The sequence below is a fragment of the Dermacentor andersoni genome, chromosome 7 (genome assembly GCF_023375885.2).
Source record: "Dermacentor andersoni chromosome 7, qqDerAnde1_hic_scaffold, whole genome shotgun sequence".
In the NCBI taxonomy this organism is placed as follows: Eukaryota; Metazoa; Arthropoda; class Arachnida; order Ixodida; family Ixodidae; genus Dermacentor; species Dermacentor andersoni.
The window spans coordinates 29,307,870-29,452,048 of record NC_092820.1 but is presented as its reverse complement, the minus strand read 5'-3'; the positions used below and the strand labels follow the sequence as shown (position 1 = coordinate 29,452,048).

The window sequence follows — 144,179 nt, the reverse complement described above, 5'->3', positions numbered from 1 at the left end:
GCTTGACGAGGTTCCGGTCCCCTGTCTTTGACAAACAGTTGCAGAATATTCACAAAGAAAATCAGTTACATATGTGCAAAAACAATTTCATATTATACAGATATCGATATTCACAGCAGAACATTTATGACATCTGTATACATATATTCGCATGCGCATCTACACCAACCCAGCATCTATACATATTTGCATCTGTACATGTAGGCATACATCTGTATACAGAAAAAAGTGGAGGAAAAAAAAAGATCATGCACAAATGACAAGGAACACCTGAACAAATGCGCTTTAAAATACCAAAAATTCAACTCAATGTAACGGCAATGTTCAGCGGAACAAAAAAAAAAATGCGGAACGATGGAAAAGCGAGGTTTGGAACATGCTAAAAATAAAATGAATAAAAAAATAAAAAATAAAAATAAAAATGGTAAATGTTATTTATAAAATTTGACCATTATTAATTAAATTAAATTTCAGTGCCTTTCTCGTAATAGCATGTAGTTCGGTATGGGAAGCCTGTATCACATTCAGTATTCTCGGCACCTGGTTCTGCAATCGCCTGAAACCATAATTTGTTCTTGTGAAAGGTAACGCCCACTGGCTCTGTTTTCGGAAATCATATAACGCTTCCCTTGATTTGACTAAGTTGCACAAGTTTGTGAAAACGTTGTTGTTACAGCGAAAATATTTTTTAATTTTTAAGACTAGGTTATAATCATAGAAATATTCAATAGGGAGCACATTAAGAGCACGAAATATCTCGAATGTATGTGCATCAAACGGTGCGTTAACAACATGTCGGACAGTTTTCTTTTGTAATGTTTTTAAGCTTCGTATGTTTGCTTGCGATGTCGTACCCCACACTAAATTGCAATAGCTAACATGTGAAAGGAAGAGACTGTTATATAACATTAGCTTTACCTTAGAGGGCAGTATGTGTCGTAATCGACGGATTATTCCACATGCTCTCGCCAAAGTGGACATAATACGCTCAACGTGTGCATCCCAAACTAAATGTTTGTGACAAATTACAGCTAACGTTTTGACAGTATCAACTATTTCTATCCTTTCTGTGCCGAGGTAAAGAACAGTTTTGCAGTTTACTTGTTTTTGTGGTGGCGTAAACAACACAGCCTTAGTTTGATTTGCATTAATTGCTAATGAGCTTAGAATGCTCCACTTTTGCAATAAGTTTAAAGTTTTATTTGCCATATTTGTAAGTTGCACAATATCGAGTGACCTGAAAAAAAGGATAGTATCATCCGCATAGACAAAGAACTGTGCATCTTGACTAATATTCGTTATGTCGTTAATATAAATGTTAAATAAAATCGGTCCAAGTACACTTCCTTGTGTAACGCCTTGTGTTAATTTTCTTGCTGATGAAAGATTTGATCCTATTGCGACGCACTGCCTTCTGTGCTCAAGATATGATTTCAGAAGTTTAAGGGGAGTCCCGCAAAAGCCTTAATGGTTTAATTTTGAAGATAAAAAATTAAATTATGGGGTTTTACGTGCCAAAACCACTTTCTGATTATGAGGCACGCCGTAGTGAAGGGCTCCGGAAATTTCGACCACCTGGGGTTCTTTAACGTGCACCTAAATCTAAATTTTTGAAGATAGAGTATTATAGTTAACCGAATCGAAATCCTTGGAAAAGTCAACGAAATGCACCTAGAGTTAACATTTTGTTCTCAAAGTTGTTTAAAATTATTGCTTTTTTTGCGTCAGTAAGGCAAGCTCTGCAGACATTCCCTGCCGGAAACCGAACTGCATATCTGTTAGAATGCTGTTTATCACAAAATGATCTAATTCTTGCGGAAATGATCTTTTCGAGACCCTTCGAAATTACAAGAAGTATAGATATTGGTCTATAATTTGTTAGCTCGTTTTTGTTTCCGGACTTGCATATAACAATCACTTTGGCATGTTGCATTTTCTCAGGGAAGACGCCGTTTAATAAGGAAATGTTAAAAATGTGAGTAAGCACATGTAACAAAAGATAGAGCGCAAATTTAATGGGTTTAATCTGCAATCCATCTATATCGCGCGATGTGCTGTTTTTTAAGGACATAAAGGTCGCGTATACTTCTTCTGGTGTAGTAGGTTAAAAAAAAAGCTGTGTAAGCATTGGGACTACCCAGAAAGGAAGTTGCATTTATGTTATGCGTGCTTGGGGTTAAAGACGTAAAGTGTTCGTTAAATTTGTTAGCTAATTCTTCAGCACTAATTGCTTTGTTATCAATTGTCAGCTCAAATTCCTGCTTATTATGCGATTCCGGCAGCAGAAGTTTATTTACTTCACGCCAAATGACATCACTTCTAGTTCCCGCTCTATTAAAAACGTTTTCAAAATGCCTGTTCTTGGCATTTCTCAAGAATTTATTTAAACTGTTTCTGTATTTTTTAAATGTTCTTGTTCTTACTCAGTGTATTGAAATATCAAAAGTAGAAAGCAGACCGTTATATGTGGCCTTTTTAGACATTACAGGAGCCTATGACAACGTAGACCGCAACATTTTGTGGGATATTCTGAAAGAGGAAGGTTTAGGTGACGATTATCTACAGCTTTTGAGAGAGATTTATCTAGAAAATACCATTTGCGCTGAATGGGAAGGCATGAGAAGCGAGGAGAAAGTTCATATTGTCACGCGCTAAGGCAAGAGTAAGCAGTAGTATCAGCAGCCAGGCACAAAAATGTCACACACAAGAAGGATGGCGATGATGATGGTGATGAATCCTCAATAAATGGCACAAACCCACTATGGGGGATAGGCCACGAATCGGGTGGTAATATGACTGAATGAATAAAAGAACTTGGTTAATAAATAACTAACACAAAAAGTAAAATAAATATATAGTCCCAGATGAAAAATAAACTGTGAACACATGAGTAAAACTATTGATCAATACTATAGTAAACCTTGCGTTGATAGGAATACTAAAAAAAAGAATAATTAAAAAAACATATGCCTAAACTTGGGTAAGCTAAATTTTTGAATAACAATACCAGAAGGATTTAGACTGTGTATTTGTGCTTTTATTTTTTTGAATTTTGTAGACTGAAGTAGAAGTAAATCAATTGTGGAAAATGAAAACTATTAATAAGGCATTCTTTTTGTGCCACATAGAAAATTATAAATGGCTAGGCATACGTTCCTGTGGCTGTATCCCAATACTGTTGCTCCAAGGGAGAGAATAGTAGTGCTGTTTAAAGGCAATCCTAAATTTTGAAGTGTGATTTCTAGACATAGTTTTCGATGAACAGAAAATCGCCGCCAAGATAATAAAAAATGATCTATAGATTCCGGTTCATTGCAGAGGTAGCATAGAGGGGATACCGCCAGACCACACCTGTGCAAGCAAAAATTAAGTGTTGGAATACGGCAACGCAGCCTAGTAAATGAAACTTCAAATTTCCGGTTAGGACACCATTTCCGGTTCCAATAATAATTTAGGTGCGAAAAATCTCTACATTTTGCCAATGACAGGGCTTTTTTGTCTTCGCTCAAAGAAAATTCTCTATATCTCGCTGCAGTGACGTGCGCCGTTGCCGGCAGCACAGATAGCACAGGACCTGTTAAAGAAGCTCGGGCCAAGGAATCGGCTATTTCATTAATATGAATGTCTCGGTGGCCTGGGACCCATACCATATGAACTAAACTTAAATGAGGCAAAGCTAATGAATAAAACGTGTTCAATGTTGTCGATTTTGTAGACGCAGTAAGTGCGCTGCATACAGATAGGGAATCTGTGACGATAATAACTCTTGTAGTATCAACGGGTAACTTCCTCAAGGCAAGAACTATTGCCAGAAGTTCGGCATGAAAAATTGATGTGTAATCTGGTAGGCGAAGTGAAAAAGACCAATCGAGGGATGGTGAGTAGATACCCCCGCCTGCCTTCTCTTCACACGAAGAAGCATCAGTCGCTATTACATTTATTTTGAAACGGGCCAAATATTCTTGTAAACGGTCATTCAAATATGTTGTGGGCAGAAATTTTGCATTGTTAGGAAAAATGTCTGCAAATTCAATTTTGAGCGATACTGTAGAGCTATGAAGCGGAATTATTTCTCTAAGGCTAACATTTAAAGTAGTTAATTGTGCTTGCACAAATACAACTTGTGGGGTATGCAACCGTGACCACGTGGTCTCAAAAAATGGATTTGGTTCACTAATAAATGCATATTGTCCCCGTCGTAGCGAAGATTCATAAGCTCTTAAGTAGGTTTGAATCGTAAGCATGCCGAATCGCGTGTGAAGAGTAGGTAGGCTCGCTTCCTGGTGTAATACGTTATTAGCAACGAATTTAGGGAGACCTAAGCATAGTCGAAGAGCTTCTCTTTCTAACACAACAAGGGGCCTTCATCTATATTTTGCACTTCCAGAGAATAAGACACAGCCAAATTCTAGAATAGGTCGTATACACATACGATAAACCATAATTAATGTGTCACTTTACATACCAGAACGTCGGTTACTAATTCTACGTAGTAGACCTACGGCTCGTGCCCCCTTCGTTCCAATATTCTCTATGTGAGAACGCCGGTTAAGTTTTCCGTCATATATGATACCCAAGTATTTAATTGACTCTACCTGAGGAATGGTTCTTTGTTCATATACTAATGATAACTGTAACGGCCCTGAAAACGGAAAAACAAGGACTGCACTTTTGTTTACGTTAAGTGATAGATGCATGCCGTGAAGCCACGTCTGTAGAGTACAGAGGTACGTTTGCAAAGACAGGCGAAGAGAATCGATGTCTCTAGCAGTCGCGAAAAATGCAATGTCATCAGCATAGACATACAGATTCACATCCTGGTGCAGCGGAACTGAACTCATCAATAGGGTAAATAGCACAGGAGACAGAACAGCCCCCTGGGGCACCCCTCTTGTCCGATCGAACTGCCTTGAAGAAAAACCGTTTTGAAAACAATGAAATTTTCTGTTTCTTAGAAATTCCAAAATCCATGCCGTTATATATCTTGCAAAATTGTAGTACTGTAATCTGTCCAGCAGTAGAGAGTACTCAACGCTGTCATAAGCTTTTGCGATGTCAATAGTCACTAAAGCACTAACGTCTTTTCTATGTTGAGCAAGTTGGATGCGGCTTTCTAAATCTACATGCGCACACCAAATGGACAGACCGGGCCGCAAACCTATTTGGCATGTGCTCAGTAACGAATTTTGGTATATATGATCCATCATACGATCATATAAAACTCTTTCAATTAGTTTTACCATATTTGACGTAAGAGAGATAGGCCTAATGTTGTCAAGGTTGTAACCGGCTCCTTGTTTTTTAAGCAACGGAATAATTTTGGCTGTCCTCCATTCTTGTGGAATCCATGAATTTTGTAGAGAATAATTTACCGTATTCAGAATGTCGTCAGGAGACATTTCAAACAATAATTTTAGCATGACATTGGAATTGCCGTCAGAACCTGGAGCTGAGGCAGAGACCCAAGGACATTAGACAGTTCTGACATTGTGATTTCCACAAAGTCATCGGCGATGGGGGGCCTTAGTGGCCCATTCGGCAAACGTGATGTTAAGAGTTGAGCTAAGCCCTTTCCTATGAATTCTAATGAAACAGATATCTCGCGTGGTGAAAGAATTATCGATTCAGTATTCGGTCGTGTCGGTATGAATTTTCTGTATCGCAGAAATCTGAACAGAGCTTTTTTGTTGCTGGGCTTATAGAGGAAGTCATGATGTTTTTCGTCATATTCGCATTTGGCATTCGCTACTGTTCTCGCGAACGCAGCAGCTGCAAATTTATAATCACTCCAATTACTCGGACACTGATTGTAAAGTAATTTCTTCCATGCGGCTTTTCGTCTTCTATAATCCCGCGTGCAATCCGAATTCCACCAAGGAGAGGTAGTACCTTTGCTTATGTTAACATTAAATTGGGACTTTTTAAAGAAGCATTTTAATAAAGCGCAAAGCCGCATGGCTTTGACGTCGTTGGGTATCGTTTTCTGGGAGTTGAGGACCGTTTTCAAGACACTCTGAAATTTCTGGTAGTTGACAAAAGTCCGCGTCGGATACTCCAGGGGAATAACAGGACAGACAATATCAAACCTAATAGGTAGATGGTCACTAGCTGAGGCTGAGTCGATAGTAGACCAGGTAGTTACGGAAATTCTTGAACTGGCAAATGTAAGATCCAATACTGATTTAGAAAGGCCCTGAATAAAGGCAGCTGAATTCGTGTTTAGGCAACAAAAATTTTGAATAATTGCCCAGTCCGGCAATCGCTTTCCACATGAGTCCGTTTTGAAACCCCAAGACACATGATGAGAATTAAAGTCTCCGGCTAACACAATTTCTTTCCTACAAGATTTGACAACGGTATCGAGGAAACGAGTATCATGCACGCCTGTGGGAAAATATGTATTAACTAATGAAAATGGGGAACAACCAGGAATAGTTACATCTATTGCTGGTATCTCACGCTCTTTAGACATATACTGATAGGAAATTTTTAATTTGTGGCATATTTTAGTTGTTATCAAGAAAGCAAGTCCTCCGCCTCTCGATGGACGGTCCAATCGAAATAAACGATAATTTTTTATATGAAAATCTTGGCCGTTGGAAAGCCAAGTTTCCTGCAAAAGAATAATGTCGGGAGGAAGTTGTGAACAAAAATATATTAAATCGGTAGCTGCTGAAATAATGGAACGGCAGTTCCACTGTAATACCTTTAAATAACCTATGATGAATTAATGCCTACTTTAGAGACCGCTTGCTCTAAAATACTGTCTTTTAGAAAATATTTCTTCGAGATACTGTCTTTACCGTACTTTGTGGGTTTTGATTCAGGGACAGAGCTGGAAGAGTTAGAATTCGAATCTGACTTTGAAAGACTATCTTTCACAACATTTTTGCTTTTTGAGTGCGGCACGGAGACCGACGAGTTATTGTTAGGTGATCTTGTGCGTTTGAGCGTCGCGAGGTCCATTTCTACATCCTGGTTGTTTTCCGACACTGATCCAGACAAGCAGCCATTGTCGGTCTGCTGAGTAGAAGTTGATGGCCTCGCATTGTTTGCGTCTTCTACAGTAACTGATAAGGGATCCCTTAGCTGTTGAGCATTCGATGTTAGGGTCTGTGAAAGAATCTGCGAGCTAGCATTAGAACTCGTTAAAGGACAGAACAGCTGAATCATTTGTGAAGTCAGCACTTGAGCTAGCGTCTCTGACAAGTTTAATGTTAATTGTTCCATTGCTTTTGACAACGCTCTTTCGACCGCTGTCGCAATAGAATCGGAAAGGGCTGAGTCTGCAACTATTTGCTGACGGGCTGTAACTCCTGCATATCCCCTAGGTCTCCCCTGAACCTCAACAACAGCATCACGGCGTGAGCAGGGTCTCCTTTCAATGACATCTATACTTTGCATTTCCTGTGATCTTGCAGGGCAATTCGAGTAGTTAGCGGGGTGACCACCACCACAGAGACAACATTTCTCTTCTGTTGACGAACAATCACTAAAATTGTGGTTGTCTCCACAAGTACGGCAGCGGGGTGCAGATCTGCAGCCCCTAACGCTGTGACCAAATCGCCAACACTTGTTGCATTGTAGAATGCGTGGAGCCAGAGCTTCTACCTTGTAAATTAGGGGCCAGACCTTAATTTCTGTTGGCCGCATCGTCCCAGCACATGTAATTATAACCGACTCTGTTGGTACCTTTTTATTGTCAATTACTCGACTACACTGGTAAACGGATATGACTCCAGCCACCGAGAACATGTCTAAAATCTCGTCAGGGGTTAAAGTGACGTCTACCCCTCGCACAATGCCTCTAGAGCATGCGAGATGTGGCGGTACGAAACAGCTCACCGGATGTGAAGAGAAGGTGGTACAACTGAGTAGTTCTTTCACACAGGTCTGGTCTGGTGAGCAGCATAGTATACCCTCTTTGCCGAATTGGCGGACCTCTGTGATCTGGCGGAAGTGCGGTGAGGCCTTTTGCAATTCGCCCTGAATCGTCTTTGGATTTTTCATATTGATCGTTCCGCCGTCGGCGGGCACCATGGCCACAGGAAAATTGCCGGCTCCACTGCGAAGAAAAAACTCCAGTGGCAGCTCATGAGGAGCTACCGAGGCTGACCACGGGGAAGCCCCGTAGCCCGGTGATGATACAGACATCAGGCAAGGCTAACACAAAAACACATAAAGAAAAAGAGTAACGGAAAATTACAAGCTGGGCAAAAAAAATACCACCCGATACTTGACCTACGCACCCAAAGCAGGAGAAGCCAGAATCGAGGAACTCGTTTCCTAAACGCCGAGCTAGATCGAACGCCGAACAGGGCTCGGACGTTAGAGCCAGCGCGCGTACAGCCGCGCTGGCTGTACGCGCGGCTGGCGCGTGATCCTTGACTTCGTCGTCTTCAATCACCGTTTTTGCTGAGCACGCAACGCTGGCTCAAAACACCAGGTGGCATTATTCCCCCTCCCAATGGAGCATCGACTCGATGCTCAAACACAAAACGAACACGGAAAGTGCACAAATTAGGTAAGACAAAAAAACATGGAAACGCGCTAGCACACATACGGAAATGCATACGGAAAAAGGCGTTCTGTGGTCGGGAACAACAACAAAACAAACAAAAAACGCTTCGCAGTTCTTTGGAAGACGACGCGACGACAGCAAAAAAAAAAAGGTTGTTTCACTAGTACACTTCACATCACCGTGTAAAATACGGCTTGAGGCGGACGACATGTACAGTCTCTGTGCGTGGTAAACGGCGCTTAGGTGATGGCAGGTCTCCGTCTGGAATCACTTCATAGTTCACGTCGCTTACACGCCTTAGCACTGTGTATGGTCCGAAGTACTTGCTCAGGAGTTTGTCGCTGAGGTCTCGCCGTCTAATGGGTGTCCAAACCCAAACTTCGTCACCAGGCTCATAGGTAACTTGTCGATGGTGGAGATTGTACCTCACTGCATCTGCACACCGCTGCTGTCTTATGTGCACACGGGCCAGTTGACGTGCTTCCTCGACGCGCTGAATGTAGTCCTCGACGTCAGGAGCTAACTGGTCGAGCTGGTCGGTATCTTCATACGGAATCATGGAGTCTAGCATAGTTTGGACATCTCGACCATAAACGAGGCGGAATAGCGTAAATCGTGTAGTTTCCTGCGTGGGCAGTGTTGTACGCGAACGTTACGTACGGCAGGATTTCGTCACACGTTTTGTGCTGCACATCCACGTACATAGAAATCATGTCTGCCAGTGTTTTGTTTAGTCTTTCTGTCAAGCCGTTAGTCTGAGGGTGGTATGCAGTGGCCTTTCGATGACTCGTGTAACTCAGCTTGAAGATGTCGTCCAAAAGCTTCGCCGTAAATGTCGTCCCTCGGTCAGTGATGATAAATGACGGTGCGCCATGCCAAAGCACAATGTGATGCATAAAAAACTGGGCAACTTCAGATGCTGTCCCGCGTGGTAGTGCCTTCGTCTCAGTGTAACGCGTCAAGTAATCAGTTGCGTCAATGATCCACTTATTGCCGGAGGAAGACAGGGGAAATGGTCCAAGAAGGCCCATTCCAACTTGATCAAACGGCGTACGCGGAGGGTCGATGGGTTGTAGAAGGCCTGCAGGCTTGAAGGGTGGTGACTTGCGGCGCTGGCATTCATGGCATCCTTTCACGTAGCGTTTGACGTAAGCAGTCAGTCTAGGCCAGTAGTACAGTTGCTGTACCCTGTCCAGAGTCCTTGAGTAGCCCAAGTGACCAGATGTTGGCTCGTCGTGGCAGGCTAATAGGATGTCGTCGCGAAGGGCTTGAGGTACTACTAGCAGATGTGGTTTGTCGCCGGCACCTGTGTTTCTTTTGTATAAGATGCCCCCTCGTAGGCAAAATGACGACAACCGTCACGAAATGGGGTGAGGAATGGACGCGATGCCGCCTTCTAAGTGATCGATGATGGGTCTCAACTCAGCGTCCAATCGCTGTTTAGCGAGCAGATCGGGCCCACTGAGGGCTCCCAGAAAGGCGCTGTCGTCTTCCTCGTCAGGATTCTGAGATTCAACAGGTGCTCGTGATAGCGTGTCAGCATCTTCATGTTTTCTGCCTGACTTGTATAGGATGGTGATGTTAAATTCCTGGAGTCGCAGACTCCAACGTGCCAATCACCAGAAGGGTCTCGGAGGTTGGTCAACCAGCACAAAGCGTGATGGTCGGTCACAACTTTAAATGGCCGCCCGTAGAGATACGGACTAAACATTGCGGTAGCCCAAATAACGGCGAGGCACTCCTTCTCTGTGGTGGAATAATTGGATTCGGCGCGTGAAAGAGTGCGACTCGCGTAGGCGATAACTCGTTCAGTCCCGTTGCACTAGGATAGCTCCGAGACCGATATTGCTGGCGTCAGTGCGTACTTCTGTGTCAGCATCCTCATCAAAATGACCGAGCACGGGAGGAGAAGACAATCGACGTTGTAGCTCCGCAAAGGCGGTCTCTTCTTCATTAGTCCAGAGGAATGGCGTGTCGTCACGCGCAAGGCGAAATAGCGGTTCTGCAATCTTCGAAAACTTTTCAATAAAGCGTCGATAATACGCACACAAACCCAAAAATCGTCGGACACTTTTCTTATCGGTTGGAGCGGGAAAAGCTGCTACGGCAGCATTCTTCTCGGGATCGGGAAGAACACCTGCCGCGCTTACGACGTGACCAAGGAACTTCAGTTCCTCGTAACCGAAATGGCATTTCTCTGGCTTAAGTGCAAGGTCAGCGGATCGAATGGCTTCGAGTACATTCCGAAGGCGTCGAAGGTGCTCGTCAAAAGTTTCCGAAAAGACAACGACATCATCGAGATAGACGAGGCAGCTTTTCCATTTGAGGTCAGCGAGAACGGTATCCATCATTCGCTGGAATGTGGCTGGAGCGGAACAGAGGCCGAAAGGGGGTACTCTAAATTCGTAAAGGCCGTCCGGAGTCACGAAAGCAGTTTTCTCGCGGTCACGCTCATCTACTTCCATTTTTCCAGTAGCCACTTTTCAGATCGATAGAGGAGAAATACTTCGCGTGCCTTAGCCTGTCCAGAGAATCGTCAACACGAGGCAACGGGTACACGTCTTTCTTCGTGACGTTGTTTAGCTTCCGGTAGTCAACACAACATCGAAGCGTGCCATCTTTCTTTTTAACAAGAACGACTGGCGATGACCAGGGACTGCATGAATGCTGGATTACGCCGTCTTGAAGCATTTCCTTCACCTACGTTTGAATCGCATGTCGTTCGGTCGGGGAAACACGATAAAGCTGTTGCCGTATGGGGAGCACGTCGTCATAGGTGATGATACGGTGTTTCGTAATCGTAGTTTGACGTATCTTCGACGACCGTGCAAAGCAAGAGTGGAACTCAAGCAACAGCTCGCGCAGGGGTTGTTTGTTCTCTTCAGGAAGCGTTGGACTAATGTCGACGTTGCGTAGAGGTGCTTCAGCAGTGCCGATTGCCTCGGAAACAAAACACTCAGTGACATCGGCAATCGGGTCGGCGTAGGCGATGACAGTACCGGGGTAAAGGTGCTGGTGTTCGTAGCTGAAGTTCGTGACAAGAACCTCACAGCGGCCATCATGGAGGTCGACAAGGGTTCTTGCTACGCAAACACCATGAGAAAGCAGGAGAACGCGATTGCTTTCTGCGACCGCTTCACCGTTTACGAGCCTGTCACATGCCACTTGAACCACGACACTTGCACGCGGTGGTAACGTCACAGCGTCGTCGATGACGCGAAGAGATGCTCGAGGGTGGATGGTGTTGGTCGTCGCTGTGGCGCTCTTTGTCGAGAAAGTGACGAGGCGTTGTCGAGTGTTGATGATAGCTCCGTGCTCCCTGAGAAAGTCCATGACGATGATTAGGTCTCGAGAACACTGAGGGAGAATGCTCAAACTGGCAACAAACGTAGAGCCGCGAATCTGTATTCGTGCCGTGCACATGCCGAGTGGTGTGATGATGTGCCCTCCAGCTGTACGAACTGGCGTTTGGTTCCAAGGCGTGGTCCCTTTCTTCAGAAGGATGGTCAGTTTGCCGCTGATTATAGAATAATCTGCTCCAGTGTCCACTAAAGCAGTCAATTCACGACCGTCGAGCAATACAGGAATATCCAAAGAAATTCTTCTTCCGTAATTAGCAGGTGCTGTCGTCATCGATGTATCGTCGGTCCGCGTACGCGTCAGCAGGGGTCCTTGAGAACGTCCAGACTGAGCGACCTCGCCCGCAAAGGTCGCTGTGGTTAGTTTTCCCGGCGTGGGCTGGGCGGCCGACCCTGCACCATGCTCGAATACGTACGGCCAGTCGGAGAAAACCACCGCGACGAAGGGGAGCGTGACTGGTGTCGAGCTGATGGAGATCCGCGCTGCTGGGCAACGTATTCTTCAATTTCAGGAGGACGCTGGCCGAACCTAGGTCGCGGCGAGCTCGCTGATAATCCGCGTAGCCCGAGCTCTCGATAGGAGCACTGTCGGTAGACATGCCCAGCTTCGCCACAGTGAAAGCAGAGGGGACGACGATCGGGTGCCCGCCACACGTCTGATTTCTTTGGGGCCTGTCGGTGGTCCTGGTAATACGAGGCCGCTTGGACGGGCTCTAGCATGGCCGGGCACGCGGTGCGAAGCGGGGAGGCAGGTGGGGCAGGTTGCCTCAAAGCTTGCGAATATGACATACGGGGGCTGTCATTTCTTAGCGGTCGAGCTTCTGTGTTGAAGGGTGGTTCTCTTAGCGCATGCTGGACTTCGTCACGGAGAACGCTGGACAAGGAGCTGAGCGTCGGCTGTGAGGGTACCGACAGTTTCTGGAGTTCTTCGCGGGTTACGGAACGAATGAGCTCTCGAAAGAAATCGACGTGTCCCCCGAGAGCTCCGAAGAAGTCCGTAGGTGAGGCAGTGTTCACTTGGCGTTCGCATGATGGTGTCCGCTGCCGAAGAGTCTGTTCCATGGTGATGGCCTCCGAAAGAAATTCTGACACAGTCTTGGGAGGACTGCGCACGAGACCGCTGAACAGCTGCTCTTTCACTCCGCGCATCAGGTACCGCACCTTCTTTTCTTCCGACATGCTGGGGTCGGCTCATCGAAAGAGACGCGCCATGTCCTCGACGTACATTGCGACACCCTCGTTCGGCATTTGTATACGGGACTGGAGATCACGCTCAGCTCGCTCTCTGCGATCAGGGCTTGCGTACGTCTCAAGAATCCGGCGTTTGAATTCCGCCCATGAAGTTAGGGCATCTGCACGGTTCTTATACCAAACACGTGCGCCATAGTTAAGGCTGAAATATACGTTTTTCAGTTTGTCTGCGTCATCCCACTTGTTGAACGCGGCAACACGCTCATAGTGCACCAGCCAATCTTCAACATCCTCACGTATGGCGCCATGGAAGGGATTCGGCGTTCGCGGATTGGGTAGCGTACAATGAATCGGCGTTGTGCCTTCCATACCGGTTGGGGTGGTTGGAGCTGCCATTTTCTCTGGGAGGAGTCCAAACTCAGGGTCTTGTCCACGGATCCTTCTGCTGGCGCGGTGTACAGGCGTAACCACCGTTACGGGGCTGGAGCTCCTGCTGCTCGGAGGGGTTTGGTGCATAGATTAGATTACCCCGTACCTCCACCAGTTTGTCACGTGCTAAGGCAAGAGTAAGCAGTAGTATCAGCAGCCAGACACGAAAATGTCAGACACAAGAAGGACGGTTCTCCAGCTGGCGCGTGATACTTGACATCGTCGCCTTCTTCGCCGTTTTTGCTGGGCACGCAACGCTGGCTCAAAACACCAGGTGGCAATATTGTCACGTGGTCATGACGGCAAAGAATACAGTAGCAATACTGTGAAAGGCAAAACTAGCTTTTATTGGGCGAACCTGTGCCCACAAAACAGGCTACACTTAAAGCACAACGAGAGCGGCGAACACAGTCGGCGATCGTCGAAAATCTGATCAGCGGGTCCAGCGCGTCAGCTTTTATACAGCAGTCATCGAATATTCCAGACTAATCGTTGGGACCCGCGTGCCTTCCACAAAGTTCTACACCATTCGCGTCACGCGATGAAATCAGATAACACAAGGTTCGGCGACAACATACAGCGGATAGAAGCATCGATAACTTTCCAGAAACTTCGGATACATGCAGGCGCGTCCCGCGCTGTGCGATAAGATTTGTTAGGCGGCGAAACGTGGTCGCCCGATAAATATAAGTACACGTGTCAATATCAACAAGGGACTGAGACAGGGGTGCCCTTTATACCCGCTGCTGTTTATGATGTACATGGTGAGGATGGAGATGGCGCTAGAAGGAAGTAATATCGGGTTTAATCTCTCATACAAACAGGCGGGTACAGTAGTAGAGCAGCAGCTCCCAGGTTTATTTTATGCGGATGACATTGTGTTGCTAGCTAACAAGCAAAGTGATTTGCAACGTCTGGCTAATATCTGTGGACAGGAAGGCAACAATTTAGGTTTTAAATTTAGTGTAAGAAAATCAGGTGTTATGGTATTCAATGAAAACAGTGAACAGACAGTGGAGATACAGGGCCAGGAAATACCTTGGGTAATAGGATATAAATACCTTGGTATATGAATAAACGAGGGCAATAGATATATGGAAACACAGGAAAAAACAATAACAGTGAAGGGGAAGAGAAATGCAGCCATAATGAAGCACAGAGTGCTATGGGGATACAATAGGTACGAGGTCTTCCGAGGTATGTGGAAAGGTGTAATGGTTCCAGGACTTACTTTTGGAAATGCGGTTCCTTGCTTTAAATCAGGGGCACAATCAGCACTCGATGGGAACCAAAGGTCAGTGGGTCGCCTCGCATTGGGCGCTCACGGGAAGACTGCAAATGAAGCTCTGCAGGGTGATATGGGCTAGACTAGTTTTGAAGTGAGGGAAGCTCGCAGTAAAATTGAGTACGAAGAACGCCGGAGGAATATGGAAGAAAGTGAATGCGCTCGGAGAGTGTTCAGGTATCTGTACTGGAAAAACATTGATTCACAGTGGAGGAAAAGAACTACGAAGCTTACCAGAAAGTATGTGGCCTGTATGGTGGGCAGCACAGCAACAAATAACGTCAAGCGGAAAGTCACAGGGGCTGAAATAATCTCGTGGGTGGCGGCAACGGAAAATAAACCTGGCATGAGTAACTATTTAAGAGGAAAAAACGAAATCAGGAAAGAAACAATTGATGATAACTCAAAGGAAAGCTCATTACATTTGGAAGCGAGATCAGGATGCCTTAGAACACGCACCTATAGAGCGAGATATAAGAAGGAAGAAGCATGTGCTTGCTGCGGCAAAGCTAGGGAAACGATGGAGCATGTTTTATTACAATATAAAGACGTCTGCCCAGCGGTCGATTTAGGCACCACTGGCTTCCTTGAAGCCCTTGGGTTCAGCGAGAGCAGCAGGAAAGTAAACATGTCCGCATAGGGATTAGTAAGAGGTGGTTGGAGGATTGGTGGAAAAAACGGAGAGGTACATAAACAACATTCACAATGGGGGGTCAGCAGATTTGGTTATAGGAATTCATCCTGCGTTTTTTTTTACCTAGGTAGGACATTAAGCAGCATAATAGCTAGAGCTTGGTGGCGCAACCCACCGCTCCGTCCCAAAGGGGACGCTCCAGCAATTGTTTTTGTGCGGTTACATGATGCATTCCAATAACGACCACCAACTAGCCCGCTTATCCCTGTTAAACAGCAACAAAGATGGTCAAGTGGAGAGTCAGAGAGGCTGAAATAATCTCATGGGTGGCGGCAATGGAAAGGAAACCTGCCATGAGTAACTACTTAAGAGGAAAAGACAAAATCAGGAAAGAAACAATTTGATAACTGAAAGAGAAGCTCATTACTTTTCGAAGCGAGATCGGGATGCCTTAGAACACGCACCTATAAAGCGAGATATAAGAAGGAACAAGAAGCATGTGCTTGCTGCGGTAAAGATAGGAAAACTTTGGAGCATGTTTTATTGGAATGTGAAGACGTCTACACAGCGGTTGATTTAGGCACCACTGGCCTCCTTGAAGCCCTTCGGTTCAGCGGGAGCAGTGGACAAGTAAACATGTCCTCAACAGGCATTAGTAAGAGGCGATTGGAGGATTGGTGGACGAAAAGTAGGGAAACGACAAAAAACGGAGACGTACAAAAGCACAATTAGCAATAGGGTATCAGAAAATTTGGGTGTGGGACTTCATAGTGCTTAATTTTTTTAATTTTTTATTTCTTCATTTTTTTATTGTTTAGCTTAGGTAGGACATTAGGCAGTATAATAGCAAGAGCTTGGTGGTGCAACCCACCACCCCGTTCCAAAGGGCACGCTCATAACATCCATCCATCCATCCATGTATGTGCTCCTCTTCATGCTTTCTCAGCATTCCAAACACCTGCAGAGGCGCACATGTGGTAAACTCCTACGCCGGATGTTTCAAAACTGCAATGTTCGCCCGGTGTGTGTTTGGAGGCGTTCGCTATGGTAGTGCGCTGTGATTTGTAGCACTCCTGCTTTAAAAAAATATTTGTCCTTTTTTGTAACCGGTAGCAGTCTGATTGTTTAGCAAACGGAGCATTAGGCACGCGAACCTCTGCACTATCGGTGAAAAAAAGGAAAATCTTCTTGCACTGCGTGCTAGGGCAGAACAGCTAGAAGCTTACAAATGCTTCAACTTGATTTAACATTGGACACGTTTCTCAGAGTAACGAAGGGCTGCAGAGACAATGCCAGTCGATTCACTCGCCGATAGGCACAAGCGAACGACGGAACGCTGAAATCTAACGGGTGATGTTGAATTTCAATGGCAGATCGCGAGCGCTCTGCCGGATCACGAACGGAGCGCGTCGCTACGACTGAGATCACTCTCATCCGCTTGCACCAAATCTGCGAATGGAACGCGTGCGCTCCCGCGGGATCCCAGCGTGCGGTCCCAGCATTCCATGCGTTTTTTTTCGATATTTCGGACGAGCATCGCACGTGTTGGCGCGCTTGGACGCATCGAAATAATGGATCACGCAGGCCGGTTTGCGTGTGTGAATGCCAGCCCACCAGTGAGTGTTTTGGTCAATTCGATGATTTCAGGAGTGCCGCAAACGCAAGGTACGTGTTCATGTTACGGTCTCTTTGCGCTGAACAGATGTGAACACGAAATCGATTGCGAACGCGGCATTATCGCTGCAGTTGTTTATCGGCAAAGGGTCTTTAGTTTTCTCTGTAGACGTCGTGTGTATCGACTACAAGGCAGTTCTCTTTAAATTCTAAATTCATCATTCAGAGAGTTCGAATGAGTGTGGAAAGCATGACATCAAGGAGACTGTTTTAATGTGTGTGCCGTCAGGCGTTGAACCCATAGTTGGAGGCCGTCGCTCAGCACTGGCATCTTCCACTGTACTGCCTGTATTTTGCGGGACAGAGCATACTTTACATAACAAGGTGGGGTTAATGGAGGCTGCATTTAGTAAGCAGAAATACAGTGACTGCCTAGAGATGTATCACAGTATGTACCGCAAGCTGTCAGCTTTGACGCAGCTATAAGCCGTGTATAGGAAGAGTTTCATTGGTTCGTGTTAATGATGTTGCGAAATTGAAATGATAATTGGACCTCACAGATTCCGAAAATTATGCATTTCAGACCCCTCTGGTGCTTGCTCGACGAATTCATCCTCCCAGGTGATACAAACAGCCAGTCAAGGTAAGAGTATGCTCTTGCAGTAAGTAATAGGGACAATAACCACAAGCAATCAAATATATGTACAGTACGTCAGTGAATGAAGTGAAGTGCAGTATATTTCTGAAGACCTCAAGTGGCAATAAACTATGCAACTTACATTTCTCAGCATGCTTATATCGACCTGCTGTGCTTGCTTAGTGGCTATGGTGTTGGGCTCCTAAACACGGAATTTCATTTGTAATCTTGCTTCAGACCTGCTATTTTTTTTCAGGACAATCTGAAGGTGCAAGAAGTTGTAACCGCGGTAAGTTAGTGCTTTCATGAATCTTGTGCTGCTGTCTTGGAACGAATATGTACTGGAAACTCTAATATACTACGAAACTAGGAGCTATACTAAGCTAGGAAACGTCGTTATACTGATTTGTGTTTGTCATCGTTTGCAGGCCGTGGTTGTGCATGACCCGTAGGTGAAACCAAATAACATTTAGATTATTACGAACAGTACTTTGGACGAGTGGGACCCACAACAAAATTTCGAAACACAAAGAAAATGTGATCACAGATAGCCTTCAAACTGAAGGAAACTCTTGGAGTGCTGAGGAATGCAGACCAATGCTGCACACGTTATAAGACTGTAATGAAGTGGAAAAAGACAAGAGTGGCACACAACAGCGTCTGGAAACTCTCCGACGCCAGTGCCTTTTGAGGACGAGGTTGAAAAAATTCACTGGCTTGATAACCGGCTGGAACCAGCAGAGCTACGGGACAGCCATGGGATCATTTCACAAAAGGCGAGACACAGCCCCCCTCCTCATGACTGTCACTTCTCAAGGCAGCTCCGACTGATGAACCTGTCAGTATTTTGGAAGACTCGCAGCCAAGTGCCTCACAAGGATCTGCAGATTCTCTCAAGAAATTTTTTAATCAAACAGTGCACGGGTATCATCTGCAAGAGGAGAAGAAATAAAACTTTTTTTAAAAGAAATGGAGCGCCTTTAAAAGTTAAAAGAAGACAAAAAGCTGCTCGTGAGGAAGAGAGAAGGTTGCGACATGAAGAAAAGAAACAGTACACAGAAGAAATGAGAAAAGAAAAAGCTGAACGACACAAACAAAAAATGGAACGGCTCAAACGTGTCTTAGGATTACCCAAAGCTAATAGCACTCATGCGTCGGATTGGTTGGGACGTATGTGCAATGTGATAATAAATTCATTATTTTTCTACTGCCAAAGCTCTATACGTAGCACACAGTGCTGCTCATTCATTTCTATTTATTATAGTGTAGCGAATTTTTCTTTTGAATGATATTTCCACACGTTAAGTGGCTCAGCCCTTAACTCAACCTTTCCACATGTTAAGTGGCTCATGTGCAAGGCACATGGGATGTGCAAGGCACATGAGCCTTGCGGATAAAAGTAGCCAGCAAGATGTGACGCAGGGTGAAAAGCTTTGATGCAGCTTGAAGACCCCCCGGCACCCATTTATCACATGACAGTATCATCACAATAACGAAGAAGTCGACCTTGCTTCGTATAAGCTCAAGGGCTAATGGATAGAACTGAACTGGGCCGGGTTCGGGGCACATGGCACTTCCGGGCTCAAGCTGGGCCCAAGAAAATGGCCCATGAAATGCTCTAATATACATAACAAAGAGCCATTACAACGAATGTAGCAATTTATTACATTTACACACTTGCCATTTTCATGAGTTCATTAGTTGTTGCACACCACTTCTGCTTTTGCAGCACTGGTTCCAGCCCCTTGCTCCTTTCTATTTCTCCCAGTGTGCGTGGCAAAATTTCTTCGGCAGTCTCATCCAGGTCATCGGTGCATGATTGTAGATGCCACTGGACATCTTGAAGCGATACACCATAATCTGGTTCATCTGGCTCCAAGTCTCCGTAATCAATGCAAAAGTTATGCATTATGCAACAGGCAGCAATAAATTTGTTCAGCCACTCTACAGTGCGGAGCTCAAGCTAGATTAGTTGACGGAACCTTTTCTTTAGGCTGCTAAAACTATTTTATATTAGCACTCTCGTTGCTGAAAACTTTTTGTGGAAATCCATGTGCGCCTTTGACAACGCTCCATAGTCTCTGGAAGGAGTCACAAGGTACTGCCTAAGGGGATAGGCGGCATCTCCAAGCAGCTGGTACAGTGTCCTCGCATAGTTTGGGAAGTTTCTTTGAAAGTGATGATAGCTTGAAGATTCGAGAATCACGAATTTTGCTGGAGCTTCCAATGCAGGTGTTAAGGAATCGTCTTTTGTGGTCACAGACCGCTTGAAGGGTTAATGAAAGGTAATGGGGCTGGTTGGAGTAGGTGAAAGAGACCTTGTTGTCTGGGCATTGTATATTGATATAGGAGCCGTCTAGGCAGCCAAGAACATCAGGGATCCCAGACACCTGGTTGAAAGAGAAACAATGCTGCAGTCACTGATACATGGAGAGATGCACTATAGTACAAACAACCTATAGCACAAGTATGTTTAAAAATAGGTGAATGAATGCCTTCTAGAACTCACTCGACAGTTTTTTCATGTTAGAAGGGAACGTCACAACAGATAAACCCATGGTGAGGAGAACGTCAGCCACCCTTAGAAGGATTCTGTGAACTGAGCTCTCTGATGAATCAGAGCGGCTTGCCACCTCCCTCATGCTTGTTTTATTGGCTGCATACCTGGAAATATTTAGCAAAGTAAATAAATTTGCAGGGAATAATAGAACGCCGGCCTGAATTACGATGCTTTTGCTATGAATTTATTAAAGCAGAATGAATTTTCGCTCTTTTCACTCTTCTTTGCGAGGCTAAACAGTTTAACGTTTGATATTCCAGTTATGCAGTTTCTGTGAACAGTAGCGGGGACATTACAGGAATGATACACTTGTTAATGATATTTAAACTCTGCTTCAGTGTACAAGCGATTACGCAATAACCGTGAAAAATACACGAAGAAAAAGTAGCTGCAAAACAAACGCCAAGTGGCATTTGTCTGTAGCGCAAGCGGCTGGGACGCTTCGTTACAGCGCGACCAATCTTTAGCGGCTACAACGTGGGTGGGCTGCAGCCTAATCTACGTCCGATCATGGTGACAGACTGGGACCGTAAACCACTGAACTCCGGCCGCCGCACAACACTAGTAAGCACATTCTCTACGAAAAACAGCGCATTTATATCTCGCTTCGCGGATGTGCCGGATAGCAACCTCCGCGATCAGGCAATAAACTTTTTTTTTTCAACCAATAAATGGCGCGAGAAATGGGCACAAGTAGAGTACGTGAACATAAGTAAACTCACCATACGGAAGTCAGCACATGAGTTCCTACAGATTTTGCGAGCACTCCGCCATGGCTGCTTGACGGGCACGCCGGCGAAGCGGCAAATGTCGCAGTCAGTTGCTCCGCTACAGGTCGCGACAGATGTAAGTGCCTAAAAAGGCTTTTTTGTTTACACTAGAACCACCTTGAGCTGTACGGTATCACGTCGTCCAAGTATCGCCGAACGACGTCCTCGACGAAGCCAATCACTTTAGGCCTCTTTGGAGGCAGGCGGAACATCACATCAAATGCCCGTAGGCACACAGCAGTGTCACACTCACTGTCCGTGTTGGAAGAATCATCACTGAGCTTGGAAATTGTAGTGCCCGAGTCGGAGCTGTCACTATCTAGGAGCACGAACAAAAGCGCACGGCGCGACGCAGCGTCCATGTTTTCCATGTTGTCCATAGGTGCCCGCGACCGGAAACAGGCGACCGTGACAGGAAGCAGAGGCGGGTGAAGGAAATACGTCACGCGGTGTTCCGGTCAAATCTGCCGATTTCGGCGGAGCAAATATTTGTGCTCCACGGAGCGATCCGGCATTGGCGGCTGGTCCCAATCTGCCATTAGAACGTACAACGCACGCTCCCGTTCTGCCATTGGAATTGCATTGCTCCATACAGAGCAGAAAAATTGATCATAATCTACCATTGAAATTCGACATAACATCGCCCCTGTGCCCTATGTGGGGCATAGGCGAAGACATGACCCACTTATTCTTACACTTTCAGGCTATTTACACTAGAAAGAACATCCTTAAGGGGTATTGGCACGTCGGCTCAAAAGCTGCCGCCTAGCACTACGCAACACAGCGCCGTCCAATCACAGCGCCCACTTGGATGAAGCGGATTAAGTGCTGCTGGCGCAATCGACCACGGCTCAGCCGCGTCATGCTCGTCTGCGGAGTTTGGTTCGTTGTGTGAATACCCCTTCAGTGTGCGTACGGAACATTAATCAAAGTGTGTCATTCCTTGAGCTAAGACCCGTCTATGGCCCACGGGCTAACACTGGCTTTGCATCTCGCGCAGCAAACGCACATTTAGACTTCCTCGGAGAGACTGATCTCCATACGACACTTTAGTTTGTTGCGGTGTGTGTTTTGTTCATGTTATGTATTTATCGCAGCTCCGTGTACACCATTTCACTTTTCTATGATAGCCATCTGCAGTAGCATGCTAGGCATGCCGCCCGGCAGACCTCTCCAGTACTTTATAAAGATCCCCTCCCTCTCTAAGCGCCGAGAACGAAAGAAGCACGCGACCCTCGCTCTGTGCGCATAGCTGTACCATCTGCTACTGCAAAGCCGCTGACTCATTAGAACACCACAAAACAAACTGACTTGCGTCAGGCGCAGAGCTGCACAGCTGTGGGACATTTCCTTCCCTCAGCTGGCCGTGCAGCGTGTACTTTATTTGTGTCTTAATGAGGTCATGCAGCAATATCAAGAAAAAAGTAATTATACGACAAAGCAGAAAGAAAAACTGAGAAAAGAACAAAGAGGATATGCGCAGTATTGATAACATTTTTGGCGGGTAAAAGCTTACGTGTAATGCCAGAAGAAAGCAAATTAAAAAGTGAGCTAGGAGAGTCCTACACACACCGAAGGATACTTGCTCTGTACTCAAAACGACAACGTTCATTTAAAACAACTTTTCATGTGCATGACGAAAAAAAACTAAATGTCGATTGGAAAGCAATAGAAGTCATGTCAAGTAGAGATACGCAATATAGCAGTGTCCGGCCCACATACTGCACTCACTTGCTCTTTGTGCACGGCGACTTCTTAGCTTTGAGGGCACTAGAAATCCAGCAAATTTATTCTGTCAGGTAACAGCGTCCTGAAGGATTTAGAGACTTCCAATGCTTCAAGTGTTCAAGGAACGACAACAACAAGGGAATCCAAGGGACCTCACATTTATTTGTTAATCAAGCATTGGAAGTAAGAGACCATCAAAGCTGCGGGAAGGCATTTGTAATGTTTAATTGAAATGTGGAAAAACTAAGCCAAATCTTAGCGCCGCTGACTCGCTAGGTTTGTGATGTCTAGTCACCTGCGTTCGCGTGCGTTACGAACGATCTTGCACGCTCTCATTCATCAAAGTGACGTTTCCACGCCTCGTACCGCTTACCCACTTCCGATTTCGTGCACACTACGACGCGTTCAAGTGTGATACACACCTCGTGTTTTCAGTAGGATGCTTCCAAAGTGGGCGAAGTCAGGCTCTACCGCTACAAGTTTGCGAGATCGATGGTGGGACCGAGCCTCTTCCTTCCAGCGGAACAGCTCCAACCATTAGGCCACGATCGCAGTGCGCGATTCGGTCGTGCCCAGGTTGGTCTCCGAAACGTGGCGCGTGCGTCACTTGCCAGTTTCCTGCATTCTTCGCTCGTGGCCGCCAGCGTTTGGGACGCTGGGTTAGACTTCGGGATCGACCTTCGCTTTTGAGACGGCGCTGCTTTTGGGATTGATTGGCTCGCCTTCTTTAGGTCTGACCATGACGCCTCCACAGTGAAGTGCGTGTATAATGTTGTTTTTCCATCTATATATTTTTAATTCATTCAACCCTTAGAGTCTACCAAATGGCATCGCATTATTAGTAAGATACCACGAAAGTGGCGAAAAGGTAATTTGTGGCAGGTTACTTGCCGCGCGTTCTACATTGCGCGTGCTGTGCTTTACTAGAGTGCTTTAGTTGAGCGTGTTTACGCTCCGCTAAGCAGCTAAGCGGAGCGGAAGCGCGAATGCGCATGCGCCGTCCGCTAAGCCGTAAGCGGGCTAGCGGAGCGAGGAATATGGTCCGCTGAGAAGCTGCCAGAGCGGAGCGTGCTACACAGCGCTTTGGCTAGCTTTGTAGTCAGAAAGGATTGGATTGGATGGAGAAAGCAAGCGCACTGGCTATCACGTGACGTTCCCAAAGACTGCGCTTTATATTCCATTAGGTAAAATGGACCGGTAGCGCATTACAAGCGCACGTCTAGATACCTCATGGAGAAATAAGTTATATATACACATATATACGTTTTACTGTATAAAACTGGTCAATTGGTGTTTTTATTTTCTTTCATTACCCTGAATTTGGCCAGAGGGCGCTGCAACTACGAAAGAACCGCTCCGCTACGCTAAACGTATAACTAAAACGTGAAAATCGCCCGCCGCTCCGCTTTGGCTTAGCGGGGCCACTCGGAGCGGAGCGTACCGTAAGGACGCTCAACTAAAACACTCTACTAGTTAAGCTACCTACGCTGTCTTCATCTCGCTCCCTTTCTCAGAGGGCGTTTGTGTACAAGGTTCCCTCGGTATTGTTAACCAGCGTTGTTCATAGCCAAGGCGGCGGACATGAAACGTCCCGTTAACTGCAGAACTTACAAAGTAAGTGAGCTTAAGGGCAGGCAACTGATGGATAAACTCTCGTATGTTACCTCATGATATAAAGGCTGCCAAATTCGAGAATAGGGGTATCCCAGGGCTGATATTGTGGCTAACAGCACCTTCATAAAAATTTTAGCTAAGCGTAACGTGCATTTGTTAAGGGTCTCTCACCCGTTTTCTTCTTTCTCGTTTCGTATTGCAGTTACGTAACTTGCACAACGGCCAACCATCAAAGACCATTGGTTTGGAGGGGTAGGTGAAGGTGAGGACGAATTTTATTTTTGAAACTTAGCAATGAATGAGTTGCATAAAGCATTGAGCGCACTGAATTGTATAGAATTGTATAAAAGAAATTCTATCGTATGTTCTGGTAGCCATATTTGCTACGAAGCCTTCTGGAAAACAAGAATGTCATATTGAACTTATTTTAAGATCCCTTTCTCTTGAATATAGCAGTGGTCGCATTTCGTTGTCTTTGACATTTATGCCACTGATCCCACAAAGGATGACATCGATCAGATTCATGTTCTCAGGCCATATCAACGCGACTGGAACTTGCGGCTCTCATAGCCGCTGTTGACTACATACATCAACAAGCCCCTAACCAGTGGTCCATATTCAGTTATCCGATGGCGGTTCCCCAAAACACTGCAATCAAGCCTACTTCGGGGTTCTCATCAACAGCTCGTATCTGAGACCCGAGAATTTCATCACCGGGCTGTTGATAAAGGGCAGATATTCAAATTTCACTGGCTGCTGGGCGAAATTGTGACATCGTCGGCAACGAAAGAGGAGACGAAGCAGCACGTCCGGCCTACGAACAAGTCCAGGCTGTGCAATTTAGCCTTTCCCGCAAGCGAAACAACCTGCAGCTTGTGCCTGGAAGTGGCGTTCACGAACGCTTGCTCCTATCGTATGAGAATGGGCGAGAGCCCTATGTGCGAGTCCTGTAGGTGCGAGGAAACGATCGAGCACCTTTTGTATGCCTGTCCTCGCTACGACGTACAACGCCAATCTCTCCCGACAACTACAAACCGACTGGACTCGAGACCGTTGTCTCAGTCAAAGATACTCGGACCGTGGCCACAGCCGTCCCTGCCCCCAAAACGGTTCGTGCTCTAGTACGGTACAATGCGTTGGTGGGCTAGTTGGTGCGAATTCATGAATACTTTGTTTAGACCGCTCAAACCGCTTGAGCGGTTTGAGCGGTCTATAAAGGAGTGACGCAATAAAATGATGTCAGTTGAGAGTAGCGCCTTGTCCTGTCGTCTTTCTTGTGTTTGTCGTTTTGCGCTAAACAAAGTATTCTTGTACGGTACTTGGAGCGCACCGGTTTGAGATACCGTTATAGTGCCCCTGTGCACCATTCCACGCCACTCTCTGCTCGCATTTTGTTATCTTGAAGAATCCTTGATAGGGACATTACATAAGAGGCACGTATTTACAGAAATACATTATTGAACACGTAAACTGCAACAACAGTAAGAAAAGTAAAAATAATCTACATGAGCTAAAGTGTTAAATACGTCAGTACAAGTACAAAAACCCCCATTACAAACCAAAATTGCACGAGCAGATAAGCGCATGAACAGAAATTAAGCCAGCGTAATAGTGAAAAGTGCGTATTGGCACGTATTAACGTACAAGGGCAAATGATGGCGGCGACTCCGTGGGGCAGGTTCAAATCTGTAGAGGCTTGGCAAAAAAATAAGGTGCGAAAGGTAACAGTGCGCATGCGAGGTTGGCCCGTTCTTGGAAAGTGTACCGCGTACGATGAGATGTTCGGGAGGACATATAGTGGTTGATTACGCGAGGTGTGATAAACTTGCAGCATACGTCGTTAGTTATTGTCACACCTAGGTACTTGTAAGAATGCTCAGCACACACGGAAATGTTATTCATTGTGTATTTGTGAGGAACTGGATCGCGCCGACGAGAAAATACCGTCAAGTTGCATTTATTAGGGTTAAGTTCCATTAACCGACGGTCTCACCATTGCTGTAAACAGTTAATGTCACATTGACGTAAGCCTTGATTAGATATGCTAGTAATTATTCGATAAATGACCCAGTAATATGCGAACAAACGAACGTTGCGAGACACGTGAAGGGTTAAGTCATTAACGTATATTAGGAAGAGCAGGGGCCCAAGAACAGAGCCTTGCGATGCACCGGAAGTCACTGGTAGGATGTTAGATACGCAGCTGGTAATGCAAAAAACTGAGATCGGTTTGTCAGGAATGCTTCAATACATCGTAAAATGTCGTGGTTAAAGTGTGCAACAGACAGTTTTAGTAATAGACGTTGGTTTGGTACCTTGTCGAACACTTTTGCAAAATCTATAAATACCGCGTCTGTCTGGAGGTTACAATCTTAGCTGGTGTGAATATCATACAGGAAAGTGGCCACTTGTGTTTAGCAGGAAAAAGCCCTTGCGGCACTGATGCTATGAAGATTTAAATTATTTATTCGAGTAAAGAAAATTCATGATTCCTGTGTATATGTCTCGTTCCATGAGCTTATAGGGCACACTCATTAATGAAATGGGATGATAATTAGGTGGTCTATTCCTGTCACCTGCTTTGTCAATGAGAACCACCTTCGCCACTTTGCAGTTATATGACACTTGAAAGTGACTGCGAGAACAGCAAACACAGGAACGGCGCGGTGACATATTTAGCATTCTTTAACAGTTTCTGTTGCGTCGTCAAGTACGCAGTAGCCTAGGTGCCAGAACACATGTTCATTGCCACTTGCAATACAACGGAAATGAACCACAAGGCACTTACGTGGCCATCTTATATAGCTATACAGAGCTCTAATCAGTTACATCACAGACACAAGCACAGGCACGTGCGTTCTATCTCAGATACAACAATTCAAGACCTCAGTGACGTCAGAGTGCCACTACACGTTCTATCTGAGGGGTGATGACACAACACTCCCTTCCCCCCCGAAGTGTTCCTAGTATCGGTGAGGCGGTCGTCTTTGCCGGGTGCTGCGTCGGAGCTCCTCTTGGGAAGATGGCGATGCGCCACCGCTGAACTCCCTGCCTGCAGACGATGGGTCCGGAGGGGTGGCATGTTCTTTGTCGGTAGCTACTGCCTGCTCACCTACTTTACCGGTGTCAGGCGTCTTTCGCGCACCGCCGTCGTTTACAGGGTGTGCACCTAGAGACCTGCGAGACGCAATGTCTTCGCTACATGCTGGCGGTTCGGTGTTTGGAGACGGGAACCATCTGTTGTGCACAACCGTCGTTTACAGAGTGTGCAGCTTGAGACGTGCGAGACAATGTCTTGGCTACATGCTGGCGGTTCGGAGTTTGGAGATAGCGCATGAACCGATTGCGGGAAGCAGTCCTCGAATGTTCGCGGTCGCAGGTTATCAACACGAACGTACCGCTCTTAGTTCCCTACTGCGACCCCATAAGGGCTTGACCTCACGTTTATTTACCTTGCCGCTCAACCACTCCGCTTCCCCGGGGCGTAGACCCTGTACAAGGATGCCTTCCCTTTGCTCGAAGTCCTTCCACGCACCTCGTCGCTGATTTGCCGACTGCTTTGTTCGCTTAAATTTCTTTCATCCTTTGCTCGATATCCGGATGGAGAAGGCTCAACCTTGTCCTAGGTTTCCACAATAAAAATAGCTGGGCCGGTGTGTCTTCAGTGACCTCCGTTGGCGTGTTCCGATAATGGAATATTAATTGAATATGAACTGGTCGATCCGGTGCTGGAGAGACTTCATCTGCCCATATCTTTGTTCGTCCATGACCTGCTTAAAATATTTTTTTAAAGTCTGTACACAACGCTCCGCGCTGCCATTCGATGCCGGGTGATAAGGACGCGATTTAGTGTGCCGAATGCCATTCCGTCTCATGAATGTCTCGAAAAGTGCTCATGTAAACTGCGGACCATTGTCCTTTACCACTTTTTCCGGTAAACCGTACGCGGCAAATACTGTGCGCAGTTTCTCTATTCTCTTGTCGCTAGTAGTTGACTTCATGACAAACACTTCAACCCACTTTGAATAGGAGTCAACTAGCACTGGAAACCAATGCTGGTCACGATGAGCAAAATCTAAGTGCACACGCTCCCACCGGCGCCTAGACACTCTCCATGACATTACAGGTACTTTGGGTGCCGCATTTTGGGTCAATTGGCATGTGACACATTCTTTCCCTGTTTGTTCAACGTCTTGCGTAAAGCGGGGCAGCCACACGTTTGTTTGTTTATTTGTTTATTGACAAAACAATGCTCAAGAGCGGTTTGTCTTAGTGCCAAGGCAAAAAGCGGAACTAAAAGCCACCTGACTAGGCCTTTGACACCAGACAGCACGTGCAGCACACATGAGCACAACATGCTTCAAAACACACTGCGAAATATCGAACATACCAATTAAAATGCACGTACAGAGTATCAAACACGATAAAGCAATATAAGCAAGAATGACAGAATTAGTCGTCAACAAATTCATCATCAACAAGACATAACTATTAAAGCCAGTGGACTACAATTGGATTGAAGAGAAGAAATTGAACGTGCACCAAAATTACAGCTGTTGGAGGAAATCCATTTTAGTTGTTTTTCTGAAAGCAAGAAAAGAGGGAGAACTCTCCATTGTATCTAAAAACGATGGATAACAATTCCGAAGCTTCGGAATTTGCCATTTTAATAATTGCATACCGTATCTAGTTCTAGATTTAATCCTTATGAAGTTTTTGTTTCTGAAATAATATGGTGTCTCCGTATTTGTATATGTATGAAAGAACAGCTCACGATTTGCTTTTAATTCGAGAAAAATCAATTCCAACAAGCGCTGTTTGTATAACATTTCTATATGAAGTATCCGGTTCTCGGCAAAATATGGGGATGTATGATCACGACTAGATATATATTGAATGAATCGTATACTTTTCTTCTGCAATATGTATAGTCGTTCCAAATTATACTTTGATGTAACCCCCCAAACTAGTAGACAATATTGTATACGCGAATGTACTGTACTAAAATAAAGTTGCCGTTTTAATCTTATTGGCAACAACGTCCGCAATCTATTTAGCATTCCAGTTGATTTAGTAATGATACGTTTTATAAAATTCACGTGACTTGACCATCGAAGATGTTCATGAAATAGTACCCATAAGAACTTGTATTCAGAAGTCTGCTCTAATGGACATGATTTAAACGTTATAGAGCTATCAAGGTGAACTGGTTTATTAACGGATGAGAAGACAACGTGTTTGGTTTTCCTAAAATTCAATAAGAGTTTATTTGCATCTAACCAGCAGGACAAATTTTGAAGCCATCAATTAACAGTAACAGTGAGAGAGGAAAGGTTATTACATGCGAAAAAAAAACATTTGTATCGTCTGCGTAGAGGACAATGTCTGTGGTCAGGGAGATGTTGACAATATCGTTTATATACAGCGAGAATATTGTTGGTCCTACTATATATCCTTGCGGAACTTTATAACTTGTGAATTGAGTATCCGACTGTACATTATTAACTACAACGAACTGAGTACAGCTAGTCAGGTAACTGAATCGGGCATGCGCTGTCTGCGCTACCTTATCAGGACAGCACTGATATCACGCGTGCGTTTGACTATTTAAGAGCGTGCCAATAAGCCCTTCGCTGCTTCTTGCTCCTGCCATCGTGTAGTTGCCTCGATCTTTACCAGACACACGTCGCACACGTTACATGGTGTCAGAAGTGGGCACTACGGGTCGAAGCGTGGATGCGGCAGAGCCCCAACGATGGAACTACTGAAGGCACCGCCACCCTTACAACTTACCGGCAATCTCTCTGAGCAATGGAAGCGCTTCAAACAGAAGTTTGACTTGTTCATAGTGGCAACCACGACGAAGGAGCAGCCCCGCACGGAAGCTGCAAAAGCGGCACTCTTTCTGAGTGCGGCCGGTGACGAAGCACTTGACGTGTTCAACACCTTCAAGTTTGGAGCACAAGAATCCAAGGAAGACTACGCAACAATTGTTGAAAAGTTCGAGTCTTACTGCTCTGAGGTAAGTAACGAAGTGCATGAGCGATATCTGTTTCGCTCGAGGAAGCAGGCAGATGGGGAACCGTTCGAAAAATTTCTTCGTGACCTAAAAAAGCTAGCTGGGCAGTGCAATTTCGGAGAACAGCGTGATTCAATGATCCAGGATCAAATAGTGTTCGGCACGAATAACTCAAAGTTGCGCGATAAAATGCTTCGCGAACAACAGTTGACTCTAGTGAAGGCGGAAGAATTTTGCAATGTCGCCGAATCCATGGCGCAACGAAACGAGGTCCGGAGGGCCACGGACAGCCACATTGACGCTATTGCGGGGCCCGCAACTGCACCGAAAAGCAGAAACGCCGAAGATGGCAACAAGCAGTACCGCTGCACAAAGTGCGACCGGCGGCACAGACCAAGGCAGTGTCCTGCATACGGAAAGAAATGCAACGTATGCCACTTGCCCATTTTGCGGTGTGCTGTCGAGAAACGTCCAAAATTGCCGAAGTCAGCAAAGACGACTTTGACGATAACTTCGACATCCTAGAAGTTGGTGTTGGGAACAGAAATGCCAAAGACTGGGTAGTGGAAGCCGAGGTCAAGGGCAAGAAGGTCGCCTTCAAGGTAGACACCGGGTCACAGGCCAGCTTACTGCCCTTTTCAGCATATCGGAAAATGCGTGCGGCGGGACCGTTGACTGCTGCTGCCTCGGTAATACGGGCCTACAACGGAGGCGTCATAACACACTTCGGAGCAACGTCGCAGGAGGTGACGGTAGGAAATACTTCCGCCACAGTCCAGTTCTTTGTCGTAAAATACGGCAGTCAAGCCATACTAGGACTGGAAGCGAGTGAAGCCTTGGGCCTTTTTCAACGCACAGTGGCCACTGTAAGCACCTCAACAGACTATGAAGCAGTGACGAATTTCCAGCACCTCTTCTAGAGATTAGGCTGCTTGAAGCAACCATACAGCATGGTCCTGCAACCAACAGCGGTTCCTGTCGTTCAACCAGCGCGGCGTATTCCCCTGTCCCTGAGGGGCCTTCTTCAGGAAGAGCTGCGAAGACTGATGTGGGAGGTCATCATCGTAAAAGAGAACGACCCCACGTACTGGGTAAGCCCTTTGGTTACCGTCAAGAAAAAGGACGGCAGAATTCGAATTTGCATGGACCCCCGGAGAATTAATGAGAACATAAAAAGAGAACACTTCCAGCTCCCAAGGCGCGAGGATATGGAAGGGGAATTGGCCGGCGCAACTGTATTTAGTTGCTTGGACGCAAACTCCGGCTTCCACCAGATCGCACTTGACGAGCAGACGTCGAAAATAAGCACTTTTGCTACTCCTTTTGGCAGGTACCGTTACCTCCGATTGCCCTTCGGCATCGCCTCAGCATCTGAAATCTTTCAAAGGACGATGGCTCAAGTATTTGAGGGCCTTCCCGGTGTACATGTGTACATTGACGATATTTTGGTATGGGGAGCAAACAAACAGCAGTATGACAAGAGACTGGTTGCGGTCTTGAAAGCGGCCGAAAAAGCAGGCTTAACGTTCAACGCAAGAAAATGCCGGTTTGGTGTTACGGAAATACAATTCCTTGGCGATATCATTGGACGTGACGGCATCTCGCCAGATCCAAAACTTATCAAAAGCTTGCTTGAAACGCGGGAACCCAAAACCAAATGTGATGTTCAGTGCAAGCTCGGTGTAATCAACTACTTTGCAAAGTACGTGCCACGGCTTTCTGAGCGGACTGCGCTTCTCCGAGTGCTTATCAAAACACACGCAGTATTTGAGTGGACTGAAAACCACAGAAAAGAGTGGAAAGGTATCGCTCAAATTCTAACTATGAAACCCGTACTCGCCATCTTTGATCCCCAAAGGCAGTCTAAAATAACATGTGATGCATCAAAAGATGGCATGGGTGCAGCGCTCTTGCAGTGTCACGATGGTGATAAGTGGCACCCAGTGGCATATGCATCCCGTGCGCTAACACAAGCTGAGCAGCGTTACGCGCAGATTGAAGAGACTCAGCATTTCGTTCGGCTGTGAGAAGTTTCACCACTTCGTGTACGGACACAAAGTTTTTATTGAAACTGACCATAAACCATTGCTATCTATTGCTGCGAAAGGGATCTGCGACATGCCTCCCCGCCTTCAGAGGTTTCTTTAAGACTTCTGAAATATGATTTCGTTTTGCAGTACGTACCAGGAAAACACCTCGTCTTGGCCGACATGCTGTCAAGATCGGCTCCGGCTAGTCACGAGGACATCGCTGGCGCCGCTGACGACGTGGAAGTGCACGCAGTGCAAGTCCTGGGCTATTTGGTCACGGGCGCTACGCGACAGAAGCTGGTGCAAGAAACTGCGCGTGACGGTTACTTGAGCACTGTCATCTCCAATTTGTCAAGCGGCGAGAGCCTGCAGGGTGAACTCAAGCCGTTTTCGTCAGAGCTTTCCGTCGTGGACGGTATATTGCTGAAAGGAACAAAAGTGGTCATACCTAAAAGCATGCGGCGTGAAATCCTAGGACGAATTCACACTGGGCACCTAGGATCGCAGAAATGCAAAGAAAGAGCACGACGTTTGGTTTTTTTGGCCTGGGCTCAGCAGCAACTTATCCCTGCTGATTCAGAGTTGCTCTACTTGTCAGAAGTTTTCATACAAGCAACCGAAAGAACCGTTACTCATGCGCCCAATCCCATTATGCGCATGGGTTCGAGGGGGTGTAGACATTTTTTCTTTTGGGGGAAGTTCGTACGTCGTAGCGTTTGACGCGCATTCAAACTTCCCGGAAGTCCAGAAGCTCCAGGACACCACTGCAAGAGCAACAATTTCCGCACTTAGCGCAATGTTTGCCAGGTATGGTGTACCTCTGGAGGTGTGCACCGAAAACGGGCCGCAGTTTTCAAGTTATGAATTTGCAGAATTCGCAAAAAAATATGACTTCGCTCATGTCACATCCAGTCCGCGCTTCCCACAGTCCAACGGTCTGGCAGAGAAAGGGGTATAGATCGTGAAACGCCTCTTGAAGAAAAGTGAAGACTCACGCGAAGACTTTTGGCTAGGCTTGTTGGCCTACCGCTCTACACCGCTTGTGGACGGCCGATCACCTGGGGAACTTTTTCAAGGCAGGCGTCTCAGGTCGAATGTACCCGATTTTGGCGACGTGGAGCCTACGCCAGTCAAAAAACATCGTCAGAACAACGGCGGAAAGCATTTGTCACCCTTGGACAAAGGGTCGATCGTAAGGCTCAGGGACACAACATGGTCCCCGAAAGGTATTGTGATGGGTAGAACGTCTCCGACGTCCTACAACGTGGAAACAGAAGGTGGTCGGTTGTTTAGACGTAACAGACGGCATCTGCTTCAGACTCGCGAACAGTGGACAGCAGACGAGAGTGATGATGATGATGATGATTACTGCGGCTCGTCTTACAGCTTGTGCACTGGCTCTAGTGCAAGTAACTCCCTTGATGTTACACCGTGCCAGCCTACACACCCGCATCCTCAAGCGTCGTCCGCCGATGGCCCGGCACCAACTACAGCGCACCACGTGCTATCTCCTCCTAGGCCGACGCCAGTCCCAAGAAGGTCGGGTCGCACCAGTAGGCCACCGCAGCGGCTTCGGTACGACGCGGCCTTTAATCAAGTAACCTGAACTGTTGTGCTTCTTCGTTACCCATCAGAGGATGTATCGGGCATGCGCTGTCTGCGCTACCTTATCAGGACAGCACTGATATCACGCGTGCGCCTGACTATTTAAGTGCGTGCCAATAAACCCTTGGCTGCTTCTTGTTCCTGCCATCGTGTAGTTGCCTCGATATTTACCTGACACACGTCGCACACGTTACAGTAACTGCGCAGTAACTTAAGTGGAAGTCCTCTTATTCCATAATACGGTAATTTTGCAAACACTATAGGAAGTTTAATAGAATCGAAGACTTTGTTAAAATCGAAGAAAATACCTATTGGGTACAGTTGATTTCCTATATTAGTTACAATTTTTTCTCTGATGTTTAATAATGCTGACTCAGTCAATTTGCCTTGCTGAAATCCGTACTGATATACAGATATTAGGTTGTGCTTAGATATATGCTGAGAAATTCTAGAATTTATAACTTCCTGTGCTATTTTGGAAAATAGCGGAAGTAGTGATATTGGTCTGTAGTTAGAAATAGTCAAGAGGAGCACCTTTATGCAGAACTGAAGCCCTAGCAACTCATTTTATCCGGAAATATTCCTGTCAACGAAATAGTATTCATTAAGTGGCAAACTACGTCGGATAGCAAATCTGAGACCGCTTTAATTGGGGCTGCTTTAATGCCATTGAAACCAAACGAAGCATTACTTTTAAGACTGTTAATAATACCAGCAATTTCAACTTGGGTAACCGGGTAAAGAAATAAGGTTTGTGGCAAATTGCGTTCTACATGTGTTTCAAAATCCTCAATGGTGGTCCCTTCCGACGCTCCAAAAGTGAGAAAGTTGTGGTTAAACTCATTAGCGAGAGCCTTACCAGTTATCTCTGCCCATATATTTTCATTTCTTGAGGCACGTCAGTTCGCGTTTTCCGTAGTAAGTCTTTGACAGTGCGCCAGGCTTTCTGAGGGTCATAATATATTTCGGCAAACTTATTAGTATAATAAGAAATTCGGGACTTCTTAATGTCCGAGCTCGGCTTATTTCTGATCTTTTTAATTTCTATAAGCATTGCCAAGTCTCTGTTCTAATAAATTATGGAAGAGTTTATTTTTTTTCTTTTATTCGACGCAATAGCTCTCGGGTTATCCAAGGTTTTCTTACTTACTTAATTGTTGTGATCGGAAACGCACAATAATATGCTCCCATAAATTTATTAAGAAATGCATCATAGAGGTCATTAGGATTAGTCTCTTGCATTAATCTACCCCAGTCTATCAACGATACATGTTGTCGAACATCATCAATACAACTCGATGTTATATAGGCCTAAAAGTAAAGTTTGTAGCTATGGGTGTCACCCTATAGACCAAACGTTTCGGAACAAAACAATAAAGAGACATATGGTCACTGATAGCAGCAGTAAGCACACCAGCATTAATATCGTTTTTATCAAGATTTGTGAGGCACAGGTCAAACAGAGTCTCAGAAGTGGCCGTTATGCGTGTGGGAATATCAATAACTTTCGAAAGACCATTTAACGATGAAATATCGACAAATTCTGTAACTAAATCAGTTTGGTTTACAATGTTTATATTGAAATCACCTAGAATAATTACTGCCGCTTTAAAAGATGAAAGAAATATTCCAACATTTTTTCAAAAAAGTGGTAAAATTCTTCTAAGGATCCAGAGGGCAAGCGGTAGATAACACCAGGTGTGAATACGTTAGCTGTGATGAAAAGGGACTCAAAATCTGGATTAACAACGGAGTATTCGGGTATAACCTTATATGAAAATTCATTTTTGATATAAAGGGCCATGCCACCACCCCTCCTGTTTTTTTCTACATAGTGCCTCGCAATTGTAGCCATCGAGCTGTACGACATCCCAGTCACAAGTAAACCACGTTTCACTAAACGCCAGTACATATAAAATGTAGTGTACAGAACACAAAAAGGAATGCAGTTCTTCCTCTTTATTCCTTAAGTTCTGCGCATTTAAATGATAGAGAAAAAAAGCTTGATTGCTTCTGTTGCACAGATACAACGTTGCGGAAAGATGCGATATCATGATAGCGGCAGGAATCCTTTGCGACGGGCATTGGAAATCACTATCGCATTTAAGAACGGAGGCTTAGCCGCCTATACCATTTTTTCGAGGTCCCGTTCGTTACGGATACGAATGACGCCATCGCCCACGTCTTTACGGATAAGCACATGCCCATTCTTTTGCCACACAACACGGTAGCATTTTTTCTTCCGCCTTCTTTTGCGCAAGCCACAGGAGATGTTTGTTAAAAACATCCATGTTTTCAGAGATACGCATGTTAGGGTTTTTTAATCTTAAGGACAGAGCGGCTCTGTAACAACGCTTCCTTAAGGGTCGTTGAACAAAACTGAGCAATTAAAACAGATTCTTTACCGGGCCGTGCTGGCAGTCGGTGAGGGGCGTCAACGTCGGAGCTCGTTATCTTAGGCAATTCCAGTGTTCGCGACAGGTCGTTCATCTTTTCGAGGAAGTTTTCATTCTCAGTTTTTGCAATACCGTGAATTTCTATGTTCTGGCGCCGGCTATAATGCTCCAGGTCATTGAGTTGATGCTTCATTTACTCAACTACTGGCGAGGTACCCGATTCAATGCGTTCTACCCTCTTCTTCAAGGAAGTAACATCCTTCTCTTGTTTGTTAAGTTTGTCCATTATTTTGTCGTACTTTTCGGAGATAAGAGCGAGTGACGATTCAATGCCGGTCACTTTCGTGACCAGTTCAGGAAGGGCGTTTACTTTTGCGACAAGCGGAAGTAGCATGGAAAACTTATCGTTAAGCTCAGTTAGTCTGCGCTTAGTGTTGGAGGCGTTTGTTTCACTAGGCACACATGTGCTTCTGCTACTAGCCACTATACAGGTTGCACAGTTCCAAGTAGCTTTGAAAGAATCCTTTTGTTTGCGGAATTTAGAGGTGCTAAGGCAAGAGCAATCTCCAAGGTGGTAAGGATAATCACAGGAAGCACACGGTATAAACAAATCACCCTCAGACACTTGGCCATGACACTTTAGGCACTCTATCATGCTTTCCTTAGACATCGCAGAGAAAACAGCAGCGGCAGCAGCAGCAACGGTAGCACAAGAAATAACTTATAGTACAGAAAGGCCGAAAAGCAACCAACGTGCAAAGTAATTAGGCAAAAATTAGGCGACGTTGAAGCAGTGGCGTAGCTAGGTCGTCTGGCACCCGGGGCCCATAGGTCTTCTGATACCTCCCCCCTCCCCCCCCCCCCCCCCCCCCGAGTTTAGTCGAGGAAGTCGAGGATATCAACAATTTCCGGTGTCGTCAGACGTGTTTATGACGCGTCATATCAGCGATCATCGCTTCTTGTGCTGGCACTGTAGACATGAACAAATTCTTTATTTAAGGACAGCGATGCGAAAGCTGAAATATGGAGTGATTCATCCTTGTTAGATTTCTTGATTCCTGAGGCTAGACGCGCCGATAGCGTGAGGACGGACTCGGCGGATACGCTAGGCCTAAGCTTCGGTGGGGACCGATCTCGGCGCGAGTAGCTGGCGAAAGCTAAAAAGTGTGTATTTGAGCCTTAGAACATTTTTTTAGTACGATAGGGAAAGTGGAAGCGCACGAATAACCTCAGCTTTGTTATCGGTGCGATAATATCAGTCAGCGATAAGCTTCGAACTCGGCGTCCGTTCGTGCGCGTCTGAACGACCTCTACATTTCATGTCCACTCCACAACACTGCGACAACGGCAACTCCCAGTCATACGTTACGTGCGAACAACTAAAGAACGCGGCGTCCTCTGCGTTTACGTGGTTTCGTTCAAGAATTTAGCTATCCGCCCAGTCGAAATGGAAAATAAAAAAAAAACGAGTGATTTTCAGTTTCAAATGTGCATGAATAAACAGGGCAGCTCACGCACCTTTATTCCAAGCTATGACACGAAACACGGTTTTATAACCCCAAGATATAGCGTTATTTAGGACAAGAGACTAGTATCAAGCGATGAAACTGTATAAAGCATTTAAAGAATTGGAGGACGCTTAAGCTTCGCCTTCAAGAGTGGAACGCGACAGCGTTCCCGTCGACCCGCTAAGGGGTGTAAGACAATGGGCTACGGCGCAGCGATCACTTACGAGGCGCCCCGCATCGGACGTGGTGAGCGTCGAGCAACGCAGCATTCAGCGCGGCAACGAAACATGCGCCTGAGCAAGCGGTGCACGCCTGAGCCTTAGAAACAGCTAGTTTCTAAGGCAACACCGCATTCACTAGAGGCGCTTTTGTACCGCTTTGAAGCATCGTACTCGAGGCTCAGTGGTAGCGTCTCCGTCTCACACTCCGGAGACCCTGGTTCGATTCCCACCCAGCCCATCTTGCCAGTTGTTTTTTATTCATGAAGTGCCTGCCGGGATTTATCGCTCACGGCCAACGCCGACGACACCGGCTTTTCTGCGACGCGAGCTCTTTAACGCTGTCGTGTTAATATTCAGCAGCGCTCGTCCTTGCGTACTGGAACCAGCGCGGCACAAACAACCAGCGCAGTTTCCAGTGCTAACCAGCGAACTGCAGCGAGAACCAGCGCCTGTACAGCAAAAACCAGTGCGCCCCAGCGTCACGGCACTGGAACCAGCGTCTCTTCTAGTGTGACCCAGCTCTTATCCAGCGTTCTCACTGGTGTCCCAGTGAGTTCCAGCGAGAGCCAGTGTACCCAGTGCGACCCAGCGCCAAAAAGCGAGCTGGTTTCACACTGGAAGACGCTGGTTTTTGCAATAGGGATACCATCTGCTAAAACGGCCATGGCCGGCATAGCACTTGTTGCATTAGTATGCGAGGGTAGAGGGTACGTGGTAGGTTTTTCTGTAAATACAGACAAAGGTTGCATTAGAAAGGTTCATGCACTCAAGATCCTCTTCCCTTTTTCTCCTTTTACCCCAGTGTAGGGTAGAAAACAGAACGCTCGTCTGGTTGACCTTCCTGCCTTTCTTCTTGCTTTCGCTCGCTCTCTCTCTCTCTCCAGCGTTTGCCTGCGCCAGTGTGAAGGCCTGATGCAGCGGGGGTACTTCACCTACTTGCTAGTCGTAGTACCCTAGAACATTAGAATTCACCGGAAAATGAAAACTCACGACTGCACTCGCTGACCCTTCATTGAAACTTGGACTACCGTCTGCTCGATCTTGATGCGATGCAACTTTACTGTGTCGATTGTGGCAGGGAGTCGCCTTCACGAACGCATACTGCTTCCTTATCGACATGTTGAATACGTGCCTCATGCAGGGTTTCTGATTGCAACGCGACCATATGACATATCTTACGGTACTGTCCCTCTTTTGACAGCTTAAGACAGACATTGCGTGCTGCTTTAAATCGACTGGACGACACAGCGTTCACTTAGCAACTTAGCAAAGAAATTCGGCAGAGCCCATGACTTTCAACGACAATGAGATTAGCATAGTTAAGCAATGTACCGACACGCCATATGACCGAAGACATGTTTATTTACATTATGCAGTGGTTATTCTGAGACTTTCTTGCTTCAGCTGCAAGTCACATACTATAGGATTATATTTTTTTTCCCTACACTTCGTGCAAGCTTATAAAGACTAGTGTAGTGTCGGGCCGAGCGAATGTCGTCGTGTGCTGCCCTTGGATGACTGGTCTTTGGCCAATTAGAGCAGGCTGCACGTTGTCTTCTGCATTAGCAAACGAAAAGGGTCTGGCATCGCACTTCGCCTGACGTCGGACCCACTGGCTGCGTGTATGCAGTTGGCTGAGCATTAAAAGCCGATTTACTAGTTTTCGTTAAGCAACGAAACCAGATAAACTGCATCTAAAATTGCGAATAGGCAGCCCTTGAAAACAGCTTTTCTGTGCTGTGAAGAGGTTTACTGGCTGCGGACTTGGAGCGGCCAACGCGGTGGTCAAGCAGCAGCAAGAGTCCCAGTGAGTGAGTGTCAACTTTATTATTAGAAGGGGTAAGGGATAAGGGAGGCTAAGCTACGCGGACTTCCAGGTTGTGCTTCACGATGGCGTCTTCAGCTCGTGCCAGGACCCGTATTTGGATGTCTCGGTCGGTGCTGGAGAGAAGGGCCTCCCATTGTTCGTCGGTGGGGGGTGGCGAGACGAGGTCGGCGGGCGGGGGGTCTTCCGGGCAGCCCCAAAGGATGTGGTTCAAGGAGGCAACGTCGCCGCACAGGCAGCAGCATGGATCAATGACACCAGGGTGGATGTGCGAATACACTAGGGGGCACGGAAAGTTGCGGGTCTGGAGGCGACGCCAGGCGATCTTGGACCGCTTGGGAAGACTGACATGTGGGGGTGGGTAGGCGTACCGTTCGAGGCGATAGTGCTGGGTAATGTCGTGGTGGGTGACCAGGGGCTCCGGCACCGGGGCGTCTGACGCCGAGGGGCCCAGCGCTCGGTCGACGGATCCTCGAGCGTGTTGGTGAGCCGACTCGTTGCCGGGGTGACCCGAGTGGGCGGGAACCCAGACCAGTTCGATGTGACATGGTTCGTCCTCCAGTAGGAGTGGGCGAAGAAGCCGTAACGTGGTAGGCGAGACGAGACTTCGGGCGAAATTGGAGATGGCGTGCTTGGAGTCGGAGAGTATGACGCTGGCATCGGTTGAGGTGGCGGCTAAAGCGATGGCCGCCTCCTCAGCCTCGACGACGTAGGGCGTTCGAACGATGGCGGCCGTGAATGTCGGCCCCGAGGGTGCCGAGGAGGGCGAGACGGAGACGACTGCGAAGGCGTCCCCGGGCGAGGCGTATCGGGCCGCATCCACGTAGGCGATGGCTGGGTGGTCGGCGTACTTGGCGTGAAGCATGGCCGCACGGGCTTGGCGACGGGCGTCGTGGTGTCCCGCGAGCATATTCTTGGGTAGCGGCTTGATGGAAAAGGCTGCCCGTAGAGCATGCGGTGGTGAGACCAGGTCTGCCGGGTGAGAAGAGGTGTCATGACCGATGGAAGAGAGGATGTAGCGACCGGTCGGCGAACGATGAAGGCGTTGCACCTGAGCGGTGTGGTGAGCTTGGATCAGTTCGTCGAGCGTGTTGTGGACTCCCAGGCGGAGGAGATGCGCCGTGGACGCGTTGGGGGGAAGGCCGAGAGCAGTCTTGTATGCCCGGCGGATGAGGACGTCGACCTTATTGCGTTCCGATTTGAGAAGACGAGTATAAGGAAGGCCGTACGTGAGACGGGAAACGACGAAAGCGTCGACTAGGCGGAGGAGTTCGTGTTCGCGCCTGCCCATGCACCGCGCTCGGACACGAGCGAGCATGCGCGCGGTTTGCTGAACCGAAAGCGAGAGCTGGTCGATGGTGTGAGCATTATGGCGGTTTGACTGTACTATCAGCCCGAGCACCCGGAGATGCGAGAGGACGGGAATGGGAGTGGAATTGGCGTGAATCGTGATGGTGCGGGCAGGCGTCTTGTGGCGACGCCGGTCGGGAGGCCGCATGAGGAGGAGGGAGGGCCGATTTGGCCGCCGAGCAAGCGAGACCGGCCGCGTGCACGTGACTTGTGACGACGTCAGTTGCGCGTTGCAACGTCTGCTCAATGTGCCCGTCGGAGCCAGACGTGACCCAAAGAGTTACGTCGTCCGCGTACAGGGTGTGTTTGAGATCGGGGATACGGTCGAGCTTGTCGGGAAGTGAGCGAAGGACGAGATTGAAAAGAAAAGGCGACAAAACGGCACCCTGAGGGGTACCACGAGATCCAAGCGCATACGTGGGAGTCGAGAGATCTCCCACGATGATTTCGGCCGTGCGGGCTGTGAGGAAGGAGCGAATGTAGTGGTAGGTGCGTGAGCCGGGGTTGATGGTTCGGTAAGAATAGCCAAATGGGAGACGTTGTGGAACAGCTTATGAAGGTCGAGGCTAAGGAGAGCCTTAGTGTCCGAGAAGGTGGGCGGATCGAGAAGGTCGTGGTGAAGTTGCAAGAGGACGTCTTGTGTGGAGAGGTGGGGGCGGAAACCAATCATGGTGTGGGGAAGGAGGTGGTGAGCGTCCGTGTACGTTTGCAAGCGAGCTAGGACGACGTGCTCCATGAGCTTGCCGACGCACGAAGTGAGTGAGATGGGCCGGAGGTTCTCGATTGTGAGTTTCTTGCCCGGCTTCGGAATGAAAGCCACGCGAGCGTGTTTCCACGACTGGGGGAGGTTGCCGGAGCGCCAGCACTCATTCAGGAACGAAGTGAGGGCAACGATCGAAGGGGCGTCAAGATTTCAGAGAAGTTTGTTGGGAATGCGATCTGAACCGGGGGCGGAGGTGGTGCGCAGCTTGTGTAGCGCCACGTAGGCTTCAGCTTCCGTGATATCGGCGTCTAGTTCGGGGTTGGGGGCCCCGGAGTAGGACGCGAGAGGGGGAGAAGAGGTGCCAGGGGGTGGCAGCTGGAGGTATTTGGCGGCCAGGTCTGCTATCAGCGACGGTGTGTCGCCGGGGTAGGCCCGGACAACGCGTTGTAATTGTTGCCGAGCGACTGACTTGGCGGAAGCAGGGTCGAGGAGGTGGCGGAGGAGATGCCAGGATTGCTTGCAGCCCAACTGACCGGAGATCCCTTAGCAAAGCTGCTCCCACTGTTGGCGGGCGAGCACAATGGTGCGATGCTCGATCTCGCGATCGAGGTATGCGATGCGGTGGCGCAGGCAACGGTTGTGACTTTGCTTATGCCAACGGTTGGTGAGGCCCGTGCGATCGGCTAACAGGTGGGCGAGGCGGGAGTCAATTGCCGGATGGTCCTCCGTGGTGGGGATCGAGGCGGTGACCCCGTCGAGGTCCGCCAGTAGCTGGTCGGTCCGCATCGAAAGGTCTTCGATGTCGGGGGCGGCAGAGTGCAGCCGGCGGGCTCGGAACGCATCCCAATCCGTATAGCGGGTCGTGTGTGGGCGCGGCTTGCACGGAGAGTACGGGCTTGGATGGCGAGGACGTAGTGGTCGCTGCCCAGGGACTGATGTGTATTGGACCAGCGCGCGTCGTGCACGTAACGGAAAAAGCTGAGGTCCGGAGTAGTGTCGCGGCACACGCTGTTGCCGATGCGCGTGGGTTGCGTGCGGTCGGTGAGCAGGGAGAGGTGGAGGTCGTGTGCGAGCTGCCACAGCCTCGTGCCGGGGCCATCGGCCTTGGAGTAACCCCAGTCCGGATGTCAGACGTTGAAGTCGCCGAGAACGAGGAGGGGGATTTGGCTGCTCTCGCTGCAGCGGCACGGATCAGAGCAACGAGCGGCAAGTCTTTGGTGACGCGTGGGGGCGTGTAAACATTGAGAATAAAAAGAGAGGGGTCTTCACGTCGCTGAGGTAGGACCTCGATAAAGACATGGTGGACCGTAGGGAAGGGCAGATCGGCTCCATTGACCGTGAGCGTCCGCAGAGTGAGGATGGCCGTGACGGGTTGGGACAGAGGGTGATAAGCTACTTGGTCGTGGACGACGTAACCCGAGAGGGAAATGGTGGCGTGAGTCTCCTGTAGTACGATGACGTCAGGAGAGACCGAGGGGTCCTGTTGTTGAAGGTGTAGAAGGAGGTAGTTACGCTTGGGGCGAAAACCACGGCATTTCCACTGCCAAACGGTGACGACAGAGCGGTCAGCCATCATTAGTAGCGGAAGAAAAAGGCATTGCCTCGGCTGGTGCTTGCGAGGGTCGGGCGGCAGAGGATGAGGTGGTGCGGACGTGGAGGGGTGGCTTGGCTCGGATGGTTGCGAGCATGGAAGCTTGAAGGCTATCGACCGTATCTTGGAGAGATCGGAAGGACGTGGCGGGGGGATAGGCAGTGAGGTCCGTGCGCATGGCATTGAGGGCTTCTTGTTGTGCCGTGAGAAGCCGGTAGATCGGGTTGAAATGGCTATCCAGCCGTTTTTCGAGGTCCACCAGGGCCGCCTTGGTGGCTGCCTGGACCTCTTCGGAAAAGTGGAGAGATGCAAGGGTGGTGCTGGGTCGGCGGCGTTTGCTAGTGCCTCCTTCGGAAGTCTGAACATCCATGTCAGAGGAGGAGGCGATTGAGGAGGGCAGACAGGATGGGAGCGTGATGGCTGCCTCGAGCTCCTCCTCAAGAGCTCGCAGTTGGGCTTGGAAGGATTCAATTTGGGTTTTCTGTGCCACAAGTTGAGCGGTTCAAGAGTTCCAGCACGCGCGGCGAACCCAGTGCCGAACGCTGGTGGTGATGATCGGCCAGCGTTCGTCGTCTTCATTACAATGCATAGAATACAGCACTGAATCTGAATATGAGGGGGGGGGGGGCATTATCTTGGAGGATTGGCTCATCTCCCTCTGTGACACATGGTCACTCAAGCTCATCGCTGCGGTCCCTGCGGCGAGCATTCGCTGTCGTCTCCGCAAATGTACACAGACAGCGCCGACTATCGCATGCAACATGACGCCACACGTTTGCAACGCTAGCCTGCTTGTGTGCCACCTGCTGCCGGCACTCATCAAAACTACGTTGTAGAGAGTGCATTTTTATGCTACACTTCTGCTATACAAAGCTTCATGTAGGGGGATGGAGCTACACTTTTTCTACTACAAATAAATAAGATGGTGACTGTCTACGTAAGCTAAACTCGTGTAGCCTGTGTAGTTAAAGAAAGTGCCCGATTGTCTCCCGCGTCTGGCCGCTTTTATATGACACCCGCTTTCCAAGAGCGTCCATGAACATGATAGCATGACGACGAGTGCATGACGACAATGGAATGACGAACAGACGATGTCTATGACAGCGTGACAACAATCAGACGACGATTCTCAAATCATCACGACGGTATAAAGACGACAGCCTTACGCCAACGGCATGAAGACAGTCGGATGACGACGAGTGCATTAAGATGAGATGACACCGGCAGTATCAAGAAGGCTGTATGATGACGAAGGCGTGAGGACGACGATGTGACGACAATTGGTTGACGAAACTGGAATGACGATGATGGAACGATCACGACGGCATGACGACGACGGTGTAGTAATAAATGCATGACGATGACTGTCCGACGACGACGCAATGACCAGAATGGCATGCCAGCGGCGGCATAATCACGATTGAACGACGACGACATGATTGCTATATAAATACGAAGAACTAATGACTCGGATGGAACGAAGAAGGCGGTATGACGACGCTGGCATGACGATAGTGGGATGACGTTTGTCAAGTGATGAAGTTGCCGAGACTGCACTCTTAAAACGATTGCACCCTTTGAGGTGTATCAACGATAACGATAAGTCTGACAACGATAATCGTCATCTGCGTTGCTTGAGCTTCCTTTCTTGAAAACTCGGCGCTCGCTACTTTCCTGTCGAGAATGCTGCGTCACACTGATAATGCGTAAGCCGTTCGTGACTGGGAAGTACCGAGCTCGCAACGTTAACGAAAGGAAACGCGGGCAAGACAGATGACGATTATTGTTATGGGACAAGATAAGCCATAAAGGGTGTAGGACAAGGTGAAAATGCTCTGACGACGGCTGTTCCAAAATTACGGGTTGACAACGGCGTGACGACGCGATGACGACATTTGCGTGGCGAAGTTTTAATGATAATGTGGGACGACAACGACGACATCGCGGCAACGGTATGACCACAAATGCATGACGGCCAATGTATGACACCGACGCAATGTCGGCGATGGCATGAAAACTGTATGGGGACAATGCGCTGGCGACAAGAGTATCACGACGAGGGTGTGATAATGACGGCAATTTTATGACAATTACGCCGTAATGTCGACGGCATGACAGGAATCGGATGACGAAGCTGGAGTGACGACGATGGAATAACCACGACGGCGCGACTACGACAGCATGACGACAAGGACTCCATGACGGCGATGGCGTGACAAAATTTGGGGGACGATGATGGAACAACTACGACAATGCAACGACCACGACGGCACCACGATCACACGCACATATGTTGCTGCCCAAGGTATTAGACAACTTGGATCACGGGCTCAGTGTAAAGGGCGCGACAATACAGAGTTTCAGAATTAAGGATCCAATACTCTGGGTCCCCATATGGCGTTGGGTAGGCAGCTCTTGGGTTTAGAGGAGAAGCAGAGTTCGAGAATTGGGTCAAACGCAGGCAGCGTTGCGTGGAGCGCTCTGGACGCCACAGTGAGAAAAAATAAAAGGTTGCTTGAAAGCAAAAAAGAGCTTTCCTTACAAGTGAAAATGAACAGAATGAATTTTTGAGCTTACAAGTTTTTCAGTGAAACACTCGACATTGATTATCCTCAAATCGAAGGATGTCACAGAATTTGTAGACGATATAGAAACAGTACCTGCCCTATTATTTTGAACCTTAGACGTTTCCGCGAGAAAGGTTACATTCTAAAAGACGCATATAAGCTGAAGTGCTCTCGTTTACGAATATCTGAAGACTTTCCAGGCAACGTGTGATGTGCCAGAGGAAAGTGTAAGAGGTAACCAGAATATACCGTAACAGCGGCTCCTCCGTGCCCATATTGTATGACCACGTGTCTATCGATAATGCGTGCTTTATTTGAGATGCGCGTACTAACATGATTCCTTCTAATGATCGACCATTTGCAACAGAAGAGATTAACATACACAGTTCTCTAACAAAACTGGTCTCGCCCGCTATCTTTCCTACGCCGTAGTTGCGAGGCATACCCGCCGTGTTTGCTTAGTGGCTATGGTGTTTTATTTATTTATTTGTGAGACTCTCAAGGTACATAGTTGTACATTGCAGAGAAGAGGGGCGAGAATACATTGGAAGAGCAAAAAATAGTAAAAAAAAGTAATTAGTAAGGTAAGAAAAGAGTAATTGGGCGGCTAAGCACGGGGTCGCCGGATCGAATCCTGGCCACGGTGGCCGCATTTCGATGGTGGCGAAATGCGGAAACGGCTGTGCACTTAGATTTAGGTGAACGTTAAAGAACCCCAGGTGACCCGAATTTCCGCAGCAACTACGGCGTGCCGCATAATCAGATCGTGGTTATTGCATGTAAAACTGCATAATTTAATTTTTACTGTTGCGAGGCATCTGTCGAGAGGCTGAGCCAGTGTTTTCATATGGTCACGTGTATTTTCCCCACATTTCTAAACAATGTTCCTCTTTATTTTTCTTGTTCAATGGTGAAACTCTACTTTCTTTCACGCGTGAAAAAGTTATCTGCTTTTAGAAAGCTTAAAACAGGTGGTTTGTTCGATTTGCGCCTGCTTCTAAAGAAAAGTCGCTTCCCCTTTGCAACTTTATTTATGGTGTTTTGAAAGCAGTTGCCCAGTATTTGCTGTTTTCTATTTTGCTGAAAATGTAGAGTCATAAGCGATTATTGCTATCACATATACGTCAATGAAGGTTACGTTCGAATAAGTTATTTTGAGAAAGTGCGAGGTGAGCAGGTAACATAATAGAAAAAAACGAGATTTCCCTTCGAGAGACAAACATAGCATGCACCGTCAGTCCTTATCGCCGTAGTCTTGGCAACGCACCACTCGAACGCGTAGGCTCGCCCTGGGCAACCTCTCGATATTCTTTTGTTACAACGGTGACGAGTATACGTGATAAGTAGAGTATGCCCGTTGGCGGCACCGGCACAAATTCTTTGCACAGGTGCACCGATCTCACTGGCTGCACGCAATCTAGGTCGTGTCATTTGTATAGTCTAGTGACACTTCTAATTTTCAGGGCATCGTCGAAAGGTGGCCGACGCTACATGTGACGTCATCATCCGCGAGTAACGGCATCGTGCGTCGCGGAAAACTGGAAACCATAGTCTTCAAACTGCAACATATCGGCGGAACGTTTTCCTGGCCATGTGGTAGCGAATCAAAGACTCGCCAGAGGCTCCTGTTTGCCCTTGTCCGACTGATGAGTGGGTACACTAGGTGGCTGCTAATACAGCAAGCAGCAGGCTGCTGGCTTGCATAACGTCACAGGGCGAACATATAAGCAATCAAGATCAAATACATCAGGCATATTGTGGATGTTATTGGCGGGCCGACGACGATCACGTTTATTCCAGGGTACCCCTGTGGTCAAAGGCTGCTGGACGCTCAAGTCAGTTCAGCTACTCAGAGTCGGCATCATTCCGAGCTCGCGTTGCTGTCATCGTCCTCAGCCTGTGCCAGGAGCATTGGTGTAGACGGCGGGCGCAGCTACAACCACAAGACTCTCGACATACCAAGTTCGCTTTTGTGGTGGGCTGTGTATGAAGAGTGCGTGTAGCTGAATCGCTGGTCCTCCATATGGCGCCCACCAGTGCACTGCGACGGTTGGTGAGCACCATCCTGCTCCTGTCCATCGGAGTGTTTCGGTGTGCGCTGATGACGATCAGCGTCGCTCTTCAAGTTCTCTTGAAAGGAAAGCGCGTCTTGAAGCCCAAGGAACGCCGCGAGGAACCCGAGTGCCTGCGGGACCCGGAGTTGGGCTCCCACGAGTTTGTCACGCTTGAGGTGAGTGATAACTTGATAACTTGATATAGCTTGATGTGAGTGATAGCTATCGAAGCTCTGGCAACCACCCGTGGGATAATCCCTGAATCTCGCTTACTAAATAATTCGTGCATTACCCTGGTAACACCACTGCCTAAACTAGCGATAAATCTGTTCTGTAGACTTCTTTTAATTACAAAGGTTGTACCAAATGTGCATTGCTTTACCTTCTCAGAACTGCTGTCAGAGTCAGGGAGCCGGGGAACCCTCTCGGGTACTCATTGCTTTTTAGAGCGCAGCTCTTAGGCTCCCGTTCTTACGCCGAGCGTCGGCGTCAGCGGCGTAACCGTGCGAACGAGCACAGCGACGGAGACCAATGAGAGGGCTCCATTCAGTGGCGTGCGCGCGGCAAACTGGAGTCATGCGAACCTGCCATACCGCTCAATGCATACTCGTAACTGGCCTCAACCGGACCGCTCGTTTCGTACTATCGCCTGCTCGCGTCAGCTCTCGCTTGTTTGGTTTGCTTGGTTTGGTCTTGTTCACATTTGCTTCGATTGATATGGTTCGTGGTTGTTTTGTAATCTGATTGCATGCGCGACGCGAAGTGTGTAGCACTTTCTAAAAGCCACGCAGCACCAGCGATTACAGTAGAGCCTTTGGCGAGTCATATGGTCGCTCCACTCAAGTGAACTCCCAGCGCTCCTTACCCAAGGACAGCGCACCGTCACAACCGCGACATAATGAATGTAAATAAAGTGATCATTAAATAAACTTAGTACTATCGCATAGTGACCGTTACGAGCAGAGGCTGGTTGAGCGTTTACACGGCAGTTCTATTCCCATGGAATGAGCATAACTAGGAGAGCTACTCCTTGAACAGCCCTTGAACTAGCTAGCTTTGCTCGTCGGGAGCGGTAAGTCCAAGCTTTAAATACGAAAGCTTCAAGAGCGAGGGTCTGAAATGTCGTTGGTGACCTGCCGCTTAAAATGGGACAGGGCAACGACGCAGGCGTTAGCTGCATGGTTTACGCCAGTGATGCACTCGCCTCGCGGTGATTCATGATTGCGACAAGCAGAAGAGGCAACCTGTGAGAGTGAATGCACGTTTAGCGTACACGCGGCACGTTTGAGAGCTCTGAAATCGCGGCGCACAAATGGGCACGTCCTCGGACTTCTTTTTTTTCGTATTTAGCGGTCCTTATTTAGGACACGAAAAAATGATTACGTAGCAAGTACGAAGTCAAAAGCAGCTAAATTAACTATTTGATTGAGCGCTTTCAAACTTCCTCATTGGAGGCTTTGCTTTAAAGTGAATATTTGTGAAGTTAACAATGCTTCCAAAACTATTCAGTCAAGTTGAATATATAAAACTGCGCGACTTGCTGCTTATACAATAGCCAACAAAATGCAATTGGTCCTGCGCGCCTACATTGCTTTGGCACATTTCTAAACCTCGATTAAAGTTATCTTGGGCTCCCTGTATAGAGACACCAGGAACGAAGGTCTTGATTTAGATATGAAGCATATTTTATTCAGATTGGTTCAGGGGTTGCCAACTTAAAAATGACTTCATCGCTTCGCATATATCTATACTGAGCAGGGATGCAAATCATTGTTTTGAGTGAAGCATTTTCTGCATTCTTCATGGGCTAGAGCTTTCGTAGAGGAAAGGTTACATGTGCCCAGGACAGTGGACTTAAATACTTTTTATGTATCTGCAGGTCGCAGAACAATGGTGCTTTTTTTTTATTTGAAACATTACATCACTCATGAGACGGGAAATCCGGCCTAGTCGGGGTGACCGTCGATGGTCCGAAAAGGCTACGAAACCTCGACCTTTGCTGGGAGTTGAACCCACGACCTCTGGAGTTAGCAGAGAAACTAGTTTGGCTTGTTAGTTGAATATAGTAGAAGGCTACAGCACAGGGACCGACGGAGACTAAGGGAGGCACACAAAGTACACAGACACAGCGCTGAATTTCAACAAACTTTTTTATTCTGCCCGTGCGCAGCTAGTTTTACAGTGAACACTCGGAAAAACAACAACGACAACAAGCTTACACATGCGCACAGAAGTTCGTCATAGCGCTATGGCAGCCTGGCAGTTGAATCTAGGAAGGTCAGCTCTTTTTCACACAAGGCTATCGATGGACAACTGACACAGTTATTTTCTTGCACGTGAAATTGCGGCAGCCTCGATAATTTCCCTAGGAAGGCTAGATTTGCTCCTAGATACAATCCTGCATTTTTCTAACACAGGTTTCCATCCACAGTCGCGACAGTGCACGCCTATATGACATTGAATTGTGTTGTTAACATTGTCGGGTTAGAGTGTCTTAATGGGAGCTTCGAGTCCTTAATGGGAGTGCCTTTATGCGATGTGAAAGTCTACATCGGGGAAACCGATCGATGCATTAACTAGCGGCTTAGAGAACGCAAAAATGACGTTAACAACACAATTCAAGGTCATCTAGGCGTGAAATTTTGTGACTGTGGGTGTAAACCTGTCTTGGCTAAATGAAAGATGGTATCTAGGATCAAACCTAGCCTTACTATAGGGAAATTATCGAGGCTGCCGCAATTTAACACACAGGAAAATGTGTCAGTTGTCTTTTGGCAGCTGACCTTCTTAAATTCAAATGCCAGGCTGCGATAGGGTTATGAGCAACTTCTGTGCGCATGTGTGATCTTGTTGTTGCTCGTTTTGCCAAGTGTTCACTATAAAACTAGCTGCGCACCGGCAAAATAAACATTGAAAAAAATTAAAATTTGAAACATGAGCCAACTAGCCCAACATCGCATTCTGCTAGAGGTAACAGGTTTAGCGCAGCAATACAAACAAAATAAAAAAAGACGTTCATGTAAAAAAATGGAAATATGAAAGACCCTACAAATATAACGCCAGCAGGAACTAAACGCGCATGACAAGAAGGACGTACTTGAAATGAACACTTCAAATGCTCAACAATCTATCTGGGATTTAAATGAGAAATTGTCAAAGAAAAAAGACCCGCCGTGGTTGCTTAGTGGCTATGGTGTTGGGCTGCTAAGCACGAGGTCGCGGGATCGGATCCCGGCCATGGCGGCCGCATTTCGATGGGAGCGAAATCCGAAAACACCCGTGTGCTTAGATTTAGGTGCACGTTAAAGAACACCAGGTGGTCGAAATTACCTAAGTGCCCCACTACGGCGTGCCTCATAATCAGAAAGTAGTTGTGGCACATAAAACCCCATAATTTCTTGTGAAAGAAAATAAATCAACACCTGAACCTGAAAATTCTGGACATTTACGTGCCAAAACTACGATCCCATTAAGAGGCATACTGTGGTGGAGGACTCCGGAATAATTTCGAACGCATGAGGTTGTTCAACGTGGATGTACACGAGCATGTCTGTATTTGGCCTCTATATGAATGCGGTAGCCGTGGCCGGAATCAAACCTCGAGCATAGCAGCGCAGTGCCATAGTCACTAAGCTACCGTGACGGGTTCACCCGATCTTGGGTGAAAAGGTGCCAGATGTTAATCTATCCCCCTAACACACCTACAAGAAATACTCTGATATGATTTTATTGGAAATATTGGGAAAATGAACTAATATTTAACCACCTTCCTAACGACTGCAAAAAATGTTTTGTGCTTCACCTCCACAAACAGAGTGACACCCATCCCCCTGTTGAGTATCACCCTATTTCATTAACACTTCCATTTTCACGAGTGGACTTCAGCTGCCTTCTTTCAAGTATTATAGGAAAAAGCGACAGTAAAGTACTGGAACCATCACCAAAATTCGGCACAGATGACTTCAGAAATTAGACCCGAATATGAGATTAGGCTAGCTACCATAAAATTAGCTACCATAAACGTCTCTTAGCCACTATTCTGCACAGACTTAGGCTGGGTATGGCGTTTACGCCTGGGCACCGAGTTTACAGACTGTAAGCTGTACCATGTGCGTGAGACTCTAGGATACGTGCTTTGTGACTGCTCTCAGTATGCTGAAGAGCGACAGAAGTTTTTTGATGATCTTGCGCGCCTCGACAGCCAACCGTTCTCAGATTACCTTATATTGAGCCCCTGGCATGATTGCCAATCTACTTTTCAGACCATCTAGGCTTTAGTCGACTTTTAAAAAAGTAATATCAAACATTTCTTCCTTTGTCTTTGTCTCTTTGAAACATCATCGAGCATTGCATCTTTTCCGCAGTAGCAGGTTTTCTGGAATTCTCATTTTCTTGAAATGCTCATCACCGCCGTAGTTGCTTAGCGACTATGGTGTTGCGCTGCTAAGCAGGAGGTCGCGAGATGAAATCGCGGCCCTGACGGTCGCTTTTTGATGGGGACGAAGCGCAAAAATGCCCGTGCCCCGTGCCTTGAGGGCACGTTAAAGATCCGCAGGTGGTGGATGGATATCTCGATGCTATGAGCTTCTTTGAAACGGGGCGGTGGGTTGCTCTACTAAGCTATTGTTCTTATTTGGCCGAATGTCCTATCTTAAACAATAGACACAGGCCACATACAAAAAATTCGCGCATTATACTTTCTGAACTACTACAGGAAACTTTAATTTTTGTACGCTTCCATTGTTTGTGATGTCTCTGCTTTTCTGCTACCAAACCGCCAACGCCTCTTACTAATCTCTACTACGGGCATGTTTACTTTCCCCTTGCTATCCCTGGGATTCATGTGGGATTCAAGGAAGCCACAGGTGCCTAAATCTATTACAGGGCAGATATCTCCACATTCTTAGAAAAAATGTTCAATAGTTTCCCTAGCTTTACCGGAGCAAGCACATGCTTCTTCCTTGGTGTACCTCGCTTTATAACTACGCGTCCTAAGGCATCCTGATCTGGTATAGGAAAGTCAAGAGCTTCCCTTTGAGCTATCATAAACTGTTTCTTTCCTGATTTTGTTTTTTCCTCTTAATTGCTCATAGTAGGTTTTTTTACCGATGTCACCACCCAGGAGATTGTCTCAGATTCTGTGACATTCCGTTTGACGTTCTTTGTTTTTATGTGGCTCACTAGACCGGTCGTATACTTGGTGGTAAGCTTCCTAGTTCTTTTCCTCCACTGTGATTCAGTGTCTTTTCTGTACACCTGAAGACTCTCGCAACCCATTTATTTTCTTTCATAATCTTTCGTCATTCTTCAAAATCAATTTTACTCGGAGCTTCCCCAACTTAAAAACTTGTCCAGCCCATATCACCCTTCACAGTTTCATTTGTAGTCGTCCCATGATTGCCCTATGCGAGGTGTCCCACTGACCTTTGGCTGCCATCGAGTCCTGACTGTGCCCTTACTTCAAGCAAACAGGCGTATTTCCAAATGTATGTCCAAATGTAAGTCCTGATGTGCTGGTCAGAATTAACCCAGAGTCACCCACACGACGTGCCTCGCAATGAGATCGTGGTTCTGGCAAGTAAAACCCAAGAATTTTATTTTTTATGTAAATGCTCATCATGGCTTTAGGTATCTTCTTGCCATAAGCAACTGCTAACCTTCATAAATTATATTCATTGCACTCTTGATAATGACATCGAAGTAGGCTGTGCATACTTAGACATCTTGAATGTATTTGAAAAAAAAAATGCCCCTAGCTTACTTTCTATAAATGCCGCAATCTTGATTTCGACCAAAATGTGTTGAAGGAGTTCCATAACATTTTGAGAAATCGCTTGCAGCACTGGCGGGACCCTCTTCAATTCCAGTAACGTCTGGCGCTCCGCAATAATCGGTGCATCGTTCATTGCTGCTTCTTATCTGCTCGCACCGGTGGTTCAGTGGCTATGACGTTGCGGCGATGGGCATGATGTAACGCATTCAATTCCCGGCCCTGGCGGGCGGATTCAGACGGCAGCGGCACGCAAAAATGCTCGTGTTTCGTGCTTTGGGTCCAAGTTAAAAACTAAAACACACAAATGGTCAAAATTAATTCGGAGTCACCTGCTGCGGCGTCCGTCACAGCCAGCTGTGCTGTTTCGTGACCTTAAGCCCACCAATGAAAAATTTCCATATTTACAATGTACGATCTCCCTAACAGCCTTACGTCGACCATGAACCCTTTTGCGAAAGCTAACAATGCAGTAGCTTTGCGAGCAGTTGATAGCGTGATAAAACAGTGCGCTATTCCCACCGCGTTTTTCCGTGCCCTCAAAGAACATTAGTGATGCACCTTTGCTTCCGGCAATGTGTTATAAATATCCAGGTGTTTATTTAACACCCAATCATTCTGAAACACTCCTGTAACTTCCGTCAACGCCAATGCAAATGTTCCGTTCTGGTCAACCTCCGTGTTTTTCTCCGCTCTTCTGTCTCTCTCTATATATTATTGTCTATTTTGGTAACGCAGACATTAATGTTATTCAAGTTACGAGAATGCAAATGCCACTGGTGTATAGCGCTTTGTTTAAAATTTTACAAAATATCACGCCATAATATTAATCTGTGATGCTACGAAATTCAATAAAAGCAAACGATATCCTCCGAAAAACTGAACCTTTCTACAGGGTACCCCAGCTAACTTTAGCCAGGATAAAAAAGAAGTATTTGTGCCACTGGCGTTAGTAAATATTTCGCCGCGTCGGTAGTAGTTCCCTTGCGAAACACAGCAAGCATTCTTTTCTGTTCTACGCAGTATATTAATACACTGATTATTTATTGCATTATCCGTGTATCAAGGAGCTTGTGGTGCCTGCTAAATGGGGGCGGCTACTATACTTTTAGTTCACAAATGTCCTAAAATAAAGGTTTCACACTAAGAATAGGCAAAAGAATATAGTGAGAGCAGTTCCAAAGTTAACACGCACACAAACACCCAACATAAATACAGAGAAATTGGTGTTCCTGAACAACTCACAAACCTTAACTATTCACGTTGAAGTGCACGGGTTGAAGTGAAACACGACTGAGAGCGCTGCAATGCAGACACGCAAGCGCCGAAGTTTCGCGTTTCGCTCTCGAGTCCGGGAAAACGAGCACGTTTTTTTTTTTTCAAACATAACGCCATGTAAACAACTCTATTGCGTGTTACTAAGCATTCTGTACAACTTTTTTAAATGAGACCTATGTTCTGAAGAAATATTTATGGGACATAATTAAACGCATATCATTGCCTAACTGCAAATAAAAAAAAGTAGGAGTACATCAAGACGACTACGAAGAACATGTCGTTCATATCATTTGTCCAATGCGCACTATTTCATTTGTAGAGTCTGTTTATAGTTAAGTGAAGTATTAATACAATTTTCATTCGTTTGTTTATTGTACTGTGTTTAAACTTTTTATTTGCCACGAATCTGCAAATTTCTCGAGAGCGTGTAGCAAAATCATATAAATTATTATGAAGTTCTTAAGGCATGCCACTTTATTTATTGCGGTAGCGTGCCTGAAAGATTATTTGTCTCTATTGCACTTGCCATGTGCGACAAAACTGTAGGTGATACCTGTGAAACTGCGTGGGCGAGTGCCATCATACCCGAAAAAAGGAACGTTATTAGGGTGCCCACTATTGTCTATGCTACTAAAACAGAGGTAGTTGCCCGTAGCTTATATTTTGGGTGCTTTGTTTCAAAGCATCTAACTGTACTCGGCTTCGGGTTTTGAAGCGATGAGTTCTAATTTGTGCATAATGCAAAGAAGGGGTAAGGCGTGCACACACGGCCACGAGAGAACATCACGAACGCCGACTATCAACTGAAGGAAGCACTGAGGCGAAAAAAAGACACAAAACTCATCTGCGCATGCGTATGCGTGCCGGTCTACGTGAGAGATAACAGTTAAGGCACATGATCTCTTCCTTATGCAAGGTAATCGAAGGCTGACTCACGGACGCACTTCCACCATTATTGATATGCCATGCCTCGACCACAAGACGCGTATCTTCATTTCTATGCATGTAAAATATCGCGTATTAATCTAACTCACGTGTGCAGTTACATTCTTGGCAGTCTTGGCAATGTAAGGAAAGATTACAAGGTGATCCACCGGTTAAGCGTTTATGTTCCATTACCCTCTGTTTGATACACCGCCCCGTTTACCCTTCGTAGAAATGGCCACAGCTAAAGAGAACTTTATATACTACACTCATACGACAGTCAGTAAAATTCTTCTTGATGTGCTTCACTGGACAAATATCTGTTCTTGTTTTGCCCTTCACCTGCTCCTTTTTTCTCTGCATGTCCGCACATATCTTACCTAGCTTATCGGGAGCAGTGAAAACAACATTAACTTCAAATCTACTTGCAACTTATTTAAGTCAGTGCGATACTGAATGAATGTAAGGAATAACCCCTACTCTTTTCTTGCTATTACTGCCTTCTGTAATTACGTCGGTCTCCCTCTAAATCGACTTCTTTAGGCGTTCAGCCACAGTTGCCACTGTTACGCTAGGATAACCTGCTTCTATTAGGCGCCGGACCTGTGCATTAAAACTGACGTTCATTTTGTGCATGCAGGATCTGGTGAGGGAAGACTTAAGGCACGACATGGCAAGTCCGTTTTTTACTACTTTGGAATGCTTGGATTGAGAGTTGAACAACAGCTTCGAAGATCTTGGGGAGTACTGCCAACAAACGTGATTTTGTTCGAAGACCAAGCAAATGTCTAGAAACTGAATTACGCGTCGCTGAGGAAATTCCTTGGTAAACTTTAATCCTCCTCCATAAAGGTTAAATTGCTTACTTACTGAGGTAGCAGCGAAATCGAATTCTTCCCTATTGCAGAAAATCAGGTAATCATCAACGCAACGAAATATATTGATAGCGCCATCACCTAAGGCTTTCTCTAAGTAGCTGTCGACCTTACTCAGGTAGATATTGCTAAGAATAGGGGCAACCCGTTCGTGTTGTCCACTTGTGTCCGTGTCTGCATGCCTTACCCCTCCTTTGCATTATGAATCCTTACCAACTAGCTCAGCTTTCTGTCGTTCTGATTTATGCCTAGGTACAACGGTAGAATGCGACGTTCTTAAGTTCCATTTGTGTGTCACTGTCCGTTTGATAGAGGCTTTGGCAAATAAAACAGAAAACAATAATGTTGATGGGAGAGCGCAGTAGAAACTAGCGTTTCATTATCATTGCCGAGATATGAAAAGACAACCTTTAACTATGTTTAGTCATGCGCTCACGCGGTGTCGTTTTATCAACACCGCAGGATGTGACGTTGCACTACGTGTCGGCCGGAAGCAGAGACAAGCAGCTGGTTCTGCTCTTGCACGGCTTCCCGGACTTCTGGTTTTCCTGGAAGTGTCAGATATTGGACCTCAAGAAGGACTTTTGGTACGTTAGCCAAGCCCTACACACGTTCTGAGAGAAGGGTTTCGGACATCGTTTCTTAAGGAGCGAGTTTTTCGTGTGTAGAGAGTTGAATGGTAGATATTTTGTGGCGTGCCTATGGCTTGATTACTTATTTTCATAATCATTTTCAAGTGTCTAATATTACAGCATTACCTGCGATGTTCAAATACCCATGTCTTGCGTTAGCTGACTTCATTCAATGCCAGCCAATTTCCCAGTATCATCACAGCACCTGTACATTTACCTTCCTCAACTGAGCTCCTTCGCTTCTCCTGGAACCTATTCTGTCCCTCTAAAGACATCGTAATCTCTCAACAGTCAACTGCTGTACGCACTACATTACCTAAATGACATCTTAATATCAATGAGATTATCACGTACGCATGTTTTCTGTGTCATACATGCGGTCGTCTTCCAGTCTCTTAACATTACGCCTAACATTTCATTCCGCTGCTCGTCACGCGGTTCTTGCCTTCTCCTCAAGCTTCTATGGCATTCTCCGAGTTTCTGGCCTATATGTTAGTGCTAGTAAAATGCAGTGATTGCGCACTTTTCTTTTTGGCAAAGTTGATTACAAAGTTATCAGCAACGCTTAAACTTGCCTAAAAGCTGCTCCACCTATTGTAATTCATTTTATTCGCTCGAAAATTATACCTCCTGTAATCTGGGTCTACTTATACTATTTGACATGACGATTTTTAGCTTAAAAACTAAAAAAAAAAAACAGACAGGCAAAAGTAAAGGAATGACGAGTGCTTTCCCTTCCTTTTGCCTCTCTCTGTTTTCTTTTTATTCGAGTTCTCGCGTTAAAAGCATCATGTCAAGTAAACGCCAACTCGCCCAAGAAGTCATCATCAATTATACTATTCGATTTGGTTAAATATACCCTCGTAGAGTTTCGAAAGGATGACACTCAATCACCATGTCTTTTATTACCGAGCTACCGAAGATTGCTTCAGTTTTGTGGGTGACAAACTCTAAGCCTTCTTTATAGCCGGTTCAAGATCTGGACACTTTCTTGTTAGTTATATTTAGTTTTGCTTAGCTGGGCGATATAACCTGTGAACCGCTGTTTGTTGAGGTGCTCCTTGGTATCATCTATCCCTAATTTATTCCAGCCTAGCATTTTATTATTTCTTGCACTAATTCATTGGACCAACCTTATCGTTACGTGAGGACTTTATTTACTCTTATTTGGTGCCACCGGCTCCCAACTGTCTCAAAGATATTTTTTTTGTGGTTGGGCTGCTAAGCACAAGGTCGCGGGATCGAATCCCGGCCACGGCGGCCGCATTTCGAGGGGGCGAAATGCGAAAATACGCTTGTACTGAGATTTAGGTGCACGTTAAAGAACCCCAGGTGGTCCAAATTTTCGGAGTCCCCACTACGGCGTGCCTCATAATCAGAAAGTGGTTTTGGCACGTAAAACCCCATAATCTATTTTTGTGGTAATAACGTGTGTCTCCTCATATTTATTTATTTATTTATTTATTTATTTATTTATGTATTTATTTATTTATTTATTTATTTCGGAAGCTTTCCTTTGCCGAAGGCATTACAGAAAGGAGTGGTAAGTACAAAAAAAGCAGTACATAATCACACAAAAACAGGTTTTAAAAAGCGGCCGCAAATACAGTAGTCTTGAATTTACAATGTCAGAAATGGCAGCGATGGAGCGAGGAAGGTCGTTGCAGTCGGCACTGGCCTTAGGAATAAAAGACCGATGACACATATTTGTTCTAAAAAATGGAACACCAACTTTAAACATGCGATCGGAGCAGGACGAAAAGCATGAATGGCGGGCAATAAGATGATCGTTTAATAGTGGGTTATGGTGATACATCTTGCGGAAAAGGCACAGTCAGAAACATTTATGGCGCAATGAAAGGTCCGGTAAGGTAAGTGTACTTTTCATCGAAGTAATGCTGGCATAACGGGAATAGTTGGATAAGATGAAACGTGCTGCGCGATTTTGGATGGATTCTAGCGTGTTTATCTGTGTGATTTGATAGGGATCCCATACCGCGGAAGCATATTCTAGCTTTGGCCGCACTAATGTACTTGTAGAAGGTTAGCTTTATCGGCATAGGTGCAGCAGATAAATTTCTACGCAAGTATCGAAGAACCCAGTTAGCGTTATTAGTGACATGCTGGATATGCGTATGCCATAAGTTACGTGAAAGATCAACGCCTAGGTATTTGTACGAGCTGACTGATTCAAGAAAAGTGTCGTGAAGTAAGTACGTCCTATGTTGTCGGTGTTGTTTGTGCGACGCAATACATGCATTGTTTTACAGTTGTTAACGTTTAGTCGCATGAACCACTTATCGCACCAGTGGGAAATGCTTGTACGATTGTCTTGAAGTTTATCAGAATCAATGTGGTTAGTTGTTTTGCGATAAACGACGCAGTCATCTGCGAAAAGCGTGATAGTTGAATGGGAGATACATTTAGGAAGGTCGTTAATGTAAAACAGGAAGAGGAGAGGTCCTAGTACCGAACCCTGGCATACACCCGATGTTACGGAAATGTGAGAGGATGAACAGTCATTAGCAGAAACGTACTGGATTGGATCACATAGAAAGCTGTTAATCTAGCAGAATACATTAGGGTCAATGTTAAGCATGCTAAGTTTAAGTATGAGGAGATCATGTGAAACAGTGTCGAAAGCTTTCGCATAGTCCAAAAACACGCAGTTACATAGAAGCCCATGTCAGTATGAATAAGTAGGTCATTAGTAAAACATATCAGTTGTGTTTCGCATGAAAATGTTTTCCTGAAACCATATTGTTCAGCCGAAAAGAACAAATTACTCTCAAGGAAATCGATCAGACGAGAATGTATAATATGCTCCAATATTTTACACGGTATACTTGTGAGTGATATAGGACGATAGGTATCGGGAGAATGAGTGTTACCTGATTTAGGGACCGGAATGACCTTGCCAACCCTCCTATCGCTTGGAAGTGCCGAGGACCCTAGAGACTGGGAAAAGAACATTGAAAGCATGATGGAAGAAGATGGTTCAGTAATTTTCAGCATTTTACCATTGATTGAATATTCACCCGAGGATGAAGATATTTTCGAATTTTCAATCAACTTTTGTATGCAGACCCAATCTATAGTAATGGAATTCATTGGTAAATAAGAGCAATTAGCTACATACGGTAGAGTAGTCAGAGCATATTTGTAGAAAACAGAAACAAATACATCATTTAAAACAGAACAGCACTGGTTTGGAGGGATCGCGACATTTTCAGAACGGGCTAGTTTAATTACTCTGCTTTCTTTGCTACCAACAATATTCCAGAATTTACGTGGATTAGATCGCAGTAGTGATGGGAGGGTGTTACCGAAATTATTTTCTGCATTTAAAGCCGCGATCGCATATTCACCGTGAATCCGATGATAGGCTGTCCAGCGTTCGGAAAGGTTAGTTGCTTTGGAGCGACGAAAAATACGCTTCTTTTTGTTGTGTAGGCGGCATATAATTCGAGTAAACCATGGCAAGGGAGGATTTGAAACAATCTTTCTTTTAGAGACACAGCAATCTATTAGTGTTGGCAGTTTGTTCTTGTACAATGACCAGTATCTCCCGTGGTACGTTCAGAAAAGTTTAGTGTGTAGTCAGTAATGAATGATTATAGTTCAATTTTGATGGATGTGGTATCGGCGGCATTGTAATCATATATAGGCTTAACGACTTTTTTGGAGCGACCTTTCTTCTTAAGTGCCAAGTGCAGAAGCAAATGGTCACTGATTCCTTTAATGTATGTTGGAGGAGAGACTAAATCGGGAGCTGTTGTAAAAAAGAGATCTAAAGCATTAGAGGAAGTGCTGGTAAAGCGTGTGGGTTCATGAATCAGCTGGGTTAGATTGAAATCGGCGCAGATGTCTAAAAAAATGGGCGCACTTGGATGATGACTGCTTAAGGGAGTGAACACCGTTTTGCCACACTATGTTGGGAAAGTTAAAATCACCTAGTAAGAATAAATGTGAATTTGGGTACCGAACAATTAATTTGTAAAGCACATCATGGAGGTCATTGCAGAAAGTAATAGGTGAAGGTGGGGACCTATAACATGCGCAAAAGACAAGATCGCCAGTGGGAAAAGGTACATGAGTTCAAACTATTTCTAATGGCGAATCAATGGAGATAGTGAAGGAATTGATAGCACAATTCACGGCAATTAGTACAGCTCCGCTTGTACGGAAATGGCGATCGTTTCTGTAAATGTTGTTTTTTCGCAGTCTAGTATATCACATTTTTTTTATTTTTGCTGAGAGCCATGTTTCTGTGAACACGACTATATCAACTGAGCATGCGTGGATATGGGATGACAGTGATGTTCGTTTGTTGCTGATACTTGGGACATTCGTGAAAAGAGGTGATATGAAGTTTGTTGGCTTTCGAACATGAGATAGGGCTTCGTTGAACCTAAATCTGAAGATTGAAAAGCTGGTGGCCTGTTGGCTTGTTTCGGACTAATCGCGATCCTAGCTGGTTCGATCTCGCATATTTCATCTGTAGCTGCGCAATCACTTAGCACTTTTTACCCATGATATTCATCACGATACCGTGTGTTTTTCTAGAAAATAAACAATTTTTTTGCAAGTCAGTTCTGAGTAAGCAATTCGCAATTGGGGGAAAAATTCCTCCTGGTCGGCGATTTGTAAAAATAGAATTTTTAAAATAATGCTATGGTAACATAATTATATGATAGCATCATTCTAGTCATTCAGCTGGATTACTCATAGAGGCAGACATTACTTGCAGGAGAAATCATATTGCATAATCAACTAATTAAAAAAATAGCACTTCGTTTTTGAAATAATTACACTGCGGCAAAAATCGCAATTTACCAAGCGCAGCCGGTGAGTTCGCATGGCCTGTTCATTCGAAACGAATTTTCCGGATGTCATCAGTTTCGAAATATTCATGCCCAAAGCATAGGACGAAATTCGTGTGTGTTCCAGTTACATTTGTGCTTCCATTCCTAAAATCGCTATGTTTAAAAGAGCAAGCGGAACGATATTGCATTTTACTGCAAGTTTGACGGCCCATATCTCGAAATCCGCGTGATCCTTAGAAGTTGTTCCAAGTGGATGTCTTGCAATTTCACTGGCTAAAATTTGTAAACTGCAATATGTGCCTTGAAGGAAGTTATTAAAAAGCTAATGAATAAGTTTTGTTAATTATTCTATAACGCATTTTGATTTTTCGTGCGAGTAATGTCCACCGCTTCAGGTAATCCAGCTCAAGGAATACGGTTACGCTATACGCGACAAGCCATTTAAAAAATTCCGTTTGGTGTAAAACAAATGCCGCGTAAACGTAATGTCTTCATGAGTGCGAGTATATGTACTGAATCGTAAGCCCTTTCGTATCATATGAAAGCCAGTTAAAGGAGTTGTTTAGGTTGTTGAGGTGTCTGAATAATTTGTTAGATGACGCGTGTTCTTATTTCACGGTACACCTTATTCTACCGGTTATAGTTTACGCGCTTGATTTAATCATATCGACAATCTCTCTCACACATACGCACGTACACACGCACCCTTCCCCTTCCAAATACATTAATTATGCAGATCCAACGCGTATTTTGGAGTTATGTGAAGCGAAGCTTTTATCAAAACGTTAACAAAATGCTATAAATTTTCCCATTTCATGAAGACGTTAAGGAAACAGGCGCGCAGCGCATATGTGCGCTCACCCATGCTACGCATTATCAAGAACCTTATATTGCCCTATATTCGCACATTTCCTCTTGTTTGTTTCTAATGTACCCGGCCCCTGTTGGCCGATCGGCCGTTGAGGGCATGTGCAATTGTATAGAACTAATCAACCTAATCAGCGCACGAACACGCTCTTTGACTTAATCTCCTTGTTCTTGGCTAATCCTTCTTGGTGCCATGGTATGGAAATCAAAAATCACCAACACTCTCTGATCACCCAGAAGAGACAGTTGGCGTTGTCAGAATATGTACAGTCCACTTCTTGGCTAATCTCCTGTTGTGGTCATTTGTCATTGTACCGCTTCCGCATGCGCCATTGTATAAAAATGAGCATCATCATTGTCAACGTGCGGACAGGCTTCTTGGCCGATTCCTCACTGTGGATATGTGACATTGTAAGAAATCATATTCATCATCAGCACCCGGTGACCACCTCAAAGATCGACTCGGTGGCGCGACATGTACCATCTGCTTCTTCAATCCGCCATCGGAGGTATGTACCCGTACTATTAAAATCATCGTCGTAGTCAACACGTGCAAATCATAGTTAGTTGGAAAGCGCTAGTCGACGGCATTACGACGATGGGCTAACAATAGAGGCATGATGGTGACTGCCTGACGATGACGAAATGACTAGGGTGACATAATGCCGAATGAATGACGACATTGTCAATTCAGTGCACCGATGAAGAAAGATGGACGTCGGTAGAATGAAGAACACAGTATGAGGACGATGGCGAGACAATTGGATGACATATTTGAAACAGAACAGCGCGGTTTTCACGGGGACAAGCAGGGAGAAACGACACGGACGAGCGCTGCTACACACCGCGCTGTTCTGTTTCAAATACGGCTTACCAACTCGCCCAAACGTCTGTTTTAATTGGATGACGCTACTGAAATGACAATCACGAAAGGACAGCGTGACGACTACAGTATGACGACGACTGCGTGACGACCATGGCTTCATAATGACGGCATCACAACAGTCGGATGACAAAGCCGAAATGATGGCAATGCAACGCCAAGTCAGCCTCATGACTCCGAACACATATCCAGTGGTCCAAGCTGTCACCAACTTTTATGACTGGGTCGGGGTAGAAGGCGTGACGACTACAGCATGACAAGTCAGATTACGAAGCCGGAATGACGACCATTGAACGATCCCGATGGCATCTCTATAGAAGTGTGGCAATGAATGTATGCGTGAGGAAAAACCAGACAGACACTGTTGCATGGTGCCCACAAACTATATTTTAACAGGGCCCACTCAATCAGGCGGGAGCGGGACCAAGCGCCGCCCGGTTTTTGATTTTGCAACCGCCGATTCCACTACGCGCGCATTGTCGGAGTGCTGGGCGTGTCGTCGTCATCTTTTTGGTTGGATCACTGTGGCACGTAGTAGCGCGCTAGAGGGCCCCCCTTCTAGCGAGAAAGCCGTGAGAACGGGACGAATGGTGAAGTGTGGATGGTGGTGGTACGAAACGCACGTGGCGAGTAGGACTGGCCCGGTTGGGAAGGAATGTGACAGCAGAAGTGGTCTAGAGCGTCTGAGTCAAAGTAGGCAGGCTTCAGACGGTTGACGGAGACCATACCAGCCCGGCCGTTGAGGAGTAATAGAAAGTGCTGAGGTGCACGCTTGGCTACCGTGAACGGAGCATCATACGGACGCCGTAAGAAACGGCGCATGGCGTCGTCGCGCACAAAGACGCGCGTGCAGTTCGGAAGGTTAGAATTGACGTATACAGGACGGGAAGAACGTTGTTGTTTGTGAAACGGCGGTGCGCATAGCGCTCCGTAGGCGGTGGGCGTAGTCGGAAACTTCAGCAGGTACGGTGGGCGAGTCCTCGAAGAATTCGTCAGGGACTCGAAGAGTGTTGCCAAACGTAAGCTCGGCGGCGCTGGAGGAAGAGTCACCGCGGAGAGCGATGCGGATGCCAAGCACAACGTAGAAGGCGCTCGATTCATGATGAAGGAAAAGTCGAAGTCATGAGTGAAGCCTTCAGTTCGCGGTGAAAACGTTCGATGATCCCATTGGATAGCGGGTGGTAGAGGTAGTCTCGATGCGCTTGACGCTGAGGAGCCGAGATAGATTGGCGAACAATGTTGAGTCGAATTAACGATGACGGTCATTCGTAATGGTGGAAGGGACACCATAGCGGATAATACAGGGTGTGATAAGTGCTTGAGCTATCGAGTCCACCGCTGTGTCCAGGAGGGACATCGCTTCAGGCCATCTGGGGAGCCTGTCATTGCAGGTTCCCCTGATGTAGCGATGGTTCCCGCGGATGGATGGGGTTCGACAGTATCGACGTGCAGATGGCTGAACGGGGGTCTGGGGATCGGAACGTGCCAAGAGGAGTCGCAGTGTGGCAATACCCTTTAGACTCTTCGCAGGTGAGGCACGCACGTGACCAGCGACGAGCGTCTACGTTGATACTAGGCTACACACAACGAGAAGTGCAGAGTCGCTGTGTTGCACGAATGCCCGGATGAGCCAAAGAATGGAGGGCATCAAAGACGGCCCGGCGGTATGGGCGAGGCAGGTAAAGACGAGGACGGCTGGTCGACGTATCATAAACGAGGTTTACGTCGCAGCGAGCTGGAGCTCGGCGTCGATACTCTGGGTGGCAGCCACAGTCGTGAAGTCGATGACCGGTCAGCCGTGATCCGTCGCATGAATGACTGCGCGAGAAAGTGCGTCGGCAGCGGTGCTGGACTTTTCGCTGGCGTGACGAATGTCGCTCGTGCGTTCAGAAATGTAGGCGAGCTGTCTGATTTCGTCGGGAGCGTAGGAGGTGCTTCTGGACGGTAGGGCAGACGTCAGTGGTTTATGGTCAGTAAGGACGTGGAAGGCACATCCCTCGAGAAGCTATCAGCCGAACGTGCTGTAGCGGCGCTCAGGGGGCGCAAGTTGCTTGGAAAACAAGGTGATTGGCTGCCAAGCACGAACAGCTAAGTGCTGCTAGACTACACCGGCAGCGGTATCCGATGCGCCAACTACGACGGATGTTGCGGTGTCGCATTTGGGGCGGACGAGGAGCGTCGTGCCGGCAATGGCCTCTTTGAGGCCTGTAAAGCTCGGTCAGTGATGTCGTTCCAGGGCGTGAGAGTATTCGCTGCCTTAAGGCCCGAGAGAAGGTCGTGAAGAGGCTGCGTTATATTGGCGAAGCGAGAAATGAAGCGGCGGTAATAGTTGGCGAGGCCAAGAAATTCGCGGAATTGCCTAACGAAAGATGGCTGAGAAAACTCACGGAGGTCTGTGACGTGGTCGGGGGTGGACGAATGACGTGTGCGTTGACGCGAAGGCCGAGGAAATCCAACTTCATAACGCCAAACTCGCTCTTCGGATCATTAATGACAAGACCAAACTTGCACAGCCTTGCGAGCACTTGACATAGATGGAGCTTGTGAGCTTAAGCGGTTGTGCTGACGAGGAGGATGCCATCGAGATAGGCAAAGAAGCATAAGCCTCGTAATGCTTGGTCAACGAAACGCTGACAGGTCTGGGCCGCACTACGAAGAGCGAAATGAATGCACAGATATACGAAAAGGCCGAAAGGTGTTATGATGGCTGTCTCGGGAATATGTGAGGGTTCCACAGGAATCTGGTGGTAGGCTTTCACCAGTTCGACCTTCATGGAAATGGGGCAGCCATGCTGTGCCGACGTAAAATCCTGGATGTGGGGCTATGGGTACCGGTCCGGGACAGTGGCCTCGTTGAGAGCACGGCAATCGCCGCGTGGGCGCCAGTCATGGGTCTTCTTGGGCACCATATGGAGTGGCGAGGCCCAAGGACTGGAGTAAGCATGAATGAAGCCGAAGGCAAACTCGTTTTAGGCGACAACTAGATGATCCGGCACAAAGCGACGAGCCCGAGCAAACACGGGATGGTCGGTCGTGACGATATGATGTGTCAGGCTGTGAGCGACCGAGGACTAAAAGGAGGGTGGTCAGAAGACGTCCAAAAACTCTGCAAGGACAGCTGACTAAGGGCCGGGGACGTCCATGTGCGCCTGAAGACCTGTCACCCCTCAACAGTCAAAAGCGACCACATAAGTAATGCTTTTCTTTACTGCGTATATCCTTGCTTGGACAACGATGGTAGTCTTTTGTGCCTTCTCGGGACGCCCTGTAGTGGACTACGCGTGGGATTCGCCAGACACGCTCGCGTTGCAGATAACGCGTGGCGCTGGGCAGTGCCCGCCCTAACAAACTGTCAGCTTGCGCAACTTGCATCATGCCCAGTTTTTGGGGACCACTATATCCGTATTCCAACAAGCAGCGGTGGCGTAGATGTAGAGCATCCGCCTCGCGTGCAAGAGGACCGTGGTTCGAACCCCGGTGCCACGCAATTTTCCACCGGAATAAAAAAATCCGCGTGTAGGTAAAGGTGCTTAAGCAGGCATGGAGTGCGGCCTGATCCCAGTGACCAGAACCGGTAACGCACTCCCTCACCAGAGCAGCATTGACCACCCTGGTGCAGTACTTGGCCAGAACCTCCTATATGAATACAACAATCAACCCCCCGGCCCTCAGTCTCCAGCAGCTGCGAAGCAACTGACCACAGCGGCGGTCAGACCGTGACGCAGCAGAGGGTGCTAAGAATCTCTGGGTCCGGACAAGCCGCCATTGTAATCTGAACCTGGCAACGTTTAACGCTAGAACGTTATCTAGTGAGGCGAGTCTAGCAGTGCTATTGGAGGAATCAGCGGGTAGCAAATGGGATATAATAGGGCTCATTGAGATTAGGAGGACAAAAGAAGCATATACAGTGCTAAAATGCGGGCGCGTCCTGTGCTACCGGGACTTAGCGGAGAGACCAGAACTAGGAGTCGGATTCCTGATTAATAAGGATATAGCTGGTAACATGCAGGAACCCTATAGCATTAAGGAGAGGGTGGCAGGTCTTGTTGTGAAACCTAATAAGAGGTACAAATTGAAGGTCGTACAGGTCTGCGCCCCTACATCCATTCATGATGACCAAGAAGTCGAAAGCTTCTATGAAGACGTTGAATCGGCGATGGGTAAAGTCAAAACAATATACACTATAATGATGGGCGACTTCAATGCCAGGGTAGGCAAGAAGTAGGATGGAGAAAGGTCAGCGGAGAAATATGGCATAGATTCTAGGAATAGCAGGGGAGAATTATTAGTAGAGTTTGCAGAACAGAATAATATGCGCATAATGAATACCTTCTTCCGCAAGCGGGATAGCCGGAAGTGGACGAGGAGGAGGCCGAATGGCGAGACTAGAAATGAAATAGACCTCATACTCTGCACTAAACCTGGCATCATACAAGATGTGAACGTACTCGACAACGAGCGCTGCAGTGACCATAGGATGGTAAGAACTCTCATTAGACCAAACCTGAGGAGGGAACGGAAGAAACTAGTACATACGAAGCCGATGAATGAGTTAGCAGTAAGAGGGAAAATAGGGGAATTCCGGATCAAGCTATAGAACAGGTATTCGGCTTTATCTCAGGAAGAGGAGCTTAGTATTGAAGCAATGAACGACAATCTTATAGGCATCATTAAGGAGTGTGGAATAGAAGTCGGTGATAACTTCGTTACACAGCATAGCAGTAAGCTAACGCAGGAGACAAAAGATCTGATCAAGAAACGCCAATGTATGAAAGCCTCTAACCCTACAGCTAGAATAGTGGAACCCACGACGATAATGGAAGAGGGAATACTCTAGAGGAATTTGACATCCCACAAGTAACGCCGGAAGAAGCAAAGAAAGCCTTGGGAGTTATGCGAAAGGGGAAGGCAGCTGGGGAGGATCAGGTAACAGCAGATTTGCTGAAAGATTGTGGGCAGATTGCTCTAGAAAAGCTGGCTACCCTGTATATGCATTGCCTCATGACCGCGAGCGTACAGCAATCTTGGAAGAACGCCAACATAATATTAATCCATAAGAAAGGGGACGCCAATGTCTTGACAAATTATAGACCGATCAGCTTACTGTCCATTGCCTACAAAGTATTTACTAAGGTAATCGCAAATAGAATCAGGACCACCTTAGACTTCTGTCAACCAAAGGACCAGGCAGGATTTGGTAAAGGCCACTCAACAAGAGACCATATTCACACTATCAATCAGGTGATAGAGAAATGTGCGGTATATAACCAACCCTTATACACAGCTTTCGTTGATCACGAGAAAGCATTTGATTCAGTCGAAACCTCAGCAGTCATGCAGGCATTGCGGAATCAGGGTGTAGACGAGCCGTATGTAGGAATACTGAAAGATATCTACAGCGGCTCCACAGTCACCGTAGTCACCGAGGCAACCAAATCCCAATGAAGAAGGGCGTCAGGCAGGGAGATACAATCTTTCCAATGCTATTCACAACGTGTTTACAGGAGGTATTCAGATACCTGGATTGGGAAGAATTGGGGATAAGAGTTAATGGAGAATACCTTTGTAACTTCCGATTTGCTGATGATATTGCCCTGCTTAGTACCTAAGGGGACCAATTGCAATGCATGCTCACTGGCCTGGAGAGGCGAAGCAGAAGGGTGGGTCTAAAAATTAATCTCTAGAAAACTAAAATAATGCTTAATGGTCTCGGGAAGAGAACAGCAGTTTACGATAGGTAGCGAGGCACTGGAAGTGGTAAGGGAATACATGTACTTAGTACAGGTAGTGACCACGGATCCGGATCATGAGACTGAAATAACTAGAAGAATAAGAATGGGCTGGGGCGCGTTTGGCTGGCATTCTCAGATCACGAACAGGAGGTTGCCATTATCCCTCAAGAGAAAAGTGTATAACAGCTGCCTCTTACCAGTACTCACCTAAGGGGCAGAAACCTGGAGGCTTACGAAAAGGGTTCTACTTAAATTGAGGACGACGCAACGAGCTATGGAAAGAAGAATGATGGGTGTAACGTTAAGGGATAAGAAAAGAGCAGATTGGGTGAGGGAACAAATGCGAGTTAATGACATCTTAGTTGAAATCAAGAAAAAGAAATGGGCATGGGCAGGGCATGTAATGAGGAGGGAAGATAACCGATGGTCATTAAGGGTTACGGACTGGATTCCATGAGAAGGGAAGCGTAGCATGGGGCGGCAGAAAGTTAGGTGGGCGGATGAGATTAAGAAGTTTAGAGGGACAACATGGCCACAATTAGCACATGACCGGGGTATTTGAAGTATGGGAGATGCCTTTGCACTGCCGTCGGCGTAGCCAGGCTGATGATTATGATGATGATGATGATGATGATGATGATGATGATGATATCCGTATTCTAAAGCACAGTCAGCGTAATACATTTAATATCCAGCTCAGCGGGAGGTCCCGATAAAGTATTATAATCAGCCGCGCCCAACGACTGCGGTGTTTTAAGGCATGAAATCGTTGGACTTATCAACTATAGGAACAATGTAATCTTTGTCCGTTGCAGCGTTGCTGTCTCAGTATCTTATCACAATCTGAAATATAATGAAACCTCTTACAAGCATAACTGTCGAATTTCATTGTGTAATCACGGCTTATCATATATATGCTCGTGAAAATGACCTTGGTCGAACTCGCCGAGCCATTTGAATACCAATAGAACACTGACGTTTTCTAAAGACATGCGTGATTTCTGACTGACGATTTCATTTTCAAGCTGTTTCTAAGAGCTACACAATTACCCATTTCCCGGCGGGAGGCAACACAACATATATTTTGTATTTTGAAAAAATGAAGGCCACTTTTTGGTGACGTGCACCGAAAACGAGCTCTGCGTTGGTTGCTTACGTGCTCTGACAACAGTAACTTACTGGTCGCTTTATCCCAATTTTTATGCGTTATACACGGAATTTGGTTGTTTCCCCCCGGTATTCTTGGTAAAATATGCGAGGGACGGTGTTTATATTTAGTCAACGTACGAAACAATGTTCCGAGTGACGAGCGATATATGTTTACTCTGAGTAGGTTCATTACAGCCTTTGTAGAAAGTTACTCATTGAAGCGTGCCAGGGTGTCATACTGCCGCTAATCTAGATGTTTCCTAGATTCCTAAAACAACTCACGAGATATGGATATGAAATTCTGTGAAAATAGGAAAATTTTAAGCGCAATGCTTCGCGAAACTTCATTTTCCTGCTTTATATACAAGTGTCGCAGATAACTACTAAACCCTCGTTTCTTCATGCATTTTTGTGAAATATCTTCAGTCACGAATTACGATCTACTGTCGATAAATGCGTACAATTTACATAATTTTATCTCGATGCGCAGGAAACTCCATATAGAAAGCAAGTCAAGGTGGGAGAATGACTGTGCATTTTATAGTGACTCATCATAATTACATGGTAATTAACTATTCATTTATTGTGCAGTCAGTCATGCTACGTTCCTTTATTAAATATATTGAACAGCCGCTCGAATTACACGCACAGTTTAATTATTGGTCACAAGTATTGCAACAAGGAAAGAAATAATCTTTCGCGAATACTACCGAAACGCCTCACTTCAAACGTCCCGTCAAAGATGGTAGTGCCTTCACGAAAGCGGTCGTGTGAAGCGATACATTTCACTCAGGTGAAATGGGCGTACTTTAACAGTGCAGAATGTTCAATTTTCTAAAATCTTAATGTTTATTGTCTATTCCTTGCAACCACTGCACAGTAACAGCCAAAATAACTCGCGTTCACGAATGTGTACGCCGTGACTGAAGGGGATATTACGAGATTCGTAGTTTGTTTCTCCACTGTCCTTGGTGAGCTAAGCAAGGCATATTGTTTATATATAAGGAAAGTTAGGGGCGTCGTATGGATAAGATGTCGGCAATGTTCCAAATGAGTGGGTGAAATGCGCATTTTCTAGCAGAATACGTATGCCATTGGTAGCGTCATTAGTGCGTTTTACGAGTGGTGTAAGACTTAGACGTCTGCGCTGGCATAATTACAACAGCTGAGGTGAAATTTTGCGAACCTAAGGGGAAGAATACTCCAAGTTTATGTACCATGGTAAATACGAGTCGATCAAATACAGCGTTATAGAACTTGTAAGCAAGTGTTCGAAAGTATCACGCTACAGCTAGGTTTCCCATTGTCCCAAGAGAACTCTGCGTTTCAGATATTTTATACTTTGAAGGAATAGGTAGCATTTTAAGTGCAATGTGTACGCTTTCTGGCTTATTTAGAAGCGTTACGAATAATTATTGAACCATCATCTTTTTTCCCTTCAATTTTTCATAGGTTATATGTTAGTTTCGCCTTGTGTACTCACTGAACTAAAGGAGGTAGCTTCGTTATATAACTGTATAAGGACAGGTTAAGGGGTGATGTGGAGGTGAATTTCCAAATAGATTGGTGATTGAGGCTTTCGAAATCAATTACGTATGCAAGCAATATAACGTGTTATGAGCGTGTCTAACGAGCGGGCAAGAATTTAGTCCGCTGCCTCGGCAGAACTATAAAAGCCGCCAAGACCAAATTCTCTCTCTGTGCTCTTTATGCCTCTGTGCGAAGATAAATGCGGTTGGATCAAACGCAGCCGTTCTTAACAGTTTCTTATTCAAGTGTTAGAGCGTGTGATATGGCCGCTATCAGCTATGCTTCCTAGTGGCCCGACATAGCGGTAGTTGAACCGGTTTGTGTTTTGTGGAAACAGCAGGGGGGAAATGGTAACTGCAATGTGCGACAAAATTTTTGCATTTCTGGTTCGGTTAGAAGCGTTGCAGATAATTAATGAACCGTAGTTTTTCTTTACTTATCTTTAGGCGTCATAACACGTTCCGTCTTAGTTTCAGCGATGTCCTCAATGAAGAAAACCAGACATTTCGCTTCTTTTTGGCGAAGATAAAGGGTGCGTTATGGGCAATTTGAACGCAAACTTCGAAGATAGGACACTAATTATAACATTTGTAGCAAATTATGGTATGTGAGCTATCCGGAGCTTTATGAATGTGTTTTGCGAACGAAGAATTTATCTCGTTACCCTGGAAGAACTGTGAACTCAAAAGATATAAAATCTAGCGGGAATAGAAGGGGGGGGGGGGGCGTTAAAGAGCAATAACGCATTGCATACCTCGCTAAGCAGTTGTAGTGGTGGCTTTCAAGAGATTCGCTGGACATCTACTGTCGTAGGGCCAGGATGGCCAGAAAATATTTTTGTGTGGATATTGCAGATAATTTATGTTGATTGCACGTCGTTGTGTATAACCTCGGCAATACCGTTACCTAAATTAGCGATGAATTTATGCTGTAGACTTAAACAGCAAATACAATTATTTGTTCAATTTGAATTCCTTGTAGAAAATCTGAATTTTTTATGTGCGCTGTACTGCTGCTACTGGGCGGGATCCAGGACCACTGTGGGGCACTCATTGCCTTTGGTCCCTTCATCATAGTGAGATTTTATATAGTTGCACGAGACAAATGAAAATTCAGATAATTTCGCGGGCCTTCATGGCTCATCATGTGTGATTGATAAATGGGTCCCTATCAGTTAAATACAAATATAACTGAGAGGCATTTCCAGGCTATTTCAGTTATTGTAATATTATTTCGCAGTATATATACAGAGATCAAAGCCTCTGCGGTTTGCCCCAACCCCCATCTAGAAATAGTTGGTACCCCACATGCTGTGCCCCACGTCGACGACTAGCTTGTAGTGCCAGAGAAAGTCGGCTCCGATGGTTGGCTGCTGCACGTCCGTGATGAGAAAGATCCATTCAAAGATACATCTGAGGCCGACGTCAAGATTCATCGACTTTTGGCCGTAGGTCAGGATGGTCGATCCCTTGACCGCGGTGAAAGGAGGCGAGTCGAGAGGATAGCGTCGCTGAGCCAATGTAGGAGGCGGGACGCAGATCTCGGCGCCAGTGTCAATGAGATAGCGGACTTGGGTGACACGGTTGGTGACGTGGAAGAGGCAACTGGATCTGGGGCCGGGAAGAGCAGTCCCCGTCAGTGTTCGGCCCAACCGTTTCCCGCGTAGGAGCAGAGCTGACGCACTGGCTTACGCAAGAGCTGTAGCGTCGGTGGTACCAGCAAAGCATAACGGGATGTGGAAAATGGCGTCCAGAGTGACCGGGGCTGGGGCGCCGATGTCGTGACGAAAAACGCGGCCAACGTGTTCGGACGGCAGCGACCTCAGCTGTCAGTCGCGCTACTTGCCGTGTGAGCTCCTCGTTAGCTTCGAGCAGACGCGCATAGCTGTCGCCAGCGGCTACGCCGTTGGACGGAGGGTTAGGTTGGTGATGAGCCGTGACCAGAGAGGAAATATCGACATCCATAATGTTGTGAGTCAACTGAGCCAGCGATTCCTGCGTCGAGGATGATCGCGGTCAGGATCATGCGCACCTGCGGTGGAAGGCACTGCATGAAACGTTCCCGAAGAAGAGCGCTCTCGGTTGAAGGAGCCAGGTCTCCAGCCATGGTCTGCATGCGACGCATTAAGTCGGTGGGTTTGCAGTTGCCGAGCTCCTGGAATGTAAGAAGTTGCTGTAATCGATGCTGCTCCCTTTCAGTAGTGCGCTGGATGAGCGTCGCCATAAGGTGGTCATAGGGGCGGTCGACGGGCGGGGAGTGTGGAACATCGCGAACGATCGCTGCAGTATTAGGCGGAAGCGCTCCAACGACGTGGTCGAACATGGTTAACTGTGAACTGAGGCGGTGACGACGGAACAAGGATTCGATGACAATTAACCAACATTCCGAGTTCAACTGCCGGAATTCCGAGAGCTTGAGAGCGGAGACTTTGGGCTCGCGGGGTGGTGCTGATGATAGTACTTGATCGGAAATATCCGTTGCCATGGCTTACTTGTTACAAGGCGGATTGCGAAGACAGCGCGACTCGAGTTCCTGGCGGCGGTAGGCCCAGCGAAGCGGCCGAGGCAAGTGTAAAGCAGGAGCTGAGCGCCATGACGCAAAGTCCGGAGTCACCAACTTGTAGGTGAGGAAAAAAACCAGACAGACGCTGGTTCCTGGTGTCCACAAAATATATTTCCGAAGCACGCATACCCAACCACTCTTCTATCACCAAAGTTTCTTATGCCTTGTCTTTCATTATTTACAAAGTTATACCTCCGAAACTTGATTATGACTAGCCCATAAACAAATGCAATGAAAAGAAAAGAACACCGACAGCACACACCTTTTATGTCTTCTCAGATTGAAATAGTTAAAGTGCGAAACAATAACAGTAGATCGCTCCATGCAAGAGGCCACGTTTCTACCAGGAAGCTCGCCTTCGTGCATAGCGTTCGACGCCTGTGGACAATACGGTTACATAAGCTGCATTTGCCGGGAAGCGTGAAAAGCAGTCAGGGAGCTTGCAAGCAATCGCACGTTCCACTCTCAAAGGCGTAGCTTAAGCGTCCTCAAGATTTTTTGAAAATGGACCAATGATGCAGTTGCGCTACGCTACCGATCCGCCTGAGTGAATGGTGGATGTACGTCCGTGTTCTAGCTGCTACTGTTCGTACAGTTCGCAATTATGAACACGTTGAGGTCAAAAGAGGAATTCTCAAAATAAAATGAAACCTTAACTTCAGCGATGCAGCGAAGCGCAACACATGAACGGCCAGGCAGCTCCCCTGACTACTTTACAAGTCGCCTTCAATTCTCGTTCGCTAATAAGAGCCAGTGACCCTTGTTGAACCGTTTGCTTTGTCGCTCACAAGTAGTTCTGTCTTCATCCGTTTTTTGGACACCGTGAGTTAATCATTCCGTTATGCAGACCACTAGTAAAAGCTTGTAAATTAGTAGCACGTGATTATGGCTCCGTATCAGACGTCGTGTTTCAGCATGCGATCAACAGCATACGCCCCCTGTCCATACACAACTATGTGGTGATGAAGCTTTGCCTACTCAATGCAGTGAATGCCATTAGTGGGACCTGCGCGTACAAGAGGGAGAATGTATACACGTGCAGTAGGTCACTTCGATGGTAATCACTGCCAGCACTACTGAGGGCTCGTTTTTCTAATCAAGTAGTCATTGCGTGCTTGGAAGAAGTATTCAAGCTATCAAACTGGGAAGGTTTAGGAGCAAGGATCGACGGCGAATACCTCAGCAACCTTCGGTTTGCCGATGGCATTGTTCTATTCAGCAACACTGTGGACGAGTTAGAACAAATGACTGAGGACCTTAACAGGGAGAGTGTAAGAGTGGGGTTGAAGTTTAATATGCAGAAGACAAAGATAATGATGAATAACCGGGCAAGAGAACAAGAGTTCAGGATCGCAAGCCTGCCTCTAAAGTCTGAAAGAGTACGTTTACCTAGGTCAACTAATCACAGGGAAACCTGACCACGAGAAGGAAATTCAGAGAAGAATAAAATATGTTGGATCGCATACGGCAGACATCGTGACCTCCTGACTGGGAGCTTACCGTTATCATTGAAAAGGAAAGTATACAATCAATGCATTTTGACGGTGCTGAGATATGGGGCCGAGACTTCAAGAACGACAAAAAGCTCGAGAACAAGTTAAGGACCGCGCAAAGAGCGATGGAACGAAGACTGCTAGGCATAACTTTAAGAGACAGAAAGAGAGTGGTTTGGATCAGAGAGAAAACGGGTGTAGACGATATTGTAATAGACAATAAGAGAACGAAATGCCGCTGGGCCGGACATATAACGCGCAGATTAGATAACCGTTGAGCCATTAGGGTGACAGAATGGGTACCAAGAGAAGGGAAGTGCAGTAGAGGACGGCAGAAGACTAGTTGATGCGACGAAATTAGGAAATTTGCGGTTGCTAGGTGGAATCGGTTGGCGCAGGACAGGGGTAATAGGAGATCGCGGGGAGATGCCTGGTTCTGCAGTGGACATAAAATAGGCTGATGATGATGAGACGTTTAGAAGTGGCTGTAGGCGTTGAATATGTTGTACATGAAAGGTTAGAGTGGAATGTGCGTAAAGAGCATGAAAATTGGCCTTCGGGAACATCGTAATTAGCGGTAACCACGCGGCACAAACCGTAGCAGTTCGCAGTAGATGGTAATGATTACGAGCACAGAAGCTGGTGCAATATAGTTGTTCTTAAGTTTATTTATCAACGCGAGGCAGAAGTGCATATTGCTTAAAAGGTTTTATAAATGGTTTCATCGCGCATCTCAAATGTCGCAGTATGATTTATATTGTTGCATCCTCTTAGTTTTTACTGATAGCGCTGCATACCTTATGTAAAACCTGCACGCGAGACCAAAATGAAACAAAAAAATGAACAAAAACCAATAGTTTAGTCTGTAGTACATTTCAGTCTGCAGATGATTATGCAGAGCACTTATGATCAACATCGCTATCAAGCTGATCGATATCATTTTTGATGAGTTGTTTAGCTTCTGCTTTTTACATTTCAGTGCGATGAAGGGTGTCGCTGTGTATGAGGTTAATTTCCTTTGTATGTGTTGCTAGTTCTGGTCTGTCATTGGCTGTGACAATCTGGTGCTCGCCGCACTGCGAATAGTTTTCTGTACAGGGTACGTTGCGCTGAGTATTGCACTGGCTCAAAATTCCAGAGCAGGGAACAAGGACGCAGACAGAGGAAGCGCAAACTGCCAATTCTATTTTTTCTGGAGAACACGTTATGTACAAAGTGATGAAGGACGTTGGGCAGTGACATGCCATGCGACAATGTTACAGCCAGAAACACGGAGTGCAACCACAGATGTACCCGTTTATTTATTGTAGTAAATACCATGAAAACAAAGTTGCCAATTCTTGGCGTGACCATATAATCGCTTATTGCTACGGTGGGGTTCGCCTGACGTGGCAAAAAAATTTGGAGCACGCTTAATCTTCACTTTCAAGAGTGGAACGCGATAGCATTAAAAGATCCCTGACGGCTTCTTACACTTCCCGGAAACTGCAGCCTATGTAAGCGTATTGTTTACCAGGAAACGCTGGCGGCGAACCCTAAGCACGAAGGCGAGCTTTTCGGTAGAAACGCGGCCTCTTGAATGGGCCGTGATGGATGGATGGATGTTATGAGCGTCCCCTTTGGAACGGGGCGGTGAGTTGTGCCACCAAGCTCTTGCTATTGACACGTGTACTTATCTTTATCGGGCGACCACGTTTCGCCGCTTAACAACTGTAATCGCACAGCGACGGACGCGCCTGCATGTATCCGACGTTTCTGGAAAGTTATCGATGATTCTACCCGGCTGTCTGTTGTCGCCGAACCTTATGTTATCTGATTTCATCGCCTGACGCGAATGGCGTAGAACATTGTGGAATACGCGCGGGTCCCAGCGATTAGTCTGGAACATTCGACGACTGCTGTATAAAAGCCGACGCGCTTGACCCGCTGGGCAGATTTACGACGATCGCCGACTGTGTTCGCCGCTCTCGTTGTGCTATAAGTGTAGCCTGTTTTGTGGGCACAGGTTCGCCCAATAAAAGTTTGTTTTGTCGTTCACAGTATTGCTACTGTGTCATTCGACGTCACCACCACGTGACATCTGGTGGAGGTGCTTTTCGTTCATGTACCGGACGCCCCCGACAAGCCGTGATCCAAGCCCGGACCGCAAAGAGAACACCAACGTAGTCCCGGAGCATCGAGCAAGCCGCCGTCTTCAACAGCTTCCCCCGGAGCACGGACTTCTACCTGAGAAGACCAAGAAGATTGTGGACAAGGCAACCCCAATGGCAGCCCCAGCGTCCCCCATCGTGCTGCAGCAGCCCAGGGAACCTCCGACGTTCCGCGGATCAACATTCGAGGACCCGGAAACCTGGCTCGAAACGTATGAGAGGGTCGCTAAGTTTAACAGTTGGGACAGCGACGACAAGCTGCGGCATGTCTATTTCGCATTGGAAGACGCCGCCAGGACGTGGTTCGAGAATCGGGAAGCCACCTTAACGACGTGGGACCTGTTCCGAAGCGGGTTCTTGCACACGTTTACAAGCGTCGTGCGAAAAGAGCGAGCCCAAGCTCTACTAGAAACCAGAGTGCAGCTGCCAAACGAGACGATCGCGATCTTCACGGAGGAGATGGCCCGTCTTTTCCGGCACGCCGACCCGGAAATGTCGGAGGAGAAAAAAGTTCGCTTCCTGATGCGCGGCGTCAAGCAAGACCTTTTCGCCGGACTTATTCGTAACCCACCGAAGACTGTGGCTGAGTTTTCTGCAGAGGCATCGATGATCGAGAAAACTCTGGAGATGCGCACCCGGCAATATAACCGCCAGGGGCACACGCCGCAGTATGCCATCCAAGGACTGGGTTCGGACGACCTTCAAGAGACCATCAGGGCCATTGTGCGCGAAGAACTGCGCAAGGTCCTGCCTTCGTCGCAGCCTCAAGTAGCTTCGATCGCTGACATCGTTAAAGATGAGGTTCAGCGATCGCTTGGGGTTCCTGAGGTGCAACCTCAATTACCGCAGCCCCAGCCAGAAGCAATGACCTACGCCGCCGTCGCACGCCGTCAAGGTCCCCCTCCGCGACCACGCCAGGGCCCTGCAACGACGCAATTCCGTCGTCCGCCGCCGCCGCCGCCAGCACGCCCACCCGTCGCCCAGCGCACCTACGCGAGGAAGACGGACATTTGGCGAGCCCCCGACCACCGCCCGCTCTGCTATCACTGCGGAGAAGCCGGCCATGTGTATCGCCGATGCCCATACCGGGAGATGGGACTGCGAGGTTTCGCCGTCAATGCTCCGCGCCCGCAGCGAGGTGAACGCCCTCGCGATATCGCCGACTACCTCGCCGCTACTCAGTGGAGCTCTCGACGACCGTCGCGTTCGCCATCACCAGGCCGCTACCTGTCGCCGCAGCGCCGACCATACACTGGCCCAGCCCGGGGCCGGTCAGCGAGCCCGTATCCGGAAAACTAACAGCAGCAACCGATGGAGGTGCGGTTGCTGTTCGTCGAACTGACGAAGATCCTCCGCCGCCGACGAAGACGACGAAGAAACCATCTCGACGACCTAATGACGACACGCCGCCGTCCCGAAGAAGTCGGGAAGCCAAGACTACACCGACGAAAGACGACTTGACGACGCGACGTTCCAGCTTCAGTTCAACACGACGCAGCCGTGATCCGACGCCAAGATCCAACTGCAACGCCAGACAAAGAACCACCGACCTCGACGTGCTTCTCGACGGCCACGCAGTCACTGCCTTAGTCGACACAGGGGCTGATTACTCCGTCATGAGTGGACACATCGCCGCCCAGTTGAAGAAAGTTAAGACTACGTGGGAAGGCCCTCAAATTCGTACCGCCGGAGGACACCTCATAACGCCGACTGGAATGTGCACGGCAAGAATTACCATTCACGACCGGACTTACCCTGTCACCTTCGTTATCCTCCAACAGTGTTCACGAGACGTCATTCTCGGCATGGACTTCCTCAACCAACACGGCGCAGTCATCGACCTGAAGTCGAAGTCAATAACTCTGTCGGAAGACCATGCGATACCGTCGGAGAACCCTCGTAGTCACCACGCCTTGAGTGTGCTCGAAGATCAGGTGAGCATCCCGCCTCGCTCCAGCATTGTTATTTCGGTCGGCACCGAAACACCCGCTGACTTAGAAGGTGTCATCGAAGGCGACCAACGTGTACTGCTAGACCGTGAAATTTGCGTCGCAAGAGGGATCGCTCGACTGCACGGAGGAAACACGAAAGTGTTGCTGACAAACTTCAGCCAGGAGTACAAGCACATCAACAAGGGCACGACGATCGCATACATCGAGGAAATTCTGGAAAACAGCAATGCGTTTGTCCTCTCGGATTCCGCCGCATCTACCCCGACGACCATGGTTGCCGAACCAGACTACGACATTAATCCAAGTCTCCCCGTGATTAAGCAACAGCAGCTCAGAAGTCTGCTCCGGCGATACAAAGGCTGCTTTTCGACGTCATCGAGGATTCGACAAACACCAGTCGCCAAGCATCGCATAATCACCGAGGAGTACGCTCGACCACTTCGCCAGAGCCCTTACCGAGTTTCGCCGCGAGAACGTGAAGCTATAAGAGAACAAGTCGACGAAATGCTGCGCGACGACATCATCCAGCCGTCGAAAAGCCCGTGGGCATCTCCTGTTGTGCTGGTGAAGAAAAAGGACGGAACCCTTCGTTTCTGCATCGATTATCGTCGTCTGAACAAGATCACGAAGAAGGACGTATACCCTCTCCCACGGACAGACGACGCATTGGATCGGCTCTGCAACGCTAAATACTTCTCCTCGATGGACCTCAAGTCTGGCTATTGGCAAATAGAAGTCGACGAAAGAGATCGTGAAAAGACCGCCTTCATCACCCCAGACGGCCTCTACGAGTTCAAGGTTATGCCATTTGGACTGTGCTCGGCGCCTGCAACGTTCCAGCGCGTGATGGACACGGTTTTAGCAGGATTGAAGTGGCAGACCTGTCTCGTTTACTTGGATGACGTCGTTGTATTCGCCGAAAATTTTGACGATCACCTTAGGCGGCTTGCCACAGTACTAGAGGCCATCAAGTCATCAGGGCTCACTCTGAAGCCAGAAAAGTGCCGCTTCACTTACGACGAGCTTCTATTCCTAGGCCACGTCATCAGCAAATCCGGAGTACGCCCCGACCCGCAGAAAACAGCTGCCATTGCAAAGTTCCCGCAGCCCACCGACAAGAAGGCAGTGCGTAGATTTCTTGGCATGTGTGCCTACTACAGGCGATTTGTCAAGAACTTTTCACGCATCGCTGAGCCGCTGACACAGCTAACTAAATGTGACGTCGAGTTCAAGTGGGAAACGCCACAGGGCGACGCATTTCAAGAACTCAAACGACGCATGCAGTCGCCGCCCGTACTTGCGCACTTCGACGAGCACGCCGATACCGAAATACACACTGACGCCAGTAGCCTAGGCCTCGGTGCCGTCCTAGTCCAGAGAAAAGATGGACATGAACACGTGATAGCTTACGCTAGCCGATCATTGTCAAAAGCAGAAGGCAATTATTCTACAACCGAAAAGGAATGCCTCGCCATCGTTTGGGCCACAGCGAAATTTCGCCCTTACCTGTATGGCAGGCCATTCAAGGTGGTCAGCGATCATCACGCGTTGTGTTGGCTAGCTAACCTAAAAGACCCCTCAGGACGGCTGGTACGGTGGAGCCTCAGGCTACAAGAATACGACATCACTGTAACCTACAAGTCCGGACGAAAACACTCAGATGCCGATTGCCTATCCCGCGCCCCCATTGACCCGCCGCCGCAAGATGACGAGGATGACGACGCCTTCCTTGGAATAATAAGCGCGGAAGACTTCGCCGAACAGCAACGAGGAGACTCGGAGCTAAAAGCCCTAATCGAGTATTTGGAAGGGCACACCGACGTTGTCCCAAGGGCATTTAAGCGTGGATTATCTTCGTGCACGCTTCAAAACAACCTACTCGTGAAGAAGAACTTCTCACCAGTCCGCGCCAACCACCTTCTTGTTGTTCCGTCGGCGCTACGTCCAGAAGTACTGCACGCCCTACATGACGATCCGACCGCTGGGCACCTCGGTTTCTCCCGGACGCTATCGAGGATACAAGAAAGGTATTACTGGCCGCGCCTAACCACCGATGTCGCCCGTTACGTCAAGACATGCCGCGACTGTCAGCGACGCAAGACACCACCGACAAGACCAGCGGGATTACTACAGCCGATCCAGCCTCCTTACCGACCTTTTCAGCAGATCGGGATGGACTTGTTGGGACCGTTTCCGACATCAGCTTCCGGAAATAGGTGGATTGTCGTGGCGACGGACTATCTCACCCGCTTCGCTGAAACTAAAGCTCTACCGAAAGGCAGCGCAGCCGAAGTGGCTAAATTTTTCGTCGAGAACATCCTGTTGCGACATGGTGCTCCAGAAGTCCTCATCACCGACAGAGGAACGGCCTTTACAGCGGAGCTCACTCAAGCCATTCTGAACTACAGTCAGACAAGGCACAGGAGGACAACGGCCTACCATCCGCAGACGAATGGTCTTACGGAGCGGCTGAATAAGACCCTCGCCGACATGCTAGCGATGTACGTCGACGTCGAGCACAAGACGTGGGACGCGGTCCTGCCGTATGTCACCTTCGCCTACAACACGGCGGTGCAAGAAACAACACAGATCACGCCATTCAAGTTGGTTTACGGCAGGAACCCGACGACGACGCTCGACGCCATGCTGCCGCACGTCACTGACGAGGAGAATCTTGACGTCGCTACCTATCTCCAGCGCGCCGAAGAAGCCCGACAGCTCGCCCGCCTACGGATCAAGACCCAGCAGCGTACCGACAGCCGACACTACAACCTCCGACGACGCTTCGTCGAGTACCAGCCCGGCGACCGTGTTTGGGTATGGACCCCGATACGCCGGCGAGGACTCAGTGAGAAGCTGCTGCGACGCTATTTCGGACCCTACAAGGTCATCCGACGTATTGGCGCACTAGACTATGAGGTCGTGCCAGACGGCATTTCGCACTCACAGCGGCGCCGCGCACGATCTGAAGTGGTCCACGTGGTGCGCCTTAAACCATTTTACGGACGCTGATGAACTTCCTTAGTTTGTTGTTTTCTTTGCTACGAGTGCTTTTCTTTGTTACTTTCGTTTGTTAGCAGCATCGGGGCGATGCTTTTTAAGAGGGGGGTAATGACACGTGTACTTATCTTTATCGGGCGACCACGTTTCGCCGCTTAACAACTGTAATCGGACAGCGACGGACGCGCCTGCATGTATCCGACGTTTCTGGAAAGTTATCGATGATTCTACCCGGCTGTCTGTTGTCGCCGAACCTTATGTTATCTGATTTCATCGCCTGACGCGAATGGCGTAGAACATTGTGGAATACGCGCGGGTCCCAGCGATTAGTCTGGAACATTCGACGACTGCTGTATAAAAGCCGACGCGCTTGACCCGCTGGGCAGATTTACGACGATCGCCGACTGTGTTCGCCGCTCTCGTTGTGCTATAAGTGTAGCCTGTTTTGTGGGCACAGGTTCGCCCAATAAAAGTTTGTTTTGTCGTTCATAGTATTGCTACTGTGTCATTCGACGTCACCACCACGTGACCCTATTGTACTGCCTAATGTCTCACCTAGGTAAAAAAAAAAAAACTAAAAAAATGCACGATGAATTCCCATAACCAAATTTTCTGACTCCCTATTGTGAACGTTGCTTTTGTATGGCTCCGTTTTTTGTCGTTTCCCTACTTTTCTTCCACCAGTCTTCCACCAGTCTTCCACTCGCGTCTTACTAATCTCTATGGGGAACCAGCGCTGGAGTTTTCACGACGCTTGCAGCGCCACCCTGGCGGTCAGAACGTGCACAATGCAGCCGCTCCCGCGGACGAACATTGCTACTGGTAGCGGCGTAGCGTGCGCTCAAAGTGGAAGGAATACAAAAGGACGCCGACGGTACTGTTGCGTATACAAGTGTCACAACTACGTCGGAATGAGGGAGGATGTATCCTTCTGCGTCTTTTCATCTAAACCCTACGAACCAGAACGGAGGCGGCGTTGCATCCAAGCAGTCAGGCGAGCGGAGTAAGTTGCCGTAGTGTCGCCCTGTCAAGCGGTGTCGGGCTGGTTTCTAAATCGAATTTCGCGTGTGTGCTTGGTTTATTCCATAGTGAAGACGGTCAGCCGTCGCAGCCAGTACCAAACAGCAGAATCTGCAGTCGGTATTTCGTCGGAAACAAAATGAGCACTAGCATGCACCATCCGGCATATGTACCAAACCATTTTTCCTTCGCAATACGACCGCCAAGCTCCTTCCGATGCCACCACACCAAGCGAACGATACGAAAGGTAAATAGTTTCCATTCAGTGCCAAGAATTATGTGGCAGGGAAGCTGCCTTATAATACGAGTTGTGTGCGCATACTGCCGGCGCACGCGCGACTAAACCGCCTATGTGTTTTTAAAAATGCGGATGAGGACTCGGCGCTGAGATGCATGCGGTAAATTTATGTAATTAGTGCTAAATATAGCCAGGGTTGCTACGGATCAAGCAGCGGAGCACTCAAACCTCTGCTTGCCCGAGTCAGCTGATGCGATAAAGCTTTCTCCTCCATTGACTGCTGTGGCGAAGTAACATCAGAATTTCTTATGTCTAACCAGAGAAGTATGGAATGTCTGCAGGCCAACTAATACTTCCGAAACCAAATCAGAGAAGTATGGAATGTCTTCAGGCCAACTAATACTTCCGAAACCATACCGCAGCAAGACTGGCGCCGTAGCTGCTAGATTTGCTAGGCAGGCTGCCACACAAGCATGGGAACGGCACACGGCGCAACCGTTAAATAAACGCACGTGCTCGCCGCGACACACAGGGAAAAACATATAAAGCTTAAAAAAGCTGCTTTCGTCATTTCTTCAATTGATGGCGCTAGCTTTTTTACGAAAACTGTACACTTGAAGCGGCGCGAAAACGGAAACATGCGAACTATGAGACGGCCGCGGACGTGTCGTCTGGTCGATCGGCTGGAGTATGCCGCATTTCGTCGCCAGGGTGGCGTGCAACGCACTTAGGGTGCCTCGATCCGCGCTACTCCGATCCCGCTACTACGGCGGGAGGCGGCGCTGACATCGAGGCACCCTACAACGCACCCTTTACGACGCGCCGCCTATCCAGTGCTGGTTCCCCATCGCGGACGTGTTTACTTATGGATGGGCGGACTCATAGAATTACTATACTGACTCTAGAGGACAAGCTACCCATAGGGCCCATGCATTGAAATCGGGAACCGCAAGAGCGCCGCCATGTTGCTACGCGCCGACGTTGCCAGCTCCTGAGACGCTTGCTAGACTTGGTGACAGTAGTCAGTTTTAATCCGGCAACCGTAGCAGCATGGCGTCTCGCTTGTAGTGTCGTGATGTGTGCGTGCAGCCGTGTGTTTGGGCTTTATAAGTTGGTTCTTTATTCTGTGTTGCGGGACGGTGTGGGTGTGGTCCATGTTGGCCGTACAGATGGCAGTTATGCAACCGAGGGATGATCGTGTTGAAGTTTCCGGCGGTATGCGGTTTTCAGCGGCGGTCACGCCTGTTGCAGGAGTGTCACTCGACGAGGTTACGAGCTCGAAGCTATGGTCAGATTCCTCGTTGGCGTTCCTTAATTCTCTTCACACGGGCGTGGTATGTTGCAAAAGCCGCTTTCGCGATCTATCGTCGCGACGATAGATCGGTTTTTTTTTTATTACTATAAGTACTGATCCAGCTGGAGGGTACATGTAACCGACAAACGCAAGTCTCAGGAGAGCACCTGAGATTATAATAAAGCAGGCGGCGCAGGAACTCCAGGGCACTCATGGGACAGTGGGGGGATCAAAGCTCGAAGCAGAACGGTACGTAGGTTGGGGCCGCCGAGGCAGGTGTGTGCCAGGGAGTGTTCGCACGGACAGCTGGCACGCGCAGCAGTGCCTCGCAAGGTCGAGATACCTTAAAGGCACCTGCGCCCATGATCTTTCTTTTGCCTCGGTGCAGTGAGCACGATTAACCAGAATAATATGGAGGGCATCCGGTGCAGTCGCGAATGCGTCATGGCAAATGTAGCTCGCGTCGCCTGGCGTGTGTAGTAATATCAGAGTTGGTTGTATGAACTTTATGCATAATACGCTTTGTTACGGTACCTTAACGGAATGGGTCTAGAGGACGGGGTTGGTACATTTTTTCGTACCGCCCTAATCCTATATCCCCACTACAAACACACACACACACATACACTCCCCTTTGTTTATGTATACATACAATTCCTTGCCATGAAAGATCATAGCTTCCTTTATTTTTGAAAAATAGAGGAGGCTATGGACGGATTGACCAGTTCAAGTTGTCAACTTGTCAGTAACTGTCATAGGAATCACTGTAATAAACAATTCCACGATCGGATTGTTTACTTTCATTTTTTGTTGTAACACTGAGGACTACATAGAACTTTATCTTGTAAATGTGAGAGAAGTATGTGGATATCACGAGCTTAAGCCAATGTGCTACACACAGACAAAGCAGCTGCTACAACATGAACTGCATTGAGGGCCACACAACACATACGTAATTAAAGGTACAAAAATAGGGGGAAGCTTCAAAATACGCTCTGTAGCACTGCAAAGTATAACATATATTGTATGTGTACAATAAATGTTCAAAAAAACAATGCATCAATGTCCCATTTGCCATCAAGTTTATTATCAAGTTCAAGTTTACTAAGTTTATTATGAGCATATGTACAACAGGAACCTACTGACACACCCGCAGTCAAGGTGGCTGTTCGAGGTGTGCTGGCTGCCTCAGTGTAAGAAAAAGAAATTGATTGAATATCGACACCAGTGCCACTGCTTCTTGCCTCTGACCTGCACGTGCCTCCGCGGCATCTTTGTGCACAAGTCTGCTGGCGTGGCGAGGCGTAAGAGTCATCCGAGAGAAAGAGTATCGTTTACATGGAGAAGTGGCTGTTCACATTGCCTGTCGCTTTCCCTCAAATGTTTCCTTGGCGACTAGGGTGACACACCCGCAGTCAAGGTGGCTGTTCGAGGTGTGCTGGCTGCCTGAACGAAAGAAAAAGAAAGAAATTAGATGAATGTCGATACCAGTGTTATTGCTTCTTGCCTCTTACCTGCATTTGCCTCCACGGCCTCTTGGCTTGCGGAGTCTGTATGCGGGAGCTGCTGTGGCTAGGCGTAGGCATTGTCTCAGCAAAAAGAAAAGGCCATTCAAATGGGGAATTATGGAAATAAATGCAGTTGTTATGTCTGCTTCTTGCACTGTTCTTGCCCAAAAGTTTTCAAAGCTAGTGTCCAGAATACACCAGCACTTTGACTGCTTCTGCTTTTTACCTGCAGGTGTTGCTGCGACATCCTTAGTATAGCTGCGTGCAGCATTGTAACACTTGGTGGAGGCATTTGAAGTGGTAGCCAAAAATATAAAGAATCATCCTTGTCTGCATGAATGCTTTCAATTTCTAAATGCAGTGGTAACTATCACTATTAGTGCAAGGCCCCCCACATCTATGCGGCAAGTGCCATAGCTCGAAACTGAATTTTTCCTTTAGTGTTTCACAAGGCATCTGATATGTCCACAGTAGATGTGATGTGTTTGTTTTTATTTATCCCAGTGTGGAGAGAGCATCATTAAATTGTTTTTTATTTTTTCGTGTCTTGTTTTTTGGTTTATTTCTGAATTTATCAAGCAGCAGTCTCATGATGCTAAAGTGACTTATGTAATGGCAATCAGCTTTTGTTTTGCAGAAAACTAACGCATTTCCTGACCCATTGTTTGACATCCCCTCACTCGCATAATTTTGCAGAGTATTCTACCTATATTGACTTGCTTGACCTCCACTAAAGAGTCTTGCAGTTTTAAATACGACTCTTTCCTTAAAATCATTCGACACTTCTCATAATTTCTGTACCTTGGGCTTCTGATACTCTGCATTCATCATTTTTGCTTGTCTCTGACTAGAAATGTCTGCTTTAATTTAGAGCATAAATTTTACCTTTGGAACATGCGGAAGGGCTTGCCATTGCATATCTGCATAGAAGGGAAACATGTTTCATTAAACATTTGCAAAATCCAATTGAAGATTGATGAATGCAGCTTGCAGTGTGATATGACTGTATGCGCCATAAAAGTAACTCATCTCACTTGGTAAATTAAAGCACATATTAGTGTGATGTACAAGATACGTTACACTTAACGTGGTGGGTTCTCTTGCTTATACAGCAAAATAATCGGTGCGCGAAAAAAAAATTCTTTTTGCATACCCCTTGTACACACTGATTAAAGGAAAATGAGCTGGAGCTGTCCACACGATCTACTTATCTTACCTGCAAGTATGGTCAACAAAAATGTGTCCCAGCTGCTTAGTGGTATTTGAGATTATGTCAGTATTGCATATGTGCCTGTTGTCTAAAATAATTTAATTTTGAAAATGCTCGCAGGGATCTGATGTGCATATCTGCAGTTTATGGATACATGTAAAAGACTCAGCATCAAGTGCAGGTGAACGGTCCCACAGGCCCGGAGTCGATCATGCAAATAGATTCGCTGCACAAATTTGTGACCAGAAAAGATATTCCACATGAAATGGCATGCAAGGAAGTGTTGAAAATATTGCACAGTTAATAAAACGCCTACGCTATTAATATGTGGGTTGATGCACTCGTTATGCAAAACGGAGGTGAGGCGTGCAGAGAGGACACAAGAGTAGAGTATTTACAAGCAAACAACACGAGCGCCGCCCACTTCTCTACTCCTGTGTCCTGTCTGCACGCCTCACCTCTGTTTCGCATAATGAATCCTTACCAACTAGCTCAGCTTTCTGTCGTTCTAAGTCTCTATACACTCGATTTCGTCCGCATTAGGCACTCGCCTCTTGATTACTTCGTGGCACAGAAATACTCGGCATCAGGCTGTTTTTCTGCTGTGGCCTTTGTAGAAGCATGATTGTTGAAAGTGCAACAATTAAACAGATTCTTTGAGTTGCTTGTGGCTTGGCCAGTACAATTCCGGTGCGCTGGTCCGCCTGTCAAGCGATTTCCTACTGAAGGGAAACCTGCAGATAAAAACACCGCTCCGCATGTAGAAAAATGCTCTACTGTGACGCTTCTCAAACGATTGTGATGCACCACAAGAGCTGCCTACTCGCGTGACATTCTCAACAAGGAGATACATTCGTGTACTTACATGTGAAGGTATATGCCAGAGCACTTCGGGGCTTCGGTGGCACATAAGGCACGAGTGTGCCATAGCGTCCGATGTCGACGCGCGATCGCATGTCAAACCTAAACTGTACGAAGCTACTACGCGTCCAAAAAACAGATTCGAAACCGAAATTCGCGTCATCCTTTATGGCATGAATGCGTACATCGTGATTTACATAAGTCACTGACTTAGCGATCGCTTTCTGTAAACTTAATATTAACGCGCCATCTTCATAAAGCCATCAGGTATGCGTTTTTAGATGACAAAGCATAAGGTGACCTGTACCTGTTTTCAGCTCTTTCAATAGTAATTGCGCTGGCCACATTGACCAGTAGCAACAGGGCGGCGCCCTAGAGGTTCTCACTTTTCCAGCCCAGCTTTTCCTCTAGAGTTCTACTAACTCTATGGGCGGACTGATACGACGGGATGCGATAAAGGATGCGATGGAGGCGAGCGCCATCTGGAACTTTTGCTAGGAACCGGGCGCGCCACTTTACAGTCTTTGAGACTAGCGCGCGCCTGCGCGCGCTAATCTCGCAGGCCATGGCCTTTCTATGAATAGTGGAAACACTGGAAAACGGATTTGTGTTTTGAGTCTTCGCGTAACAAAATTACGTTTTCTCGTATATTCAAATTACAAATCGACGCTAACATGTCTGTAGGTTCTGCGTAAGTTGTACTTTGCAATCTTTCTGTCGTACTTTACCTAGGGAAATTCCATTAGTTCAGTAACTTCCTTGCGCTGCATGGAAGTCCTGTGGTTAGGTTTACGTGGTTCTATTTTTGCCGAAGCGACGATCGACATGGGACTCGGGACGCCGATGCCGGAATTTCTGCGACACGGAGGCCCTTCTTCCGCGTTAAAATTATTGTCGGCTCTTTCAGCTTATAATAGCAAGATGATAAAAGTAACGCATCCTCACTGCTGCCCGACAGCTGCATCCATCGGGCGACTGGGCCGTGCTTTTAAGTAAGTTTATTGCAGTAGTTTTGCATATGCAAGAGAGCACGTGTAAAACCAGCAGAATAAACGTACTGTACAAAATGTACAATAAACGAACTTTCAAACGGTGCAGAAATTAATGATGGAGTGGAAAATTAAGCTTTTACAGTACTTCGCATCATCGACGCATCATCATTGCTAATGCTGTGGCACCGTCTGCTAACTGGAACTCAAATTACTTTTGCGGCCTTGTGCCGCCTCTGTAGTCCAAGAAGCGTCCAAACAAATAACTGATCTCAACTTCGAAACAAACGTCATGCTTTGCCCTCAGCGTGAGATGAGACGAAGCGATGACGAATTTTCCTATTTATTTCTTGCTATCAGGACTGAGTGCCAGTAACAGGCACAAATTCTGATTGAAGCGCACGGTCTGCATTGTATGGGAGCTGCCATGTAGCTAAATATAATCACAATTAGGGCGGCAATTACCAGCCGTAACCGCCAGAGTAATTCGCGCGCAAAGGGCGTAACGTCCCTATGTCCGGCCGCGGTGCATGCCGCCATTTGGAGGGAGCGAAATGCAAGAGCGCCCATGTAACGTGCATTGGGTACACGTTAAAGAATGCCAGGTGGGCTAAAATAATCCGCAGACCCCCACTACGGTGTGCCTAATAATTATATTGTGGTTGTGGCACGTAAACTGCCACAATTACATTTCAAAATATAGGCAGCATGTGCGAAGCAAAAATAATACACTTTAATGGTGCCAATAATCGCTCATTGCGTCCAGAGCCATATTACACTGCGCTAGGATATTTTCTATGTACATACACATGGTACCTGCCAGGGAGTGCTGCCAATTACTTGAAATAGAACATAGATAGCTGGTATGTGCCCAGAAAGAAATAATAAAGGGTGTGTTGAACGTATCGTTGATAAATGTTCGCGCATACGTCCGTCGTATCTTTGAACACCTCAAACAAAAATTAAGTAGATCCAACGCACATTTTGGAATATATGTGAACAGGACGCTTCTTGAAGGGGTTACTCAAAGGCTATAAAAATGATCAACTTGTGCAAAGCATTTTGCAGCACAGCGATTACGGCCTGTCCAGTGTCAATGATGGCATCCAAGACCGCTGATGTAGCATGGGGCTAATGCTCTGGCGCTTTACCGGCAGCAGAGAGGTACCCAGGTTGATACGCAAGAACATTGGCGTAACGGCTCACAAGAATATTTATTCACATCGCTATGGTGCGGTCATCTCTACAAGCTTCTTGAAGGATAGCGACACAAACGCTCTAAGCTTCTGCTGAAGGCCGAAATCATTTGGCGGGGGCGCCTTTTATAGAATTTGCTCGCCCAGAAGACGGGAGGGGACACTGCACGTTTGCGGCCACCGTTCGGCACATGGGAGTCAGTCCAACGGGTTTTTCGCCTGTAAGTGGCGCAGTAGAGAGAAAGGCACTGACACGCACACACACATTCACAGACATCACCGGCACCTCCCGCGCCGAGGAGAAGGTGCGAATGCGCGCACGAAGCTTAGCCAGCTGAAGGGCGATAGCACTTGCGCACACACGCAGACATCATAGCTTTGCGCTCGCCGTGGGCATGTATTTTCGTAGGCTGACGTCTTTTAGCCGTTGCGCTGTCCTCGGTGTTTTGCAGTGGTATCGGGCTGCTCGGCGTATTCGAAACGTCTGGGCTTTCGCCGTGGCTTCGGTGAGGTGGCACAAATCGTTCTGTCACGGAGTCCAGCGGTAACACTGTCACATTACCAATACGGGGAAAACGCCACCATGTGACCCACGTGATGGGGACCACAAATTACAAAGCCCCAGCGGATGACCCACTTTTCATACTCCATTCTTGCGATTACTTGGTTTTCTATTCCACTTTGTCCAGGGCCGGTTCACTTTGCTCGTCAAGGCGCCAAGAGAGCAGACGTGCCAAACCTAGGGGAAGGAGGCCTAAAATGCTAAATACTATGAAAGCTATTACGCACTTGAAATGGCATATTTGCTGCACTGATAGCCTAACTAGCCTGAACACTAGCCTGAACCGTTTGCTTTTTCACTGCGACATTCCGTCTGTAGTACTACGTCTGTATTAGGGGCAGTACAGATGAGACCACATATAGGCCGACTGTTTTCACGTGCAAGCGCATATTTGTGGAATCGGCAAGATCGCGGGCGCTTCACGCGTTAAATAACAGTCATTTTCTCAATTTTTTGCACAATTCCAACACAACATTATAAGGCCAGTTATGGACTGACGAAGCAAAATCTCGCCTCAAAAACTGTTCCGCAGGGCTGGAACTTTTCGGCGGAATTCCTGCGGTAGCGCGTTAGCCGTCGTCTGCTACGGCAGGGCCAGCATAGGTGGCGCCACTGTCCAGGCCACGCCAAGCGCGGGAGTGGAGCGGTTAGGAGGGAAGTGGTTGGCGCTGCTTTTGGAGATTGAGGGGTTTTATGTAGAGTGTAGAAGAATAGGGGTTGAGTGGGACGAGCGGCTGAGGTGGCGAATGTTTTGCAGCGACGACGAAAAATGCTGTGTCGGGGCTGCGATACAAGTGGAATGGGCCGCGTCAAGGTGGCGCCGTTGGAAAGTGCTGGCGATACTTCTCAAAAGGACCATTCGTACTATATCGCGCGATCGTATATGCGTTCAGGCTGCTCAAATGGTGCTTATAATTGGATATGACATGTATTTATGTCTTAGGAATAGGTGCCTTTCTTTCTCTTCCTTATTTCATTTTATTTTTGTAATGCCGCTTGGCGATTGCACGTGCATCGCTGGCCGCAATGTCGGTTTTCATTCTGCTACGTTATTGTACGGTTCCCATTGCAGAACAAATATTTTTCTTGTTATTCAAGTAGCATGTATCTCTCATGTGTATTTCTTGCGCATATAGTTTTCCATCAGTAGGTTTTGCGAAACACTGACGAAAAACACATATGTAAACGTCCAGCTTGACGATTCAAACAAATAAAACATATCGGCCCCATCTGGCGCCCTGTACTCGTATTTACGGAAAGTATTCTTATAGAGAAGGAAGAAAAGCTGTGGTGCAACATTCATGTTTCCGTCTTCCTTGCGTAACAGAATGCGGAGTAATTGGTACGAGTTCTTTTATTGCAGTCGGACCTCAGGCGCCGAGAACAGTTGAAGGTAGCCATTATATATGCTAATCTTTGGTCCGTAAGACGTGTGAAATTTTTGTCCAGTCCATGCTTAACAACAGCAACGAAAAAAACGCGAAGGCTGCGCGGTAGCTTAATCATTGGCTACATAGTGGATATGGGGTTGCGCTGCTAAACTCGAGCTCACGTACGGGTTCAAACTAGGTTGCGGAATTCGGTGGGAACGAAATGGAAGAACACTCGTGTACTTCTCTTTAGGTGCACGTTAAAGAACCCCAGGTGATGAGAATTGAACGGGGTGCTTCATAATCATATCACCAGGCGTAGAACGCTAGAATTTTTTTTATTAAGGAAAAAAAAAAAAACACAAGATGTAGCTGCGTCCTTCAGCTTTTTTTCAGGGGTGTAAACGAAAGAAATCATTCTCGAGTCTAATTTCGGAGAAAAACATGTTGCGCTTATATTATATTTCATACCTTATTTTAATGTCGCTCCCAACTGTACTTCCGCTCAACTAAGCAGCTTTTGTATTCAGTTATCCGGTGCACTATCGTAAAAACAATTATGAAGCAATTATTGAAACGGCATGCCTCACATACTCGTAGAGATATTTGTAGACCTGCTGTGTTCGTCGAAGAAGTGTGGTGCCACATTGGGCACCCAGTTATAATGGGTTGCAGACATGGCGGTACTGTCAAAAAAAACGTTTTCCAAGCTTGAATCAAGTTAGCAGATTCGCAGGCTGCCCCAAAACCGGGCGTTTATATTGAATGACAGCTGCGAACTTCTTCAGCAGAACCAATGAACACCCGTGCGTTAATTCTCACAGGAGCTGGTGCGCCCCTGCGCAATAGCCACAACTCTCCACCAGTACAATCATTCGAAATAAGACTCCTCGCTTGCATAGGCCCCTCATCTTCTAGATTTCAACAGTGCTGTTATTAAAATTAAATTATGCGGTTTTACGTGCCAGAACCACGATCTGATTATGAGGCACGCCGTAGTGGGGCACTCCGGAAATTTCGACCACCCGGGGTTATTTAACCTGCACCTAAATCTAAATACACGGGTGCGTTCGCACTCCTCCCCCATCGAAATGCGGCCGCCGTGGCCGGGATTCAATCCCGCAACGTCGTTCTTAGCAGCCTAACACCATAGTCACTAAGCAACCACGGAGGGTAAGTGCTGTTATGCGTTACATTCGAACGGAATAGGCTATTCGATAATTTTTAATAGTGAGTTCTCAAGTCGAATACGATCTGAATAGCAGACACCATTCGATTAGGCTATATACATTTCTACTTTATTTCGACTGCTGGCACGTCGAAGCAGATCGCCAAACAAGGCAGGTTGCCTTGGTAAAGCCAAGGTTACAAGCCATGGTTACGTTGGTAAAGACTTACCGGTCTCTCCGATTCAGTCTGAGTACATAGGCAATATATTTCCTTAACATTGCTGTTCATATTAACGTCCAATAATTACCTTGATTCCTTTTCTCGGAAAGTCGATTGGTTCACCTGGGACTGGTGCAGATTTTAAAGTAAACACGCTTATTCCGGTCGAGAGTTGTCACTTTTTCAATCCGTGCATTTACAATATTTGACAATTTCTCTCTTACATAGTAAGAATGTAAGAGAGAAATTGTCAAATATTGTAAATGCACGGATTGAAAAAGTGACAACTCTCGACCGGAATAAGCGTGTTTACTTTAAAATCTGCACCAGTCCCAGGTGAACCAATCGACTTTCCGAGAAAAGGAATCAAGGTAATTATTGGACGTTAATATGAACAGCAATGTTAAGGAAATATATTGCCTATGTAATAAAGTTGACACTCACTCACTCTCTTACATATATGTTGTGGATATACATGTGTATGTGCCCTTAGATTTACCTAGAATTGCCTTGGTCAACTGCGTCTACTCGCGCCACGCAGGTGACAACCTGGTTTATTTCACTATAATATTGTTTTCTTTGATCACTGTCACCTGATCAATATTCCACCAACAAGAAGCGCGCGTAAAATGACAAGACATCAATAAACTTTTCTTACGTAGCTTCATGCTGCAGATGGGCGGCTTCTGTGGCAAAAAATACGTGTTACTTTGAGAAAACAATGTTAAATATATATGTTTACTTGGCTAAACTTACAAGTGGTACCAGCAGACAGGAATCGTGGGCGCAGCAGAGCAAGGGAAACCATAAAAAAAATTTACTGCGTAGACTTTCTGCGAGCGAGACTGGGCGTCCGCCAGCGTCCGCGCAACGAACGCTCGCTCGCTAGCAGACGACGCACGTCATGTTGTAAGGCCATGCCTCAAATATATTTATACGCAGCAAAATGGTGGCATAGTTTTGCAGTTGAATTAAAGCACTATTATTAGAGCGTACGCATGCAATCGGTGCATGCGTACGTAGCATGCACCGTAGCGAAATTACGTGCCCGTAGCGCCCGTAGCGGAATTACGTCGAATATGCCGCCACACGCGTCTCTGCCGCAATTCAGTTCGCTCGCACCGCCCTCGCAAAATTTGTCCACACGCGGGGCTTCAGCGCGAGAGCGCCGTTCGTCCCACTCGACCATTAGATTTAAGCGAGCGCCGCAGGAAGGCGCCTGAAGGTGCAGAAGATTAGTGTTACTGTATATGCTACCAAAGGTACCTTTGGCAGCATATACAGTACCTCTGCACAAGATAATCACTCGCCGGGGTGAGTACGCAGGAGTGTGCTGAGGATGGATGGATGTGATGAGCGTCCCCTTTGGGACGGAGCGGTGGGTTGCGCCACCAAGCTCTAGCTATTATGCTGCTTAATGTCCTACCTAGGTAAAAAAACGCAGGATGAATTCCTATAACCAAATCTGCGGACCCCCCATTGTGAATTTTGTTTTTGTACCTGTCCGTTTTTTCCACCAATCCTCCAATCGCCTCTTACTAATCCCTATGCGGACATGTTTACTTTTCTACTGCTCTCGCTGAACCCAAGGGCTTCAAGGAGGCCAGTGGTGCCTAAATTGACCGCTGGGCAGACGTCTTCATATTGTAATAAAACATGCTCCATCGTTTCCCTAGCTTTGCCACAGCAAGCACATGCTTCTTCCTTCTTATATCTCGCTTTTAGGTGCGTGTTCTAAGGCATCCCGATCCCGCTTCGAAATGTAATGAGCTTTCCTCTGAGTTATCGTTTCTTTCCTGATTTCGTTTTTTCCTCTTAAATAGTTACTCATGCCAGGTTTATTTTCCATTGCCGCCACCCACGAGATTATTTCAGCATCTATGACTTTCCGCTTGACGTTATATGTTGCTGCGTTGCTCACCCTACAGGCCGCATACTTGCTGGTAAGCTTCCTAGTTGTTTTCCTCCGCTGTGAATCAATGTTTTTTCTTTACAAATACCTCAACACTCTACAAGCCCATTTACTTTCTTCCATATTCCTCAGCCATTCTTCATAATCAATTTTACTGTGAGCTTCCCTCACATCAAAACTTGTCCAACCCATATCACCATGCACATCTTCATTTGTTGTCTTCCCATGAGCGCCCATTTCGAGGCGTCCCACTTACTTTTGGTTGCCATCGAGTTCTAATTGCACCCCAGATCTCAAGCAAACAACCGCATTTCCAAAACTAAGTCCTGGAACAATTACGCCTTTCCACATACCCCGGAGACCTCGTACCGATTGTATCCCCATAGCGCTCTGTACTTCATTATGGCTACATTTCCTTTTCCCTTTACTGTTATTGTTTTTTTCCTGTGTTTCCATATATCTATTGCAGCCTTCGTTTATCCATATACCAAGTTATTCATATTCTTTTTCGCGAGGTATTTGCTGGCCCTGTATCTCCACTGTCTGTTCACTGTTTTCATTGAATACCGTAACACCTGATTTTCTAACACTAAATTTCAAACCTAAATTGTCGCCTTCCTGTCCACAGATATTAACCAGACCTTGCAAATCACCTTGCTTGTTAGCTAGACACACAATGTCGTACGCATAAAATAAACCTGGAAGCTGCTGCTCTGCTACAGTACCTGCCTGTTTGTATGAGAGATTAAACCCGGTATTACTTCCTTCTAGCGCCCTCTCCATCGTCACCATGTACAACATAAACAGCGGCGGGGATAAAGGGCACCCCTGCCTCCGTCCCTTGTTGATATGAACTTTCTCTTCGCTCCTCATCCCTTCCCATTCAACGCAAACGGTATTTTCTAAGTAAATTTCTCTCCAAAGCTGTAGACAATCGTCGCCTAAGTCCTCCCCTTCCAGAATATCCCACAAAATGTTGCGGTCTACGTTGTCATCCGCTCCTGTAATGTCTAAAAAGGTGAGATATAACGGTTTGCTTTCTACTCTTCAATACACTGAGTAAGAACACATAAGTTATCAGCCAGACGCCTACTTATTCGGAAGCCATTCTGAAGTTTTTCCAAAATGCCATTATTCTCTGCCCATGCTTGCAGCTTTAATTTGATTGCCTGCATTGCTAACCTCTATATTACCGATGTAATGGTCAACGATCTTTACGAGTGAATTCTGTCTTTCTCCCCCTTACCATTATAAATTAAATTCATTCTACTTTGTAGCCAAATGTCTAGTATTCGTCTATCTTTCAAAGTTTTTTCCACAGCTTTCACCAGAGCTTCCTTACTTTTTGGTCCTGGTTCACTAATCAGCCTAACGGGAACCTCGTCTAGCCTTGTGGCTGTGCGCTTAAGAATTTTCTCTTCGGCTTTCTTATAGTTGAAATTTGTCAGCACCAGCTCCTTTTCCATCTGGTTCTCTTTGATGCTCTTTCTTTCTTCAAGTACAACCTTGTCATTGCTTTGGAAAGATGCGGCTGTTATTTTTTGGATGTAACTTAATGCCGCTTCCCTTGTTTCCATATTCTTCTAGGATATGTTGTTGTATTGTTGTTGACGTCCTGCCTAATAGCTTTATGTGGTTCCAAAATATTCTAGGTGCGGCCCTCTTTTTCTCATGTATTTCTGACAACCAGCGTTCACTTTCCCCTTTTATCTTTGCTTGAACCAGTATTTGAACCATAGACTTTTTCTCCCGGTATATTTCCCATTTACTGGTTACTTTATCCTGTGGCAACTGCGCCTTCTTTGCGTGCCTGTGCTCTTGGGATGCTTTCTGTTGTTCGGCGATCGCCTCTCGTATCTGCCTGTTCTACCAGCTCTTCGGTTTCTTTTTTCCTTTCCAAGGAACATGTTTCTCTTTCCGTATTTCTGTCGTTATTACACTTAGAAGCTCACTATATTCCCACTCTTAGCAATTTTCAAAGCTCTTCCCTCGGCTCTATTGACCATATTTGTTATTTGTTCAGCGTTTAAATTTGAACTGTCCATTTGGCACTCCTTGCTTTCTTTCCCAACTACATATAACATTTTCAAAATGATACGTTTATGGGCGCCCCCTATGCAGCTATATCTTTCCTCGTCAATGACAATTTCTCTCAACTTGTCATGAATTCCTTCTGTCATCAGACAGTAATCAATGGTCGATTGCCGGTTTGCCACTTTCCACGTGATCTGCCCTTCACACTTGGGGCCTGTATTCACGATAACGAGGTTATGTTGTTCACAACGATCTAGCATTGACTTCCCGTTGTTGTCGGTATAGCCATCTAGATCCTGCATGTGGGCATTCATGTAACCTAATAGGATAATTTGGGCATCATTCCCGAAACACTTAATATCAGCACTTATGCATACAACTAACTTTTGATTCTTCTCTGGGCAATTATTTGCGGCCCACTAATACGTTACGCCCAGCCAAGTCTTTTTGCCGCTTTTGTACCTGATAACCAAAGATGCTCTTGACAATTTGAATTTACTCTTTTTCATTTGGCTGCCTGATGGATAAGTATTCCTACTCCCCCTCCCTTTCTTTCCGACTTAGTTCTGTTGCACCCTTCCCAAACATAATTCTCAATCACTGGCCGCTCTTCCGACTCCCTAAGGGGCGTTTCTGTAGCCGCATACACCCCTATTTGTTCTCTATTTAACTACTCCTAAATCTCTGCCCACTTTTCCTTTCTTCTGGTGCCCTGCATGTTGATGTAGCCTATTGCGTGGCGAGCTCTCTTCCTTGCCTTCCTCCTTTTTCTGTTATTGACGGCGATGCTATTCTGAGGCTTCCCTAGGGGACTTTCTTCATTACTACTTACTCTGGCCTCCTGAGTGCCCGTGGGCCCCCTAAAAAAGCAACAGCGCGGCCAGCAAGTCAGCAGCCCACTCCTCGTCCAAGCCTGTAATTGAAGTGGATCCCGTCTCGTTCAAAACCACCACACCTTCTCACCTCCTTGTTTACTTCGACAACCTCGAAACCTTTCTCTCGGCTCATTTTCCATATGGTATCATTAGGAGCCGCTATGGCTCTTTGTACTTGACTGTCACATACAGGTACTGTGCACACCAAGATCTGCACCTGAGGGGACAGCCCGCGTATGTCGTCTACCCCCTTCGCCAAGCTCTGAGCTAGTCCTGTCTCTTTCCTGTTTAGGACCTCATTTAGCCAACCGGCTACTATGACAAGGTTGCGAACGTGGGCATTTTCCGCGAGCTTCGCTTTTGTTCGCTCCATGACAGAACCCAGAGTCCGCCCAGAGAATGTCCCTACCACCACTGTTTTATCGCTTTTCACCATGTCCACAGGTGCTTCTGAGCACCTAGCCAGGTTTGAGTAGCCGTCGATAATCACCACTTCACTCTCTCTTACCTCTCCCTGCTTCCCTTTGTCCTTTTCCGCGTTATTCGTATTCGACAAGGGGGATTGACCCCTGTGCTCCAGCTTTTTCCCGTCGTGGCCTCATGGTAGGTGCCGCTCTTTCCACCTAACCCCTCACCACGTTGCACGAATTCCACATACTTTGCTGGCACTCCGTCTCCTGTCCCGTCGGGGGACTGCGTTCGATTGTCGCGACCATTCTCATTCACAATGGCGGCCTTGTTCAGCTTTTCCTCGGCTGCTTGAAGTCTTTTTTCCACTGACCTAAATATGGAGCTAAAATGACCTAAATATGGAGCGTGATGTGCGGAAGGTATTCCGTACATCACACTCCATATTTAGGTCATTTTTGAGTTCTTCGACCTATTTGATAAGCTCATCTTGGAAAGCCTCAATTTTCTTCAGCCTAGCATCGACATCACAAATGTGTGGCGATTTACTCGCTTCCCTCTCCATTTTTATCCGTCCCCTCGTTTGCCTTGAGGCACCCCCCCACACTGCACGCTTTTCCGGCTTTCTTGCCATGTATTGCACGGCTTTTTCTCATGCAAATACTCTAATAATATAGTAATGCAGAGCACGTGCCTTCAAGCAAAAACCTATACGTACAGTATCTAAATCCTTAAAATTCCGCAAAGTAATTCTCACCAATATTTTAAAAGTAATCAATGCCGCACAGACTTAAGGTATGCCACCCTTTTGTGCGTGTTCAACCACGCGGCCACGCTCTCACTTTCCTACCAAAGCAATATTCCCGATATCAAATCACACACTGTAAAACCACTAATAGCTATTAGTCTGCCACTTCCATGCTACTATTTAAAGGCTGTAAGGACTTAACATCCCACCCGGTTGCACGTGTTGTAGGACTTGGCGCGAAAGGACGCTCTGACTATCGTGCAAAACCAAATATACAAGGAACACACGCGCACACGAAAAAAGAAGGGAAAACAGGAAACTACCCTATTGTTTATTTAAACGCTAAAGAAATCAGCAAATCAATACCAGAAGCAAGCTCAAAGCATGCACAAAGAACCCTTATTATTTCGTCGCCGCCACGGAGCCCTAAAATACCACGTCCATCCGCCAAAATCATGTGAGGGCGCGGCAAAGCAACGCCACCTAGAGGAAAGTCTAGGTTGTGTTGAGTAAAGCGGGGAAGGAGAAAGGAGGCAAAGCGTCGCGGAGGAGGAGCGTCGGCGGAAGCGCGCTGGGTTGACCTTATTTGGGAGTTGCTACGGGTTTTGTGTGCGCTATGGACGTACCGAATGCGTCTCGTGACTGAGCTGCCGAGCGAGAATGACGGAGCAGCGACGCAGGCCGAGAGCGAGTCGATGGACTCCGAAGCTGTCGCCAAGCACCGGGAACGAGCTGAACAAGTTCGTCAAAAGGCGTTGGCTTGGCGTACCTAGGAGACTCTAGAAGAGGAAGAACGGGAAAAATTAGTGATGTGAATAGTACATAACCAAACTGTTTGAAATAATAAAGTCTGCATTTCCTCACAGTGCCTTACCATAGTTCCTAATGGCAATTTACACTTTATAAAAGCAAAAAGAGGACTTTAAACATGCAGACCAAGATATTAGCCTTGAAAACGCCGCCAAATTTAGACAAGATCAATGCATTTTTCAAATATTCTATGCGCAATGTACAAAAAGGAAATGCACCCATACGCTTTCGCGTAACCCGCGTTCACGAAGTGAAACGTTACTGTAACTTCTTATGAGTTCGTTCCTGGTTGTGTTTGGGGAGGGGGATGAACTTTTTGACAAGACAGCAGCAGCATTAGACATCGTGGTCAGCGAAGTGTGGGAAGGTTCACATTGAACGCCTTGCCTCGAAACAAAATATACTTGTAGTTCCTCCCCAGTACTGATATTGTCCCTGTAGTCCCTGCAGAAGTCCCTGTAGTCCATCCAGCAGCGCACATTGCCCACCAATAAACTCACTCGGCGGTATGTTGTATAGGATCAGCCCCGTTGATTTAGTGACTGCTGGGACTGTTCTCTCTTTGAGCTGGATCAACGGTTTTATAGCGGCATATCGTTTCGAACCAGTGTACACCTGGTAACTTATATTTAGCGTGCCCTGCGTTTTTAACAAGGCGCCGGTGTGAAATGAGACACCTTTCTTTACGCAGGGTCATTGCTCCCGACCTCCGTGGTTATGGCCAGTCGTCAAAGCCCGTCAGCGTCGATGACTATCAGTCATCGAAGCTCGTCGAGGACGTCCATGGACTCGTGAAATCTCTCGGTGAGGTTCGCGCAATGAGGCGCAAGGGTAATGTTTCAGGCGTTTATAAAACGCTTTCATGCTCATAAAACACGTCGCGTTTAACGCAATGTTTAACTGACGTTAATGCTGTTTTAGTTAGCGAGATAGTAGTAGTAGCCGGTGACACAAGCAGAGCCTGTAGTTGTACCTGTTTGTGTAACGCAGGCGAGCTGTGAAACTTGTCGAAGAAAGAAAGTTGACAGCACGTGATCAGTATTTAAGCGCGGTCGCTATTTAAGTACGTTTTAGGGTTCTATACGCGTAGAGTCGCTGTGGCACATCCCTATACCGGCGGATCGGTGGCTCATATCCAGTTGCACGTACTGAGTGGCGTCGTGCGCATGCAAAGAAAGCTTCGTTTTCGAAGCAAAGTTTGCATGCCTAATAGCTGTACCAGCGTGAGCTTGAAGGAAGCAATCGGGTGTAAAAGTGGGCCAGTTGGTGCAAGTTCACTTTAATGGGGGCGCTGTGCAGCGGTGGTATTGTTAGATGTGTGATAACGTGGGTTCTTGGACTGGACAGTCGTCCTCAAGAAGAGCACCGAGACCGGACATAGCCAAGGTTTATTCTTGTTCCAATGAAGGCAAGCTCGCTGTGACACTTGGACGTCCCGAGCACGCGCACCAGGGCTCGGCCGCAGGCGACAGGCCCGCCACAGAAAGGAGCTCCTCCGCCGATTCTCCTGTAGGGGTGAAATGCAAAAATGCTCATGTACTTACATTTACGCGTACGTTGTTAGATACGGCCCATTAATTAGCATCGGTCAAGTTCTCCGAGCGCAACCACTAGCCGTCGCATTCCAGTTATGGTGCGCCAGTCCGCGTCGACCGTACTACCGGACCTGGGACAGGCTGGATATCCCGCCTCGGGTGTGGCTCGTGGAGATTGATTTTGTCTCCCCCCTCCCCCCCTCCCCTGTGGGACGCTTCCCCAAAGTTTACTTGGAGGCCGGCACGGTTCGAGGTAGTTTACCTTAGTCCCGAAAAAAGCTGCTTTGCAGCACTGGAAGGTCGTTCAAGGACGACCAGGAGAGGAGGCAACGCCGGACGGATGCGGCTATCGGGGGATAGAGCCCAGGGAGTGTCCCTATTGGCAACTTGCACGGACCCTACGATTATATGAAAATGACACTTGTACGGGCTCGACGACTGGCTGAAAATGACGTGACTCCGACAGAATGAAGGGGTTATAAGCCAGACAACCATCGGAAAGGGAGAGACGTTCTTCTTGCCACAGGCCGCAGCGTACAATCTGCTGCCGGTCGTCGATGAATTTTCACTGTTATTTTACCTGTTTCTAATCCTGTACATAATGTAAATAAACTCTCATTTCTCCAAGTCCCCCTAAACATCGCCCAACTCCCGCGCTCAAGAGCAAGATACAATAAAGTTAGAGGACCACAGGTGGCAATGATTATTCCTGAGTCATTCACTATGGCGTGGCTGATATTAAAATCCTGAATTTGGTACGTAAGCCCACAGAATTTATTTTTTATTATCGCGATGCAAAAGCTGGCGAAGAATGCGCTAATAGACATAAAAAGAGAGACTTTTGCTTTCGCGCCATTTTCCATACATTAAAGCACAGTTCCTGGAAGAACAAAACATGCCAGCTCTGGAGGGCGGCACGCTAGTTTCGTAAGGCTTATGGAACGCCTTCGAAACGATAACACAGCGGAAGACAAAGCAACACCATTAATAGCGCACTGTGGTAAAACGCTCCCTTGTGTCCATTTAGGAATGCCACACACTTAATGTTATTGGAATCGGTTCTTTCCAAATGGGCGTCATCGTAGGTCGGAGCAAGGTGACGGTCGTCGGCCATGACTGGGGTGCGGTGATTGCCTGGTGCTTCGCCACAGAACACGAAGACCTGGTGGAAAAACTAATCATCGTCAATGGCCCGCATCCCATGGCCATGCAGCACCAGCTTCACAACAGCCTCGACCAGATCGTCAAGTCGTGGTAAGTGCACTGAAGTTGGAGTGCATCAAGCTGTTTTCTATCGCCAAATAGTGCAACGCCTAGTAACTTCACCGAGTACTCTGTGTTAGTCCGACACATCATCATCAGGTTCCTAAGTACACCGGAAAAAGTCTCTTCAAGGGACCTGGACCGCTATCTTGTATGCGTTCGAAAAGCCGACGTTCTACTCTGCAGGACAACATGTAGGGATCCATAAGCGGGCTTCTCTATTTTAGTGGGCGAGCTTTTGGGACGTAGAAAAATACCATGCCGAGTGTGACGTCAATCGGTGGTTCTCTAGCGTTACGCGCACAGTAGGGGTTCGCATAGGAGCCCTTTCGCGCATATGATTTTTGTCAATTCCGAACGAGTCATATTACTGATGCTTTTTTTCAACATGCCCCAAATACTCTCCCTGTTTCTTCGCTAAAACGTTCAATCAGCTGGTTACCCAGGTAGAGTTAGATGCTAAATATGAATAACAAAGTCATACGATATGCAAACTTAAAAGAAGTGAGAAACAAGAACTGTAACTTTGTGTTGAGAGCCTTCTTACGTCTGTCGTGGCCACTATGTGTTTGCTCAAGTATCTACATTCACTGTACGTGTCATCTCGTGAAAATTAGCATACATGCGAACGTTACGGTTCCTGCGCCCATCATTGAACCGACGCACGCATAATCTGCTTGAGAATAAAAACAGGAACAGCGCAACACAGGACGAGCGAGTAAAGAGCGCTGTTCCAGTTTTTATTCTAAAGATGAACCAATCAGCCCCATCGAACACACTGCTAATCTGCTTGAATACGCTGTGCGCACAGATAAGTTCAAAGGCTCCTTGTTCTCAGGCATAATCAATGAATAGGATTCACGGCCGAGGCATTTTTTCCCATCTGACTGTGCAAACGCCTGTGAACGCATATTACATTCTACAATGTAAGTGTGATATGACAGATAATGTGGGCCCAGGATCCTTAACAACTGACGCGGCACTCAGGTGCTCTGTACGGGCAACCCAGACTATACTTCACAGACACGATAATTTACACGCTCGGCAAACAACAGAACAATGATAATCATAATAAACTAGAATGTGGGGAATCCTTAACGCACCTAAGCACACATCGACCGTCCTACTCGCCGGTGTGTCATCGTCCTTGTCATGGCGGTTATCGTCCTGGTCGGTCCGCGAGAGAGTCGTGAGTCCAGCACCACCCGAGGTGGATTTTACCAGACCATGACGTAGCAGCGACAGTGGAAGTGTACAGCAGGCCGGCAGAACACGAGGCCGTTGCAGTACAAGTCAGTGGCTAGCCAGTCACTGTTGCTACAGGCTGCGGGCACATCGGAGAGCGCAGGCGAGTGCCTCCTTGGTCCCAGGCCGCGCCACCAGGCTGCAGGACGCCTGGTTGTAGAAGGTCACGACTCGAACCGGCAAGCGGCCGTCCGAGCCGCTCCATTCGCTCGAGCCACACGCCGGCCTCATGGCCACGCGTTTCCTCTTCCTCGCGTCACTGCCGTTCGCCTCGTCGCTATCACACAATCCGCATCATAGCAGTGAGCTATGTAAACGTGTATACATTCGCATGATTGTTATGCGCCTTATACCGATAAACATTTACCGCTGCTACTTCTACATCACTGTAAAATGATGTTGAGTCTTCTTATTGTTTTTAACGCGAATCATATAGCTTTAGCTCTTGTCGGACTCATGTGCCGTTACCTTTTTGAATGTGGTGTCGTAACCCACGTGCATGGTATTTATACAGATCGTGCTATGTAGTAAATAGTAGATCAATATTACAAAAATGATACTGTAGAATATATGGTTTTTATTTCGGTTAAGATGTTACGGCGAAAGATGATACAGTTAATTTCTTCCGCAGCTAAAAAATGTCGGCTTCTCTGTGCGACTTAGCACTGTCTTGTTCTTCAAAGGAAACAAAACAAATTATGCGAGCACCGGCATGGTGGGTGCATGTCGTTCTCTTTTCCATTCCTCAATTCGCAATTGTTCTGTGGTTACTTTATGCCCGTTTTTTATTCTTAATGTGGGGCCATCAGTCACAAAGCTTTATCCCCAGAAAAGGGGTTGCTACTTTTTTGTGTGGACACCAAAGTACGACGTGCACCTACAAAATAAAGTCTACTGTTCTCATGGTTCTGTTCAAGTTTCTCTTTAATATGAAATCTATAAAGAGCCGTCATCGAAGAGTGAGAACATTTGCGCACGACTTTACATAAATCCATAGGCCCTCCAGCATTTATTTCACGTTCGTATTTTCTCAACGACGTGTATCGCTTCGCAGGTACTTCGTGGCATTCCAGGTACCCTGTGTCCCGGAGGCATGCTTGCGCGCTAATGACATGCGGGCCCTGGACAAGGTGCACGCCGCCTACAGCGACGAGGAGCGGGAGGCCTTCAAGTACACCTTCGGGAAGCCCGGTGCGTGCACCACGTGCAGGCGTGCGTCGCAAATGCTAACCCTACATTTGTTAGGTGTACGTCGAAGGCGCTTTGAGGGCAATCAGTGAGCGTTAATGACTAATAGACAGTTAAAGACTAATAGACAGCTGAATGGAGAGCGGCTGTTTTGAGTCTCATTACAGTTCTAATGAAGCGGACAGAACAGACAGCTAATTGGTTCTGCGTGAGTCGAAGTATAACAGCATTACTTTTTTATGAGCACGTAATCCGAAAAGCAGGCAAGGACAAGCACTGACTTTCAATTGGGAAGTTTCATTCAAGCAAGAAATATATATAAATGTTGCATAATGAAAACAAACAACAAAGGAACAGATGGCTTGCGCTGGCGTCATACTAGGTGAAAAGTAAGCATTACATCCGTTGGCGTTCTCGTGGCAGTTGTCTATAAAGAAGGGCAGCACAGATCAAATGCCGGTTACTACATCGCTTGCTATCGCCTATACCGCATGCTTTTTTGGTTCCTTGTGCGATAAATTGATAAGTGGTTCGATTAGCCTAGTACTCCGTGATACTTAATACGTAGGCGGAGAAGTTATATAGTGTTGTTCTCCTCTGTTCTTCAAATTTGGCCTCAGGTGCGCTGACCGGCCCCATTAACTACTATCGAGCGTCGTTCCGGAGGCACTCGGCACGTCGCCTCCAGTTCCGCCGACTGGCCATCCCGGCACTCGTAGTGTGGGGCCAGCGGGACTTTGCACTCACCGAGCGGCTGGCCACACTGAGCTTGGACTACGCCACGGGGGGCCGCGTTGAATATGTGTCTGATGCGGGACACTGGGTGCAGCGAGAGCGGCCGGAAGTAGTCAACGGTCACATCAGGCACTTCCTGCTATAAACCACAATTTTGTCGCGCTTGTAGGGGGCGGCCATGTTGTTCTGCAGACTGCGGCAACAGGCGAACGAGCGAGAGGGTTACCGCCCAGCATCTTCTTGACGCATGTGCAGCTTGCTGTCCCTGCATGGGCCGCGCGTGACACGAGGGCACGTTCAGCTGTATTCATTTCGTTCGTTCGCCTGTTGCCGCAGTCTGCAGAACGGAATGGCCGCCCCCTACAAGCGCGACAAAATTATCGTCTAATAAGAGTGAAATAAACAAATCTCGATCCCTTTCTCTCCATAACGCTGTAAGCTAGGCTCGTCACTGGATCATAATACATGGATCATCATCATCATCACACCACCACCACCATCGTCATCATCATAATCACCACCATCATCAACATAATCATCATGATCCTATTATGTCAGCTGCAGGACGAAGGTCCTTCACTGCGATCTCCAATTACCTCATTCCTGCGCCAAGCGATTCGAACTAGCGCCCGCGAATTTCCTAATTTCATCACTCCACGTAGTCTCTTGCCGTCCTCGACTGCGTTTCTCTTCTCTTTCTACCCATTCTGTAACCCTAATGGTCTAACGGTTATCTAACCGGCGCATTACATGACCTGCCCAGCTCCATTTCTTTCTCTTAATGTCAATCAGAATATCGGCAGTACACATTTGCTCTCTGATTCAGACCGCTCTCTTTCCGTCTGTTAACGTTATGCCTTGCATTCTTCATTCCATCGCTCTTTGCACAGTCCCCCGCAGGGGCGTCTGCGTCAGCAGGCGTTTGGTGTGTTGCGACACCACATACCCGAGCACACGAGGGTTGGACCCTCCCGCGTCTAACCGTGCGCGGCTTAGCCATGTCCGGGGAAAGGGGGATCCTGGAGGTTGAGCCAATGCCGGCTGTTCGGACCTTTAAGGCTCCCCGGCGGAGGCAACGCACCTCTTTGGCCTCTGCTTCACGTAGACGGCACCCCCGGACTGACCCACTCGGGGGACATCGGTAGTTGCCTTTTCCTGTCTCTCTCTCCCTACAACCTTCGTCTTTCCCTTACTTTCCGCCTTTCCTGTCTTCTTCTGGCTTCCTTTTACTTCCAATTTTTTTAGACAGCAAGGGTTAACCTTGTGTGAATAGCCAACCTAAGTTATTTCATATTTGGTTATAGTAGTAATGTACAGCTGGCGTTTTCAGGCCGTGTTTCACAGGTCCTGCAGCGTCCCCTTGTAGGACTCCATGGTGGGTGACTGGCGTTACTGCGGAAATATCGCATATCATTATGGATAGCTCCTTTCCTCAACTCCCTGATCGCCCTCAGAAAATAGGGCGCACCGATGAAGTTTTTCAGTTTTTCGGACGCCAAGTCCACAACTTCCCACGTTTCCACGTAGTTCACTCGGAAAAACCCGGCAACGCAGTGCGCACCATTTCACCTTTCCTTGTATCGAAGACATTGCCTGATGTTTTTGGAGCCGGTTATAAGGCGACAAGGATGGCAAAGGGCGATCTCCTGCTGGAGCTCCGCGATAAGAAGCAATACGAGAAACTGCCGAAACTAGTGTCATTTGGGGAGACCCAACTAACAGTAACCCCGCACCGTACTATGAACACCACCGGCGGCGTTGTGTCGCACGATGACTTGCTGGAGCTCACTGAGGCTGAACTCTTGGAGGCCTTCAGTGAACAGAATGTAATCAATGTCACAAGAATTAAGATGAGGTGAGATGGCAAAGAAATCCAAACCAAGCACTTGATAATCACCTTCGCATCAAGTGTCCTGCCTGAGTCAGTCCAGGCAGGGTACGTTAAGCTCCGTGTTAGGCCATATGTGCCCAATCCGCCCAGTTGTTTTAAATGCCAACGTTTCGGCCGCAGTTCGCAGAGCTGCCGAGGCCGTCAGACCTGTGCGAAGTGCAGTGCCCATGAACATACTTCTGAAGCTTGCGAGAACAGTCTCCATTGTGTAAACTGTGAAGGAGAGCACGCCACGTACTCGCGGTCGTGCCCATCCTGGAAAAAAGAAAAAGAAATCGTGACGATAAAAGTAAAGAAAAATATTAGTTTCAAGGAGGCACGCAGGCGGGTATCCTACCTGCCCATGAACACATTTGCCGAAGTGGCGCGTCAGGGGGCAGCGCCCCAACGGTCTCCGGCGACTGTCCGACTCGCACCCAGTGAGGCGGCAGTGACGCCATCCGACCCCCCCCCCCCCCCCGCGCCGGCAGCTAGCGCTGCTACGCCGACCCAGCAGAAGGGGCCATCTACCGCCGGGCAGGTGACCTTAAAGGCCTCGTCCAACGTGCCGAGGCCTTCACGCCAAACAAAGCGCTCGCAAGAGGCGATGGACAGAACCACCAGCAAGACGGCGCCACCAGCGCCTAAGGAGCGGCGAGGCACTCTTGATCGCTCGAAAAGAGACAAAACTCCCGTCACGGCGCCTGAAAAACGCCCGTGAGCTAATCCTCGTCTCTTCAACACACAGCACCCAACACATATAGCATAATGGATACACAAATACTACAGTGGAATGTACGAGGACTTCTACATAACCTCGACGACATTAGAGAAATAATACACAAGCATAATCCGAAGCTGCTGTGTGTTCAAGAGACACATCTCGAACCCACCAATACAAATTTTCTTCGAAACTACACAATCTTCCGCAAAGACCGTGAGGAGGCTAATGCCTCCGGCGGTGTAGCAATAATTGCCGACAAAGCGGTAGCTTGCCGGCCTGTCGCCCTTAGCACGCCCCTTGAGGCAGTCTCAGCTCAGGCTATTCTTTTTAATAAAATAGTAACTGTGTGTTCCATAATATACCGCCGAACCAGCGTCTTAAAGAAACAGACTTTTATAACCTCATTGACCAGTTTCCCGAGCCTTATTTTTATTTATTTAACATACTGTTAGTCCCACTGGGACTGTTACAGGAGTGGATTTATCAGCAAGATACAGGAATACAGTGCAGTACAGTAATACGCCAGTTACATATCAAGCGGGCAATAATACAAACAGTATACAGTATAGTAATATGCCAGTTACGCACCGAGTGGGCAACAACACAAAATCAATACAGTCTGAACGTGATCATCAGGTCTGGATTGTTGTCAAGACTGACAAGGCAGCGAGCTCAGCGAACTTTTTCAAGGAATCCTGCGCAGTTATAGATTTATCTAGGCCGTTCCATTCTCTTATGGCTCGAGGGAAAAGGGAAAAGTAATATGTGTTGTTAGCACAAGAGTATTCATTAATCGTAAAGTCATGCTTGTGACGTGTTTCTCTAGAACGATTAAAACTAATGTAAGTAGCAGGATCCATGTTAAATGCGTTATGAATTAATTGATAAAGAAACTTGAGCCTATGGAGCGTGACGCGGCTTGATAAGGTGTCTAGGCTTGCGTTGGAAAGCAGCTCTGTGGGAGAATCAGTGCGCCGGTATCTATGGTAGATAAAACGAACAGCTATATACTCGTGGGAGATATTAACGCACATCACACAATGTGGGGAGACTCGCGATGCGACGCGAGAGGTCGACTTATTGAAAATCCCTTTTAGCCACCGGTACCTGTCTCTTTAATAAGAAAGAACCAACGTATTATAATCCACATCATAACTCGTACTCACCAATAGACCTGACGATCGGATCCGCTTCCATCTTTCCTGATTTAGAATGGCATGTAATTAAAAACCCATTCGGAAGTGATCACTTCCCAGTAACGCTGAACTCCGTAAACAAACATGACTTGCATCCACACTTCCCTTGCTGGAAACTGGCCTCAGCTGACTGGGAACGTTTTACGGAATACACCCACATATCACGAGATTTTATAGATAATTTTACTATAGATCATGCTGTTTCATACTTCACCGCTTTTATCATTGACGCCGCTGAAAAGTTAATTCCTCAAACAAGAGGCACTTCATCCATAAGACGGGTGCCCTGGTGGAACGACGATTGTAGAGAGGCGCGGAAGAGACAAAATAAAGCTTGGAGCAAACTACGCGAAAGTCCTACAGCGGAAAATCTTACAGAATTTAAACAGGTTAAATCACAGGGAAGAAGGACGCGACGACCTGCAAAGAGGGCAAGCTGGCGGAGGTTTCTCTCTGGTATAAATTCGTATACTCAAGAATCTAAAGTATGGGATGGGCTGAAAAAGCTTAAGGGGCAAGAAATTCATCCGTTGCCCCTAGTAAACGGTGAAGCAAACCGCTTGGAAGATCAAGCTGACGCCCTTGGCGAACACTTCCAATACGTTTCCAGTTCTAACCATTACTCCAAGGCGTTTATAAAACACAAACAGGTAGCAGAACACAAGGCTATTGACCGCAAATGCAGACAGAACCAACCCTTCAACGCGCGTTTTAACATCGCCGAGTTGAGAGCCTCCCTGACTGCATGTCAGAGCTCCGCACCTGGACCGGACAGGATCATGTACGACATGATTAAACACCTCCCCAGTGATACTCAAATTACTCTGCTAGCACTTTTTAACACAATATGGGCTGCGGGATACCTCCCTACCGCATGGAAAGAAGCGTTAGTCGTTCCGATTCTTAAACAGTGTAAGGACCCCACATTAGTAACAAGTTATCGCCCGATTGCCCCCACAAGTTGTATATGCAAACTTTTTGAAAAAATGGTAAACCGTCGACTTTTACACTTCCTTGAATTAAATAAATTTCTTGATCCGTATCAGTGTGGCTTTAGAGTAGGACGATCTACAACCGACCATCTAGTGCGCATGGAAGCAAACATTCGCGATGCCTTCATGCATAAACAGTCTTTCTTATCCGTGTTTCTCGACATGGAAAAGGCGTACGATACAACTTGGCGCTATGGCATCCTGCCTGACCTATCGACGCTGGGCATCCGCGGCACTATGTTAAACATTATAGAAAGCTACCTGCAAAACCGTACATTCCGGGTGAAAATAGGTAAAATAGGTAATGTGCTGTCGCGTGCATTCATACAGGAAACTGGGGTACCCCAGGGAGGCGTACTGGGCTGCACGCTCTTTGTAGTTAAAATGAACACGCTTCGTAAAACATTACCCCCATCTATTTTTTATTCCGTCTACGTAACGACATACAGGTAGGTTTCAAATCCTGCAACCAAACAATCTGTGAGAGTCAGGTACAGCAGTGCTCAAACAGTCTTCAAGTGGACAGACGAAAACGGGTTCAAAGTGAACCCCAACAAAAGTTCTTGCGCTCTTTTCACCAGGAAAAAAGGGCTTGCTCCAGACCCCGCCGTTGAAATATATGGACAACGAATACCCGTAAACAAGGAACACAAATTCCTAGGTGTTATACTTGACTCCAGGCTTACATTCATCCCACACATAGCATATCTTAAAGCAATGAACTTACTTAAAATCCTATCCCACACAACATGGGGTAGCGACAGAAAGTGTTTATTGAATCTTTACGGGAGCCTAGTTCGATCACGACTGGCCTATGGTGTCGTGGTTTACCACTCTGCCACCCCGAGCGTGCTAAACATGTTAGACCCCGTCCACCACCTGGGTATCCGCCTGGCCACTGGCGCCTTTAGAACAAGCCCTGCCAAAAGCCTATACGTAGAGTCAGATGAATGGTCACTCCATTTTCAGAGAACATACATCAGCTTCACCTACTTTCTTAAAGTGCGCTCTAATAAGGAACATCCTTGTTTCAGTACAGTAAACGATTTGACGTGGGAAACACTTTTCCGTAACAGACCCTCCATGAGACTTCCTTTGTCACTGCGTGTAAGAGAACTTAGTGATGAAATGGATGTCGCGATACTCGAACATCGCCTAATGGCTCCTGCTAATCTATTACCGCCCTGAGAGTGGCAGGTGATAGAATGTGACATATCCTTTGTAGAGGTCTCGAGGCACGCTCCTGAGCTTGAAATTGCCATGCATTTCCGAGAGCTTCAATCGAAGTACTCCTGCTACGAATTTTACACAGACGCGTCCAAATCCCACGCTGGCGTATCCTACGCTGCCGTTGGTCACTTTCTTTCTGAATCTGACGTGTTGAACCCCCTAACAAGTATCTTCACTGCAGAAGCCTTTGCAGTACTCTCTGCAGTAAAGCATATAAAGGCACTGAAACTTGACAGAGCAATGATATTCACAGACTCGTTAAGTCTTGTAAAAGCACTCATATCTTTACAAAAGCATACAAATCCTGTCTTCAATGAACTCCAGACACACTTATGTAACATCTACTCATCACATAGACATGTAGTAATATGCTGGGTTCCTGGCCATAGAGGAATCGAGGGAAATGTGCTTGCTGACGAGATGGCCAAATCAATCGCATCGCAGGGTACTCGTTCTGCTGCAGTCCCTGCCACAGACATGAAGCCTTTCCTCAGAAACAAACTGCGAAGCCACTGGCAACGCTTGTGGGACGCAGAAACGAGTAATAAGCTTCATGCAATTAAGCCTAAGTTAGCTTTCTGGCACCCAACAACGAAAACACGAAGAACAGACGTCCTGTTCACTAGACTAAGAATAGGACACATGTTCGGCACTCGTAACTTTCTCCTGACCGGTAACGAGCCTCCAACATGTGGTAGATGCGGCGACAGGCTTTCTGTCCTCCACGTCTTCCTGGAGTGCCGGGGAGCTAAAAGAGACGGGAGGAAACAATTACCTTTTGCATACAGCCATCACGTCTTTCTGTATCCGGCCATGTTTCTTGGTATAGAACCGCTTTTTAAGACCAAAGCAGTCCTCGCTTACTTGAAAGATGTTGTGCTACACGTGACAAGCCCAATTATTCCGTAGTGCATCCTCTTTCCACAGGATACATCTACGATAGTGTTCTTTGTATAGCAAATGCCTCTAGGCCCTTGGCTTTCAAGGGCTCTGGTGAGGCAGAAGTGCTCCAGACATTATGGCATCTCACGTATTGTATATATTGCATCATTCTTTCTCAATGCCTTCTAATGCTCATAGTACACGTCAATAGTCATTTCCATAATTTTATTACTCCTACATTTTATGGAATTTGCATCAACTCTTTTAGGCCCCTTTAAGGCCACGGCACATTAACATCCCAGAGCCCATCTGTCCACTGCGAACTCATTAATATTAGCATGGCGCTCTTTGGCCACACCTGGCCCTTGCGCCATTAAATATCAAACATCATCATCATCTTTGCACAGTCCTTGATTTGGTCTCACGCTTCTTTGTCAGTCTCCAAGTCTCTGCATCCATATGTCACCACCGGTAAAATGCACTGATTGCGCACCTTCCTTTTCAACGATAATGGTAAGCTTCCAGTCAGGAGCTGACAATGTCTGCCGAATGCGTTCAAATCCGTTTTTATTCCTCTATAAATTTCCTTCTCACGGCCAGGGTTCCCTGTGATTAAATGACCTAGGTAAACGTACTCCTTGACAGACTCTAGAGGCTGACTGGCGAACCTTAACTCTTGTTCCTTTCCCGGCTATTCGTCATTATATTTGTCTTCTGTATATAATTCTTCAACCCAACTCTTACATTTTTCCTGTTAAGGTTCTCAATCATTTGTTCTGACTCGTCTGCAGTGTTGCTGAATAGAATCATGTCATCGGCAAACCGAAGGTTTCTGAGATATTCGCCGTCGATCCTTACTCCTAAGCCTTCCCAGTTTAGTAGCTTGAATACTTCTTCCAAGCACGCAGTGAATAGCTGCGTGCTTGTGTATTTCTTACTTTATAGGTATCTTCCTACTTTTCTTGTGTAGAATTAAGGTACCCGTGGAATCCCTGTGGATATTTTCCATGGCATTTACGTAAGCGGTCTGTACTCCTTGATTACGTAATGCCTCTATGACTGCTGGTATCTCTACTGAATGAAATGGCTTTTCCTAATCTATGAAAGCCATATAGAGACGCTTATTCTAATCTGCGTATTCTTCGATTACCTGATTATTGACATGGATGTGATGCATTGTAGAGTATCCCTTCCTGAAACCTACCTGTTCCCTCGGTTGACTAAAGTGCAGTTTTGCTCTTATTTTATTGGAGATTACCTTGGTGAATATTTTATATAATACCGGCAATAAGCTAATGGGCCAATAATTTTTCAATTGTTTAACGTCTCCATTTTTGTGGATTACTATATTGTTTGCATTCTTCCAGTTTTCGGGGCCCTTTGCAGTTGACAGACACTTCGTACAGAGAGCCGCCAGTTTTCCAAGCATTATGTCTCTTCCATCTTTGATTAAATCGACTGTCATCCCATCTTCTCCTGCCGATTTAGCCCGTTTCATGTCTTGCAAGGCCCTTCTGATCTCATCGCTTGTTATTGGAAGAATTTCTGTATACTGTTCATTACTGTTTCGAATGGAGTTATCCTGAGACCTCTGGGTACCGTACAGGTCTGTGTAGAATTCTTCCGCTGCTTTTACTGTACCTTCGAGATTGCTGATGATGTTATCCTGCTTGTCTTTCAGTGCATACATCTTCGTTTGTATTATGCCAAGTTTTCTTCTCACTGATTTGTGGCTACGTCCATTTTCTACGGCTTCTTCAGTCTTTCTGACGTTACAATTTCGAATATCGCTGATTTTCGCTTTGTTTATCAGTTTTGACATTTCCGCGAATTCTATTTATCTCTTGAGTTGGACACTTTCATACTTTGTCGTTTCTTTATTAGGTCCTTTTGTTACTTGGGAGAGCTTGCCTACTCGTTGCCTTGGTGCTTCGCCTCCCACTTCAATGGCTGCCTCTGAAGCCAGCCTAGTTACGGCTTCATTCCTTACCTCTATGTCATCTTCATGCCTCTGTGCTAAGTATGCATATTTGTTTGCAAGTACCAGCCTGAATGTGTCTGCTTTTACGGATACTGCCTCTAAGTTGACCTGTTTCTTCTTGGCCAATTTTACTCTTTCTTTTTTCAAATTCAGGTGAATCCTAGCCCTCACTCACTTATTATCACTGCACTTTACCCTATCTATCATTTCTACATCCTGCACTATGCTCGGATCGGCAGAAAGTATGAAATCAAGTTCATTTCTTGTTTCAACATTAGGACTTTTCCAGTTCCACTTTCTGTTGCTATGCTTCTTGAAAAAGATGTTCATTATTCGAAGTTTATTTCTTCCTGCGCATTCTGGAAGAATCTCTCCTGTAGCGTTCCTAGAATGCACGCCGTGGTTGCCATTTGCTTGTTCACCCGCATGCTTTTTCCCCCACCTTTGCATTGATATCTCCCATTACCACAGTAGAGTGAGTATGCACTTTTTTCATCGCTAATTCAGCATCTTCATAAAACTGATCTACTTCATCATCGTGACTGGAAGTTGGGGCGTCGGCCTGTACTACCTTTATCTATACCTCTTATTAAGTTTGATTACGACTACTGCTACCCACTAATTAATGCTGTAGAATTCGTCAATGTTGCCCGCTATGTCCTTATGGATTAGGAATCCCACCCCGTATTGCTTCTTATCTGGGAGACCTCTATAGCAGAGGACCTGGCCGTTATTTATCAATGTATAAGCCTCACCAGTTCTTCTAATCTCACTAAGGCCGATGATATTCCCAACAATACTGATACTGATACTTCCGTCTGATACTTCCTCAAAGAGTCCCGCTAAGCTGGCATCACTGGACAGAGTTGGGGCTGTTAAAAGTTGACAGGGTCAGTTTACAATGGCAGCCCGTTTGGACCCAGAGATTGTTAGCACTCTCTACTGCGTTACAGGTCTGAACGCCGCCTTGGTCAGATGCTCCGCAGCTGCCGGGGTCTGAGGGCCATGGTTAATTGTAGAAATTATCAGGAAGGCAGCGGCCGAATACTGCACCAGGGAAGGTAATTTTTATTCTGATGAGGGAGTGTCCTTGTTTAAGTTTAGTGGACCTTTGCAATTTGGTTGTATCTGGATTAGTACAGCCTCACGCGCACTCGGAATCTTTTGCCGGTGTCAGGCGTCACTCCAAGCCTACAGATGTGCACTGGAGGAGGTGAAACTCAATCTCACCATTGTCAAAATTAGAAAAAAATCTTAAGGAAGGATTGCAACTTCCGACTATGGCAACCGAGCATTCGACCTAGCAGAGTCAGATAATCCCGTAGGCAGCGAGGCTACCTTATCGCCAACAAGTACAGCCCAAAGGGCCCTACATGCCTCAAAACCTTTTTGATTTATCCGTTCTGACAGCCTCGGACAGCACCTAAAACGATTAGGGGGCAAAATAATGGTGCAAGTGGTCGCTTCTCTCACCCGAAAGCCTACGAGACACGGGGTATTTTCATCTTGTGCTGCGTCGAAAAGCCGAGTCGTCGAGCGTGGATAGGCTGCACTGTCACATACACATACGTATTTGTACGCGGAAACTCCTTCGCTGCCCGAACAAAAGGAAGGCTCCGTCACCGGGTTCTCTGCAACATATGGTCCATACCGTTACTCGCGCTTAAAATAATAATAACGTGCATGATGCGCTCGCCTCGGTCACAAAAAGGGGAGCATCTCAGTAGGCACACATCGGGAGTGCGCTTCGGAAATTCCTGCAACCCGTTTCGTAAACCTTACATGCCTAAGAACTTCGTTGATTTATCAACAGTAGATGTGTTTTGCTGATCACGATGGGGAACTCAATGTATAACGATTTCCAAACGATTCTGACCTTGTTGTTCCGGATAGGTGGCCGTGAACTCGTCTAGGCAAGCTATACAGGTGTTCTGACGGCCTCGGACAGGAAAACATGGTTACATAACTAAACATGGCGAAGACATTACACGAACTGCAATCGATGATGAAGTGACGAGCAAATTGGATGGTAAAACAGGTACTCTCGTCTTTTGATGTCTGCGTTTGCCTTTCGAGCGTGTAAGCACTGGATTAGTAAAGCCAGTTGATGTATACGACGCCCAGTTTTCGTCCTGTGCGGGTAATGTTTAAGTTTTTGCATAGTCTGAAGCACTCTGGCCGTTGAGAGCGCGGCTAGAAAGGTCAATTACGAGGCTTGCTTATTGCAAACAAAAGAGGTGCGTAGCTACCCAGAGTAATGCGTAGTTCTTACTAACTGTTGCACCGGTTAGTGGCACGAGAAAAATTACAATACAGATGAACTACCACGCATTCTTATCCAGAGAAGACACGTCGGATACTCTGGAGAGACAGTGTAACTGCTGCTTGTCTGGTGCACGCAGTCAACGAAGAGAGCGAAATCGAGTAACACGACAGGAGAACTTACATAAACGGAAGTGTTTGTGCATTGCTCCTATTTGCCTTAAAACGCGACCAATTTACAGAGAATTAAGCTGTTTGGGGCTAGGGTTGCGCGAATTTTGCGTGTCCGTCGACAAACATGCATGTGCAAAAACTTAGCTCCCGAAGTTCATGCAAAATCGTTTCATTTTATGCAAGGTCTTATATGTCTCATTGCTTGGATATGCAACATGTTCCTATGGGTGGGTAGCGCAACCCGGACGAAGGACGAGAGGCAGAACACAACACGAGCGCTCGTGTTGTGTTCTGCCTCTCGTCCTTCGTCCGGGTTGCGCTACCCACCCATAGGAACATGTTCAATCACCAACTCGCCCAGCTTGCCGTCTTAATTCAGTTGGATATGCAAGTTCAGTAGATTAGTTATAAATAGGCACCATTTTCAAGATTGGTCGGCTCTCAGGTAGATGGTTGGATGGATGACAATGACAAGAACTTTATTGAAGTATCCTGAGGAACTTGATTGGGGGGCCCGGAAGGCTCCCCAATCAAGTTGGTGGCTCCACCTACAGCGGCATCGGGAGTTGGTGACTCGCTCCGACGTCGCGGGCCCTCTGGACGGCCTGTAGCTTTCAGCAAGGCGTCCCAGTTGGACTTGTATTGAAGTTCGGAGACCGCGTTGTGCGGGCACAGCCAGAGCATGTGGTCGAAGGAACAGCATGCGTGACCGAAATTTGAGCACGACTGCGGAAAGTTGGGGTGTATCAAACTAAGCGCTCTGGGGGTGAGGTACGATCTCGTCTGTAATAGCCTGAAAGTAACGGCCTGAGCCCAGTTCAGTTTCGTGCGGGGAGGAGGCAATTTCCTCTTGCTTTGTCTGTAATGCGGCGTAATTTCGCGATAGGTGGTAAGAGGATCTTTGAAGGGGCAATTTTGTGGGAGAGCCGGACCATTAGCGCGGGCGTGGTTAGTGAATTCACGCGCCAGTCAGTTGGCCTTCTCGTTATGGTTGAAACCCGCTAGTTATAACCCTCACGTGGGCCGGGAACCACGCTATGCTATGACCTCCAGTTTCTTCGGCCGTAGTACTACGGAAGGATCTGTTGACGATGCCGGCTGCGTGTTATGAACTAGAGCGGACGAGAAAGCCCCGATCGCCCAGCGCGAGTCGGAGAAAATGGTCGTCGGGCCTTTTGCGGCTGGAAGAGCCAAGGCTATCGCGGTTTCCTCCGCTTCGTTCGCGTGTTTAGTGTAGATTGATGCGGCGCTGATCAATGCTCCGCACGTATCAAAGACCGATATTGCAAACGTGTCTTCGCTGCCCTATTTGGCGGCGTCGACGAAGAATGTATCTGCCCCGTAAGGACCGATTCGTTGCAGGATGGTTCTAGCCCACTCTCTTCTGCGACCTTCGTTATATATCGGGTGGATGTACCGGGGTACGGCCTTTACCTTTATACCCTCCCGGGCTAGGCAGGGGGTGTCTGTCGAGCAGTGCCTGTATAGGGAGTATACCAGCTTCATCAAGAATCTTAATGTCTTAATGCTCTTCCCCTTCCCTTACGTAGAGTAGCAGGCCAGATGCTCCATTATCCGGCCAACCTCTCTACATTTTCCAATCAATAAAATACTTCTTCTTAATGTTCAGCTTAGTTGACGAAAGCCTGGAGATCTGTGCAGTAAACTGTGCTTCGATCAATTCGTCTGTGGTGTTGTAAATTCCGAATTCGAGTAATTTTACCGTGCTTGCGGGCTGTCGAATACCGAGTACTATCTTGACGCAGGACCCGATGAGCGTGTCGAGTTTGTTCTTTCCGATTTTGCTCCATTTGAGGAACGGGGACGTGTAAGTAATATGACTGATGAAAAAGCTTAGAAGACTCTGAGTAGCTTATCCTCCTTGAGTCTAGTGCATTGCAGTGAGGACATGTGTTCTTGTATATTTCTGGGTATATTTTATTCTGGAGGCAGGGGTGGGGAAAGGTTCCAGCCTGGATTTGCCTGTATATTGTTTGTTAGGCTCTGGTCAAGGAGTGGTGGGGGTGCGGGCTGGCATTCTACCGTCGCTGCAATACATGACTATATCTATGTAACTGGTGATGGGTTGCCATCCCCTTGCCTCCTCCTGGGTGGCCCGGGAGTTGAGCGCTCGGGCCTGTTGATGAGCATATAGGTTGCCCTCCACTGAGGATTGGGCCGAGATCCAAACTAGTTCGATCGGCAAGTCATAGGAGAGTGCAATTTCTCCAAGGACCACCCCCCACTTATACCCATAACTAAGCCCCCTACTACCCCACCCTTTACGAGCGATGGGAGATCATGCTATCCAGCCGCGCCCTGTAAGACCAGCTCCGACTGATCTACAGGAGCCCGACGGCCCTGGAAGCATATGGAACCCGTGAAGAAGGAGCCACCCCATCAGGCGCTTAACGCGCTCCATTTCATTATGGGTCAATAAAGTTGTTTCTCTCTCTCTCCTCCTTGAGTCATCCCCTCTTGCTTGTGATTCTAGTAATGAGTCCTAGTATATTGTTCGCCTGCGTGCCTAGCTTGTTTAGAGCTTCTGCATTACAGCCTTTGGCACTGATTAATAGTCCAAAAATTTTGATGGACTTAATCCTCGGAATGGAGTGCCCTTCTCGTGTCGTAATTTCGACTGGCAGCGTTTCCAGAGGCTCGAGGTTCCTAACGCCCTGCCTGCGCTGTCTGTAGAGGAGGAGTTTGGATTTGGTAGGTGAAAGCTTGAGACCCGTACATGTAAGAAATTCTTCTGTTACCTATATGGCTGCCTGGAGAGCTTGCTCTAGATCGGTCAGAGATCGCCCCGGAGACCAGATTGAGATGTCGTCTCATAGATTAGGTGTCCTAATTTTGGGAGTTCAGCCAGCCTTTCGGAGAGTTTATGCATGGCGATATTGAATAGTAGCGGGGATAGGACCGAGCCCTCAGGGGTTCCGCAGTTGCCCAGTTCGTAAGAACCGCCCGAGATCATGGCCAGTCGAAGGAACGCTTTCCCTTCTGATAGGAACGAGAGAGTGAAATTAAAGAATTTCCGCCCTAGGTTTAGAAAGGAAATTTTGTTCAAGATGCGTTTGTGAGCCACCTTATCGAAGGCATTAGCGAGATCGAGTGCAATGGTTCCTTGGACGCCCCGCGTCTTCTACTTGAATATGCATCTTTTAAGAGGAGCATTGCGTCCTGCGTGGAGAGTCCCTTTCTATAGCCTATGAGATTATGCCGAAATAGTTCGTGGTCTGTTATGTGTACGACGATTCGATTGTCTACTGCATGTTCAGCCACTTTGCAGATGCACGAAGTTAGAGAGATGGGACGCAGGTCGTTTATGTTCGGAGGTTTCTCCGGTTTGGGGATGAGCACCTCCTTCGCGGTGCGCCATTCCAACGGGACCTGCCCCGAGCTTCACACCTCGTTTACCTCTGCCATTATGATTTCGATGGTCTTGTCGTCCAGGTTCCGGAGGAGTTTGTTGGTGACCCCGTCCGCTTCCGGGGCCGATCTTCCGTTTAAGTTGAAGAGTACGTGTTTGATTTCCTAAAATATGAAAGGTTCGTCTAATTCTGGCTTGTATAGCCCCGTGTATGCCGCTCTCGCGTTTCTGCCGTGTAAATCTCCATCCTTGAGGGATGCGAAGGTTCACGCCAGGTCTTTGACAATTACTTCGTTTGTGAGGTCCGAGGGGACCTGCTTATGTATGAGCCTATCAACGGCGAGATTTAACGCTCTCCGGGACTGTTTGTCATTGAAGAGGCTTTTAAAGAGATTCCACTCACTACCTTCTCATGCGACCATCCGTTTCGTCGCACGCCTCGTCCCACTGTTGCAGGACCAACTGTCTCGAATACCATTATATTTCTTTGTTTACTGACGTTAGTTTTTCTCGTAGTCAGCAATTCAATTTCTGCGTTTTCCGCCTCTCCGTCAGAGCGTGTTTAGCCTCCAAGAGATGCGGTAAACGCGAGTTCATTTTGGGTACTTCAAGTTGTGTGGTGATTTCGTTGGTCGCGTTTTTGACGGTCTGTTTGAGATTGGCAATTAGATCTTTGAAGGATTTGGTTGAAGGGGTCGTTTCGGCTCGAGTTTTCCGGAAAAGATCCCAATCGACGTATTCGTATTTGACCGGAGGTTTGGGTCTGACCTGCACCGAAATTTCGAGAACGTAGTGGTCGCGACCCCAGTCCTCCTGGAGATTATCCTCGATATTTCGGAAGAATGCGAGGTCTGGCGTCGTGTCTCGACCGACCGAATTAACCCTTCTGGTGGGAAACCTTGGATCTGTAACAAGTTCGAGGTTATAATTGGCTGCACATCCGGCTAGGTTTGTGCCCTTCTTGCTGTTAAAGCTATATCCCCGTTCCGCGTTCGGAGCGTTGAAGCCCCCCTCAATTAAGAGGGGCGCGTTTCTGGCTGCCCGGATTGCTGAATGGAATGAATGGAAAAAAGTTTATTCAGAGTCCCAAGATATGCGATAGATGGATGGATGCAAAACTTCAATGAAAGTTTTGAGGTACGCGACTCAGCGCGCTGCGAGCCGCTCCCACGTTGGGACAGTCAGGCCATGCCCGACCACCGCATCGTGGGCCCTCTGGGCAGCCAATAGTTGCGCCCCGGCATCGGGGCTCTTGATGGCGGAGAGCCACTTGTCCTCATTGATTTGTTCCGTGCCTCGCAACGACAGGGCAACGCCAGAGCATATGGTGTAGGCTAGCGAAGTCATTGCAGTGCCTGCAAGAACTGCTGGCAGAAGTGTCGGGATAAAGCTTGCGGAATAAAGCCGGGCTGGGATGCGAGCCTGTTTGCAATAATCTGATGGTCAATGCCTGCTCTCTATTTACCTTCTTGTGAGGAAGGGGAAAATCTCTCCTGCCGAGATAAAGGTGCTGCGTAATTTCATTGTATGTGGTCGGTTGACTCTGCTCTCCACCGCTGCGGGTCGGCGGGGGATTTCTGCATGGTCGCGGAAAGCAAAACCTCGCGTCTTGAAGTGCGCCAGCTCGTTGAGGTTTGTGGGGCCCCCATGATGGACCCCTTGTGAGCGGAGAACCACGTGAGAGTGTGGGTGGCGATGCTTTTGCCGTCACGGATGCGACAGGCTTCCCTACACACTACGCCAACGCTGAAGGCGTGGATGGCTGCCCTGGAGTCGCTGAAGATATTGGCATGTTTGTCGTCCAGGGGGACCAAGGTAATGGCCGCTTGCTCGGTCGCACGCAATGACGTGCTTCGTACCGAAGCGGCGTTAACGGTCGAACCCCTGTGGTTGATCGACACTACTGTGAAATAGTTCCTGTTGCCGTACTGGGCCGCGTCAACGAAGCAGCTGCCGCCAGGGAGTTCTGTCGCGCGGCGTAGGAGCGCCACCGCCCTGGCCTTCCTTCTTTCTGCGTTGCACTGGGGATGCATATTGCGCGGGGCGGGTCATATGATGATGTTATCTTTCTGCTCTTTCGGAAGGCCCTGGTAGGCGTCGTCGACCGTGGCCGTGGGACCCCATCTCTGTTAGGAGTCGTCTGCCTGCCCTGGTGCCGGAGAGTCTAAGAATATGTGCCCTTTCTTGTGCTTCTGTAATTTGTTCCAGGGCATTATGATGACACAACTGCAGAAGTCGGTCGGTGCGGGTGTAGTTTGCTAGTCCGAGCCCACTCTTCATCCGCCTTCTTATCATATGGCATTTAGCTTGTCTCACTCGGCCCTCTTCCAGACGGTCATGGCCGCTACGTACGTGAAATTGCATAACGAGAAAGCGCGGACTAGCCTTATCAGATTCTCTTCGCTCAGGCCCCTATTTCTGTTAACTACCCGCTTGACTAGACCGATGACGCTATCGGTCTTCTTTGCTAGTTTGTCAATGGTGATGCTATTTGTGCCCTCCCCTTCCAGTGTCATTTCCAAGATTCGAATTGACGCAACTTTGGGAATCTGATCTCCGCACTTGGTGTAGAGATTAATGTAAATTTCAGAGGAGGGTTCCCAGTTCTGTGGCTTGCGGCTCTTTCTAGTTGGGCTGTAGAGAAGGAGCTCCGATTTCTTTGGGGAGCACCGGAGGCCCGTGTCTGTTAGAAAGCGCTCTGTAGTGTCGACAGCTTCCCGGAGAGCGGCTTCGACTTGTCTGTCACTGCCTCCCGCGCACCAGACAGTGATGTCGTCCGCGTACATCGTGTGACCGATGCCCTGTATCTTGCCTAGGTATCTCGAGAGGTCGACCATTGCGATGTTGAAGAGCGGTGAGATGAATGACCCCTGGGGGGTGCCTCTTCTGCTCAGCTCCATTTTTTTCTGATTCCAAATCTCCAGCCTTGAGGATGGCGCATCGTTTGCTCAAGAAAGACCTGACCAAGGCATGGAAGGACGAGCCTAGGTCGAGCTTAGAGATGGCGTCGAGAACGAACTCGTGACGGATGTTATCAAAGGCCTTCTCCAGGTTCAAACCAAGGATGGCTGTTGTGTCCCGAGTGCAGCGTTCCAGGATTTGGATCTTGATAAGCTTCATGGCGCCCTGTGTGGAGAGGCTGGCCTGAAACCTATAATGTTGTGAGGGAAAAGGCAGTTGGTGTCGATATACTCGGCAATTCTGTTATGCCTGGCGTGCTCAGCCACCTGCCCTACACATGACGTCAGTGAGATGGAGCGCAGGTTATCTAAGCTCGGCGGTTTACCGGGCTTTGGGATGAGTATGACCTTCACCAACTTCCATTGCTCCGGTACAGTTCCCTCCTCCCAAATCTGATTTATCTCATCTGTGAGAAACTAGATAGATTGGCCCTCTAGGTTTCTGAGAGCCTTGTTGTTAATATGATCCGGGCTAGGTGCCTACCTACCATTGAGGTTGTGTAGGGCGTGGCGGATTTCACTGACTTTGAAAGGCTCGTCCAGCGCGAAGTTCGGCTTCCCTTTGTATACGGGTATGCCGCCTCATCGGCCACAGTTTATAGCGGCAGGTACTACTTAGCTAGCATCTGCAGCACGTTCGCTTCCGAAGACGACTTCTTGGCTGAGCGGAGCGCTTTAGCGAGGATGCTTCTATGGTTTGACTTGGTGCCGGAGTCGTCGAGCAAGTTTTGAGAAGATTCCCCTTGGCTCCCGGGTGCATCTACCCGTCGATTGAATTGCAAATTCGCCAGCCGTGCTCCGCACCAAATTCTTCCGGAGGAAGATCGTCTCCTTCCATTACAACAACCATTCCTTCTGTCATGACGAGGCGAGACTGACCCGGCCCGGCAAACGCTGGTTAGGCCTTGCCGTTAGACTGAGGGGAGCGTGGCATCACGGAAGAGAAGCAGCTTGAAAAACTGACGAAAAGGCCACCCACCGTTAAAAAGTTGATATCCGTGGGTTTCGCTTGTCCATTGTCTACATTGTCTACATACATTGTCTACAAAATTGCAATGTTTGTGCAGACTAACCAGACCAGGCCTCTCTGACAAGCGCACGTGCAAAAAGAAACACCAGGAACCATTTGTTGAATGTGTGGAAGCAGTTGCTTATAACCTTCCTTTAAAGTGTGGGTAGAACTACGTGGGGCAAAGCGGAAGGTGCCTCAACGAGCGTTTAAAGGAACACCGGTATAATGTAGCAGAAAAGCGGGGTGGGTTCCTTGACGCTCACTGCAGGCATTGCAAGTGTGCTGTTGCCAGGGTGGATGACGGTGACCACTCGACGTGTGCTCCAGCATACAGAGACTGCTCCATTGTGGGAAGAGCCCGAGGTAGGATAACTTGCGAAATTATAGAAGCAGGAATGATTCATGGGCTTGGGGATAACTGTGTGTCAAAACCATCGATTGCCCTTTCCCGCAAAGAGTTATCGTACCTGCGCAATGGTGTGTAAGGAATTTTTGCACACAGCGCATGTATGATGTACGCGAAAAAGTTGTATATGTGTGGGTCCCTTGCTCGAAATAAAGATTGTTGCGAGTGAGCGCCTGTGTGTGTCACGCCTCCCTTTCGTCCTTGTCCTTTTCACGCGCTAGAATCCTCACGATGTGATAACAAAACACTTCTCCAACAATGTGGCAACGCTTGTACCAGGAAAACCTGCACATGAAAAACTCCATGGGTGGAACTCTCGCTATGGCAACGCAGTTTATTTTACATTTTTCATCAATGCGGCACCCTTTGATTTCCTCTTTTTCTTCGCATTGGATTCTTCGTTCCGTTTTTATTCATGCTCTTGATGCTTGAGACACCTCGAAGAGTAAACGCAGGTATCGTTCTTTGCCGCGTGCTTTATCACGTGCTCTCGAAAGCTTTCTTTATAGAGTCATTTTTGTATGAGGATGAAAACTGCAAAGACATACCAAGTGATAAAAGGAAAAAGACAAAACACAAAGGCATCACTTGAGACAGAGCTCCCAGCTTTATTCATTGAATCAAATGCAATATGTTAAATAGGCGAGCTTCTGACATATGTCAACATAACTGCATCAAAGACAATTTTGTCTATTCAAGCCACAAAAGTGCAATACATGCACGACACACACAGTAAGCAAGTTTATTATTTCAGACAAACCCATGAAGTGTGGCCAACAGCGGTAAACATGCAGAAGACAACAAAGCATCACAACACATACGCAAAAACAGGAAAACGGTGCGCGGAAAAAGCAAACTTGCGCGGGAATTAAAGGAAGCCTAACAGTAAAGGCGATATTATGGCATTGCTGTCGATTCTAATGATAACACGCAACGAAAGGCTTAAATACTCCAAGCGCGAACCACTATACAAACGGTAGAGTCCAAGAAACGCTTCGTGAAAACACGAAAAAAATAGTAGTGGTGAGACTCAGCCAACAGTGGGGCCAATTGGCCAAGCAACCAAGCAGAAAGAAAAATTAATTGTAATTAAGTAAAGTTGAAGGCACAGGATTGGGATCGCAATATTCATACTTTCAACTTAGTTTATCAATATCATATGTACCGAGTATTGCTTAAATATTGTCAGCCATACAAAACCGCTTGCTTGTTCGCGCTCTAATGTTGCCCCGCGGCAGATGTCCGCACTAAGTCTAGTTTAACATAGCACGCCTTCGGGCATCACTTATTCGCTCCCCCTCTTCCCTAGTATTATTCACAATAAAACCACTGTGGTATCGTCTGCGGTGACGCAATTCAGAAGTTTTTGATTCACTGCAACGGAACGACTGTGTAAGCATCCACGTCACGATAAACACATAATGCACTACAGCCGTGACAGATGGCGCCATTGTTCCACTGCAAGTAAAGTCCCTTAAACTTCGTAAACTAGCGACACCCTCCTCCTCCGCATTCACTCCTCGTTTCTCCTCTCTTTCACGCTCCCTCCTCGACCGTGGCGCCACCTACACCGCTAGAGCGTAGCAACGGCGCCAACATGCCCTCTTTGCCACTCCGTAGACGCTTCTCGAGCAAGAATAGCGCTGAAGGACTGCGCGAGGGACCACGTGATGCTATTAGGCCAACAGCGACGCGGCATCGGCCTCGACCAGCGCGTGCGAGGAAGAGGCGGCATTCCTCAAAGCGTGGCGCTACTTTACGAAGTTTAAGTGGCTTTAGCTGCAAGGAATCGAATACTAATGAATGGCGTTGACGCAGAAGACGCCAGGAACTTCGGTTTTCTTACAAACTAAAATAGTGAACAATGGTCGGAAACATGATAATAGGCGCAACTCCCTGCATATTGCCACCTCATTGCGGAATGTGAGCGAAAATCAGTCAACTGTCTAGCTGGAATGTTCATTTAAACCTGGTGCTTTTACTTATGAAACCCTCCGTACACGAATAAAGAATACAGGAAGTGGACGAGCCTAGAAAAAAAGTGAACATGAGTGGTCCCGGACTATGCTACAAAAAGATAAGGGGGTAGTGCCGTTTCGTTCGTGCACTGCTTTTAGAACTTGCAGCTATTCGCGGTGCCACATGCGCTTCCGTGCGCGAACGGTATTATGTACATTGGCCAGCTTGGCTGTCCAAGAAAAATGAATTTCAATACAATGCTCTCCAGGAGCAGTTGCCAAAATTCAAGCATTTTTTCTAGATTTTTTTCACCGACATGACTGAGCACAATAGGCGTAAACTGTAGAGAGAAGAAAATGCGACTCGAACCGCATGCTGACAGGTAATATTTTCATAAAAGCCTCATGTGGAGACACGGAAACAATGTTGAAAGTGCTGAGCAATGCATCTTTACAACTGTCTTGTTCTTTTATTAGCTATGGTGTGCGCTGTCATGGCCACGCATCACTGAAGTAAGTTTTGAATAGCAGTATTGAATAGAAAAACGATTTATTGGCTAAACCTTAGTTCAGTTGACTTGGCGGTCTGTCCATTCACATATGAGTGGCAATGCGCTTCACTTACTGGTCAGATAAAGTGTACAGAATGACTGAACATTCCACGTGGATGAGCAAATACGTCGAGTTAGAGCAAACAAGATCAGCTCCGCCGGGGCTGGATAAAGGCCCTGATTTAATTGACACGATCGGCAAGAAACAGCTTGAAATGTCTGTGCGCATTAATCCTTCTTATTATCGAGGGATATGGAATGAGTGTTCAAGTTCATCTTTGTTACCGGTTCTAATGTTACAAAGCTGAAATACGTCATTGTTGACCTGTATACCACAATGGTATGTGAAACTACCATCCTTAATTTGTTCTGGTAAATACCGTTTTTGTGTGCACAAACACATACCATTGTGTAAGATCTTGCGGTGGATTGTGCTGTTAAGGTAGCATGCAAGATTGAGACATCATCTCCACTCACTTGGTAAATATTGAAATGGCTCTTTTCGTAAATCTTAAAGGGGTGGAGACATCACAATTTTCGTTCATGCGTTTGTTGATTCAAACGTTGTGTCGTGCTTCAGGCAGCACGATACACACAGCGGGATTCATATATATCCGATAAATAATTTAATAATAGCATTATTATACCGAGCGATTTCGGTTTCGGTTTCTGGGCTCAGGGGGATGCTATGACGTCACAGAGGAGGAAACACAACATGGCTTGGTCACGTGAGCCACAAAAAATAGTGACGTAAAACTATGCTGCGTCGTCTGCTCGCGCATACGCGTGCTCTGCCAGCAGATGTCAACAACTGGCGATTCGAAGTGCATGTCGGGATTATTATAATTATTGCGAAGAGCGACAACAACGGTAAGAAAATATTGCGGCTTGTGAGAGTCGGTGATTCATTCCAAAGCTCCGTACGCTTTAGCTTTGAAGTGAACCGGAAAAGGCCTAGCGACGATATCGGCGGCGCCGAAGATTAGAGGCGGTGAAGCTGCCCTCGGTGCCAGAGTGACCACTCCTTGGTCGCTGATTGGCCGCTTCGCCGTACGGCTGCCGCACAAGTGGGTCCCGGGCCCATCCTCTCTACGGCAAGGAAATCTCGCCGTTCGCGAGCAAAACCGCCGTCGCACGGGGGCCCGCGAACGGCAAACGGCGTGCGGCGAGTTTCCGTGCCGGTAACGTGGACAGGCCCTCACATTGAGAACGGCCAAGCGAACGAGAGACCGCTCCGAGCTGCCGAACTATGCGACTATGCGAAGAGAGAAGCGGACAACACGAACGCCGCATATCCCTTTCGGAGTCGGCCGGCTCAAACGTAGGCCCGACCGCTCGGCAACTTGCCGCACGCAGTTTGCCGTTCGCGGGCCGCCGTGCGGCGTTCGTGTTGTCCACTTCTCTCCTCTTGTCAGTGCCTGCACGCCTTACTCTTTCTTTGCATTAAGAAAGGATTTCTATATGCCTGTAGCTCGGTCATAGTGGAGGCTATGCTCGGTCGCTCGGCTCAGCATGCTCCGTAATGGAATGGAATGGAAAACTTTATTGGTTCTTTAAGATATTAGCGAGTTGAGGACGAAGTCTTCATTCTTGAAAACTTTGGGTCCTCTTCAGCCTTGGGTGGGCCCCTAGTCCAGGGCACCACTGAGTCGGGCCACCTCGCTTGCGTGTGCTATGAGGGCCCTTTGGACCCCTAGCTCGCAGCTGGTGAGCCGGCTCGCCCATTGCTCCGCACTTGGTGTTGTATGTTTGTGGAATGTCTTGTTTCTCTCGCTCCGTAATCGGCATTTCATCGCTACTCATCATACGTCACGTTTTTGTGCTAGTGTGCTATGACGTCAATATTTTCGTTCCTCCTCTGTGACGTAGTAACTGCCGCGCTAGCGATGGGTCTCTACTACGAGAAGGAGTTTTTAATGACTGTTTGGAGCTGAATTAAAATTATTTTAAAACGTTTGCAGCGTCCAATACTTCGTTCTGGGTGTCCTTGCATACGGAAGCAGCCTACAACATGCTTTTTATAGCCTCAAAATTTGGTGTCCCAACCCCTTTAAGGATACTATTGTGGCGCACAAATAGTCAGTGTCAATTTTTACTGAAGCCTACGAAAGAGCTGCAATGAGCCATTGATGTATATGTTTTCAAAAATCAGAGGCTTCAGCTCGCAGATTATTATCGCTGTCATTTATATTTGTATGGACACAAACGGGATGGTGAAAAAGGGTGCGCACATCCTCCACCGCATGAAACGATCCCAAGGCCATAGCTAAACCAGTGACGGCTCAGCAGCCTTTCGTTGCCAATTCAGAAACAACCGCTGTCTACTCATGACCGGGTAGCGGGTGTTTATGGCCAGACAATGCACCATCACCTGCGTAACCATCGCACTTGGCTGCGCCATTTTATTATGGGATAAAATTGATAGTAGACCAGAAGATGGTTGATACGGAGTCTTGAAACACTACCCTTAAATGGCAACACGTTGCAGATGATAGCATGCCATGCTGTAGGTCTGCGAATCAGCTGCTGAGGCATTTCCCTGGCGATTAGCTTAGCACCCACAGTGGCATCACCACTCCTCAGTTTTATGCATTTTAACTTTGCTGATTTCCGCAGTATACATCAAGATGGGTCCCCGCTATCTCATATTTAATTGAGTAATAGGGCGGCGCCATCCAGCAAAGAAGAAGCGCTAATCCTGCTGTATAGCACGCTGCTAAGCGTGCTATACGTGTTAAGCGTGCTACATAAGCGTGCCTCGTTCTGCGAATAAGAGCTTGTCGTGGGCACTCTGGCAGATGGCGTTCTTTGCCCTGTTGTGGGCGGAATTCTTCGATGTCGCGTACGACGCCAGCCGTGTTGGTTCTATCATGCACGCTATATTTATTCATCCTCTCCGACCTACACGCGACACACGAGTCTTTCGGTGTTAGGACGCGACCTGGCTGCCTCCGTTAAACACTCCATGATTAGTATGGTGATCCCCTGGGCCGTTTGTTACATGACTTATTCTTGAAATACATTACGCAGCCTGGGATACTAGGGACATAAGCAGGCACATCGAAACACTCAAATAACCTATGATGGCCGTTTAATCTAATGCAGCGCTTCCCGAAGGCCTTTGTCCTCCTCCCGGAATGTCTCCAGGACGCTCTTTCACTCGAAGGGATCAAGCTGCCATGACTCGACATCGGTGCTCTCGACGGTGACAAGCGAGCCATTGCCAGACGTAGCCATCCACGTCTCTTCACCACTGATTTCACCTACCAAATAACTCAAGTACCAGTCGCTCTTTATCTATGCAGCGTCCATTTTGCAATACTTTAGTGCCCTTACGGTAAGCCCTGACCTCACTGCTGCACAAACAGACATTCTGCCTTAGTGTCCTCTGCTGATGCGCGCTTCGAAGACCGGGATTTCAGTGGTGCTGACAGGTGTCCAGACAGTGGTAGTGCAGCGTTACTAAGAACTGCAGTACACACTGGGACAAAGACAAGAAAGCCCGGTCTCAAACATTGTTGTAAGTCATGCAGCGGCCTGTCTTCCGTCTTCCGATCAGAAATAGAATATGTTGGACGCACCTAGCCTGAAGTTTTAGCTTCCGGGCTTAATGGTCGAATGGTTAAATACACAGATATAAGAATTACCGACAAGGCCCACAAAATATGGTGGAATGGCGAGCTGTAAGCCTTGTCCTATGTTGTTGCTTTATTCTGTGCCTTGTTGCTCGTGCACTGCTTACATTAGGAGGTTTATTTGTCGGTGTTAGCAAGATTATAGTACTTGGCACGTACACCCCAGAAAGACGAATTCGAGAAAACACACTCGACATCGTATTCGTGTGCAATTGTGGAATAGTAGAAAGGCCCGTGGACCAGCAGGTTCACTGATGAGAAAAAAAATAATTGGAGAAGGCAGTAGCAAAAACGCTACGCGTAAGTAACCTTAAAGCTACTTTCCGATGTTAGTGGAGATCATGCAGGTCAAACAGAGATCAAGATTCCAAAGAGGAAGCTTATATAGCATTTGTGCTCCTATATTGGGCTATTTAGGCCTTTTTATGAAAGGAAGCTGACCGCTGCATTTAAAGGATACGCTAGGCATTGCAATATACAGGGTGTTTCAAGTAAAACTTTAAGTACTTTTAAATAATAGGCTTTCGGAGCTAAAATTGATGTTATTGCGCGCGGTGATCAGGTCCCGTGCCGGGTGCTATCAAACGAGTTGCAAGTGCTATTTAGGGGTATAATGAACTATAATCTGTTAATGAACTTTTTAATTATTCTAGTTAGGTGTTTGATCGTAATGAAGAAATTTTAGTGCATCGTGAGTCCGTCCGGTATCGATTGTTAGATTTTTGAAATTGTGATTGTAGAGCTACAGCGGTCAGAACCTCAGCTCTCCAGACGCACGCATCGGGCCACGTGCGGCAGCTGAGCGCCGCAAGCGCCGCCCACGCGCTGATGTCACTCGGAGTGGTTCGCGTCACACGCATCCCGCTCTTTTTTGTCTACTGCCCGAACAACGGAAAGCGCCGTCGTGTTCATCACCCGCTAGAACCTCCTCGCAAGCCCAAACGTGACTTGCCATCACGAGCGCCGTGTGCGGCCTTGACCTGCGACCTTGCGAATGCATTACCCGATGCGAAGCGGTTTGCTTTGCGATATACCACCGCGGTTGCTATTGAAAAGATGTCCTTGCTTTCGCACTCCGGAATTTAGGTACCGATTTCGCAAAACGCTGCCAAACATATAATATGGTCGCAGTCATGAAACTCCTTTGTTTCTGGAGGAACGCTGACTAGCTCACGGCAAATGCTCAAAATGCTGGCCTTGCATACCAATACATAACTGCGCGCGATCGTTCACTGAACCTACAGAACGAAGAATCATGTCCTCTGGGACGTTGGCTAGCGCTGTGGCGATTCTATCAATGAGATCCTGGAGGCTTGTTGGAGCTGCTTGGTACATTTCACTTTCTACATGCCCCAAAAAGCAAAAAGTCCAATGGTGTCAAGTTTTCCGACCTCGGAGGCCATGGAATGGGCCCGCCGCGCCCTATCGACTGCGAATGAAAGTTCACATTGAGGAAACGCGCAGCACAAGAAGAAGAATGGGGAGGCGCTCCATAGTGTTGAGCTGAATGGAAGTTTCGATGCGAAGTCCACAACCGCGTCCTTTAAAATGCAGTCTGTGTAGCGCTTGCCTGTCATGTTTCCTTCAAAAAAGTATGGCGCAAAGATACGGCCGCGAAAAATTCCACACCACAGTTTTACAGACCATTGCCATCAGTGCCTGTGCTGTCGCAGCCAGCGCGGGTTTCCTACTGACCAGAAGTGCGCGTTGTGCAGCTTGACTCCTGCATCTCTGTTGAACTGCGCCTCGTCGGTCGAAAGCACATTATTCAGAAAATTTTCATCTTGGTCACACTGGATGAGGCACCAGTTGCAGAAGCGTAACCTCTTCTGTCCGTGAGCCCCTGATGTAGAGATAGGTGATACGGGTAAAACTGATGTTTCGACAACACTCTCCAAACTGAAGCCACAATGCCAAGCATCAGCGTTTTGTCTTACGCTCACCTGTGGCTTCCAGTTGACGTAGGCTAAGACGCCGGTCTCAAAATCTTCGCTCCGGATGTGTTAACGTCTTCTTCTTTGACGATGCACCACTCCGGTGGTGCCAAAGCGGTCGAACAAACGTAGGACGTCACGGTGCGCGACGACCGGGCTGTCGTGCAGCATACAAACGTGCGGCTAAAGTTTGGGTTTACACTCGCGTTCACGTAAGCAATAACCACGTCGACTCTCAGTCGTCGAAAAACGGCCATAGGCCGCTGCAGCCCCGTTGAGTGGCGGAAAGAATAAAACGGCCGATGCTGGTGCGCTCCAAAACCGTTGGATATCGGGGTTGTTAGGTTACAAAGTGATCAGTTTCTGTATTTTCTTTCTATTTGCGCGTGCGTCGTGGCCGCCGCACGCAAACGGCGGCCACAACGCACCGCTTTCCGTTGTTCGGGCAGTGGCAGGAAGAGCGCGATGTGCGTGACGCGCACCGTTCCGAGTGACGTCAGCGCGTGGGCGTGGCTTTGCGGCGCTCGGCTGCCGCACGGAGCCCGTTGCGCGCGCCTGGAGAGCCCAGGTTCTGAGCGCTTTAGCTCTACGGGCGATTACGATTTCAATACCGCATGGACTCACGATCCAGTAAAATTTTCTCATTACAATCAAGCATAATAATAAAAAAATTAAATAAACAATTAATTAAAATTGAAACAATTAGAAGTTAACTAACAAACTCTAGTTAATTATTCCCCTAAATAGCACTTGCAATCCGCTTGATAGCACCCGCCACGGCCCGTGATCACTTCACGCAAGAACAATTTTACCTCCGAAAACCCATTATTTAAAATTACCTAAATTCCTTCCTTGAAACACCCTTTACATATCCTATTTTGTCTGCGCACCGAATGAATAACGGCAATGCTAAGAGAATGCCAGCAAACGTGAAACGGGAAAGAAAATCGAGAGGCTGACATAGACAAGGCGACAGGAAAGTGGCTGCAAGTCACTTGGAATTCTTCTAGCACAATCATGTACTAACTACCCAGCAAGCTACTCTAAAAATAACGGCAACCAACGCATCATACTGCATCTGCCGTGATAATTGTCATGTCTTAACAATTCTCGTCAAAACATAGACCCAACTAAATTTGTACTGCTATTTAGGCCATCGCACTTATTCACGAAAATTGTTTGAAGACGTACTGGCCGGCACGCTCACAGCTATAAAATGTGCAGTTCTGATTTTTATTTCGAAATAAGTAATGATCTACTCGTTTGAGACAAGTCTGCAGGCCTCTGTCGCGATACTACTCGATTTTCACGTCTCCACGCATGAATCATGGCCCGTAGTATAACCGTTAGACGAGAGAAAAATTTATTTATTAGGCCTAGCCGAGGGCAGCAAGCTACCTTACCAGGAGTTCTTGACCGAACAGGCAGGTGACACCCCTCGCCCAAATGCAATAGGCTTTCTTTCCCCCTTTCGACACAAGCATTCCAGCAAGGCAACGTTTCTATATACGCTAGAATGAACTAGAGAGGGTATTATATTGAACGCTGTGTTTGTAACACTTACTCTATACATTTAGCAATCACCTACCTCATGATTCGCTGAGAGGTGATAGTGGAATGACGTCAACAGCTCAATTTTTTCGCAATAAAGACAATATGCACGTGCGCCCGGACCTTCTGTCCGCTTGACACAACAAGTGTACGCAGTACTCGAGACGGCCATGGCTAGCATTTACGTAATAGACATGCAATTTGCAGCCGGCTCTAAAAGAAGATATATCGCTCCAAAACGGGTGATATCAAAACTACTTATTGCAGGGTAGAAAGCAAGACTGTTCCACGTGATTCAATATCCGCCATTTTTTCGTGATATTGCTTTGATCTGCTTTGAGATACAGAACGCGACCTCCCAGTGAAGGAATAGGCAGGCTCATTACCTCCTTGGGTGTGTCGTTAACTCACTCTTTCGATTGGCCATAAAGTGGAAAACTTTGAAAGGAATCGGTGCACATATTTTTGAGCCCACCGCGGTTTTCTTGAAAGTTTGCATAATGCATTGAGAATAGGTGGCCTGGAACACGCCTGTAATTAATGTAAAGTCGACTAAAATTTATATTCTTCGTATTCTTCGTAGTCTCTTCGTATCAAAGTTTTCATCGCTTCCCTGATATGGGCAAAAAAGCTTAGTGGTGTAACTGCACTGACAGATCTGCTGCAGATAAAAAGGCGTGACAGCCAAAATCGACACGAACGCAGACAAGGCCGATGTACATGCCATATGCATTTCTATGAACTGACATTGAAGGCACTAAAGATGATGCAATGTGGCATAACTTCATAGTATTGTTACATTATTTGGATTATTGTTTTCATTCCACTATCAGACCTTATATTTTACTCCAACCTGTCTATTTCATGTCATTTACGTTTCTTATTCACTTTTTTACGCGCATGCACATCGAATTTGTTTTCATTCATGGCAATTTCGGTTGACACGCCTTTCTTTTTTTTTTTTTACCATGACGCCGGGTGGGCCGATCCCAAAGATATGCAATGTTTTGCGCCATTTGGGTAATTTTCAACTACATGAGCGGTAATTACACCCTCACCGGTTATCTCACCAACTTATCGACTATTTCTTGCTTCTTGTCTAGTTGAGATTTACATATTCACACTTTTTACGACTCGCTACGACGTTCTAAAGAAGCAAAATTACCGTTGTGTTTAGAGGTTACATAGACATATACTGAGAACGCAGATAGGCCAAACCCGTATGCAGTCAACAAAGAAGACCTTGTCTTCAAAAAGTAGCTGATTATGAATTCATGCGCCTCCTATGGGATGAAGTGGAAGTGTAACAAGTGTTCTAGTTAATATAACGACACTGCTCCTCATTAATTGAGCGGCCGTGATGAGTTTAGAAACGACACAATGGGAAGTCGCCTAAAATACTCAGCTCTTTTTGGACGGCTTTGGCGATTCTGCGCACTTGTTTTCTGGCAATGACACTTGCGAGGGGGCCACGTTGTTGCTAAAGGCGATCTTTCCTGTAGATGCAAATTCGATTATACGCCTGTTCACGTTGTCAGCACATTGCCGCATTAGCCAGTGGCCACCGTCCGAATAGTACACAACCGAGGACGTCCTCAGGTGCTCTCGGTTGAACTCGGCTATGGGCGTCGTCATGTAGCGGTCTTTCTCGCTCCACAGGATGAGGGTCGGCACGTCGATCTTGCGGTATTCCAGCTTCATCAGCTGCTCGCTGTCGTAGTTGAAGGCGCGGTAGTAGTTCAGTACACCCGTCAACGCTCCTGCGGAGAGGCGAAAAATAGCGGCGCCGTCAAACAGGAGAACGGTATACAGGATAATTTTGTGTTTATTTGTGGGTACGCGACAAGAGATGTGATTGGCGGATACAGCGTGTCAGGATTCACTAAACTGCATACGCGCCGCCTAAAATGGCTTTACTGTCACTTCGTTCCAGTTTTCAGAAATGTCGAACTGCACACGCAACGTGCGCAAGTGTTTCCGTGCTGACGCAACCAGACTCATCACTTACACTGCGACACAGTATAATGAAATACGGCTGCAAACATTGAGATCACCTACAAAAGTAGACAACACGTTAAACCTACTACCAGGCCTTAAGTAACGTACTGAACAAATGAAAAATTACGACGTCCTTAGTGGGCAGTGCGACCGAATTAAAAAGGAAGGCGCAGAAAGTGATGCTAAAAGACGTGAAAGAAATTGAAGTAATTGAAGGGGCATTGGAAACAAGTGTAAATGAAATTAAAAAGGAACAGGAGCAAATGAGAGCTTAAGTAGGTGATTTCACCTGTTGACTTGCTGCTGCTGAAGCTGAGCCGTGCTAGTGTTTAACGTGGATTAAAAGATTTACGCAGGCTGGCGAACAATCTAAGTAAAGTGAAGACAAGGCTACTAGAGATGCAGGTCGAGTTTGACGATAGAATGCAACGCGACAACCTATTGTTCTATGGCTTGCCTTATTTCCCTTCAGAATCTTGTAATGAGGCTATAGAGAAGCTGCGTAATGCAGCCTCAGACGCTCCAGATTTTCCCATTTCCAAAGAATCAATTGAAAAGGCGCACATTTTAGGCGCCTACGCGGCTAACAAATGCAAGCCTGTTGTCTTGAAATTTTGTTGCTCTAATATGAAACAGCGAATGTAGCACCTCAGTGGAATATTCAAAGATAATGGAATTACAGTAGGTGAAGATTTGACTAAGACCACGGCATGCACGAAACAATCTGGTACAATTCGCAGAATCTAAAAAAAAGCGTTCATACTGTAATATAACAAGCAATTTCACAGAAAACAGTGTTTACGAGCTTGACTCTGAAAACAGTACATGAAAATGCTGCGCTCGTTACTTTCCTGTCGAGAATGCTCTGTCAAGCTTATAACGCGCATGCCTTTCGTGCCTTGGGAGTACCGTGCTCGCAGCGCTAAAGAAAGGAAATGCAGGCAAGACAGATGACGATTATTGTTGTTTGGCAAATATACACCCCAAAAGCTGCAAATGTTTTTAGAGTGTAGAGTGTTCACGGCACTTCTGAACATCCTTCCCGTGCACAAGTCGATGTCCGTCCGGATAACACCTCGGCGTTATTGCGCAAGCACGTCAGAAAATAGCGGCGCGACAAGGGGGGGTGTAATTTTTTTTAATTGGGGGGTTTTACGTCCCAAACCACTTTCTGATTATGAGGCACGCCGTAGTGGAGGACTCCGGAAATTGCGACCACCTGGAGTTCTTTAACGTGCACCTAAATCTAAGCACACGGGTGTTTTCGCATTTCGCCCCCATCGAAATGCGGCCGCCGTGGCCGGGATTCGATCCCGCGACCTCGTGCTCAGCAGCCCAACACCATAGCCACCGAGCAACCACGGCGGGTGGAGGGTGTAGGGAAATCGGGAACAAAAACTCGCTTTCTTTTTTGCTTACCAACATAAGGAGTGGTTTACCAAGACGCGTCGATCTGAAGGCTGTAATTGACGCGAGTGACGCCAACGTACTATTGCGGGATGAAAACAGGCTTTCTCCAGAAGTAGATAGCAATGGGCTCGCTGATTGTGGGAAATGTTTTACCGTTTACCTACAAGACAGCGTACATTTAAGAGGCGGTGCTGTTTTGATTGGAGTTCTAGATAACTTTGGTTTTTCTTGTATTGACACTGTTAGTGAAATGGAAGTGACACGGATTGAACTTTGTCTATCGTTTAGAAAGATGATCTTGGGTGTTTGCAGACGTTCTCCACCTAGCAGCAATAATTCTTTAATGACCTTCACGATTCTATTATTTCAATCGCCGTACGTTACCGACAGGTTCCTATATTATATTATATGTTTCAGCGTTTACCTACAAGACAGCGTTCATTTAAGAGGCAGTGCTCTTTTGATTGGAGTTCTAGATAACTTTGGTTTTTCTTGTATTGGCATTGTTAGTGAAATGGAGAGAGAGAGAGAGAGGCAGAAAAACTTTATTTGGTTCCTTCAAGGATTTAGCGTCTCGAGGTCTCCGTCGTCTTCTTGGGCGCCGGCGACTTGGAGCCTCTTCCGGCAAGGGTGGGCCCCTATTCCAGGGCTCCACTGAGCCTAGCCACCTCACTAGCGTGCTGCACTAAGGCCCTTTGGGCCGTGAGCTCGCAGCTGGTAAGCCGACTCTCCCATTGCTCCGCACTCGGGTTATTGTGTTGGTGGAATGAATGATTGTGTTTACATTCCCATGTGACATGATATAGTGTGGGTGTGGCGCCGCACCATGGGCAGGTGTCTCTGTATTGGGTTGGGTACATTTTGTTTAGGATGTATAAATTTGGGAAGGAGTTTGTTTGCAATCTGCGCGAACTCGTTGCTTCCTCCTTCGTTAGAGCTTTGTGCGGTGGGGGATATTTGGCTCTCGTCCCTCTGTATAAGTTTAATATTTCTGTGTATCCTCCTTCACAAGCGTGTGGGTGATACTCCGGGGCGTGCGACTGCTCTGCTCGGAACGTGGTCTCTCGAGCTAGGCTGTCTGCCCTTTCGTTACCCTCTATGCCTGCGTGGGCCGGAATCCAGATTAACTTGTGCCTAACGTTCCTCTCGGCGAAGTTGGCTCCGCCGAGAATTCTGAGGGCGGCTTTGCTAATGCTGCCCCTCGTGTAATTTCTGCACGCTTCCTTCGAGTCTGTTAAGATGTTTAGAGGCCTGCCTGTCCTATATCCTTCTACTGCCGCCAGCGCCACGGCAATTTCTTCGGCCTCCGCTGTGCCGGCTGCCTTTGCCGTCGCACATGTGATCAGATTCCCGTCGCCGTCCACCACCACCGCCGTCGCCGTGCGCTTCCCTTCTCGCGGGTACGCGGCCGCATCCGTGTATACCGTGTTGTCTAGTAGCGCTAGTGTCTTTTCCACGTATTCGGCTCGCGCCTGCCTTCTGCTCTCGTGGAGGTTGGGGTCCATGTTCTTAGGTACTGGCCTAACGCTTATTGTTTTTCTTAAGCAGTCGGGCATGTCTGCGTATCTATCTACGCGTCCGCTCGTGTCCCGTCCTAGCCTAGTCAGGAGCGCTCTTCCTGCAGGGGTGCTTTTGAGTCTGGCTTTTTGTGTTTCGAGCAGGGCTTCCGCCAGTTCGCTGAAGGTGTTGCTGATGCCCAGTTGGAGCAGTTTTTCGTTTGACGTGTTTTTTGGCAGATGGAGAGCCGTCTTGTATGCTTTCCTGAGTATCGTGTCCGCCTGTTCCCTCTCTCCTTTGGTCATCGCGTGGTACGGTAGCGAGTAGATGACTCGGCTGACGACCAGGCTGCCGACGAGTTTGAGTGTGTCTTCCTCTTTCATGCCGTATCTTTTTTGGGAGACCCTGTTGATCATCCGGCCCACCTGCTCCGTCACTTTGCTCAGCAGGCTGATGGTGTGGCTGCATTTTCTGCTGCCCTGTAGCCACATGCCCAGGATTCTGATCATGTTTTTTTCCGGGATGTTCTGACCGTCAAGCGTTACTTCCAGTGTTGCTTGGGTGGGGTGTCTACCTACTCTCAGTAGTTCGGATTTTTCTGTGGAGCATACCAGTCCCCTCTCTCTGGTGTACTTTTCGACACAGCGCGCAGCCTCTTGTAGCTTCTCTTGTTTTTCTCCCAGTGAACCTTGTGTGACCCAAACCGTGACGTCGTCCGCGTACATCGCGTGTTGGATGCCCTGGATCTCACCGAGTCGTTTTGCCAGGCCGATCATCGCCACATTAAATAGCACGGGTGATATCACGGAGCCTTGGGGTGTGCCTTTACACGGTGTGGAGAAGGTGTCGCTTCTCAACTCCCCCAGCCCTACCGTTGCCGTTCTGTCGGTTAGAAAGTCCTTGACGTAGTCGTGTACTTTCCTTCCGCAGTTGGTGTTGTTGAGGCCCTCCATTATGGTCGCGTGGCTGACGTTGTCGAAGGCGCCTTTGATGTCGAGCGCCATCACAACGTTTTCACCCGCTTTGGGCATTGTGTCGAGTACCTCCTCTTTGAGTTGTAGGAGGACGTCCTGCGTCGATAGGTTGGCCCTGAAGCCATACATGCTGTCAGGGTACCACCTCCCGTTCTCCAGGTGCTGCTGGATCCTTCTGGTGACTATTCTCTCATACAGTTTTCCCAGGCACGACGTAAGCGAGATCGGCCTGAGATTCTCGATCTGTAGTTTCTTGCCCGGCTTGGGTATCATGACCACGATGGCGTGTTTCCATTCCGCCGGTACCTTCCCCTCTTGCCAGAGCGTGTTGAGGTACGACGTCAGCTGATCGATTGCCTCGTCGCTTAGGTTTCTTATGAGCGAGTTTCGAATCTTGTCCGCTCCCGCCGCTGTATTCCTGGCGGGTGCTCTCACGGCTTCGGTGACCTCCTCTGTCGTGATGGGTCGGTCCATGTTCGGGTTTTCCTCACCGAGATAATTTCCTTTGTAACCTTCGATTTGGTCTTTCCCGTAGCATTTTTCTCGGACTTCTTTCAGGAGCTGCTCTTCGGAACCTTCGTACTGGTGGACCAGTCTTTGGATCGATTTGCCGCTTTCGGACTTGTTCTTGCTAAGTGACACGGGTTGAACTTTGTCTATCGTTTAGAAAGATGTTTGCAGACGTTCTCCACCTAGCAGCAATAATTCTTTAATGACCTTCACGATTCTATTATTTCAATCGCCGTACGTTACCGACAGGTTCCTATATTATATTCTGGCGATATTAATTACCCGAATGTATTTTTCTCCACTTTTGTTCCCCACTCAAGTTTGTTTTCCACAGAGTGCAGAAATTTTTTCAGCCTGTGTTATGGCTTTAACTTCAAACAAATTATAACACAATCGACCCAGATAACGTCATCTACTTCTAGTGTAGTAGATCTTGTGCTTACTACGGCAACGGCACCTGTCATTTGTAATTCTGTTGATTATCTTCTGGATATGAGTGGCCATGCCCTTCTTCATCTCACAGTCAATGTACCAAATAAGCATCCTAGAAAGGTTACTAAACGTATCCAAGATTATGAAGCCAATGCCTTTGGCTCTAAAGATCGCGAGTAATGTGTATTGATGAACGACACCTTGTAGGACTTTTCTGAGTCATCTGTTATTACCAACTGGAGGTTATTGCAGACAAAGTTGTGTGCCTCACACACGCGTTTGTTCCATCAAAGCCGGTAACGTCCAATGAACACACACCTTGGTTTAATCAGTCACTGAAAAGATTAGCGAAAAGGAAGAAACGAATGTTTTGTTCGTCTAAAACTTTATATCCACTGTCACGCTGGCCTCTCTATCGTTCAGTAAATGATCAATATGAAGAACCT

General features: G+C 47.2%; 2 protein-coding genes and 1 long non-coding RNA gene across 3 annotated transcripts in view; 1 reads left to right on the top strand and 2 right to left on the bottom strand.

Moving 5' to 3' along the window:
- The first annotated feature begins 47,493 nt into the window (after positions 1-47,493).
- Positions 47,494-108,654, top strand: LOC126535347 (epoxide hydrolase 4-like). Its single transcript, XM_050182237.3, has 6 exons — positions 47,494-48,387; positions 57,521-57,645; positions 102,950-103,062; positions 104,879-105,047; positions 107,356-107,492; positions 108,110-108,654. Exons 1-6 carry the CDS (start codon positions 48,181-48,183, stop codon positions 108,367-108,369), a joined length of 1,011 nt encoding a protein of 336 aa, XP_050038194.1. The 5' UTR covers positions 47,494-48,180; the 3' UTR covers positions 108,370-108,654.
- LOC129385938 (uncharacterized) lies at positions 87,523-90,082 on the bottom strand. Its single transcript, XR_008613413.2, has 3 exons — positions 89,970-90,082; positions 87,901-88,814; positions 87,523-87,832 (listed from the first exon to the last, which is right to left on the bottom strand). It is a non-coding gene; the product is annotated as an uncharacterized lncRNA (long non-coding RNA).
- Positions 108,655-135,967: 27,313 nt separating the features above from the next.
- Positions 135,968-144,179, bottom strand: part of LOC126535345 (epoxide hydrolase 4-like) — a 191,403-nt gene continuing 183,191 nt past the window's right edge. The window contains exon 7 of the mRNA XM_050182235.3: positions 135,968-138,672. Coding sequence (XP_050038192.1) covers positions 138,314-138,672 — 359 coding nt within the window. The 3' untranslated portion in view covers positions 135,968-138,313. The remainder of the gene's footprint in view (positions 138,673-144,179) is intronic.

What these genes read in the sequence shown, in the direction of transcription:
- LOC126535347 (XM_050182237.3), top strand. Translation starts at nt 48,181, where the DNA reads ATGGCGCCCACCAGTGCACTGCGACGGTTGGTGAGCACCATCCTGCTC. An exon ending in GACCAGATCGTCAAGTCGTG is followed by an intron (nt 105,048 to 107,355) that starts GTAAGTGCACTG and finishes ATCGCTTCGCAG; the next exon opens with GTACTTCGTGGCATTCCAGG. An exon ending in GTACACCTTCGGGAAGCCCG is followed by an intron (nt 107,493 to 108,109) that starts GTGCGTGCACCA and finishes ATTTGGCCTCAG; the next exon opens with GTGCGCTGACCGGCCCCATT.